Below are 144179 nucleotides of genomic sequence, written 5' to 3'. Positions count from 1 at the left end.
TGACATACACGCTAGTACTGATACATCTTCAAGAAGTTAAATCTTGACTGATACATTGGCCCCACCGATTTATTGGGCTATAATTATCATGTCTTTAAAATCCATTATAGTCATTTGTGTCATCAAATTTCAATGTATTTTGTCAATTCATTCATTTCCTTTATATTTTATTTTAGAAGAGGGGGGCTCATTGTTTGTTTAACCCCTAACAAGAGACCCCCCCATACACATAAACACAGACTCAGGTTAAGCAGGTAGCTTTGGTTCATCTATGGTATGAGTGTGTCTGCCGGGCTGCAGAACAATCAGAGGTTACATAAGAAGCAGACAGAGCGGCTCTGAGCACGGCGCTGCTCCAGCTGCCCTATCCTATCTCTTTAAATGAGACAGAGCTGCTCTGCTCTGCTCTGCGTGTGTGCGTGTGTGTGTGTGTGTGTGTGTGTGTTTGTGGAGGAAGGAGACATTACGAGAAAGAGAGGGCCACTCTGTTGTGAAGGAGGACCGGGCGATCGAAAACACAAACAGATAGGATATATTTTTTTGCTTCGATTGGCTTCGGTGTTTTTGCAGAGGAGGCGGCGTCCCGGTTCTCTGTACGTTAGGCTCATTCTGATTTTGGACCTGGATGCTCTTCTTGTTATCTATGGGCTCGGTCGGCGCATCTTTCGCCTCCCTGTAGGATCTAACGGGGCTGGGCTGCCTTCTAATAAACCTTCAATTTCGCTCTGTGTGTGTGGGAGAACCACGACCGAGAGGCAGCAATAAACAACTGTGTGCTGATCATGGATTAACGCCCGAGTGAATTTTCATCCGAGAGGTAAGGGATGCTGCGAGGAGAGAGAGGGGAGAAAAAAAAAAAAAAAAAAAAAAAAAGGGCCGGACGAGGAGGATGCGTCCATGGGCTGCAGAGAATGTGCGGTGCAGCAGGTCTGTGCTTGTGGAGGATGATGACGGGGTGTCGGGTTAAGCAAGCATCACCCACCCCTGGGATGAGGGTGATGATGTGGGTGTTCCTGCTCTTTGTGTGCACGGTGTGGGCCTTTGGGAGACGGAGCTGATCAGCCGCATCGAGCTGCGATGTTATTAGCAAACACCATGACGTCAGCGTTTTCTCAATGACGCAACATCTGTCGTTCTCGTTTGTGCAGCTATGAGATTTCTTTCTGTTTACCCGGGTGTGTTCTGTGTCTGGTTAATAATCTTGACTCAAACACAGGCTACAATTATCCCCTTTTTCTTCTTCTTCCTCTTTTTGAAGCCGGAAAGGCGTCCTAGTAGTGGAGATACTGTGGGATCTCCTGAGGATTTTGTACAGTGTTTTGGCTGAAGTTAGTTATGACTTGACCCACTGGTGGTGGTGCTGTGGTGGGGTGGTTGATCCAAGATGGCGACCCGTGTGTGCCGTAATCAAATTGTACTGTCACAGTATAAAACAAAGATCATTGAGATACACCTGTTATGTGCCAGCATTTCGCACTTTGCTATTAATATCTCATCATGTCCCGTGTTATAAATCGAGCGCACCCCTTTTCCCTTTACAGCGGGGTGCCGTGACCGGCTCTGGGTCGGCCTGGAGGGGGGGTGATGTTGGCTCGCAGATCCCCCCCCCCCGACCTGGTCCTCAGTGAGTCAGGGGTCTGCTGTTATGACAGCTACCCACCTGTCTTAAAACACAGCAAACAAGAGTTTACTATGTGACCATTTAGCCGTGTCATCACCATTCATATCTCCACTACCACTGTGTTTACCATAACTTGTTTTCTAGATCATTCTCCATAGATTACATTACATTACATTACAGTCATTTAGCAGATTCATGCTTTTATCCAAAGCGACTTACAATCAGTAGTATATTACATATCATTCACCCATTCACACACTGATGACAGGCTACCATGCAAGGTGCCACCATCAGACTCTAACTAACATTCATGCAACATCCAGTCCACACCGATGGCAAGCCTTCAGGAGCAACTTGGGGTTAAGTGTCTTGCCCAAGGACACATCGACTGCCGAAGCCGGGTATCGAACCACCGACCCTCTGATTGGAGAACTACCTTGCTCTACCATAACTTGTTTTCTAGATCACAACGTTCTCCATAGATGTAGCCTCTTAATGTTGCTCTCACCAGATGAACCAGATTGATTCATTTAGCTTTACAATGTACAAAATGCTTAGTTCAGCCTGAGTCAGGGATGTCTTTATTGGAAGAAAGATTTATATTTACAGTTGAAGAAAATACCCTGTTTATTAGATTCTTTACAGCATTAAAATGATCATGAGCTCAATTTGGACCAAAGTCAAAGTAATAAAGCAGCCCCAATATATAGTGAGCTCTAAAACTACAAAAAAGCTCAAATAAAGTTATACTAAGTTGAAGTTGAACAAATCTAACAAAATTGTAATACGTTACACCCCTCCTGAGCTTCAGCAACATGGACTCATCTGCATTTCAACAGGATTTGCAGTGGAGTAACACTCTGAGCCAACAACACAATAACTTCAGATAAAGTCACATGTTTCTTAAAACACAGGATTTACAGCACAGCTAAACTAAAATAGAGCCAAGAGCACTTTGACAAAGACACCACTCTCAACCACAATCCAGAGACAACTTTCTGCCTCCTACAGCATTGGCAGTGCTGCTGCTCTCTTCCTCCTCCTCCTCATTTGGCGCCGGTGGACGGTTAATGTTATTACTGCTGCATCTAAAGAAGGAATTTGCCTGGCACTGGCGTCATCCATCGTAACGTTATTTTTGTATTATAAATTGTTTATCTTAATACATATTGCTGCATCAATCTGAAGATCCTTTCTTTTCCTCTCTGACTTTTCCGCTCCACCTTTCTTTTCTTTATTATCATTTCATGATGTGTTTTTTCATTCGCATTCATTGGCAACTGAAGTGGCATTTTGCCCCAGCCAGTTAGCAAGCTTTAGACATGCTGTTACCATCATCAAAATGTCTGCTTGTTGCATGTTCACTTGTCAGAATCTGTTATAATCAATAACAGCAGACTGAAGTTCTACAGGATCAGGACTGTTTCAGATCAAAAGGTGTTTAAGTTTAAAAAGGGTTTACCGTGTTAGCTGGTGACTTCAACAACCAGTGAGGAATTCAGCTAAAGGTCACCAGTTAACACGGTCACTAGTTAAACCAATACACCGGTGGCGTCTTTAGCCGCGAGCTATCAAACGTGTTGACGACCACTGGATGGATCAAAAATGCTCGTGTTTGAAGTGTCTCATTTAAAAGTCAATGAAGTCAAAACTCAGATTGTCTTTCATGGCGTTTGGCGTTCTGTACATGAACACACTAGTGACTAAGTAGACGTGTAGCTCATAATATCTCTCTGGTGTAAGGTTAAACACTGGGTTTCTCCAGAGATATGAATATATCTGCTCACTAAATACTGTTTGATATACGGTTTTCTTGGATCAGACTCATATTGACGGGGTGGATATAACATTCAGCTTCAATTTAAAGCCTAATAACAAGGACAGTTCAGAGGCTACTATGATACTAAAACCAGATTGCAATCCACAGAACAGCAACATTAATGTTTACAACAGCAAAATATCTCTATATAAAGCCATTAATATCTCACTGGAACAAATGTAAAATGTTAATAAAATAAATATAATATCTGAGTGAAGTTTATAAAGAATGAAGAACAAAGACATCAGAGTCTATGAATTATTCCTCCTGTCCTTCTGACCATCAGTCCTTCTGTCCTTCTCTCCTCTGTCCTCCTGTCCTCTCTCCTTCTGTCCTCCTGTCCTCTCCTGTCCTCTCTCCTCCTTGTTCTCTGTCCTCTGTCCTCTATCCTTCTCTCTCTGTCCTCCTGTCCTCTCTCCTTCTGTCTCCTGTCCTCTTGTTCTCTGTCCTCCTGTCCTCTGTCCTTCTCTCCTCTGTCCTCCTGTCCTCTCTCCTTCTGTCCTCTGTCCTCTTCTCTCCTCTGTCCTCTTGTCCTCTATCCTTCTCTCTTCCTGTCCTCTCTCCTTCTGTCTCCTGTCCTCTTGTTCTCTGTCCTCCTGTCCTCTGTCCTTCTCTCCTCTGTCCTCCTGTCCTCTCTCCTTCTGTCCTCCTGTCCTCTTGTCCTCCTCCTGTCCTCTGTCCTTCTCTCCTCTGTCCTCTCTCCTTCTGTCCTCCTGTCCTCTGTCCTTCTCTCCTCTGTCCTCTTGTCCTCTATCCTTCTCTCTTCCTGTCCTCTCTCCTTCTGTCTCCTGTCCTCTTGTTCTCTGTCCTCCTGTCCTCTGTCCTTCTCTCCTCTGTCCTCCTGTCTGGTTTGTCTCATCCAGCAGAGAAGTTAACAAGAACAAACTAAGATAAACAGTCAGACTACAGACAGACAGCTGTTGTTTTAGCTTGTAGGTAACAATGTGCTATTAGTCTAGCTAGCGTTCTGTGCTCGAGTAAACAAAGTGGTGGTGGATAAGGGACTCCGGTCTTTAATAATTTAAAACAGAGTTTAAGTCCCCAGCATCACTTTTAGGTAAAGTAAAAACGTGGTCTCTGTAGAGCCAGTGTTCAGTTTGTCCCTTCTGGAAAGCTAAATAAAACATAACGATTCTTAGTTTCAGGTCAATATACACTTATGAGAACATAGTTATGAATATTATATTACATTTCTGCCAATTAATCCTCATTTTGCCCTTCAAAATGGGAAAAATATAAACCCGGAAATGCATGTCAATGCATTGTAATAAAAAAGGACACCCGGACAGTGTTGACTTGAGGGAGGTGACATTTAAACCAGAGGTTTACATTGAACAGAGGAACCTTCAAGCTCTAAAAAAAAGTTACTCTGTCTTGAACCACAGAGTGTTGACCCACGGTTAAACCAGGTTCACTTTTGGGATATGTGTAAAGTGGTACACTAACTGTACTTTAGGTTCCCTGATGAATGTGCTTTTCATAGTTTCTGCTATTTTAGATAGCAATGTATATTACCTTTACTACAAGGTTTTTGACATTAGTTTTGGATTCAATAATACTTCACACTGTACATTCACTGTATCACTTTTTTTGAGATTGTCTTTAGTACCAAATAAAATGGACCCGTCTTTCCCAAATGGAAAGTTTGTTGTTAAGGTTCTCTACTACAAATCCTTGTTACTCTCGTAACTTTTCCGAATACCAATAAGGTAGAGACATCTGCGTAAAGCATCATTTTAGATCATTAACATAAATTAAAAACAACAATGGTACCAAAATGTGTACATGTGACCTCCATAACTGTGGAAAGGGCCTCACCAACTTCAAACATCTGTTTGCCAAGTAGGATTTAAAGCTCCTTATTATCATTATTATTATTATTATTATTATGTCTTTGGACTGTGGGAGGCCGGAGAACCCGGAGAGAACCCACGCTCCATGAACCCAGGACCCTCTTGCTGTGAGGTGACAGTTAACCACTACACCACCGTTTATTACTCAAATTGAAACACATAGTTAACTGTCAACAATAGCTTAGCCTCCTTTTAGGTATATGATTGATCAAATGAAATCATGTATGAGTAATCCATCTGAGTCTGATAAATTAGGAAATAATAAATAGTTATTATCAGCTGCCACTGAGAGAACAAACTGTTAACGTTGTGTCTTAATGTCAATGAACCAAACCAGGAAGGAGTGGCAGCAGAGGTCTACATCAGTCTCTTCCAGGTCTTATCCTTTCTGTTGGTCAATAAACAACGTTGACAGGAACCAAGCCGATGCAAGAACTGGTCCTGGTTTCATGAAGCATCAGTGTTGTGTTCCCTCTGAATCTTGATGGATTCCTCTGTTCTAGGGTCTGTATGTGTGATTGATTGATTGATTGATTGATTGATTGATTGATTGATTGATTGATTGATTGATTGATTGATTGATTGATTGATCCTGGTGATCAATGTTTAGTTAAGTTGTCTGAAAGCTTATTTGTCCAGTGTAGCACAACCACTTGCTAACTCAGATCTCAATGTTTAACCTCATTAGCACCCTCAGATATGGTGGTTATGTGCTTTTTCATGGAAAAGGGCAGGAGAAACTAAAAAAAAACATACACACATATAGATACCGGAAATATGGTTGTGTTTAGGGCTGCAACAACTCACTCATTAGAATTGATTATAATAATAATTTCATTATAAATGATTTGGGTCTATGTTATGTTGCATGCCACATGCTGTAGCAACATCTATGTGGGGGCCAACAACTGTGGCATATAACCAAGGTAAATAAGAAAGAAAAGGTAAAGCACTGTACAAGAAGACCAGGAATAAGTTTTGTTTTGGATTCTCGTTTTGTCATTAGAAGCAGACATGTTTTGATCCGTTGAACCCCTAGTAAATGACACAGGACCCATCTGGACTTGGTATATGGATGGTTTTAACATTAGCTTGCAGTCTTTTGTGTATTTTATTAGTGTGGAAATTTGATATAGTGTGAATCTCACAGCCCAAACGCCCTGAAAGCAAAAAGTAATGTGCCTTATTTGAAGTCAAGTGATGCTTCTATGGCCTACCGCAGGCATCAGATTTGAAATGCAACACCCCAGAACCAGCAGTATTTTAGGAAAAGGTTGCTATTCAAGCAAAATTTTTACACCTTTTCGTTTAAATTATTGATGTGGTATGAATGATGTTTAGCTAATGGGAAATTGGTGTGACGTAATCCGCTAGATGGAAGATGTGTTAGTCTGTTGGAGTTCTTGAGACTACAAAAATACTCTATTCACTCGCGGTTGTTCAGTGGTGACACCGCAACAAACCTATTTTATGACAGTTGATGTGATCTATCGCTGGGGTTGTTTGTCATTTTAAGTGAAAGCAACAGTATTAGTATTATTAGTAAATATATTTTCTTTAATGAAAATCTTCCTTAACTTTTTATTCCTTTAAGCTCTCTACAACCAAGTAGGTTTTTGGCAGACGGCCACTGGCCCCCCTTCCTGGTACTGAGTCTTGGCACTGAATCTTCCTGATCATCCCGGCCAAACTTTCTCCCCTGACTAAGATCGTTCGGTTCAAGAGCTGAAGCTGGATTGCACCTGATTCAAGGAGTTGGCTGCTTATATGGTATTTGTCCCACCCCTCCTCCACTGTGATTGGACGGCTGGGTAAAATGTGACAGTGATGAGCGCAGCGTTTTAACCAAAGTAGAACATTTTTCAGCTGTGAGACAGAAAAAAACTCAGCACAGAATAGCCGCTCAGCACATCACTGCTGGTGTATATAGTATAATGTAAGTACGAGCCGCTCCCACTGCAAAGAATTAAAAACATATCCTGATGTCAGGAAATAATGCTTTGACTGAACAACTCTACTGGTTATTTCTCCTTTCAACCTTAACATAGGCAGTACCAACCAGATCCACTCCTTCAGTTCTTATCTTTCACAATAAAAGCCCCAGACATAGTCTCTGCAAAACTGTTTACCAGAAGGAACAAAAATTCCAGCATTTAGCTAAAAGGAAACTCAATGAAACTGTTTACCTCCTACAGACAGCCAGATGCTGCTCTGGTCAATAGGATCATGCTAGTTGGTCCTCTGCCTGCGCCGATCTATTCAAATATTTTATTGAACTAATGTTGCGAATGTCACAAATTCACGTTGCTGCCAGTATGAATAGTTATAAAGCAAAATATTTTATCAAAATAAATGTTTTGCATTTTTGTGTTGCTTATTAGTCACATCTGTGGTGTATAAAGTACTCTGAGCTGGACCAGTGTAGTGGTTGTGGAAGATGTTTCTAGGCAAGTTCACCAGAGAGGACATGGATCAATGAGCTGCATGGTTTGATGACTAAAAAATAGATCCCCCAAGCCATCACCCCAGGCCAGTAGATATAAATATGGATAGCAGACTGTGGATAAGAGAAGTCCCTCTGAGAATATGGAGGAGGATGTAGACATTACCCCATTCACACATCATCTAACCTACAGCATCAGTAGTGGAGTGTCAATGATGAAGTGGGTCTACACACCTGAAGTTATGGAGCTGATGAGACAACTGAGAGAGCAGAGCAGGAGATGACAGAGTTCTGTTCATGACATTCAGAGTAAGATGCCTCTCCACCTTTCCCTCCCACTCCACCTGTTTCACATAAGAGACCTCCTTATCCTGCACAGCTGACCAGTAGTGATCTGCCAGCTAAAGAGCCACAAGCCCAACATAGCTTAACAATAAATGTTTACAGCTGCACATACATAGCACAATATGAAGGTATTAATTGAGGGAGAACAGGAAGGGCCTCTCCCAGCCCCTGGCTGTCAATGATGTAGTTACTCAGACATTGGTTCATATGAATGAACTGACAGCTACGTGTTGCAGGTGGATGAATGTGGTTAGCCAAGAGCAGTGGATAGTGGCTCTATACTAACATTCTATTCAAATGACATGGATTTGACTGTGTAGTGCCTTCACACAAATGAGAATGGCTGCATGTATACAACATTATTACATTTTTTTAACATTACAGTCATTTAGCAGACGCTTTTATCCAAAGCGACTTACAGTCAGTAGTATATTACATATCATTCACCCATTCACACACTGATGACAGGCTACCATGCAAGGTGCCACCATCAGACTCTAACTAACATTCATGCAACATCCAGTCCACACCGATGGCAAGCCTTCGGGAGCAACTTGAACATTAGAAAGAATTTCTAAGAATGAGACGTGAGCTTACTGCTCAAAGACCCACAATGCATTGGGTCTGTGTGCCTTGGGACTGGCTGTCAGTCTTGTGAGATTTATCAAGTTTTAGTATAAGTAATCGTTTCGATTTATCAATTGTGGTCACTTTACCCAAATAAAGTCTGTTTGTGAATTCACTGTGACGTTTCAGAGACGTGATGACACACCTGGTGGTGTGTCTTGAAACTGACTTGGCTGTTGCTTGAGCGTACTACAGCGTGACCAGTCTGCTGGTAAAATTATACTTAATCTTTCATTTGGTATGGTAGTATGCACTGCATTCTGCCTTCTAAAGGAATAAATGGTGTCCAGCAATTCTTGATAATGGACACCTACAGTGTAGTTCTGTTTAAACCTTCTGTTCACTGTTCAAAATGAATGTGATGGTTACATTAAATGAAAACAACAAATTGGAATAGCTCTGCTCTGAACACACCAGTGTGATGACTGGAACTCACTGGTCTTCCTCTAAACTCACTGACACACATTAGAGATGGTCTCTCATCACCTTCACTATTCAGCTCACTACTTCAGGCTGGGGCCGACAGAACACACAGCCTCTCATTTGTCAGAGAGAATATTGATAGTGATTTGTTTTTGTTTTTGTTTTTCAGTCTTGCAGGTATAACGTTAGCTTTCTGACTTGCTAAGCCAAAGGGCGCTATGAGTTGAGTGGACTCTCCAATTGGCAGTTGCCAAGTCGAATCTAAGGTCCGTCCTATTTACTGGAGCAGCGAACAACATTTCCATTGCATAAGAACCTTATGGGATGGTGATGATTTGCTCAGGTTGCGCAGGCAAACAGACTTATGGCTTCTGAAAAAACTTCAGCTCTTTGTTGCAAAACACATGAAAATATAAATGAATGGTCCTCATTGTTTTTTCTTTGGCTAGTGACCATGGTATGAGAGATATAATGCCCCTTGCGGTGCGTGTTGGAAAGTTATGGGTTCCATGTTGTCCATTAATTCCTGAATAATGGACACCTCACCGCGCAGTATGCCGTACATATCTGATAAGGTTGTTGTTACTGGTATCCAGAAGGTGTTAACACCCACACATTCCCACTATGTGCTTATAGATACATTCTGATTTCAATCTGTGAACATAATGAACATACAGGGCTTGGATTTAATTTAAATTATATATTGATATAAAATAAAAACCTATGAATAAAAATGATTAAGCAACAGATGATTACAATTACATAAAAGTGAGTGGAATATTACACCAAACCGTCCTCCAATCTGCGTTCACTTCTTAGCTTTTTAGTTCTATGTTCCATACAGTTACAATATCCATGTTGTTTTCATTTGTACAAATTTGACACAACGCCCCTGTCATGTTTAAAAGCTGATATTATTTCAGCAAGCTGTTGAAATTGTCATGACTGAGTCCATGGAACTCCATAAGTGCACATATCAAACACTAGGCCTCCACTCTCCGAGGCCATTTCCTCCATTCTTCTTTACTCCATTTCTCCGTCACCTGAACCGTGAGCAACCGTAGCAGTCTCTGCTGTGTCTTCTTGGAAATATATTGCAATCTCGGTCATGGCACCAATTTCTTAACCAAGTCATTCAAAGTCGTGTTCAGATGTTTGCTGTAGTGGAGAGTTTTAACCCTTAAATTCATATCTCATGTCTTTAGCGACACCATGTCTAATTCTTTCACAACTCCCTGGTATTGCTCAAACTGTTTATTTTTCAAAACATACTGTGTAAAAAGAGTATTACATTTTTTATATTTTTAAGTGATAGCGGGTAATGTTATTTTTTCTTGTTTGGCCTCCTGATGATGCTGTTGTTTCACTGTTACTGTGAATAAATGCAGATTTTTTTTTTATATTAGCCTATTTACACAGCTCCAAAGCTGATATCTGAGTGTTTATTAATCGGATTTAAAGGAACAGTGTGAAGAACTTAGGGGGATCTATTGGTAGCCACGGGGCGGCTGTGGCGTAGTGGAGAGCAAGGTAGTTCTCCATTCAGAGGATCGGTGGCTCGATACCCGGCTTCAGCAGTCGATGTGTCCTTGGGCAAGACACTTAACCCTGTCATCAGTGTGTGAATGGGTGAATGATATGTAATATACTACTGATTGTAAGTCGCTTTGGATAAAAGCGTCTGCTAAATGACTGTAATGTAATATAATATTAATAGGTTTGTTTTCTTTAGTTTATAATAACCTGTAAATAAGAATCATTATGCTTTTAATACCTAAGAATGAGCCAATACACTGAGCCGATCCTCGTCATGGAATCTATAGTAACCAAAAAGGATCAAACCAAACACAGGTTTTGGTAAGGCCTTTTGTTCCCTACACGCTTGGCACTTGGGAAAAGTCCTACTTGGTTGCAATCTGCAGTATCACCACTAGATGCCACCAAATCATACAAACTGAACCTTTAAGAGCAGAACTGGAGCGTGAGAATGACAAAGCTAGCTCAGGCGCTATGAGCTCTGAGTATCGCAATGGTCTGGAGACCATCTAAGTCGTGGTACCAAGATAAGTGAGGATTGATGACAGAACTTCATATAGTTATCACTATACGAGTACTGCCTCAATCTTGATGTTGTAAACGTTCAGGTACTGCAGTTTCCTGGCCAAGCTTCCAACTTAAGAAGCCAGAGGATCTCACAAGTGTCGCTCTTTCCTGGAAAAACCTAGAGCTTCAGATACAACGTGCATGAAGGAAAATAAAGAGTAGCCATGACTTTCTATATGTGATTCATGCTATGAAAGCCTTTGGCTTATAGACACAGAACTGGTTTAGCTGAGGAATTCCCACAAAAATGCTAAAGGTTACACATCTGTCCATCCGTGCTGGCCACAACAAATGACCACAAGCAAGTGGTTGCTGAATAATGTGCTCACTAATTTAAGTTTGGATGTGCCAGTCAAAGAGAAGTCACAGAAGCCTATGTGTAAGTTCAGTATAAACATGAAATATAACCGGCTAGGCAGAAATATATGAATTAATTCCGACGAAGAAAAACATTTAGTATCACATTTGTAAAGTGCATTTTTGATGGCCATTTGTTGGAAAATTAAAAACAAACAAACATCAAAGGGCCACTGATGCACCATGGGTTTGTGGTTCACACAGGCAAAAGAATGCATTTTTCATACAGGATTCTGTCCTTTAAGTCCAAGGGCAAGGTTTTTAAGTTCATGTAGGGGCGAAAAAACCCCAACATAAATTAAAGAGCAACTGACAGTGGATGAGTTTGTGGTTTACACGGGGAAAATAATTCATTTTCCATACAGGATTCCGTGTTTCTGATGATTTATTTCAAACAAAACAAGCAAGCAAATAAATGAACAAAGAAAATCCTGTTGCTGCCTCTCCTGCTCTGGTTAAAAGGCCCACCCTAGTGCATGCTGGTCCTATACCTGCCTTCTCCTATATATAACCACAGGTGCCCACAGTGTTACCCAATCCATGAACAAACGAACAAACCAGAAACTAAGTATACTAAACAACAACAAAAAAGAATTAAACTAGACGAATGACTATCAAAAAAAGCAATCTAAATTAAAAAAATGTAACCTAAACAAGCAAACATCTGTAATAATTGAACAATACTACTTATGAATAAAAAATTAATAAATACTAACATCAAATAAACAGCTCCTATAGTGATAAAAGACTAAAAGGTCATCTGACTGTATATATATATATATATATATATATATATATATATATATATATATATATATATATATATATATATATATATATACATTTATATATATACATATATATATGTATATATACCATATAAAAATCAGGTATCATGTAGGAAAGATTTTTGCCACACATTTGATCAGTATCACAAGTATTACAAAGAATAGTGCTCATTATTAAGTCTGAGATGGTTATGTGTATCCTTCATCATGCTGTTGACTGAGAAATATCAAAGCTGCTCAACTTTTTTGCAGGATTCCTTCTGATGAGACCCAGTCTGTGATGCCCTGTGTTTGCTAAATTTTCGTTACACAGTAGAAGCATATTTCTGGTGTGGTGGTGTTTGGCTTGCTGCTAAGGGGGGAATTGGGTAAACATTTAACTAATAGATAGCACCATTGAACTGCCCCAGGTGATTATTTACATTACGACAATTCTTTTTTTTTTCTGAAAATGTTTCTTTCTCCAGCAAATGTGTTCATTTTCAAAATTGACAGAACAGAAATCTGTTTTGTAAAGGAAGAGAACATATTAATTAACAGATGTTTTCAGTGCTTGTGCACATACGGTTGTATATCTGGAGAGCCTATAATCAACAATCTGAGAAATAAGACGCCAACAGCTTTTCTACTACCTTTGTTAAGGAACACTGTATTTTTCAGGAAGGAGACTGTAAGAGACGGACGCTAAAATGCAGCGTTTCTGACAGAGGGTGAATACATGCATATTCGCACAGTGTGAAAAAATAATGAGTTCTTTGAACACTAAAGCATGTAATCATGTTCTGTAAGAAACTCAAAATACAAGTATGAACATGAAAAGGAGTATGATATGTAATATTTATAGGATAAGGGCCTGTAGGCGGCTTTCCTTATTCTAAGGACAAGCCTTGAACAGGAGCACTGTAAAAGTCTACTTTTAGAAGCAGAACAACATGAAAACAGCACCACAGTTTAGATTAGTGGAGACAGGGATCCATTGTGAGGAGGCGCCTGCCCTGTTATTGTTGCTTCTGGTGGATCACAGGCAGCATCCCTCCAGCTCCCTGCCTGACAGAGACACCACAGACATATGACATCAGACAGAGGACGGTAAATAGAGATTTTGCAGTAGCTGCGCATTCACTACCTTTCAATGCATTCGAATTTTGTGCCATCTGAGTGAATATTTTCTTCATCTGTGTCCTGATGGGTCAGCCCGACAATGATCTGAAACATGTCTGCTCTTTAGAAACCTTTCACAGTGCTAGCTGTGGCCAGTCTAGTTGACAACACTGTTTTATTATGTAATGGATGAACTACAGCAGAGGCAGAGCCACTATCCATCTGCTCAGGGACCGACAACAAATACGTGAGAGTGATAAAAAACGGAAAATGCCAACAGATGTAGTCCTACTGAAAAGTGCTATTGGTCACTTATAGACAGTATGTACATGCAGTAGATGTAGCTGTATGTGAGAGTGGATGTAGCAGGTGTTTGCAGTGCAGCTGCTTGTATCAGTACAGTGGGCCAGAGAGATGCTGTTGTGTGTGAAGCCCTGGAGTCAGCATGTTACATAACTGGGAGCTTTGAGCCTGTGGGCTGTCCCCCTGCTGCTGATACAGTGAGATCACAGAGAACAGACTCGATGAGGCTGCGGGCCACAGCATTCACTTACACTAGGATGTGTTTTCACGTGGATACAACGTCTGGCTCTGTTGAATGCAAACAACAAAAGAGAAGAATCAGAGTCACCTGTATTTGGCAAAGTCTGCATGCACATACAAGGAAATGGGCTCTTTTTTTTTTTTTTTTTTTTATCTCTCACCATGAATTACATAGAAATATAAAATAAAAGTTAGGGACAAGGACAACAAATAAAGGTAAAGATTAAACAGAACTGGTATGTACTGTTATGTACACAAGAAGAGTTTGTATGAATATAGTATACATACAAAATAAAAAATAAAGCATCTATATACAAGTCAAGTGTTCTGTAAGTTGTAAACAAACAAAGGTGCAAAGAAACAAAAGACCGAATGATTATGTACAGTATGTACAAGTAAAAATGTTTATATACTGAATGTACAACGTAGAGGATTTATATTGACAATGACAGATGATATGTACATATCAAAAGCAAATTGCGCATTAAGTTATAATCTATACGTTAGCATTAGATATGTTTGAGTTAGAGAGTTATTGACAGTGAATGACGGATGTCAGTGTTCAGCAGAGTGAAGGCCTGCAGGAGGAAACTGTTCAAATATCTGGTTGTTTTTGGTGTTCTGCAGCACCTCCAAAGGGAGGAAGCTCAATCAGGTTGTGTTCAGGGTGTGAAGGTCTGCAGTGATGTGTCCTGGCTCTGGAGGTGTATCAGTTCTGGATGGAGGGCAGGCTTCCACCAGTCATGGCGGTCTTGACTGTCTGTTGTAGTCTGTTACCGTCCTGTTTGGTGACAGTGATGGATGTGCAGCTGTTCTTGTAGCTGGTGATGTCCTGCAGACATTGACGCAGGGTCTTTGGTTGTTCACTTGTATCTTCACTTTTCTACTCCAATGTCAGTGTGTTCCTGGCCTGGTTGCACATGAGCCCCTCCCCACTACTGCAGAACTGTTGGCCTGATAAAACTGTCTGACTTCTTCAGTAAACAAGAATTTATTGCTGTTGTATTTTTTTTTTTTTGTCTGCACAAATACAGTGCCAGCGAGTTCATCCAGGTCTGTAGCTGCAGCTCCAAAAACACTCCAATCATTGCAATTAAAGCCTGTAACTCCAGCTTTGCTTTTTTGATGCTTCATCTCCTCACATACTTGACGCCACAGGATTAGCAGATTTTAGTTTCTGCCTGTAGGTCCGGTGAAGATGGACCAGATATTTGTCCCAAAGCTGCATGGGGGAATGAGCGGTAGGCGTCCTTTAATTAGTTTTAGCAGTGGTCCAGTGTCGCATTATTTGGTTAGTTGGACACTTAATATGCTGTATGTATTTTGGATGTTTTTTTACTGAGTTCCAAGCCTTGCAGGTGAAGTAAAGTGTCCAGGATGTGCTCACCAAGTCAGGGTTCAGTGAAGCACAGGGCTACAGGTCTGCAAGTCTGTGTTTGCTCTGTTGATAAGCAGCAGCATTCATCTTGTTGACCAGTGAGCGGACGTTTGCCAGACGTATTGATAGGAGCTCAGTCTGAGTCTCCTGCTGTCTCATGCCAATCCCAAAGTGAGCTGCTACTGCTCCAACTAAAAGCTCGGTAAACTATTACGGTTCAATGAAAAGTGGTAAAAAGTAAGCAATTACAACTCTCTGCGTCTGTTGCCCTTGCTTGGACCTAACCAATCCTTAAAAGTCGGCCTGCATTTGGATCTCAACTACACACAACTACACACCTGTAAAAACACCTAAATGCATGTTGCACGGCTGTGGCGCTATCGCAGCGACAAAATCGGTCCGCAAACAGAAATATAAGCACCTGTAGTTCCTGCTACAATAGGTCAAATTTTTACATGATTACACACACGGACTCATAAGGTGAAAGCAATACCAGCAACTTGCTACCACGGCAAAAACATCCATAGAAACCTCTCAAACAAGTCCTGCAGAAATATCAATTTGTCCACCGTTGTTCTATCTGTATGTTCAGTATGTAAGCATAATCTGAAGTCTGACATTCACCAGTTGGACTTGTTTTGAGTAGCTCTATAAAGACTTTGTTGCACTGTTTTCATCAGCTCCACCACAGTAGTGTTGCGGAATTGAGGGTTTGCAGGTATACACCGTTTGGGTAAATGATCCTCAACTGTCTTGGCCACCCACTCCCTAAAGATAATTCCTGATATTCTAAAACTAAGATGAAGTGTGGTAGAAAGTTTATTTAAGCGGATACTTCAGGTGACATCTCAACTGATTTAAATTAAACATTGAGGGATTGTATACTTGTTGTTGAATGCTTAAGATTTGCTTAGATATTATGAATCCACAGTTCCAGTCTTTTCACAACCCAGCCCCCTATATATTATATTTAGCACACAAGTTTTCAGTGTTTTATAGCACACTGTGACACTTTTTCTTTTTTCAACAGGTTCCCAATGTTGAACATGACCACCCCCAGCGAGCTGAAGTCTCCCTGCGTGACTCGCAACGGTATGGTGAAGCTGCCCCCCAGCCAGCCTAACGGTCTAGGCAGTGCGAGCATCACCAAGGGGACACCTGCTGCCAAGAACCGTCTGTGCCAGTCCTCCTCGGTACCCTCAATCCTGCCTCCTCCACCGTCCTCCCTTCCCTACCACCACCACCACCATCACCTGGACGGCCCTGGCATGCTCAACTCAGCAGCCTCTCTCCTGGGCTCTGACATGGAGCCTGGAAAGCCTCTGGTGGGCTTGAAGCCGTCCCTCCGTCAGCTTACCCCTCTTAGTCTGACCAAGCCCATGCTGCTGGAACGCCAGCTTGTCCTGGATGAGAAGCTGCTTAATCGATTGCTCTGGTACTTCACTACATCTGAAAAATGTGTGCTGGCGCAGGTATGCAAGACATGGCGCAAGGTGCTGTACCAGCCCAAGTTTTGGGAGGGCGTGACACCTATCTTGCATGCCAAGGAGCTATATACCCTACTGCCCAATGGGGAGAAGGAGTTTGTCAGTCTGCAGGCCTTCGCCTTGCGTGGCTTCCAGTCTTTCTGCCTAGTGGGCGTCTCAGACCTGGACATTTGTGAGTTTATCGACAACTACCCGCTGTCCAAGAAAGGTGTTCGCTCAGTCAGTCTCAAGAGGTCTACCATCACAGATGCCGGTTTGGAGGTGAGTCAGGATGTGTGTGGAAAAGACAAAAGTTATTGGATGTGAATTCCCCCTGATCTGAGCTGATTCTAAGTTATACATGCTGGCTAGTTCAAAGGAGCTGGGAGATTAAAGCATTTTCCCAGCCCTTATTTCAACAATACAACAACGTATTCATGTCACTCGCCACTTAAAAGCTCTGCCTTTCTCTCTCTCTTCTCACTCCTAACTTACCAAATACAAATGCTTAGCAAGTACCCCATTGGCTTCTGGTATGGACACACTATGGCACCATTTAGCGTCTGTAGAGGACGCACCAGGCTTTCAAGTAACTTCAGTGTAAACCAGTAGTTTAGTTGCATTATTATACCTAAAACTATGTTAACCTAAGTTGGAAGTTTATTTTGACTGTAGGTAAATAGCGAGCGGAATCTGATTACCTAGAGTGTCATAGGGGTACCTAGAGCGTCATAGTGGTACATAGATATCATAGGGGTACCTAAAGCATCATAGGGGTACGTAGAGCATCATAGGGGTACTTAGAACGTCATTGGGTTACCTAGAACGTCATAAGAGTACCTAAAGCCTCATAGGGGTACCTAGAGTGTTATGGGGTTACCTAGAGCATCATGGTATTACCTAGAGCGTCATAGAGGTACGTAGAGCATAGGGCCACTGACCAAACGTCATGATTTGACAAGTTGGGAGTGTGACCGTGTTCAGTTTGAATTTTTCTTTTGGCTTTTAGTGTCAAGCTACTGTTAATGGAACCCAACACTTTCTGTACAGATGTTTCACAATAAAAGCATTCAAGCGGCTCAAACACTATGTTTCTTCTTAGGCTTTTAATTTGGAACTATAAAGGAAATGTTGAGTTTCTTCAACCTCAGCTATAATTTGATTTAAAAAGCGTAAAGAAGAGGTGAAGGGACATCATTTGAGAATTAAAATCATGTTGGTGTTAACAAGAGACTGTTGAACTGATGGATTTAATAGTGCAATAGTAAAAGAAATATGAACCATGGAGGTGGCCTACAGCTTATGTCAACAATCCTCAATGTTTATGTTATTCAACTTCAATGTAATCACTAGTGGGAAGATAGATGAAGACATTACCCGGAAAACACATTAGAGTTAAATCTGTGATCTTTATGTTTGTTTTTGGTTGAGTCTGTATACTGTTTAACTGTATATGTAGCCAGCATAGGTACCTGCTGTTTTTGCAATGATAATAGATAGTTGTAGACAACAGTGGCAAAACATGTGAATACACTATGATATTTTTGTTAGTTCATTTCTCAGGATCACTGCTTTTATGCTGTCATATTCCATAGAAACAAAAGAGGCATGAGGTGCCTTTCAGATGAGTTGTTTTTCAGATTCCTCTTCAAACCTGCTAGGCTAGGCGGCTATTCTGGGATGAGTGGATGGTTGCCATGGAGAGAGCTGGAATTGTTGAATGCATGATCTAAATGTGGACTTTGCTGTTGCAGGTATATGCGTTGTGTGTGACCATTTTGTTGCACCTTAAACAAGAGAATTCCATTTAAAAAAAAGAAAAGAAGAGAATCAAATACAAAGAAAATGCATTAGTTAGTTTGACTGCACAATATTTTAGATTTCAAACTCAGCTCTCTTTGTGCTATATCATCCTGCTTGTTTTCACAAAAACACAGCTTTCGCAGATACATTTTTTTTTTCGTTGTGGCATTTTTTTTTTCAGCAATGTTCCTAATTTCATGATGCCACCTTTCTTCACAGAACCGGCCATAGCCAGTAATGTGACTGTTTTTAGAGAGAATAGGAAGTAATAATCATTGTGTACAACACAAACAAGAGGCCTTTGTGCTGCATAATGTGCAAGAAAATACTAAACGATATTGTATAGATATATATAATACATGGTTTATGAAGTTGTAAGCAGATATAATGACATCTTTAAGTGTTTATAACTATTATTTTACTATGTTCTCATTCAGTTTATCTAGCAGGCTCCACCATTTTGGATGCCCAGAGGGAGAACATTTATGAAATGTTTCTGTACTTTTTATGATGCTAAGTAGGGAGGACTTATAGCTGTGGTAGGAAATTTATTTTTGGCATCAGTGGGCAAAAATCCCACAGTAATGATGCAGCCTTTTGTAATTTGAGTGGTCTGCGAGAAAAAACAACTTCTGCAGTTCCTCTCCGTTTTCAGGCTTCATAAAATGTAACCTGATATGAGGAATGATAAATAAATGAATGACTAGTACTAGTACAGGTTACTGTTTGAATGACAGTGAGTCACTGCTCTAGGAGAGAGAGTTTAAGTATTTGGTGTCTTGTTGAATACTGAAGGTTAGATGGAGCTTGAGATGGACAGGCGTTAGGTTGGTGTCAGCAGTGCTGCAGGCGTTGTAGTGGACCGTTGTGGTGAAGATGGAGCTGAGCCGGAAGGTAAAGCTCCCAATTTACCATTCCAACCCTCACCTATGGTTATGAGCTTTGGGTAGTGACCCAAAGAATGAGATTGCAGACATAAGCGGCAGAAATTAGCTTCCTTAATAGGGTGGCTGGGCTCAGCCTTAGAGATAGAGATAGCTTCTTTCCCCACTACCCGGGCCCGAGTAAGAGTAAGAGTAAGAGTAAGAGTAGGAGTGAGAGTAAGCGTAAGAGTAGGAGTAAGAGTGAGAGTGAGAGTACGAGTAAGAGTAAGAGTAAGAGTAAGAGTAGGAGAGTAAGAGTAAGAGTACGAGTAAGAGTACGAGTACGAGTACGAGTGAGAGTGAGAGTAAGAGTAAGAGTAAGAGTAAGAGTGAGAGTAAGAGTAAGATAAGATAAGATAATCCTAAGAGTCCCGAGTAGGAGTAGGAGTAAGAGTAAGGGTGCAGTTACAGCAGCATAGAGTTAAAGTGCAGAGTAAGAGAAAGAGTAAAGTAAGAGTAAGATAAAAGTAAAAATGAAAATAAAAAAGTAAAAATAAAAGTAAAAAAACAAGTAGTATAAATAAGCAATAAAAACAGTAGAAAAACACAATAACTGAAATATAATATTTACAGACAGAAAAAAAAAGTAGGATTATTGCACAGTAAGTTTTTAGGAGTAAGAGTATGTGGTCTGCTAAGGGAGCAGAGTAAGGTAGGAGTAACCTGAGTGAGAGTAAGAGAAAGAGTGAGAGTAAGAGTAAGGGTAGGAGTAAGGGAGTAGGAGTAAGAGTAGGAGTACGAGTACGAGTGAGAGTGAGAGTAAGAGTAAGAGTAGGAGTAGAGTAGTAAGAGTAGAGAGTAAGAGAAAGTAAGAGTAAGAGTAGGAGTAAGAGTAAGAGTAGGAGTAAGAGTAAGAGTAAGAGTAAGAGTGAGAGTACGAGTAAGAGTAAGAGTAAGAGTAAGAGTAAGAGTAAGAGTAGGAGTAAGAGTAAGAGTAAGAGTAAGAGTAGGAGTAAGAGTAAGAGTAAGTGAGAGTAGGAGTAAGAGAGAGTAAGTAGAGTAGGAGTAAGAGTAAGAGTAGAGTAGAGTAAGAGTAGGAGTAAGTAAGAGTAAGAGTAAGAGAGTGAGAGTAAGAGTAGGAGTAAGAGTAGGAGTAAGAGTAGGAGTAAGAGTAAGAGTAAGAGTAGGAGTAAGAGTAAGAGTAGGAGTAAGAGTAAGAGTAGGAGTAGTAAGAGTAAGAGTAAGAGTAAGAGTAAGAGTAGGAGTAAGAGTAAGAGTAGGAGTAGGAGTAAGAGTAGGAGTAGGAGTAAGAGTAGGAGTAAGAGTAAGAGTGGGTGGATGTGAGCGATAAATCCAATAAAAAAACAATGAAAAAAACAATAGCTGCTATAAATTAAATCTATTATTGTCAAAAGAAAGACACAAGGTGAAATAATTATCTATATTTTTAAATGGTTAAATGATTAGTCCATCATTTTTCATGTTTTTATGAAATATTTTGTTATGTACTGTATAATAATTGTTGTCTTATAATACTCTTTTTCATGAAATCTCATTTGTTTAATATTGGACACATTGGATCTCCATGCGAGAGAAATCTTTGACAATGCTTTAATTATAAACCAGAAACACCTAAGAAAACAGAAATGGAAACAGTTGATGCCAACATAAATGAATCAGGAAGAAATTATTTTTTTTCAAGTGTAGAAAGGGATTCAGTGATTCACAGCTTTATTGACCTAAACACATGATCACTGAAGTGAAAAGAGAAAGGGCAAAGGCGGAAACATAAAAAGAAATGAAAATAGTGTTGGTGTTTCATGCTTTTCCTATTTCCATTTACTCCTCAACCCTAACAATCCAGAGTAACTGCCCTTGAGCTCTTTAAGCATTATCACTGGTTTTTGGTTTCACCTGTGTTGTTTAGACACAATGATATGCTGACTCATCAAATAGGAGGGAGAAAACATTTTTGTTAATACAGCTGAAGACGCTAACTTAATTTACTCAAACTATATCCTGCTAGTGGTACATGAGCCAGGTAATCTGGGAAACAATCAGGTTTATCTGCCTCCTTTTACTGCTCCCAATGACATTAGACATCTTTTTTTTACAGATCATCAGTCTCATATACTTCTGTCAGGATTAAGTGGCAGTTTAAGCAAATATGATTTTTTTTAATTTACTTTTAAGTCACCAACTGTAGCTTTTAGTGGTGTTCATGTGTTTGATCAAATATCATTTAAAAAAAACTTGTTTAAGAATCATGCTCCGCAAGTGCAACCTTTTCATAACTATGATTTTGTTAATCCTCTTGTTATGTCTGTGCTCCTTATCTCTCTTTAACCACATTTTAGCAGCTACATCGGTAAGTCAGACTGGTGTCCTTGATGTTGCAGGTCATGTTGGAGCAAATGCAAGGCCTGATGCACCTTGAACTGTCAGGCTGCAACGACTTCACCGAGGCTGGCCTGTGGTCCAGTCTGAACGCCCGGCTAACGTCCCTCAGCGTCAGTGACTGCATCAATGTGGCGGACGACGCCATCGCTGCTATCTCACAGCTCCTGCCCAACCTATCAGAGTTGAGCCTGCAGGCCTACCACGTCACTGACACGGCCATGGCCTACTTCACAGCCAAACAGGTAAAGCGTCACAAGAGAAACCAGCTTGGTACTTTACTGCTAATTCTCATTGTGGATCTCATGAATTCTGTTTTTCAATTGACACACAATATATGTTCCTTTCCTTAATGTTTGTATCCTTATTATTAGTAAGCATTTTCAGTCATCCATAAATAAGCTGGACCAATTTATCCTAGAGGGTCGCCGGGGCCTGGAGAAGATCCCAGCTCACATTAGGGGAGGTATTAGTTTGGTGAAACAAATCAAACTAATGTCTGGACAATTTTCTTATTTTTTAAAGAGATACTAGTCAATATTTTAATATTAAAGTGATAAGGAGCAGTCACAGTTCCAATCAGCTCTACAGTTTTTCTTTTAGAAACAAACTATGAATTAAATATAATATGAATAATTGAGTAAATTACTAAATAATGAAGTACATTTTTTCCAATAAAATAATTATCTCTAAGAAAAATTATCATAAAAAATGAATTCCAATCTTAGTGATAATGTTAGGAAAACCATCTGGTGAAAATTAAAGCTGAAAGCAGAGATGAATTGGTCCTCTCACCTCCCCACATGTTGGGGGTACTAGCTGGACGCCACGGCTGAGCATTTCCGCAACTTGACACAGCACGCATGACTTAGACGCTATTTCCTGTGTGGCTCTGGACATGAATTTCAAATTGTGTATCACCTCCAAGTTCCACTATGTGATCCGAGAGAAAACACACTAATTATACATCATATTGCTGTATATCATGTGTAGACCACACCTTGTAAGTTTTATGTAAATTGGATGATCTGTTTCACATAAGGCTAACTTCCTGTGGTCAGTAAGTGACTATGTATGTGTGTATATACATACTATGTATGTGACAGTATGACTATGACTCAATGTGGCCATGTATACGTCTACAGGCATTGACTCATCAAGCAATTTTGGGCAGATTGGAAAATGTTAAGTTGAGTTATTAAGACTTCCCATTTCACGTTTTGGACAAAATTGACAGCAATGCCACATCAAAGGTCATGAACTCAAAAGCTTTGCAATTTAGCATTGAGATGTCACCTTCCAAATTTGAAGTGGCTCAGGTTAATTCTCAAGGAGGAGTTAGTTTAAATACAACAGCTGCAAATATCTTCACTTTGCAGCTGTTGGCTTTTTTTAAAGTGTGGAGATGTTACAAATTTGTAGATATATGGAAAATTTCAAAGATGGGGGCGCTTTGTTGGGTGCTTCCTTGAGCTACTTCACCACATCCAATCACAAGAGCCATATATGATATGAAGTTTTGCCACTTCTGATGCTTCCACTAGGTGGAACTATAAAGCAGGCATGCCTCACCCAAGCAGAATTGTGATTTCAATCAACATACGTACTAGTTCAAACATGGATTCAAAGTTTCATAAGATTTTGTGCTTTCTAAAGTCTTCAAACATGAAAATGAATGCGCAAAACATGAAATGACAATGGCATTCAACATGGCAACGGCTAAGCCGGCTGCTTGTAGCAAACGGTGCTAACAGTAAACGATATTACAAACATGCTCACAGAGCCAACAGTGTTTAACTAAGCCTGTGAACAGGGTGGTCGCCATGTTTTAACGTTGATGCTATCGGTCGCTACGGAGTGATCAGCTGTAACCACAGTATAAGAGCAGTGCAGAGTCACATCCCACCAAATTTTGTTCAAAGGAACTTTAAACTAGTGCTTTGGGGTGCTATGAGCAACGCCTGAACCCAGTCACTGCAGAACTTTTCAATTTTCACCAGTTCTGGGCATTTTTTGGGCATCCCAACCCCCTTAAAAATGTGACTGCGCCGCAGAATTACATTTAGACACATGATAATAATAATAATAAAAATAAAGATAGCCTGTAGGTGTGAATGTGAGTGTGAATTGCTGTCAGCCCTGCACTCGCCTGGTGAACTGTCCAGGGTGACCCTGTCTTCGCCTAATGTCAGCTGGGATTGGCTCCAGCCCCCTTCGACCCTGAACAGGATAGGCGATTACAGATAATGGATGGATGGACAGTGATAATAATAACAATATCTACAAAAACAATAGGTTCCTCACACTTTCAGTACTAAGGACCGTTGGGTCCATGGAACTTTCATGCTCAGCCCTAAACTTGACAGGGGCCAAGTTAAATGATAATGCATATGATAGAAGGTTTCTGATTTTGATATCGAGTCTGTATCCAGGAAAAGTTTTGAGAAACCAAGGTTTGAGGCAGTATGGTTTATAAATGAAAAACGGATGGTGCCACAAGTGTAGCACATTCCTATATAATAAGTTAGAGGTCAGAGAGAGCCATGCAGAAGTAGATTTTACTACTCTAAAAAGGCTTTCACTTACATAATCAAATAAACTAAAAATACCTTCCACCCCCAGGGCTACACCACCCACACCCTGCGACTTCACTCCTGCTGGGAGATCACCAATCACGGTGTGGTCAACATGGTGCACAGCCTTCCCAACCTGACTGCCCTCAGCCTCTCTGGCTGCTCCAAGATCACCGACGACGGTGTGGAGCTGGTTGCTGAGAACCTGCGTAAGCTCCGCGTTCTGGACTTGTCTTGGTGCCCTCGGATCACTGACATGGCCTTGGAGTACATTGCCTGTGACCTTCATAAACTGGAAGAACTGGTGCTGGACAGGCAAGTGTGTTTGTGGTTGTGTGCTTTCTTCCCTGCAAAAGGCCTGTGATAGAGCCTGATACGTGCAGAAGTATCAAAAACTGTACCCAAGTCAGCAATGACTCAAATTTAAGTAAACAAAATCTTTGAGATCCGCAGGGATACGACCTGCACCATCACATTTTAAATCCAAAGTATGGAAATCACTACACATACAGTAAAGTATGGAATCACTTTGGGTTTCACACATTGCCAGGTAAAGCAGATTAGACAGCATGGCTAGCTCGGATTGCTTGGACAGGTACCATATTGGGGTTAGACCACCAACATGAGTGCCCATAGTGCTCAACTGCGATCAAGCAACTGTCGCTCACATCTTCATGGTCAAATCAGCTGCAGTAATTGCAGTGCACCCATACACGGACATTTATGGTAAATGCATTCAGACGGCCCTGTTAGAGCAGATGGATGTATAAAGAAAACAAAGCAAAAGCTGAACAGCAGACTTGCCAAAGTTAGTGGAAGTATACAGTAGATATATATGACCACGTTACCAAAGTTACCAAAGGGTGTCTACAAAATACATAATGGAAATAAGATAAATCAGATTTTATTAACCAGATGTATAAAACATGTTACTGTGTCACTTATAAATGAAAAAGATATCCACTAAACTGTGAGGGCAATGTCTTTATTCTTTGATTTTTGGCTTGCTGGATAGTTCCAGAACATGACTTAATGTTTGACTTCACACATGCTGAAAATCAAACATTTTTGCTGTATCAATTTAGAGATACTAAAAAGTAAAAGTCTCTAGGAGTGTATGATTCAACTTTTTCTCCTGGTCTAGTGTTAAAGAAAACAGAAATCGTAATAAATCGTAATTAAGAATCGCAATCAGGGGCGCCGCTAGGGATTTTGGGCCCCATGAAAAGAATCTTTACAGGGCCCCCATCGCAATACATATCCAACCTGCACCCAAGTATCGTCATAGTATTAATTGGGAAGAAAAGCATATCGTCCCAGCCCAACTAAGAGTGAGAAGGTATCTGGTAAAAATAGTAATTGAGAATTTATATGAGCGTCAAGGTAAGCCATAATGCATTCTGGGCAATCTACACTGGCATATATTTAACTTTCGATAACGTATTTTTTCAAACTGGAGTTAGTGAACCCTGACATTTTTCCAACCTGGAGCTGGACCCAAAATGTGTGTACTATTGACACTCGACCATAACTAAGTCCCCTTACTTTGGGAGAGACCTTCTTGTTAAGGACCTGTACATTCTAATACAATTCAATACAACTCTTCTGCTATAAAGTCTACTTTATGATGTATATAATGTTCCTTGGTTGTTGAAAGTGTCACGGAGGTGTTAATTAAATGATGAGCACTGAGCTCAGAGTTTGAGATGGTGTTGGACTGGATTATATTCAGAGATGTTTCTAATATTCTGCCCCACTCATGAATGTAAATGGGTGGGACAAACATAAAGAAACCAGTACAACACTGTCAAAATAAACTTCACAAACTTAGTTTTTATGTTTCCGCGACAAAAGTACTTTGTTAGGTTTAGGAAAAGTGTGGGTTAAAATGTGTATGTCTATTACATGAAGTAAGTGCTTGTTATGTAACTGGCGTGTGACTTGGTTTAACACAGGACACCAATGGCAGTTTCCATAATGAAAGTTCTGTTCACCTCCCTTCCAGCCCGCCTTTCATAAACTTCCTCGCTCTTTATTCTACGTCATTGCTCTGTCCGTCTGATAACGACACAGATAGGTTTACATTGGAGCTAGTTGAAAGCACCATGCGTCTCATACAGACACTAAAGGCTGCCTCCGTGTGTCAATATCAGACACAGTGGAGCACTGACCAGGCCTCAGTATTTGATTGGTTGGGAGGGGAAATTGGTTGATTGTATAGTTGAGCCTAATAATAGGGCCACTGAGGGTTTTTATGTCTTTTAAAGTAGAATGTATATAGTGGGATATGTGAGAAATGTAATTAGTAATGGCTTTCACAACCATTGATTTACTGGAGCGACTCATGCTAAAACTGTACAGTTACACGGAGGACAACACTATACTAACACAGTCCATAGAGAGACTTGCCATTAGAACACATTGTAGTGCTGCAGATGGGAAGTGGTTGAAAATAAGAGCTTTGTAGATAGCACTGCTGCTGAGCTAACTTTAAAACAGTGGACTTGCTCATCAATTCTACCCACAAATGTTGCCGTATTTAGTAACAAGATTGCAGAGAGGAATGCAGGGAAAAATATACTAAAGAATTGATATCCTAATTTTATTGACACTGTTTTCCATAAATCGTTCTCCTAAAAATCTTTCCAAAAGCAGTTCATTCGCATCAAATATTATATCAATATTGAAATATGCAGCATGATGGCCCAATGGTAGAGCGATGATTCTCTAGATACTTATGATGACACTTATGATGAATGACATCAGCATTGATGCACTCTGCCACATCTGAATGTTGACGTCATCAGAGCCAAGCAATATATCAATTGGCTGATTCATGCCAATTTTGGCTTATCATGGCCTCTTTATTCGGTACGCCTTTGGCTCTATTTCTATTGGAGATAATAAAGCTTGTAATCTCCTGTTACATCTTCTCCTAAAAATGCTCTATGAGACTGAGATCTGGTGACTGTGGAAGCCATTAGAGTCCACTGAACCACAGCTGGTTGATATGACAAAAATTGAATCACATTACTTTTTTCACATCAGTAGATATTTATTTATGTTAAAATATAAATCGTTAAAAGTAAATTTTTCAGTCCTCAGATTTGCTTTAAGGTTATCTATAGGTTATTCAGAGCGTCAATATATCAGCAAACAACTATCATCTATGTGAAGCTCTAGAGGAGTAATGTATACCTGAGCAGAGTCTCTCTCCCTCTGTGTGTATTGTTATTAGAGCTTCTTCAGGACAGCCATGCATGTCTTTAGTGCATGTTAGTGCATGTGAGCGTGCCCCACTGGTTAGCTCAGGGCTGCTCCTCTAATCTGCTCTCATATGTCAGCTTTAGAATTCTTTCAAACTGTAAAATAAATAACCTGGTTTGTGTCCTTTTGGGTACTTCAAAGTTATTGAAATGTCATATTGCATCTAATAAATTAAATTTCATCAGAGTTGAGATAATAAAAAGAGATAGTCATGGTTTACTAAAGTGTTTTGTTGTGTATTGTGTCTACTTTTAGGTGTGTGCGGATCACAGACACTGGGTTGGGCTACTTGTCCACCATGTCATCATTAAGGAGCCTCTATCTGCGCTGGTGCTGTCAGGTAAAACAAAATACACACACACAAAAGTATAAAACGAAGTCTTGAGAGTTAGTCTTCAGAACTCCCTGCATTTTCTTGTATTTTAGATTAACAGATGTTGTATGATCATTTAGCAACCAAGGTTCCAGACTATGAAAAACAACTTGGCAATGTACACAGTATCTGAGAAAATCACTAGTAGGATATAATATATCTATAAACATTATATACTAAAATATCTGACCAGCAGATCGCGGACGCTGTGCTAAGCATTTTCATGTTAGTAACAGGATAAATCCTTTTGATTTTCATGATCTCATGACCTTTACTGTAGCACTTCCTTAATTTTAACCTTTATATTAGTTGTCCAACTAGTAGTAAGGCTCTAAGAAAGGCAAAATAGTCTGAATTGTAACTTTCAGTTTCTGGACTATAATAAACACAGCAGCCTCTGGAGGGTTGTTAGGGAGGACTATGCCTTTTTAAAAATGCATTCTTACCAGTTAATTCTAAAATGACCTTATCACAAACTTTATAGGCCTAATTATTTCCAACTTATAGTAAGGCTCTAAGAATAGCAAAATAGTTAGTATTGTGGCTGGATCCATCCAACTCCATCAATTGTGAACTCCTCCCTGTCTTCTGGTTACATCTACCTTCCCCTTAAAGCTTGCCACAGGCACCCCCATACTCAAATAACCTGGTCTTTACCCCTACTCCCCCAATAACTACCGGCCCATTTCAACGTGCCATTCCTGTCAAAAGTACTGAAGAGAGTCATTGGCACTCAAATCCCACCTTGACTATAATAACCTCTATGATTCTTTTCAGTCTGGTGTTTGTGCAAAACATAGCACTGAAACTGCTCTGATCAAAGTCACAAATGAACTATGGTTATTTGGACACTGGTTCCATCAGTCCTTTTGACACCATCAACTGTTCCACACTCATCACTCCATCCACCCTTGGTACTACTAGCACTGCCCTCTCCTGGTTCCAGTTCTACCTCTTCGGACATCAATTTATCTCAATCAACAACTAGAAATGACCATAATTTGTGTCACCCATGGTATTCCCCAGGGTTTGGTGCTTGCTCCCCTTCTATTCTCTACATGCTAGCACTTAGAAAGATCCTAAGCCACGATGGCCACTGTTATGGAGGAGATAATCAACTCTAACACTCCTCCAAGACTATCACTGCAGCCTCACTCCACCAACACCACTTGCATAATGGACAATAGAACATTGATGCAAAGAAACGTTCTGAAACTCAACTGCAATAAGTCAGACTCATTTACATTATCTGAAAGTAGGGATGCGTTCCAAAACTAGGTATTGACCGTGCCCCAGTGCTCAATTAGTACTGATAAGCCCCGATGTTACTGGTGTTTTTTATTAGTACTTTTTAATAATTTGATTTGATTTATCATCGTCATTTGCTCTGCTCCCTTTTGTCGGACAGAGCTCCTCCAACACACACACACACATAGACACAAACAGAAAGACGAATCCAATACTTTATCAATACATCTGTAAACATGTAAAAACCTAAACCTAATTCAGTTGGCCTGTGCTGCTATGTTTACACAAACACAGCATGAACGTTCTGCCAGAAGTTCTTTTTTTGGGGCTGAGACAAAGCAGCCATGTGGACAGAAGACAAAAGGACTTTTCGTCCTGGAAATGTCCTTCCAATGCATATTGTAGACTCTGTCTTCTTGTCTATGAAATTGCTCATTGTGCAGTGTAGTGACAGTGTGGGTTCCATGGTAACGTAGCTCTGACAGCTAGACGAAGTAGCAGCGGGGGGCAAGGGTCAGTTGTTCTTCTACTTTTCACAATGATTACGAATTCTCATATAGTCTTCTTTTGTGTGTGTGTGTGTGTGTGTGTGTGTGTGTGTGTGTGTGTGTGTGTGTGTGTGTGCAGGTGCAAGATTTTGGTCTCCAGCATTTGTTTGGAATGAGGAGTCTTCGTCTACTGTCTCTTGCAGGTATGAGTTATAGCTCCAGTAAGGCTTCCTTCTATTAGAATGTGACCAACGTGTCTGTATACACACTGACACAGATGTTACAAACATAATAACATTGTAACCTTTATTGATCCTGCATGCATTAGACAAGGAGTAAAGAAGGAATAACATATTAATGGTAAAGATAAACTAAACACACATAAATGAGTGTCAATGTACATTTTATTGTGTAAATTTAGTTTGTTCATAGAAATCTAGTCCATTAATGTGCTGTTAATACAACTGAACCAGGTGAACCACGTTACACTGTATTTAAGTGGATTAGATGTTATTCTACTCTGTGCTTTGTTCTGGAGACTTATAGTGCCATCTAGTGGCCGCTCCACTAACATAGAAAAAACTTGCCTAGATGACCACATCTGGTCTATTACGATGGAATGTGTGAAATGAACCCATGGCCTTTCCTTGGCCAATAGGTCACGATAGCGTTTTTGTGGCTTCAGTTGAACAGAAAAACTGACCAGTAGGTAATGCTCATAGAAAGTGAAAACAAGTTAGAGCTGATTAATTAACATATGAACAACATCCTCTGCAGTTATAAATGAAAAAAAAAAAAAGAATTGCATGCCATCTTTCAAGCAACATGGCAAACGTTTCCTAATTGTAAATTGTGAGGATTTGCTCTCACTTTGGAATGTTGGTTGGAAAAAAACACCTGATGATTTCATGTTGTAAGATTTTTCTCAATTCTCTGACATTTATTGACCAAAAAAGAAAGCGAGACATCCATGCAATGACGTGGTGAATTTAAAGGTTTGGGCTATTTTACTTCCTTAACATATGTTCTTTCAGACTAGTTGAAAGAAAACATCAAAACTACACTTTTAGATGTTTTTTTTTTTTACTACTTTGTCAATTTGCCTCAGTTGCACATTTAAATTGAGCATTTCATAAAACTTGTAATACAAAAGGAATCGTGTTAATGTATATAATCATCTAACCCTAACCCTAGTTATCATTTGACCCAATCCTCCTGTAGAGCTCCCTTATAATTGGATCAAGAAAATAATTGGAAAGTTATTATCAACAAAGAAAACTGTTGGTTGCCCTGCAAATACATTTTGTAACCTTTTGGCTGTATACCCAGCCCACAGCTGAATGTTGTCCCTCCTGCTGTGCCCCCCCCCCCCCAGGCTGCCCCCTGCTGACCACCACCGGCCTGTCAGGCCTCATCCAGCTGCAGGAGCTGGAGGAGCTGGAGCTGACCAATTGCCCCGGAGCCACCGCTGAGCTCTTCAAATATTACTCCCAGCACCTGCCCCACTGCATGGTCATCGAGTAAGACCACCGACCCACCCCATTGACCGACCGACCGACCGCCATACTTTTACCTTCCTCCTCCTTCCTCTTCCTCACTCTTTTCTCTAATGCTAGCCCGGAGACAGAACTGCTCCTACCGTGCCACACCGTTCCTCATTCCCTGCCCACGTTCCCAGCCCGTCTTCCTCCACACCCCATTGAGTAGACTGACCCAGAGGCGGACAGAGAGGCAGGAGGGCAGATGATGGTACATGCCAGACCCAGAGGATGATGGCGTGGCATTTGAGCTTCATTTAAAGAAGATGCCGGAGTGAAGAGCTTGGTGTGACGTCTTGTCTGAAAGCAAGTCTCTTTTTCAGAATCAGCTGAAGGGTTTTGTTTACGGAGGAGGGCTTCTCGAAAGACTTTGATATTTTTTTTTTTAGCTGAAAGGATACTGAAGAGAGTGACATATCCAGATGCAGCGTGGAGGAGTTATGAAAAGGGAAATAAAGACTGGAGTGTTTGAGCTGATATGGTGGAACTCACACATGCGCTCATACACTGTAAACACACACACACACACACACACACACACACACACACACACACACACACACACACACACATATACTGTATATGGTAAGTAAAACAAATGTAAGTCCTCTCAACCATGAGTACTGACATTTCTATTTCCATCACTCTGTAATATAACTGCTGATATTTCTTTCTTAGAAGGTATCAAAGGTTTAGTTTTCTCTTCTTTAGAGAGACACCATAACGCCAGCTGGAGAAACAGGAATCAGAGAGAACTAAAGATGCAGTTCAGGAAGTGAATGACAGGGCTGGAACTTCTCTCTCTCTCTCTCTTTTTTCTCCCTTCCTCTGTGTGTGAAGTGTGCGTCATGGACCCACAGGTACCCGCCTTTTTGGGATACCACTACCTTTTTCCATTTCCGTGTCAAAACAAAAAAAAGGAGAAAATTTGAAAAACATCAGTTTACATTTTTTGTGTGTTGAGGTCGATTGGCTCGTTGCTTCACTTTTCCCCTCTCTTCTTCAATTTTTTTGTACACATATTATTTAATTTACAGATCTGGAGGACAAGCTGTCGTAAACTGTGAATGTTGTGTTTTTAAAAGGGAAAATGTGTTGCAGAGGCCGTGCAACATGAACAAGCATTCAGTCACATGGAAAGTAAAGTGTGCACAAAGCATCTGACCTGAAGGCTTGAGAGCTTCTCCTGAGGACACAATGCTTTTCACACTGATGAATAGGAAACAAGGCGGCTGTGGGCCTTAAAGTGACAGTGATGGTGTTTCTGGACTAAATAACTTCAGTTAGCAGGGGGCATGTTGGTGAAGTAGTTTTATCCAAATTGGGGGAGAACTGTTTTTTTTGCATTAACCCCTTCTTCCTCTTCTTTTCATCTTTTAAATGCCGATGGAAACACATGATGTTTGGTGATAGTTCTGAAGCTGCTAATGCATTGTGTGACCCCGTGGCTAAGGTCAGGTTACTTCAAAGGTAAAAAGGGAGGCTGGGGGATTTCAGTATTTCATATTAGAGCAGTTCTTACAGAGTCCACTACAGGCCTGGGACAGAAATGATCAGGAGCTAGCGGCCTTTGTATTGTGGTAGTTTTTAAAAGATAATTAAGTTTGCAAGAATTTCAGAAATTTACCTACAAACCCAGAGTCAAAGAAACTTATGAATTGCCTTTTTTAAATTTATGTTTTCAAATTACATTTAGCCTAGCTTAGCTCAATGAGTTGGTGTGAGTGGGATCATGTAATGTTAAACAATTACTAACATTTCTTAACATACAAAACAAACAATACATTATCTCTCCAGCCACCAGACTTTAGTCAAACAACAGTCATTTGATCTTGTTGATCATCGAAACACACTTCATTCAAACTCGACAGAAACCGAATAAAACCCACAACAAGCTACTACTTTGGTGTAGATAAGCTCTTTACAGGGCTAGGCCCAGATAGAGCATTTTTCTGCATGTTCTTTATTTTGTTGTTGTTGGACAACCACCAAATGAGCATTCAGGATGCTCCTGCCAGAATGTGAGGTGCCTAGAACCAAAAAAAATAAATAAACTGCATCAAACCATCTTTGTTAGTCTTTCAACTGTTCCAACAATCACCAACTCTGGTTTGAGAGCAGACATTATCAAAGTAACCGCTGAAACATTTTCATTGTTTACTAACTGTTCTGCCTTCATGACATCAAAAACTGTCCATCACCGATTTTAAGGAGTTTTTGTGTGTGTAAAAAAACGGCATATCCACATTTATTTTGGCGGAAAAAATGTAGAAATGTTTTGGCTGTAATTGACATTTTCAATCGTGATTTACATCATATATTTCATATATCACTGCAGAAGTGATTTTATATGAAACTAAAAACTGCCAATTGCCTTTTAAAGGAAAACTAGCATTTATGAAGTAAATATAAATGTGAGCAAAAACACAAAGTAGGCAGAAATAAGCTGTATGCTCTTGTTGCCTTTCAAACTGTTCTCATTTTATTTGTTGAATGGCCAAATAGCATACATGTGATGTAACAACAATAACTAAATTTAAGATGTGCTTAGAGCCCTTCCGGTGGGCGAGTTGGGAGGAAACCAGCCATCCAGGGTTATAAACCAACACTGATGTTCAGAAACACGGCAGCATTCCAAACAGCATCACAGAGAACAGTTTCAATCATTAACATATAGTGCACTGGTTCCCAACCTGGGGGTCCCGTCTGTCCCTTGGGGTCGCAAAAGCTTCACGTGGGTTTTGAATCTAAACAAAATCATGTTTCCTCGCCCGCAAGATCTGGGCTTTTTCAGAAGAGAGACAGATGTTTTCAGCTGGTAAAGAAATGCTTTGGTGGAGATGACCCCTTAGAGAAGTTCACCGTTAAAACAACCAAAGAGCTAATAGAACAATGGCCATATGTCAGGGAGAGAAAACCTATAAAGTATGCATTATTGTAATTTAAATATGTAATAAGGACAGAATGATATCAAAAGTTCCTAAAAACAGGAATGAATGCGCTCAAATTCATCCATATGTTGTTTAACCCAAACTACCCAAAAATTATTGTGTTCAGTATTCAGGTTGTGTGTAGTAGTTTTCTCAGTTGTTCTCTACTGTTATTGTTATTTTTTTCGTAGACCTTTGATTCCACATCCATAAATTGAGCTAAGCTACACTAAGCTTAGTATTCAACATGCCTTTGTACTGCTCAACTGATACAAAAAGGCATCTTCAAGGTATCTGACTCTGGGTACGCAGGTGAAATAGTAAAGTTTCCCATAAACCAAAGTATTTATTTCATATGGAAATAAGTTATTGATGTTACAGAGGAAAACAAATAACTATAAAGCCAGTTGTCATGTGTCTTTCCTTTGATCATCTGATATTGAAAGAAATTAATAAGCCCAACAGTGAGCCATTGTGCTGCTTGACGTGCTGACTGCCAACTGAAGGGATTGGATCAGTGCAGCCAGTATTAGGTTGTGCCAAATGCATCTGCAGCAGCGCATAAAATGTGGCTGCTGCTTCTAGCGGATCGCTGACTACACTGAACCGGACTGAGTGTGGACTGTATGGACATGGCAGACCATGCATGTTTTTAGTTGGTCTGTGTTGTGTTTCAAGATAGATCATTTTAGAGGTTGCTCCGAATCTCGTCATTGTACATAAGTATATTTATTTATTTATCTATTTATTTAAATTAATTTTGTGTCTTATTCACTTGATTTATTTATTGAAGAGACATTCTTCAAAGGATTTTATTTTATGGAACTTGCTTCAAATTTGGGCCTGAATTATCCTTGAATTAGCATTGATTGTTTTTGTTTTTTTTATCATTACATTCTGACATTTCAGACCCCAAAATGAAATGATGTACTGATTACACATTTGACATACACTTGTTACACACCAGTGACTATTAACATCATTAACACTGACAAAAGTATATTTTCTTCTGTGCCGGCGAGTTACAACTTTGTTTGCTGTTGGATCCATCATCAAGAATACGAGGGCAAACAGTGGTGACAAGTTATATTTACCGTCATTGTCCTGAATGTGGAAATACAGAGTATGATATACATAAAAGCATTTAAAGTGTGAGATTGACCTCTGTCATTGCTAAACAATGTTTACGCTGTCTACTAACATGACAAAGGGAAAGATCTCAGAGGATGAGGAACTATGGAAGCTCATTTCTGACAAGACTAATGAAAAGAGAAACAAACTTGTTGAAACAGGTTTTGAGCATGAGCCAACAAGCTAGCTTTAGCAGTAGCTCTGAGCTAACTAGCTATGGTGTGGGAGAGCCTGAGACTTTATTAGAACTGTATGGTGGCCAACACTTGCCAACTGGGCTAACACCACAGTTTGGTCACTGGCCCTCCACTTCAAACTATGACGCTCTAGCTACCCCTCTAGGGGCAGTTTTGGACTCAGTTTCTTCTTACATGCATAGTGTCTTTTCAAAATAAAGTTCTGTGTTCACAAGAATCTTGTGTTTCAGCTCTTAAGATGCATACAGTATCTCAAGTGAAGATAACCTTCCAAAGTAGGTTTCCTGAGTTTTTAGGTTTACTACTGCTACAAATTCAAGGTGGTTATCGGTTTATGCAACAAAACTACTTTGTTAGGTTTAGGGAAAGATCAGATTTTGATCAAAAAAATAACGTCTGTTACTTAACTGGCGTTAGCCAAGAACGTAAGCCACATAACAAAACAACTCTAAAATAAGCCAACTTTGACTTGGTTTCACATGGGACACAGACAGTGGTCTCCTGGGTGAAAGTCTGTTTATTTGACCCATCAAACCTAACGCAGACTTTCTTGCTATTCAAACTACACCAGTTGCTCTGAACATATAACAATGACGAGGATGGGTTCACATCACAACAGAGCGGTCCTGACCAAGCGTCCATATTTGTCGAGTTGGGAGTGAAAACAGGTTGGGTTGCATTTTACATAGAAGAAAACCTGAAGATTACAGGCATGCTGATACACTGATTTTGTTTATACTTATACTATTCAACCAAGTGCATACTGAGTGAAGGCTTTCACATGGAGGAAACATCTTCTGGGGCTGTATCAAAGAGTTTCATTGTTTTTAGTTTTGGCCTACTCTTCATTATCTTTAATTGCCTGCAATTCGGTAAAATTCTACTGAAAGTTTTGGTTTGGGAGACTTAGCCAAGTTATTAGACAACAGTTGTTTAGTTCATCTCAATTTAGGTTAAACTGTCAGATCAGGATCCAAAAATCTGGTAATTCTGAATATCACTATTATAAAGTTGTCAATAATGAATTGATAAGACACTAATTGATCCCAGCCCTACCCTGTCAGCATAAAGGATGATGCGTTCTCCACAAACAGCTCTCTTCCTGCACTCTCACACTATGCCTCACAATCTGATCACTGATCTTGTTCAGTATTTTTGTTTTTAATGAGCTTCCTATGGATTCAAATGTTTACATATCATAAACTCTGACATGCAGTCATGCATTTCTCAGCTACAAACAACTAACAGCAAACCTTTCTGAGGTACATTATAAGGAAAAATCATTCCGTTCACTTCTACTACTGTCTACAGCCTTTGGACTACATCTGTCACCATTTTGTTACAACCCTTGTACAGCACAACTTTAAGCAGTAAAATAAATACTGACAGTTTACTGATGATGTTGAAATTGGCTGAATTTGTGTTTTCTTTCAGTTTCATTGGGTTTAGCCAACCTGCCTACTCTTACTTTGACTGAAGACCATCTTTGCACTTATGACCGTTGGATTCTATACTTTAGTACCTGCACATGTTCCAGAGCATTTGAATTTAAAAAAATAAAATAAAACATCAAATCACACCAACATGTCTGTTGACAAGAAGTTTCAGAGCCAGATGTTGTCAACAAGTGGTTTGGATGTCTAGTAACAATGGGACTGAACTGATGGTTTGTCAAGCTGTGTTGTTCACACGTGCATATGTCAGGATTTTCAATAAGAGGATGAAATGTTCCGAAGAGGGTAGATCTGGTCACAATATGGATAATACGTTTTAATGCAGCTCTTCAGCAAATAAAATGTCACGCTGTAAAGACCAGGGTGGACTAAAGAACAGTCACTTTGCTACTGACAAAATACTCTTAACTCACGGTCCACTGGGGCTCTCGACCACATCAGCTTCCTTAGTTATCATCAGGTGACCTATGGAACTATACTAGGGTTTACAGTGAACAGTGAAGATGGGACGCTGGGAGCATGAAGATAAACACTAACAGACCAAATCAATACCTCAATTTGAACTTCACCACCACATACAACGTCAAAGACCAGCAATGAGGACCCTCCTACACAGAGCACATCTTATCAGTGGGGAGGAGGATGGACAGAGGGTTCAAGAGGCACTCCAGGTCAACAGGTACAGGAAGCGGATGATAGGAATCCTGCCCCAACTTCAGACCAGAACGAACACTGGTAACAATTAAAAATAAAACTATACGAAAATATCAGTTTACAAGCTATCACACAAGTTCTGCAGTATACTTCAAGTCTCATTTATCCAGTCGGATGTTCATTATTTCACATACACATGTATCTTTGCTAAAAATCTGACAATTTAAAACACTTCCTCATAAACAGTCTCAGCATTGTGCTACTGTTCTGTGTGAGTCCGATGGGTTTTAAATAGTAAGGTTAACTTTTTTTGATCCTTTGTTCATCAGTTTTTAAAATAATGTATTCATATACTTTTTCAATAGTTTATGTTGAATAAGGATATGATTTTGTGATAGATTTTAACCCCAAAAAGTTAAACCTTGATGGAGATAGCAAACGGCACCACTAGGGCATATAATGAGTTCTTCTTAATATACAGGCGTATTTCTGAGGAGTTATTGTGAATTTCTGTTAGTGGCCTGTTCTCCTCCTAACCCTGCTGCGAAGCCCAAACGCTTCATATGCCCCCCTCTCCCTCCCTCTTTAGTGCCTACTGCTCTTAAACCTTGCTATTTACTTTCCCTTGCTATAAACCTGGGACCACACCAACCTCCACAAAGTAGGTCAGACCAAGCACTTCAAGATACAGAGTCATTTATCACCATGCACACACACAATATCTAACTCCCCATCCCCAATCTGCTGCTGGACTGGGTAGCTAAAGTCTGCATGCTGCTGGGTCTAACAATGCAGTGCTTGGTGTGCAACTATCAGAAACAGTGATGGTTTCTTTAACCTCTACTTCCTTTGGAGTGTGTCTGGGAACACATATCAGTGTGTGCACCTTTAACCTTTAGGGCTGTACATTCAAAATGTGTGACTTTCTTTTCCAACAGACAGACCTTTGTTTTTGTTACCTGCTGTTCTCTCAGGGAATCAAGGAATGTTTACCTTTGGACCACCCCTATCAAATCCCCAAGACTTACCCTTGGATGTGGTCGGCTTGTTTTTCTGTCAGAAGACCTTGGTCCCCTCCTTGCAGACAAGAAGGCCTCCACTAGTTCTGAGAATGTGTTCTTTCACTGACACTCTCCCTTTGGGTGACATAGTGCAGAGTTACTGCTCCAGGATCAGGACCACTCCCACCTCTTTTCCTGTCTTTAGTAATCTTTATGTCCATAGTAAAGCTCTCCTGGAGTCTCCCCAGCATGGATGTGTAGCTATTGGAACCACCTTACAATACATTTCTTCAGTTTCTCATATTTTGCCCATTGCCTATAACATTAACATTATCAGGGCCCACTGACTCATTCAAATCCATAGCAACATAGGCCCTTATAGCCTTACCAGACAGATAGGGGACAAGCTCCACCGCCCGCTCTGCTCTGGCCCATCAGTAGGCAGTAGCTAACAATCAAATGTTTTAAAATTTTGTTCAAAATCATCTTTGTCATCCAATTCTGGAATGGTGGCTCTGCTCCATGTGGCCGGCCCACCTAGCAAATGAGGAGCCTCCTCAGTCAAGACCCCTTGGACACCCATCGTCTCCACCCGTTCCTGATCCTCCATCTCCCCCTGGTCTCTTAGAAGAGCCCCTGGGTCCAACTCTAAGACTTTGCCTTTGTTGCTCGGCATGACCGTCTGTGCTCCTTGTGTTGTAGCGTCCTGACTTCTTCTGGTTCTCCAGCATCAGTGACAGAAGAAACAAATGACTGACACTAATTAAAGCATTATGTTAGTGATTCTACATACCTTTTAGTGTGGCTGACTGGCGCAGGAGGTGAGTTAAATTGAGGAAAGGCTCAGGAGGCAGAAGTCTGTCCAAAAAAGGCAGTGGTTATGAAAACCAAAATTCAATGAAACAGAGGAGAACAACAGAAGTCCCATGGAAATCAAGGGCAAGTAGGAGCTGAAAAAAAAAAAGAACTGCAATAACAGAGCAAAGTAAGCTGCTGCCAACAACAACCTTCAGAGTTCTGACAGTCAATGCCTAAGTGGCTTTATATACCCTCCTGCCCCACCCTAACTGGACTGAATCAATACATGGGGCTGAGGAACACTACCCACTAAAACCTGATCCTAACAGGAGCATAATTCAGCCTAGACTGCCATTGACGCGATGACTTTAGTAAGGAAAAGGGAAAGTCACAATTAGAAAACATCACCATGTTTAATACACACTACCCAGCCATGCACGTTAAACTGGTTAAGGAACATTTATTTTGTTTTCCTATCATATTGGTTAGGTTAGAAATAAATCACTTGGTTGATGGCTCCCCCTGAGCCTTACCAGGTGGACGGACTCAGCCTGATGACAGTGATGGCTGCAGGAGATGTAGGGCATGAGGAAAAGAACAGAGGGAACCTTTGCAAATAGAATTCAGCTTCTTCTGCAGCATTGTAAAAAAACAACAAAAAAACTGCAACATAACAACAACAAAGATCAAAGGTATATATTCTATGTTATGGAGCCTTGAATTTAATATTTATGTATTACTGTACAAGATATTTTAATAACAGGTTTTCTGTTTTAATTGTTTGAATGTATTTTGCCCAAGATTTAATTACGTTTTATCAAAATATTGAAATTATTTACATTTGACCTGAAAGGTTTAATGGACATAACTTTCCCAGGATGCCTTGATCTATGATTAATGTCGTCTTACTCCACCCACCCAAATGCACACGCTTATTTAATGGTATTTGTGTGTTGACATTGTTGTGTTTGACATGATTTGGCTCCTGGATTGTTTAAGTAGTCCTGAGGTACGTCTTGGCATTTCTAAAAGCAGTTTATGTTAAGTTATTGCTGGTTGGCAGATGAATCTTGTCCAAACAAAAGACATTTCACCAACTAATATGTTTGACCACAAACGCAACAAAAGTGAAAAAACGTAGAATTCATTTTCTTTGGTGATTGCAGCTGATTCATCCCATAATGCACGTGGCAGAGGGGATGAGCTGGATAAACTTCTTCAGGAGAGAGGAGTGGCTCAAAAAACTATTTGTTATACCCCTGTGAGTCTGATACTGTAGTTTCACCATGCCAGTCTCCACGTCAGTCACATCCGCGTTCACATCTTTACGTCATTACGAAACATAGTGAAAGTTGAGTCGGATTCTCTGAGCACCGGGGTTGTCTTTTCATAAATCCTTATGAATTCTCCTTCACATCCTTCCTTGACCTCATGACCTTTTCTATCAAAAAAAGTGGCTAGGAATAGATGCTTCGTCTTTTTTTTTTTACTGTAGCCTTCGCTCATCAGCCTTGCTCTGTTGCGTTTTGTTTCTTCCAGAGAAGCCAGCGCCGAGAGCAGTGAGTTGTGGCTCAACGAGTCAGGCACTGACCCACAAGAGCTCGCCCTGGGACTACGCAATTCATAGACACCTTCAGGTATAAATACTGTATGCTGGATCGACCAGAAACCACTATGAGAAATATACTGTATGAATAGTCCTGGCACGGCTCTGGTGGAAGTGTCTTTCCTAACTGCCTGATCCAGGGTGGCTCCAAAGAAACAGTAATCATTGCCAAGGCTAGAGCTCTGAGCAGCACTGACAGCTGCTCAGTTGGCCATACTACTGCAAAGAGAGCTGACTGTGAACATCCGTGATGTCGTCTTCTGGACAGACTACACAACAACACAACTCCAATAAGACTCCTGTTAAAATCAAGTGTTTGTAGCGAGTGGCTGAGATCCAGGAGGATCTGCTGAACTGCATAACCTACTATCATCTGCTTCACCGCGTCTGCTCAGACTCCTCTGCAGCCAGAGGCCAACCAGTTCTTCTCCTTTAGAGCACTGACAGAGGTTCTTGCACGGTCCCGCAATAAGCGTAAAATATTGGCTTTACTCAGAATTAAGTGACCCAGCTAATCATTCAGGACTTGAGCGCCTCACTGCAGAGCTGCGAAATGCGTTCAGATTTCCTGACCGGACTGCCAGAGGTGGAGAGCCACTCCAGTTGTGACCAGGGTGGCAGACCTCTCAAAGTCCAGACTGAGGCCGCTGAAGCCCCCATTTTACTCCACAGGCACAGACTGTCTGGGGCCCTTCACAGTGAAGGTTGGTCATCGCCACGAGAAGACATGGGGCATACTGTTTAAGTGCCTGACAATACGTACCAGCACCTCAATGTTTTGTCTAGCCTGGACACTGACTCCTTTTTGATGGCCCTCCGCCGCTTTATTGCACAAAGAGGCAAACCAGTGGAGCTTCGCTCTGACCAGGGTACTAATTTCAAAGTAGGAGAGAGAGAACTTGAGGAGGCATTCAAAACCATGTACCCCACAATCCAGGGTCATCTGGCTAAACACCAAATCAAGTTTCAGTTCAACCCCCCAAGAGCACCACACTTTGGAGGTGTCTGGGAGAAAGAAGTGAGATCAGTGAAAGCTGCGCTGTATGCCTTCATTCAGACCCAGACTGACGGAGAGTCCGTACAGCAGGTCCAGATCAAGGGCAAGAGCTACACCAGACCAGTTGTTTGCCTTGTTACCCTGCTTGCCATCTCTTATTTCTGGGTTTGTATTTGTTTATGTTAGGAATCTAATAAACTATACATCTATGCTGACATGTCAAGTTACACTTTAGACTTGTATGGTAAAACCACCTGTTACATTATAAAGAGGTTTTACTAATTATTTCATGTACATCTGTTTCAGAACCACACACAAACTTGTTTGACTAGTGTCAATAAACCTCTCAAAGGAACATCTTGTCTGGAGGGATTTCTAATCGGTGCCCCCTGGTGGCCACAACTATTAATGAACCAACAGGGCGGGACTTCGACTTTCTCCTCTGTTAGTGCTTCCCGTCCACATTGCACTTTTAAAAGGGTACACAACAATTTTTGTTACCGCTGCACCGCTGTCCCCAAGCTACTGTAAGTAAACCAGACCTCTTAAATATATAGAGTCTCTCTGACGAGACTTTTATTCAAATTAGTTCATCTTCACTCCTCAACAGTTGTGTTCAGGCTTTAGAACGATGAAGACAGTTGGAGAACAATTAAATACAAAATAGGATGTAAGCTCTACAGGAGGATCTGCGTTAAGGCTCTGAACTTGCGCTCTTTGGCAGAGATGAAGGAGTCGAGGTGGACCGAGTTCTTTGGTCCAGATGTTTCCCAGCTGTTGGGGGGGTTTATGCTCCGTGGGGAGGACGGAGAGCTGATTGTTAATTTCTGATAAATGGGGTCCTGGATGGGGAAAGCCCTCCAGGTGAAGCGACGACCCGCCTAAAGGTAAAAAAAATACTCCCATCAGCCCACTGCTCCACATCATGGTAACAAACCATGGGCTGTTACATCATGTGGACTTTCTCACATCATATATTGAATGAAGAGGATCAGTGCCACTAAGCAGTAATATTTCATTGAAAGTAAATGTCATACATAAATTATACACAAGCAAAATCATAGAAGTGTGTGCAGTAAACACTAGAAAGGTTCACATCTCTGCCAGGTGTGTGTGCAACGACCACTGCTGTAATTTTTGATTTAATGAATACAAACCAAAATGGGCAAATATTCTATATACAGTCTTTTTTTATTAACATTACTTCAATCTAGTCTAAGACTTGTAATATACAATCCCCCCTCTCCTACACTCCTCCATATCTCCCCCTTTTGTCTGTTTGTTTTGTTTTCGCTTTGGTTGAGTTTTCTGTCTCTTAGTTATTTTCTATTTGTAAATGTAACTTGTATAAAAGTATAAAAATGTGCATTGTACTCTGCAGTAAGCAATTGTCTGGGAGATAATGAAATAAACTCAACAATAAATGTGTGATGTTCAGGTTCTTGGTGTTCTTACCGTGCTCCTGGTTGAAGTGACTGTAACCCTGCTGCCAGGGTCGTAGTCAGGTGGGGGACCGGATGAGGAGCCGATCAGGGAGGTTGGACTGGTGATCCTGATGCAGGTGGTCCAGACGCCGGGTCGGACGCTGGTGTAGGTGCACCGTTGGGCCATCTGAGGGTAAAAACAAACACAACCCTCAGACCACTGATGCACTTCATGCTCATTTATCACATCACATATTGTGTTAAAGTAGCAGTAAATAAAAACAGTACAATACAAACTGTTTGCATTTCTTTCACAGTGTTGTTACTGCAGGAGGCCTTACATATGTCTACATGCTGCTGGTATCAAACCCATGAGCTCACAGTCACCACTGATACAGTTATATATATACTATGTATATGACACAGTTTACTTGTACAGAAAAACAGGTTAATGTAATATTTCTGTCTGCAGACAATTCATCTACTAATGAAAACTAATTAAAATAACACCTGACCTTGTCTGAAACTCACCATATCATTATGTATTCATAATAAATGAGCTTATGAAGGATTAGGCTATATAAAGATTAAAAAGTATACAGATTTGTATCAGCTGTCTATTGTTAACATTAATGTGTGTGCACGTAAGCGGTCTCGCGAATGTACATCTAGATAATAACTCTCAGTTATAACTGAGTCTGGAAGCTTTATTACGGTTTACACGGTCCATCTCCGTTTAGATACCTTTTACACAGAGACATTTACGCCAGACTACATTCAAAGTTATGTCAATTTAAAGCTGTCTTGATGATAGACTAAAGGTCGGAAACATATCGGCGCTTTTTCAAGAAAAATATATTTTTGCTCTGCTGTTCATCGTGTTAATGTTGGTTTGGTGTAAAATAGCCTCCTAATATATGAAAATGAGCATTTTCAAATAAGGATTAAATATATTTTTATGCGTGCATCAACTGTGGTCTATACCACCTAGAAGTTATATAAATATATACAAACAATATTTTTGTTAGCTAGCTAGCTAAGTATTTGTTAGCATAATGCTTGACAGAAGGTCCGAGGTAAAACAAACCAAAAAAGCAGCTTTAGTTTAGAGGAACTTGTTTAAACTTGTTTAAACAGTTAAACGTCAGTCCTAGAGGATTAATTTACACTGATAATTAAAATTATTACTAATATTAGCATTAGCCTCCGTGTATTTTGGACGTTTAGAGAGTCTCAATGGTGAAATACATAGAAAACAACGTTGGTTTAGAAAGTTTATAAATCTCACATCTCTCCAGCAAAAAGTTTTCAAAACTTTGACAGTAGGTCACAAGTAGAGGTCCAGATGCAAAAGAAATCGCAGTTTGGGGTTTTGTTTTCAGAGAAATCGTGGGGTGACAGTAGAAATGTTTCTGCTTTTCTGACTGATAGAACGTTTGTTTGTGAACATTCGAAAAGATGCACATTGAGGGAAACATGGCAACCATGGAATGTTCAGGTCCCTGCTGAGAACAGGTCTTACCTCAGAGTTCCATCAGGTCCAGAAACAGTCAATTAAAAACAACTTTATGAGGAATATCCATCATGTGACTAAGACATAAGCTCGAATAATAAAACTACATTTTGTCTCACTGTCTCCTGTCATGTTTGGGAGACATGTGACCTGCCCAGGGGTCAACCACAAATGAATTCTCCTCTCAGACCTTTTACAAAACACTGTCTTATAATATAGAAATGCATGTTTGCATGGAGCTTTGAAGGCGTCAGGTTGGACACTGTCCTTGGTCCTATATGGTCCTCCAGTGTCCACAGGTTGACAGCATGTGGTCCTGATGTTTTTCAGGTTTCCTCCATTGTTGTGATGCATTTATACAAACAGGAACCACGATTTTCAGAATAAGTGACACAAACATCAGTTTGAAATAAAATGAACAATTCCTGGGAATCTGCATCACCAACAACCTGACATGGTCTTCACACATCTCCAACCTGGTGAAGAAAGCTCATAAACATTTAAAAGTTTTTACAGAGGAGGATTAGAAAGCAAACTTACATGGGATGTATACGGTCCAGGACAGAAGGGCTCTACAGCGGGTGATGAAAACCACCCAGAACATTATTGGTACCATCTACTGAGCATCAGTGATATTGGTGAGAAGAGGAGCCTGAGAAGAGCTATGGGGATATTAAAAGACAAAACCCACCCAGCCACAACCTGTTCACCCAGCTGCTGTCTGGAAAGAGATACAGAAGTATCAGCTGCTGAACCACCAGACTTCAGAAAAGCTTCTTTCCTCTGTTTGTGAGAATCCTTTATTCATCCTACCCTCTATGTACCCTCCACATATAATAACGTTTGACTACAGCTACATTTAGTTACAAAAGCCTTTGTTGTACAATGACAATAAATGAAACCTTGAACCTTGATAACCTATTTTTTAAGGCCCCTGGTGATCTGGGGCCCCGTAATAGTTACCTAACTTTTAGTTGGTACTACATCTTCAGAGATGGGGCAGTGGGAAAGACAACAGGGTGGCAGTAGGTTTCTCACAATGACTTCACACTGGATTGACAAGGTGACAAGTATTTAATTGTAAATCAAGTGTTAACATGTGTATCATCAATACTATAAAAAACAAAGACATTAATCATACAGAAACTATTAGTACATGCTGAGTATAAAATACAAGGAGGGAGGTTGACACAGAGGATCAGGATACAGAGCAGAGAAACAGGGACTGTCTGACCTGCTGCATGGGATCAGAGTCAAAGGGATTTGGACTGTGGAGGGTTTGGGGTCACTGGGGAGGATTGGTGGCTTCAGAGGGAAAATTACATTTTGAAACCAGTTAGTTCAGCCATTACTTTGAAAAAAGGAAGATGTAGCGACAAAATCATGTGAGACCAGTGCTAAGACTGATTATGTTCAAGTATTCATAATAATTTCCACTATTACTTCACACTGTTTCTGCTAAAATATTACCATGGAGCCTACGCTCACTCAATATTATGCAACAAAGTAACAGAAAGGAGTCTACTCATCTTCATTTATCCATGGAAGGACAGCTGAACATGCTTTACCATCTGAACAATAACCATCGATTAAATCAAATCAGGTGTAATCCTGCTACATGAGTAGCACTCAGACCGTTTTCATGTCACAGTAGAAGAAGTATAGGTGTACCAAATAAAATGAATATGTGCAGTATATGTGGGTTTATTTAGATAAATGATTACATATTACATGTTTTTTTCTCCCCCAGAGAAACTCTCAAGTTCTCTCAAAGGTTATGTCTTGGTCATGATAGCTATCTAGCTGTAAAGTTAATAGGAACAGAATCAAGGTTTGCACAGGCATAAAAGTGAGACCTGAACCCAGTCCACGCCAGCACCTTCAAGACCCAAACTGACTGAACCTGACTGTGCTGCCAAATTTCAGAACCAAACCCAAGACCCAAATCTATATTTGCCTTATTTCATCTAAACTGCCCATTAGCTGCTGGGCTACACTGGTGATGCTGCTTTTCAACGCAGAAACATTTGACTTTGAAACGATCACGCTGTCAAATCACAGTGCAGGAAACGGCTTGTTGCATTGCGACGGGGAAGCAGCAGAAAGTCAAAGCAGTTTAAAAGTGAAGGTGCCAGCAGACAATTTAACTCGACGTCTGTACACAGAAAGATTGAAATCTATTAAAAGGTGCTTTGGAATAGATTTGCTAAAAATTAATTTCATGTTATGTTATGCTGTCCAAACTTTCTTAAATAAATCTGGCTACACTCATGAAAATGCTTTTGAGCTGGCGGTCTGTAAAAGGCCTTAATAAACTGGGTCAAACTGGACTCTAAAAGCTGTCTAAGTCAACATTACACACACGCTGTTGTTAAGCTGCATCCTTCTGTCTCAACGGGCTGTGATGGAGCCATCAAGGAAAATTTTATTTTCATCACACATGATGGCAAAACCAAGGCACAGATGGTCAAACTTCATACCTTTTTCATACAATATAGCTCCAGCTGCTCAGTGGCCACTAGTAGATCACTGGTAGCCTTTATGAATGTACAATGCATAACAGAAAGACATGCTTGAAATCCTTCCTTGAATACAATCTTTAAAAATGTTTTATCTTTGGAGTATCTGCATAATACATGCAGAAACATAGTAACTATGACTTCAGCAAAGGAGGAAGTCAGGTGACTTATTATGGAGAGCGACATAGTTCATGTTAGAAGGACGACGAGGTGGTTGGATGGGACATACAAACAGGACTTTCACCCAGGAGATCGCTGTTCACATTCAGTGTGAAACCAAAAGTAAAATCTTGACTTATTTTACCGTACGTGTTATGTAATGTACGTACTTACTATCGACAACTATCTCAAGTTATGTAATACGTACTTATTTAACCCAAACCACGATCATTTCCCAAACCTAACCAGATAGTTCTGTGCCTTGCCTACAGTTGTTTTGTTTCAATCCACAATGCTAACTTTCACTTTGACAACGTGGTAGGTTCAGTTTGGCCCATCTGAAGCATGAGAATGGTAGAGATAACCACTGATAACGGCCATTGAATCAGCTGATAATATTTAAAATGGGTGATTGCCTACAGCAAAATTCCAATTTTCTAGAGAACACTGATGCTGACCAAACTTAATTAAAGTGAAGTGACAATGAAGACTGTTCTCCCACTAATGTGAATACATTTGTAAATGCACTTTTCCTCCATTTGGCCCTTTCAACTTTTTTTGAACCTCTAGTAATTTACTAGTCAGTACAAAATGTCATATCTGAGCAAACCCAACCACTGCCAGCAGCTTTGCTCAGAGATACAACACACTTCAAACTGTCAATCCGAGAGGCAGTGAAACACTTCTGATACTCTTAAAAGGGTCACATGTAGAGTGGGAAGGCAAATAGTTCAGCCACTTGTCATCTGACCACATTTAAGGCAGAGTATTTCTGTCTGTTCTGAACAGTTAAAAGCATGTCTACACAGACAGAGGCCAGATGTGATTAACTGTACAAACGGGGATTATGGCACCGACGATTATCTTAAACCAGACTTCTCCCACAGTTCAGAGCAGAGGGCCCAGTGCACCCCTACGCCACGGAGGTTTATTATTATCATTATTATAACTGTTGCGTCTCATCCACACAATCCTTTGTTTTCATTAATGCAAGCAGCACAAGCTGTCAAGATGGTTCCTATAATATTTTTTATATTGCTGTGCATTATTGCTATATTTGATGTGTTTAGGCAGGAAGGTTGGATTTAGACATGAGTGACTACTATGCTGGAAGTGCATTTCAAACGTCTTGTACAAAACCATTTTCAAATGTTATATTGGCTGAATTCTAAAAGCATAAATTGGTTTCCCAAGACCAACCACATCAAAAATAATACTTTGAATCTTGCATTGGATCATAATGCAACAGGTGCAGTGCAGTAGCCTCTAACAAAATTAAAATAAAGAATAATAAATCTGTCAAGTCAAAATTGTTGAAATGAAATGGAAATATATACATTATTTCTATTAATGCCCAATGTTTTAATTGGGAACCGGATGCCTAAGCTGCAGTTCTTAGATGGTAACAGGATAAAATCCACTAATAACTCTAGTTTATAATTCAAATGTATTATCCTATCCCTAACCTGATCTTGCTCAGTGAAATGTTAAAAAGAGCCTTGATCATGATCAATGAGCACACCTTCAGCTGGTAGATGTTATGCTGAAGTCAAGTAATAAACAGAAGCCAATTACTTCAAAACATTTTAGTAAAAGAGATGGATGGACATTTTCTTTTTGTTTTGGCACTTAAATGTGGACATTTGTGTTTGTCAAAAACTTTCAACACATAAACGGCATCTTCAATTTTCTACTTTGAATCACATTAGAACACATATGACCTAAGCAAGAATGACACACTGCATTGACAAATATTTGTGGACATCTATAGAAAGTATGAGGACACCCGAACATTTCACTCTGGTTTCGGTCCTTCCACCAGATGTTGGACCTGGCTGCTGGAGGGGATTGATCCCATTCAGACACAAGAGGATTAGTGAGGTCCAACACTGATGTTGGGTGAAAGGAATGGGCTGTCCACATACTTCTGTCCATAAAGAGTACTATTTATATAGCCGATACCAAGATGCTTAGACACCATTGTGATAATTGTATATGTTCCTCTCATTATGCTGCCTGCTCTCCTACTCCCCGTATATGTCACCATCCTTCCAGAAAAATATATATGAGCTCACATATTTCCATATTTGATGCATTTCTTATGTATTGTAACTTGATTTCTCATTTAAAAACAATCCACTAGTTTGTCCCATACTGAAAAAAACAAACGGAAAAACTATAAGAAAAAAAATAAAATTCTCCATCTTGGTTTTTACTTGAGGAAAAAAAATTATAGCTTTCTTTTTTTACATCCCTTAATGTGAGTAGGAGCAGGAGCAGGAAGGAGGAGGCTGATGGAGAGATCAGAGGTGGCTGTCTGATTCACACTTGTCAGCACATCCGTTCTCCAGTGGCCAGGTGGACAGTCCCAGTTCACTGAAGTTCATGTTGCTCTCATTGAGCCGTCGTACACGGTAGGTTTCATAGTGGATGTCGTGTGTTACGTCTTTCAGGTCCTGCAAGTGAGACCTTTGCAAAAAAAAACACAAATACTCATTTCATCAATCTTACTCAGACCAATATGCAATTCTGGAAAGTCCCAATGCCCCAGGGGTCCTTCTTAGCAACTGATACATTTTACATTTATTTTATGTCCAACCAGTCAGGTTGCAGTTTACATCCATGTCTGTCCAAATGTCATCACTTCATTGTTTGACATTTGTATGAAATTGTCAATATAAGCATTGAATTCTCCTAACATTGATTTTTGGCTGAACATGTTTTGTGAGTTCACTGTGACCTTGACCATTGACCAACAATCCAAAACAATTCATCCTTGAGTCTACATGGATGTGGACTACATGGGACGGCTATGAGGTCATGTTACTTTAACCTTTGACCTCCAAAACCTGATCAGTTCATCCTTGAGTTGGGAAGTTTGTGTCAAATTTAAAAACAATTCGAGGTGAATCATCTGGGATTCACCTCGCGCAAAAAACAATTTTCAAACGGTATTAAAGGAGTGTATGTTGAAGTTCATGGGATTTATTTTGTTTTGTTGTTTTGTACACAGTGAGATCACATGATGACATCTGAACCAGATCCATTGCCTAATGAAGATGTTCATGATGAGAAGGCTCTCTATGCTTTCAAGGCTTCTGAATACTATAACTAACTGTATGTACGACGCATCGTCCACCAGCATCTAGAGATGAGACTGCTTCTACTGAAGTGGCCCCCCTCAGAGACGGGGTGAAAAGCTCGCTTTCACAGTTTCCTCCTGACTGCATCCCACTGCCTCTCTCCAACTAAGCTGTGTCTTTTTCTTTGTCGTCTCAACACAATGTTTTGAACGAGGATATTATCATGCACTTGCTGTGGTCTCCTGAGAAAACTGACAGAAGTAGTTGGAAGAATTGCACAAATGTTTGGACACTGCAGACTTACAACACTTGAACTTCAGAGTGGGCATGTGTATAAGTGTGTCGCATAACACCTCAATGACTTTTAAAGAAACTCTAGAGGGAGCAGTATGACATGCAATACAAGGGTCCTTGAAAAAAGGTTTTGCAAATTTATTATAAATTCATGATGATCGTTCCATAGTTTCTCTCCAAAGACAAAAGATCACATTTAAACATCATGATGACCTTTTAGTTCACCTTGGCCTTTTAGTTCACCTACTGAATGGAGCTTGAACAAGTCATGATGTAACTTAATGCATCCTCCATATGTTTACATTGACCGTACATGCAGGACTGTGCTGTACGCTGGCCGCTAACAGCTAAAGCTACTAGATTAGTTATAATGTAGAACTATCAGGGACATTTGCTATCGTCCCCGAAACGACAGGATACTGTTAGTCTGGAGCCATGATCCCTGCTACCTATGGTACCTGGAGTACAGTAGAAAAATTAGGACCGTAACGTTCAAGAACTGAGGTTATTTTGACTGCAAAAAAATGAGCCGGAACATGCTTTTAGCTGCTGTCCTTCAAATGACCCTCATCTAGACCATTGTAGTGGTCCCTTACACATTACACAACAACATTTATGGTTCTTACAAATTACTCTCATATCCCATCTCTTTTATGATGAACTAAGTGTAGCAGCCAGTCAAACTCACCTGATGAGTAGATCTCTCAGGTTGGCAAACTCACAGTGCGCCACGTTTTCAACTGTGGAAAAGAAAAGTTTATTTTACCTTTGACCTTTGAAAGCAGCCATTTACATAGAAGTAGACTCGTTAAAAGATAAGTGTCCTTGTGTCGGACTAATCAGGAGATTTGCATATCTGTATGTTTAAATAAATATTTGGTAGCAATTAAAAAGGTGTTTAAAATGTGATCGTACACAAAGGAAATTATGTCAATGTAGATCTTCTGCTGCGTTATACTGTGACACAGGCCCTTCTTACTACGTTTCTGCTTTCTTTATTGACTTGTTCTTACTTATTATCTCCACCATTTGTGAGTGTGCACCTCTGTGTCTATCCACGTCTAATCTCACTTTTGTCTCATAGAAATATGTGTAACGACCTCTAAGCAGCACATTACATGGTGGTGATGTGTTCAAATTGCATGTCGGTACCACAAAAACAATGCCCATGCCTAGACCTAAGTCTATGTGCTTTTTTAAAGCACATCACCACTGTAGTGATTAATGGTAAATGGATTCTCTTTATATAGCTCCTTCCCAATCTTCCTACTACTCAAAGTGCTTCACACTGCATGTCAACATTCACACACACATTCACACACCGATGGCAGAGTCTGCCATGAAAGGTGCAACCTTCTCATCAAGATCTAATCTAAATGGTCATTTACGCACACACTCACACACAGCACATCCTTTAAGAGCATTTGGAGTTCAGTGTCTTGCTCAAGGACACTTCGACATGCAGTCTGGAGGAGCCGGCAATTGAACCGCAGATCTTCCGATTGGAGGACGACCTGCAGCACAAGCTACCCTACTGTTAACAGGTCGTGGCCGTTTCACATATTACTGTGAAATCCCGTTGGCTGCAGCACACTACATGATATTTCAGAAACACACCTTTAATCACCTGTTCTATCTTGCAATTAACTGCCTGCTGACAGCCCTCTGTCTGGACCAAAATAACATTCTTTACCCCCAAAACAGGGCTAGTGCAAAACAATGAAAAAAGCCAGGATTCTGGGTCCGTGTTCCAGTAAACCCAACCTTTAGTAACCAACCGGCTTTCACATGAAAACAGCATTTTTAAATGGAGATGGCCTGCTGTAGATGTAGTAACATCTAGCATACATGTGAACAGAGGGTTAATATATGATTGGAGGAAATATCACATATTGCTGTCATGGTTAGAGGGAGCTGCTATAGTCATTACAGCCTAGCTGTACATCTGCTTTACAAAATAAGATCACAATCTGTATACAGCTGCATGCATGAAGTAAATGTTAATATGAGGTGCAAAGTGATGCTTTACCTTCAATGATTCCCCACTTTGTTTTACGACCCAACACCTTGTTTCCATTCACCTGGTGCTCCTTGTCTGTTCCCACCACAGCAAAGGGAATACTTTCCTGGACACACAACATGAACACGTCTCAGTCAGGCTCATTCCTTACTTTTGGAAATCACTTTAATTTATAAATGTCAATCCATCCTTCCAGTATCCCTAACCGTTTATCCTATTCAGGGTCACAGGGAGCTGGAGCTGATCCCAGCTGACACAGGGCTGACACATCCACACTAACACTCACACCTACCGGCAATTTAGAGTCATTAATTAACCTCAATAATTAAACCACTTGGACTGTGGGAGAAAAAAACCCATGTTGAAATAATCGTTTTCAGGAATTATGAGCAGCTTGTATATTTGACCTTGATCCCAACCTCCTTCTCATTGAGTGTATCCAAGTTCCCCTCCAAGTACAGTGAACAAGCAGACTAGGGTTTGGGTTAACACTAGTGCTGTATAAACTAAATAAAGGTTTAAAAACTACATTTTGACACAGGGTCTGTCTAAAAGACAGGGCAACAAGATTAGCTGGTGAATTGTAATGAGCAAACCAAATACAATAACACATAAAAAATGCTTCGTTGGTACCTCATGCTGACAAAAAAATAATAAATGTGATTGAACTGTGTGATCTGCTGTCACATAAGATTTTCACTTCTTGATTAAAGCTACTACAGGAGCTTTCATTTTCTGTTGATTTGGCGGCCCTTTGTGGACAAAAGCAGTAGTGTTTCAGAGCATCAGATCCTTTTTGAAAACCTCTCATTTTAGAGCAGCACAGGCTCCCTGGTTCAGTCCTTGTGTTGGTTCTCCTGTGCCTCCCTTACATCCAGCGGGCCCAGTACTACAGCCTTGGCCTCCAGCACAGTGGTCTGAGTGTTGGCTCACAGCGGAGCAGCGAGGAGACGCTGCTGCCGGGTTCTGTGCTCTCCTTTTCACATCATATCTCCAACTGCAGGTCGAAGGCTGCAGTGATGTCGCATCTGGGTCTGTCCATTGTGGACTGGTCTGTGCTGGATCTGGGTCTGTCCACGGTAGACTAGTCTCTGCTGGAGGCCCTGCTGGAGTCTGAGCTGAAGGAGTTTCTGGTGAACTTGCATGATTTCTTCTGATTTTGGACCCGGTAACACCAAGGACAAGCATGAATACTAACTATATAGAATTTGACAATCTTCTCGCTGATTGTCTTCTTTTCCTTATGTTGGTCATATAGAGGCATCAGTTTTAATTTGAGACTGGTAACCAGTTAAAAGATCCTTGTAGTAACGTTCACAAATCTATATCTCGTAGAATGAAGAGTATTGAACGACAATTCTTGCTGTGACTCAATGACAGGAGAGGAGAAATTACCCTGATTCTGTCGTTGATGATGCGTTCTTCGGGATCCTCATCATACTCTTTCTGGGGGTAAACACGAATCCCATTGGCTGCCAAGTCTTGCCTTATCTGTCAAATGTTAAACACAGGTCAGACGGTTCTAATTGATTGGTTTGCACTGAAGGTTACATGTTAAGGCAGGAAATATGTGGGCTGAGCACATGCATGATTTCAGGCAGTGTAGTGAAGATGTGCTGCTTTTTTGTATGATCAGAACACCATTTGAAGGACACCCAAGGGTTCTATAGAAAACCAGCTTTACTTTGTGTGTGCGTGTGTTCCCTCACCCTCTCTTTGAACTCCTGTCTCTCCTCAATGGTGAGTGTGTCGGCTTTGGCGATGACAGGTACGATGCTCACTATCTTCCCCAACCTCTTCATGAACTCAACATCGATGGGGCGTAGCCTGGAAACAAACACAGATCTCTGGTCAGTTTGGACAGTTATGGAGGTCTATGGAACAGTGTAAAAAGGTGCATTAAGTGGACACCATCATTGTCAAAAGCTATTTCCAGCCATGCTAGCATTTAGCCATGAATCTATTGCATTGTCCATCTGTCAAACTGCCTGTCAGACAGTCCACCACTTTGGTCCAGACTTAAATATCTCAACATGAAATTTGTTACAGGCATCCATGGCTCCTAGACAAAGACCCCATGATTTTTCCGCTATGACCAACATGAGGTTTTGTGTGAAATGTCTTTACAACTATTGGATTGGTTGTCATAAATGTTGCCTTAACAACACCTGAGCTATTGACATTTTGAGTAAATGCCAATTTCGAGACTAATTCACAGTGTGGTTATTGGAACCCGATCCCAGGGAGGTGTCCCATTGTTATTAATCTATTTTAAAAATCCCATTGATATTCAGAATTTAATTAATATCAGTAATTTAAATTCACGGTGGAGACGTGAGTGAGAGTTGGAGAGATGAGTGTCGGTGTTGTCACAGTTTGTTGCGTTGGAGTTCAGAAAGTGAAGCTTATTGTTTTCTAAAAGATGTTTATGTCATGGCTGAATATTTAGCTGATTTCAGAACCAGACTTGTTTAGACAGAATAGAAAGCAGACGGGATCAAGAAAAGTATTTTATTTCCATAATGTTGTCAGACACTTCTAACACCAATCTGAGCTGTCAGAGAAACCAACCAGCTCTTTACTGGACGTACATTGATGGTGAGGAGTTTCTCTGAGAGATGACATTACAGCCTGTTTAGTGTCTGTCCTCTGCAGCGTTCTCCCTCCATATAGGGATGAATTAACGTAAACACAGCAATTGCACATGGTAGTCTCCTATGCAGTAATGACACATGGCCAAAAACGTTACCTGGATGTAATTGCTGTTCTGTAAGTATTTGCCACTGTCGCTCTGTATCACTATGTCATTGAACGTATGTGAACACAGTTATTGTGGGGAATGTAATTAAAGCATGAAACAGCCTGATCATGTCCATTACTGTAACTGATAGCTGGTCAACCTTCTCTTTTGGATGTTATTTCACTCATTTGACAATGTCTACAGCTCAATGTCTTTATCTATTTTACATCAAGACCACTTGATGCCATTTAGACTCAAACTGACAGCAAACAGTGTTGACAGATAGCAGAGATGAGAAAAGAAATAACACATTTCACTGGAATGGCCCTTGAATGTTCTAAGTGATGTGATCTAATCATAATTCCACACGTTTTGTGAATGAAACTTGTGACTGAAAGATACTGAAATCAGTCAGGGAGCCTTGTGTTGGTGCAGAAGTATGATGTGAATGCGTTCTGACCTGTGTCCGGTGGCAGGGAGGAAGTAGATGCAGCAGTGGATTCTGCTGTCTGGGATTCTCCTCTTGCGGTTGATATGAAGCTCCTCTCTCAGGTATTTCTCGTACTGCTCGTTGACGTGCTTCACTATGGGTTCCCAGCTGGAAAGAATCGCTGAGTCACTGCAATATTCTGGGTTGGTATTATTCATTATTTTCTTATTGTTAATGACTAAAATGAACAACCTTAATGTTCATATTTTTTCATCACCCCAAGCCTATCAGTTCCTACTGAAGACATTAATCTTTAAAAATATGTAATTCCATTCTAACAAAGGCTTCGTCATTTCCTAAAACAACTGGAAAGTATTTTAAGCAGTGTATTAATACATATCAGTGCTCTTGTGAGTATTTGTGGAGGCAGGATGGTATTTGAGGGATTGAGTCAAATTAAACTACAGTGTGTGTGTGTGTGTGTGTGTGTGTGTGTGTGTGTGTGTGTGTGTGTGTGTGTGTGTGTGTGTGTGTGTGTGTGTGTGTGTGTGTGTGTGTTCATGGTAATGGAGGACCCAGTGGTAGGACGGTAGGGACCCCACCAATAACCAGTATCACTACTGGATTGTCCCTAACAATATTTTTTATTAAAAAACTGCTCTAATACAAATTTGCAAGAAGATCAGATAAACCAAACTGTGGAATTCTACTCTTTCAACTATGGTGCAGTATTGGGGCCAGAAAATGAATCAGATTAAAAAAAACAGAGCAAATGAAATCAGTACGAGACAGGTAGCCCAGTGTCTCTGGGTCTCACTCGCTGATAGACAGCTTTAAAGTCTGTCTCCAGACTCCAAGAAGTTTCCCGCTGAAAAGTTTGAGAAGACAATAAGCCAAACAATGGAGGGATTTACGCCTGATCAGAAGTGTTTCAGTTAGTTTCAGATTTCCACCTCTGATGAGGAGCAGCAAACTGCCGCTTCCTTCCTAAACTCTGACTCGTCCAAACACACTGCTCTGTGCCTGTCAGCTGGTCCGAAGCATATCAGCAGAGCAATAACATCATGCACAGCAGGACGATTTATCTTGACTTATTAGGACTTAATTCAAACTTATTCTCATAATGTTACTTTGTCCTCATATATATATTTCTTTTTTTTCTCGACGTCTGAAGAACACAGACATGTGGGAAATGTTTTCAATGTGTAGAAAAGCTTTGAACATGAGCAGGAATCTTGCAAGTGAATTTTAGTAAAAAGTGTTCAGTGACACAATGAGTATTCAATATGCACTTTATTTTCATATACTTTGGCATTTCAGTTCAGTGTGATCTCTGCTGAGGGAGTTTGTGCAATACAAATCGCTTTTAAAGTAGTTTAGATACAATTTGTCCACTGAGTTTACAATATGTTATGTACGTATTTGACTATCCAGGTGGTACACAGCAAGTTATATTTTCAGCTCTATTTTTCATTTTCAAGAAGCTTTCCTATCGTTAGCTGCTTGCCAATACACAGCCCTAATGACTCTGTTCGGGTTTCTGGAGTTTAGAGCCGACACAGCAACGCGTATCACTCTGCTTATTTTTTTTCTGATTGCACTGACTCAATAATCAAAATTTAAAGAGGTTTTTAAAAAATATCTTTATTCTATACTGCATTTTGCCGATACATATTATCTGAAACTACAATTAAAGCAATTCTAGTGGCACGTGTGGGTCAAGGTAACATGGGTGCTCATGTGCAAACACACTCACAAACAAATCAATACTACTCTATGAGACAAAAATATATATATTTTGCACGTAAAAACCCAACCGACCCTACTGTATCTGCATGTACTGTCATAACTGTGGTTAGTTGGTGCACTGTACTATAAGGCTCAGTCATGTTTGGGTTTCTTCTAGATAAAACCACATTTCCCATTCACTTTGTTGCTTTCTTGTTTGCATTACAGTAACTGAACTCAATTATTCATAAATACTATAGCAGCTAGATGTGGAATGCTTCTCGTCTCCATCCTCCTACAACTCACCAGTTGTCGTTGTTGATTTGGTCTCCAAATCCTGGGGTGTCGATCACTGTCAGCTTCATCTTCACCCCCTTCTCCTCAATCACTGACAGAGAAGAACAGAGGAACAGAGTGCAGTAGTTAGAATTCAGAACATTAAAGTCATTTGAATCAAAAGTAAGACAGATTTCCCATTGAAGAAACACCAAGGAACACACACAGATACTACGGGAAGCTGGTGTGAACCGTCTCTGTCATTTAAACATGTGCTGTTGTGTCTTACACAGATCACATAATATTGTTCAGCAGGATCAGTTGTGTAAAGCATATACTGTGGAACCACAGTGTCATGGTTTCCAATCCATTCTAGGATCCCACAGTGTGTTTGTGATGGCCCTTTAGGAGCACACAGGGATTACCTCTGAGTTGAAGCATGAAAGCACATATCTGGAACTTGATCATTTAGATTTTCACTAACCGGCAAAAAAAGTAACAATTTGTAGCTCAGCCAGTGAACAGACCAGTACAACACTGGTTCAAACAAATTGAACCAGAGATGAAGAACTAACTAGTATTATTTTGTGCTCGAGAAAATACATGTGATTGCTGAACTGCTGGTTATCTTTATTTTTTCTGTAAAGCTGAGTTATGGGTCCAGCTAGAATACTCTAAACCACTGGTTCCCAACCTGGGGGCCAGTGATTCACAGGGGGTCATGAGGCTTTCTTTATTTTTAAGAGTGTAATACAACTGATATACTTTTGGCCTATACCTCAACATTTCATTTATTTACGTGAAGACAACTTAATGAGATAGTTCTTTCTAGTTTGGATTATTATTTAAGATATCAACAGTATAAGGGCATGGTGATGACCTGAACACAAGCTATATTCACAGAGCCTTTACAGTGCCGGGGTGCCCTTCCAGTAGAGAAAACAAGATACAGTACCCTGTAGGACACTGGATTGCAACCTCAGGGCCCCAACCCCTGCTAGGAGCTGCCAAAACTTTAAGGGGGTCGCAAGGCTTTCTTGATTTAAGGGGCGTAAGACAACTTAAAAAAAAGAAAAAAAGTACATTTGGCTTACATCTCAGCATTTTATAAAAAGATTTTTTATTAAATTTTAAGTTATAAACAGGATAATGTCTATATTCATAGAGCCTTCCCTCTCTGTTACCAGCCTCATCCTGCATTAGAGAAGTACACAGTTAAAACACCCAAAGAGCTAATAGGATTTTGGCCAAGGGTCAGGGAGAAGAAAACTCTGAATTTGTCTATTAAGTATTTATTATTATACAAAATTCAACTACAAACAGACAATTGTATCAAAAGTTCCTAAAAACAACAGGAAAACTCATCTCTGATGGGATATTAACAGGAAATAAACTGTTCAAAATGTATCCAAATCGCTTGTTTTACACAAACTTCCTGTAGTTATTGCATTCAGTTTTTAGGTTACAATTCATCATTGTTATGCACTGTAATTTTTTTTGCATTTAATATAATATAAAAAATATTCATAAAATATGTCACTTATTTGTTATGAATAATAATAAAATATATTGTGTCTGTTATTCATTATTAGTGTTAATTCGTTATGTGTTTTGGGGACATGCATTTGAGATAATTAAATAGCTTTTTTTCAGTGAACAGTGAACTTTCTAATGGGCTTTACAGTTGCTGAAGGGGTCACAACTGCTTTTTACTTCCTCAATTCTACTAGATTTATTGACGGTGACGCCAGCATGGCCTCAGACTGAGTTTTGGGAAAGGTGCAGGAGTAACTGCAGAAGTTTAACTCCAGCTATGAAGATTCAGGATTTTTTACAGAACCAGAGCTGGTAGCCAGAGACGATGAGACTGTAAACAACCTCTCACTTTGTTCCTGAACCTGTTGATAGATGTCAAAACTCTGAAATGGATAATTGTCTTCACTAACAAATGGATGAGTATAACCATATACTGTAAAATGAAATGTCAGCTCTCAGAAACACAGACCTGAGATCCAGTTTCATTCTGACTGTGGAGTGGAGGTAGGCCTCACTTCCTTATTGAACATACTCCCTGCACTGTGGTCCAGAGCTATAGAGCTTCCTATTGATCATGGAGAGCTCTTTGACATTTTGACTTTGGCCAACGTTCAGGTCTAGGTTCTGCACTGAACAACACAGCTGCATGTCAGACCCACCCTTTCTCTACTGCACCATCAAGTCACCATTTTCACATGTAATTAGGAAATATCACAACCTATTTCCAGAAAACAACTTGGAACCTTCCCACCATCAAAAGATTACGTTGCCTAGAGCAGGCAGCTCCTGGAAACAGAGCCGCTCTCTGCCTCATACCCTTCTGGTGTCGAGGAGGACAAAGCAAAAACATGAGTCAAACCAAACCTGACCCAAACATTGACCAAACCAAACCTATAGTGGCTGGACTAAATGCTAAATACTCACAACGACAATGCTAAAACTACTGATGTTTAGTAAGTTATCTTAAGTAAGTTAACTGCCATCATCTTAGTTCAGCATGATAGCATGCAAACACTTGCTAATCTACGTTATAATTTGGTAAGAATATACAAGTGCAGTCTGGTTCTCCTGTTGTAATTGATGTGATGTCACCAATGACATTAAGTTTTAGTGTTCATTTCATCCATGAGGACTCCACCAACGTCTCCCACACATATGTCAAAATCTCTTCCAAATAAAAAACTTCAGCATATCATCTTACAGTAAATTACGTTAAATACGTTATTTTACAGATCAGAACATTAAAGGTATTAAATATTAAAGGTATAGTTTGGGTGTTTTGATGTGTGGTTGTATGAGGTACTCCTACATAATCACTGTACTACAGTAGATGGGAGCAATAATTGAGTTCTCACCGAACTGGGAAGCTGCTATGGAGACTATGGAGAAGTAGCTCAAGCTGGGAGGGCTGCTTGGGTCAAGAAGTGAAAGGAAAGGTGATATGAAAGTAGGATGTGAGAGCTATTTCTATCAGGCTTAACGGCTTCACACTAGCCTCAACTAATGTTATTATTGTATAAGGAAGAGCAAGACAGAGAAAACATACTGTAAATACACACACAAACACACCTACCACACTATAAAGCTCTATAAAGCCAAAAAGGTCACGCACCTCCTTGTCTTTAGGAGCTGTAGAATTGTTTTGTTTCAGTGTGTGTGTGTGTGTGTGTGTGTGTGTGTGTGTGTGTGTGTGTGTGTGTGTGTGTGTGTGTGTGTGTGTGTGTGTGTGTGTGTGTGTGGACTCACCGTGGCTGACTGAATGCAGCTTGACTGTTTTGGAGATCTTCTCTTCGTAGTTAGGCGTGCAGGACTTCCGGCTGACTTTGGACTTGAACAGAGTGTTGACCAGCGTGGACTTACCCAAACCGCTCTGACCTGCATACACATAGAACCAATGCTTTTAACCATTCAAACCAAGTGTGTGTAAGAGTGTGTTGTATTTAAAGTTCTTTCAATACCGATACCATTGTGGGGAATTCCTCTGATACAGCCTAAAACGTTGGATCTGATATCAGCCAGTACACAAGTCTACACCGATCTGATATCACATGATCATATCATTTATAAGCTCATTCAGGCTACACAGGAAAACCAACACCAACACGTGTCCAATGATGTCCATGTATTCTGCCTGAACAGTACTGAGCATGTGCAGCTCTCAACAAAGATGAGACAGAAGAAGAAACAAGTATTGCAATATAATAAAATTGATGATGGAAATAGCTAAGGAGTCTTCTTTCTCATCTCTGTGGAGAGTTACTCGTGTAGTGCTGATGGTAGGTGCTAGTGGAGAGTGTAACATTAGCCAGAGCTAGCAAAATGTCAGGAACAATATTTTACACTGGAAATTCCCAGCAGTAAAATAGTGGCTTGAATAACTCTGGCAGGCTTTAATTTCAATGGGTGACACTAATGTTGCAAATATAATAATATAATAATAGTAATAATAATAATACAGATATATATATTTTTGGAAGACACTGGTATTGGATTGGTACTACTGCCTGATACGCAAGTTCAGATAATTGAAAAGGTATCGGAAGGAGAGCTGAGAACAGCTCTGGTTGTGTTTATTTCTGCAATGCAAACTCTACCAACTATCGGGTCAATGTTGGATTAATATGAGAGATACAACTCAACTCAAATCCACTCAAATGGTTCAACACACAGACAAAACCAGCCTCATGTCATGACTGGCAGCAAGACTTCATAAGCAGTATATGTGTTGTTTGTGTGTCACATTATTGTCACATGCAGGTATACTGGGAATGCTGTCTGTTAGTGTGTCCGTATATTTTAAACTAGAAGGCCTTTTTTTTACAAAACTATTTTTTGATTCAAGTGACGATGTCATAGCAGAGATGGCAGACATCCACTGGTTACCTGCACAAGCATGAGACCAGTGAGGCTTCAGCAAATATAAATGTTTTTGTGAAGCAGTGAACATCCGACTGGATAAATTAGATGCGGATTATACTGCAGGAGGTTTGTGAGAGCTTGTAAATCAATGTTTTCATTTCGTTTTTTTGTTAAATGGCTGTACCTGGACCGTGGACGTGCATCCTGCTACGGCCCTGCTGACACCGACTGCTACCACCATTATTATTATTACTAGTCACATTACTATTACTATTACCTGTACCATTAAGCATTTTAGCTTTACTTCCACCCTGAAGCCCTTTTGCTTTCTCGTTCTGCAGGTTTCCATGAATCGTTGTGGTACCTGGACCGTAGTCGTGCCTCCTGCTGTGAGCCGACTGACACCCACTGCTACTTCCATTATTATTATTAATCACATTACTATCCCTATTTTCATGGCTATAATTCTACTGTAATAATTGCTGCTGTTATTATAAGTAGTCTTATTATATGAATCATTTATGTCATATACATTGAATGTGTTGTATCTCTGTTATGCTGCTCATTCTGTACACATGACATCTATTGCATTCTGTCCATCCTGGGAGAAGGATCCCTCCTCTGTCGTTCTCCCATAGGTTTCTTCCTCTTTTCTCCCTGTTAAAGGGTTTTTTTTAGGGGAGTTTTTCCTGTGCCGATGTGAGGGAAGGACAGAGGATGTCGCATGTGCACAGATTGTAAAGCCCTCTGAGGCAAATTTGTAATTTGTGATTCTGGGCTATACAAAATAAACTGAATTGAATTGAATTAAATGAGGTCCCCATTAACTTTAATTCATCAAGACCTTTCTCCATCTTTTGATCCTTTAAAAACAAAGCTCTCTTCAAGAATTCAAGGTAACATGAGGTGAGTCATTGATAACAACGGTCATTTGGGGGTGAAGTATTCCTTTAAGAGAATCACTTGAAGCGACCTCCTCTCTAAGGTGTAAAAACTAAAATTAAATATTAATTATTAAGGGGCAACTTCCTGTTTTCAATCAAACAGCAGGGGAAGTGTATATCAACTGTCCGTGCGTGTGCGTGTGTGTGTGTGTGTTAATGTGTGGCAGGAAAGAGCACACAGATCAAATTCTCCAAACCACTTCCCCTCACAGAATGACACTTACTCCGCCCACACTATCACACTCTGTATGATGTGTGCTAAGGTCTGGCACCTGGTTTATATGTTTAAAGTTGGACGCCCAGAAACGTCTCAAACAAAGTCAAACTGGCCAATCCAGACAGAGGAGCGGGTCTCTGCAGATACCAACAGTCCCACTCTTTTAGTGGGTCAGAAGTGATCATTGATTCTATTTGTGTGAGCCTGATGTCGACTCATCAGAGAAGGGACCTACATAGCCTACAATGGAACTCTGAGGTGAACAGACTGAAAAGGGAATACTTTACTAATTTAACCTATCTACCCGTGACACAAATATTCTGTGACCGAATGTCGATGAGTCTGAGAACTGTGATATATTAATTTCTATATGAAATACACATAACTATAAACTATTTTCTGCCATGGCTTGATAACAGCTACTTGTTTCTTTTCCTCAACCAACTGCTATTGCTTAAATATAATAAGCAATACTTCACATTCATTGCTACCTCCACCTTTCAGAGTTTCCAGGAGCACATTAAAGCAGAGTTCTCTCAGCTACACACACTTTAATCTTCACTGGGACTCGCATGTCTGAATGGCTGACATTGTTTATGTCCACATGGATATTATGAGAGCATTCCCTTTCCAACCATTGGACAGAGACAACAAGAGGACCTGAGTAGATTTTTAGGTTTTCATCTACCACCAGTTCATAAACACAAACAGAAACATCTCTCTGATCAGACAGAGGAGGTCAGCAGACTGCACACTCTACAGACACTGTAGCCAGAGAGCACCTTCCATCAGCACAGTGATGATGGATGTGATCCCGATGTAGGCGCTGTGTGTCAGACTCACCAACCACCATGATGTTGAACTCAAGGCCGGCCTTCATGGTCTTGCGCCTCATCTGGTCCAGCACCGCCTCAATGCCCACGTAGCCAAACAGGTCAGTGCCTCGGATGAAGCTCATCTGCAGGCCTGGCAGAGACGGGCACAGCTCCACCTTCACCTCTGCCTCCAGCTCCATCTCCACCTCCACCTCCATCTCTTTCTTCATTTCTCCCTCCTCCATTCCCTTCTCCTCTTTTTCTGTCATAGGATTCTGGGTATTCATGCTGGCCGGTTGTTCTTGGCACTTGCCCTGGTCTTCTTGCTCTTGTCCCCTGATGCTTCTCTCCTTCTCCTCTCTCTCCTCCATTGGGCGGTGCAGGTCCGTCTCCAGCTCTGCAGCACTTTCTGTAGGCAAAAAAAAGAGTTCAGACATAGTTCAAACCGTTTTGGCTTTGCAGTAGCTGATAGTTTGCATTTGTAACAATAATCAGTATCTTAATTTCTACTATTTGAAAAGTGCTCTTTAGTGAACAAACTATGTAAATACTATGACTATTACACCCCCAGCACCCATCCTCTGATTGAAGGATGAGCCGCTCTGCTTCATGGCACACGGCCATAGAGAGTGTGAGAACACTGTCACAGCTGTGTAATAATCCACACCCCTGCCTTTGATACCTTAAACTTCCTAAGTTGTCGCAGAAAGAACAATCGGTGGTGGCCTTTCTGCCCGATAAGGCAAACATCAACAGTCCATTTAAGAGAAGAAGAAATGGAGGTCCCCAGGTGTTTCAAGCGTTTTACAATCCAATTGGTAACTAAGGCTGAAGCTCATCTGTGTTCTTCGGAAGTCCAAGAGCGTAAACTTGGATCTGGAGATATTTAAGGTTAAGACAAGCGGTTCGGCCCATCACAGCGGTGTTTTAACTGAGTCAGAGTGAGAAATACAAACGATAATATACAATGAGGAGACCTGTTAACATCCCTCTCTAGAACTTTGTCATGCAGCCTTGCTGGAGTAATATGATTACAAACAGTGTGTGTATGGCTCAAAGTTGGAATTCCCTCCTGTATCCTCAGCGCTCCATGCAAAGATCTCTGATCTACACACAAGACCACTGGATGTACCAACTGCTGTTCATCAATACAAATATGTACAGCAAATAACTCTCTAGAGTGTTTACAGTTTCTATATTTATATACAGATGAAACATCAAATATAACATGTGTGTGTGTGTGTGTGTGTTACTGCACGACTCAAGCAGCAGTACCATTCTATAGGGCCTTAGTCTTAGTCTCACACACACACACACACACACACACACACACACACACACACACACACACACACACACACACACACACACACACACACACACACACACACACACACACAGGCTGTTGGTTAGTGAATTTGTATATGTTTACTGCACTTATCCTATTCGTAGTAGTTTGTAGCACTTACTATATTCGTATTAGTCTGTTGCAATTATTGTTTTCGTAGTAATTTGCCTCTGCACTATACTTTTGCTCTGGTTTATGCTTTAAGATGCTTGTTTAAGAAAGGAGATGCACTTATGACTTCTGGTGACTAGTAGTTCTCTTGAATACCTATGTTGAATACACTTCCTGTAAGTCGCTTTGGATAAAAGCGTCTGCTAAATGACTGTAATGTAATGTAATGTAATGTAATGTCATTGATTAGATATAGCTTCCATGAACACATGCATCTGCATTGAGTGTATTAGAAGGCACATTCCACTATTCTGTTGAGGAGGACATGTTGTCTGAAAGGACGACAGGAAAGAACAAACATGGGCACCACAAAATATTCCACGTGTAAAAATCACACGTGTATGGATAAAACTATCGTACACATGCTCATCCACAGGGGTCAAGGAGCTCCATGTATTCACACACACTAACACACTTTCTCGTAAGTGTGTGTGCGGTAAGAGGATTGGACAGCACTGACAATCCCCCTGAGAACTTGGAGCTGTGTGTCTGTGTGCTTCCAACAAATACCTTCAAATGCAATTATGACACAGCCTTCTGGAACCAGCATGACCGGAGCATGTTTGTGTGTGTGTGTGTGTGTGTGTTACTGCACGACTCAAGCAGCAGTACCATTCTATAGGGCCTTAGTCTCACACACACACACACACACACACACACACACACACACACACACACACACACACACACACACACACACACACACACACACACACACACACACACACACACACACACACACACACACACACAGGCTGTTGGTTAGTGTTAGTCCACATGATTTAATCAGCTATAAATATCCAACTGTACCAGCATTGGAACAGAAGTAATCCCCATGAGTCAGGAGAGAGACAGAGAGACAGACAGAGTGTTTACGCATCAATTAGTTTTACACTACACTTAAGTGTTTTACTATTAAAATAATATGGATAAAGCTCAGATGGAAATGTATTTGTTGAATAAATAACGAGGTTTCAACCGTTAAAAATGGTAACTATCAGGAGGCTGTGTTTCTTGGAGTTCGACTACTACTGACTTAAAGTCAAAATATTCTCCCTGTTCTACATATATTTGTAGCATTATTATGTCTTGGGTTTGCTTTGTTGGGATGGATACATGCATTGTTTTTCACTTGTTGGAGGTCTGTGCTCTCAGAGGGCCCTTCTAGTTCTATCACCACCTATCTTTTTCAGATGAACAGAGCTGCTCATCAGAGGAATACCTCGATGAATTTGCATACTGTACGTGTAATTAGTTACAATTGGCAGTTTATTCTGCGAATATTTATTCCACCAGTTTGAGCTTTTTGATACTTCCAGCACCATATTTAAGAGTAAAGCCGGAATGAAGCGGAGGTTATCCTGCATTCTGTGAATGTTTAAAATGCACACGGTGATGAAACACAGTGGTTGCCGCAGTGTTCTAAAGAAACTATGTTTATCGAACATAGATAGACCGTTTTAAATATCATAAATACCCACATGTAGTTCCGTTTTATTCATTTCCTCATTTATCTGTGTCCCTAAACATGATAGAAATTGGCAATAAAAGAATCATACCTTGAAAAAATACATCATTTTGGCGATATCTTTGCCTAATCGGGTGCTAATTGATCAGCATGTGGTTCAATGTGTAACTGTAAAGACGTGGAGACAGACAGAGACGTGTAGTAGACAAAGTAAACCATGGAGTTTGAAGTGAGTAGAGATGCATGTGAAAAGTAAACAGTGTGTCCAACCACAGCAAAGAGAGAGACACTGTAAGAACACCAGGCAGCGTTTGTTCAGGGCCGGCAAAAACACTAATAGAAGGACAGAAGAGGGCTTTTCTTCCTCATCCAGAGCAGTGTTCCCACATCTTAAAGTACAGCAGGAATGTATTAGTAAAGAACTGCAGACTTTATCACAAACATGTAGAAGATTTCACCGTGGTGATGGGTACTGTCAAAGACAAAACTGAACAAAAACCAACTAACATCTAGCGTTTGTCTTCACTTTGGGAAAGGTTAAGATCGGCCTTCATTCCCTGGACCGATGACTCTGCAGCAGTCACAGGTATTCATCAGATCCATCTCTGATCACCATTGATGGGAACATGACACTTTGGTGGACACGCAAATTGATTGTATCTGCACCGTCAACACTTAAAATAACGTCATCTAGTCAAAAATATAGCAGCTATGTTATTGTGTCTACCATAGACAGCCTACTATGCATTCACTCATACACAGAGTTTATCTGGTCCTCGTACAAATATGAGGTAGAGCTCTGGAGAGGAGCTGGGTATGGAGGAGTATCGCAACACTGATAGGCTCTCTGGACACCGCGTCACATGAATTTATGGCTGGAGAAGCCAAGTTGAATTTTTGGAAATATCATTATTTCAAAGATATTGTTTCTTTTTCATTCATGTTGTTCAAATGAAAAGGAGGCTAATTCAACTTTAAACTTAAGTCTTTACAAACAAAAGACACAAAAATCAAACACCAAAAATTTGTCATCATGCCATTACTTCTTCTGTAAAGAACAGTAACAACGCTTTAACACTACCTGTCATCATTCACCCATTCATACACTGATGACAGGGGCCACCTGCCCTCAGGACTCTATGTAACCATCCACACACCAATGGTGGTTTTAGTGGTTAAGTGAGCTGTTATGTGGTTACACACAGCACAGTTTGCTATTGTTAAACCAGACTTGTCTCTCTGTTTTGATCCTTTATTCAACGTGGAAGCATGAGAGAAAAACAAAGATCTCTTGAAGATTTCAAGGAAAGGGGAGTGACAAATGCTAATGTTATGGTTGAAGTACTCCCTTAAGTCTTATTTCATGTTTTCCTTGATGGTTCTTTCAACATTTGCAGTTGCAATAATCCAGTTTCCCTGAAGGTGTCAACATGGATTGTGAAATAGAAGGTTTTTGCACTGAATCACACAGAACTATACTGAAAATCATCTTAGAGAGGGGACAAATGTCTCCTCGTGTTATAACATGTTTTAAACCGAAGTTGTCAGTGTTTCCACAACATCATCATGACAAAGATCAGAAGATGTTCATCAACAGGCCTCGCCCTCAGTGTTCTTTAGAGGTGTTAATGCCCTGTTGAATATCTAACATTAACCGGGGCTGGTTAAAGGGCTCACAGAGACCTTTATTGTGGACCAGCTCCGTGGTATGTCATCTATCATTACCCACACTGGGATCTGCAGGCTGATTGTGAGTAATATTTTAACTAGTGGTGTACCAGAGATATATTTCATGTGTTATCCCCTCAGCCTCAGACAGAGATGGTGTAAAGCCACAGTGAATCAGGACTGATGAGGGCCATGGAGGTGAGGATGAGGATGGGTGATACTCTGTTCCCCCACCACATCATGCCATTCTCTCCCTGTCTGTGGGGCTTCGGTCAGACTACTATGAGGGCTTAGTTGTCTAGTGTGCTCAAGTCTTCAAGCCTTTTTAGTTATGTTCACTGTTTTGTACTATGTATAGCCCGAGAAGGCAGAAGTGTAGAAATAGGAGAGGTGTGATGAAGTGCGTAAATAGAGAAAAGGCGTACACTTTTACACAGTCTCCCTATTCAGCTATTTTCTATTAACTCGCAACGTTGGTGTGATTGTGCCCTAAGAACGTGGGTTTAAAGGAACCCTATTTTCATGTTTCTGTGTCTAAGTGACTAATGAGGACATCACTTTATGAACCCGGTCCAGTATTGAGGGAGAACGCTGCAGAGGACAAACACTAAACAGGCTGTAATGTCATCTCTCCTCAACATCAATGTATGTCCAGTAAAGAGCTGGTTGTTTTCACTGACAGCTCAGATTGTTTGCTTCCATGGAATCACTGTTCAGACTGAACAGATATATACACAGAAATACATTGATAGCGACGTCCTTTGACCCAAACAACGCTGGCAACCAGATAATTTATTTAAAAAAAAAGGAAATCACGCAGATTTGTTGAACAATCTGTTCATTATCTGTTTTGCCAATTTTTTTATCAACTATAAAATGAGTTTGTAGTCTATATTAATGTAAATATAGATGGGGTTATTCTATTTATCTTTAAGAAAACATTCCAGTTTATATCAACTTAGTTCTTCTGCTGTAGTTTGGACTTACTGTTTTACACTAACAATGACATTAAAGTCACCAAATGAAGTGTGATGAGAGACACACTGGAGGAGTCAGACCGCTTATCCAGATTACCTCAACCACTTTATCTGGAACTCAAACTAAAAAGCCATAGTAACTGAAATGTTGTTAGTAATCCATCTCTATAAAGAGAAACGGTCAAAGTTGAAGTGAGTCTGCAAACTGTGATGGACGTTTAGAGAGATGAAGTTGCTGTTACCTTCATTTTCTCTTTCTAATTGTTTGGGCTTACAAGGAGGATCTGATCACTGCTTGTTTGATGTAGAGACATCACAATCAAAAAAATAAACTAATAAATGGTGTGAAAATAACATCAGTTATAGAAATACATAAAGATCAAGATGTATACATTGCAATATCTTAGGCATGAATATTGATCTTTTATTAGTCAACAGATGCATAGTTTTGTGAAGTATGGAGCACGTTACATGGATCATGCAGACACTACAGCGTTAGTCTGTGCGCTGATTTTAAAAGACCTTCGTTTAGGATGTGTTTGATTCAACAGCCGAGGCCTAACCTCCCTCCCACCCCCATCCTGACCGCCAAAGTGGACCAGTCCTGTCAGCTCTCATTGTTAGCCCAGGAGACATCCATGGGGGACGAGACACGAAAACACGAGGAAAAGATCCTACCTTCTCTCATTCACAAAAGGCCTGCTGTATGACTCCCTGGTTGTTGGTGAAGGGATGCTTCCTAAACTCCTCTTTCTGCAAACTTTTGTCCACCGTAACCGTGCTGGTCTTGCACTCTGTGTCAGTATCTCCTTCCCTCTCTCTGGTTCTCCCTGATGGCAGGAGGAGTGTGGAGGGTGGAGAAAGCGAGAGGGACAAGAGGAGCCGGAGAGAGGGGGGAGGCTGTTGGTGGCTAAAAGCAGCTCCAGGATCCATTCACATGCAAATGGCCCAAGTAGCTTCCACTAATCCCTGAGAGGAGAAGGACTACGCCTCCCCACTCCCCCCCCCTCCCCCGTCACAATCATTTACCCAGCCTTGGCTGAGCTGTCAGTCAATGTGGGATGGAGGTGCAGGGCAGCGCCAAGTGGCTCTGTAACTACAACCAAACTGTGATTCCTTAAAGGGACATCATTGGAGTACTTCCAACATGTTCACTATGGCTGAATTCTGCTCTTTTCACTTTTCATAGTTCCATCTAGACGTCCAACATTTGGGGTTTTGGTCAAGTCTCTAAAATCTCTCATCACAGTGCCCTCTTACCTTCCGGATGTGGAGAAAAATGGTGATAAGTCTATCTGGTTTCTTTTGAGCCCTGGGTTTTGCCTCTCAGGCCCTGTTCACCTGGTATCAACATGTCTGGGTGAAGTGATCACAAGTGGACGGCTCTAAGTACAAGTGTGAATGCATCATTTAGACCACATTCAGGCTACATCCACACTAATAAGTTTAAGTTTAAAACAAGGGTTTTAAAATGTATACAATCTCTGTCCACACAGGCATTTCAGCATTGTTTTCAAAATGATTTCCGTCGATACTAGCCTGCCTGAAAACAATTATTACAGGACTATTCATTTAAACTGGGCATACGGCTGCTGCTGTAAACAGGAAGTAGATTGGTTGCTTGGTTACATAAAATACAACATAGTATTATAGTAGACTTTAATAACTAAAGGTCGTGCTTGATACTTACTTACTTACTCTATATACTATAACAGACAAATTTTGTGGAAAGTTTTACAAGTTTTATTTTTTACTAGTTACAGGGCTGCTCTATCTCTCTCTCTCACACACACATCAAATGTATTTCGTGTTCATGTGTTCATTTTGGAAGTGTTCATTTATTTTATTAACGAACACTTACAAATCAAAGTTTAAAAGTTTATTGGTCAGTAAATTTGGTCAACACAAGTCTCACACGTTTCCTCGGTTTCGTTGTTGTCTGTTTTTACACTCGTAGCTCTGCTGGTGGCTAGAAGTCCCTGTCGCACTGGAGAGCATTTATGCTTTTGTTCCTTTATAGTTTCTTTGGGAACTTAATAATAGTTGTGCAAAACAAAATGAGCATTATTAAGAAAAGGAAAGTCTTATATTTTGTGTCCATCGGGCCTCCTCAAAGCCACAAACAGTGACTTCTTTCAGACTTCCGCTCTGTAGCGCTTTTAGCGCCGCCCGCTAATCGCTCCAATAATAGAGGCTTCCTCTGCATTTCGGCAGTAGTAGAAATATAAAATGCAGAATTGAACTGCACAACAGCTGCTAGTATAGACAATGTCAGCAACGCATGTAATCCGTTAAACATGTTTAATTAATCTGGTAGTCGATTGATAATCAAGGCTGATGTTGTTAGTTTTCTTCTGGTGGCGTAACGAATCAGGGAATTGAGACGTTGTGTCTGCTAAGATCCAATCAGGTAGTAAAGGCGGATGTCTACATTATCGTTCTAAAAATGCATGGGGTTATGCCCGTCCACACTACGAGGTTACCCTGGTGTTTTCAAATTTACCCAGTTTAAGTAGTGTGTCTAAACTCCTTAGTCACTTTTAGCAGTTTGTACGCAAATGTGTCCTGGGCCACACTAATGAAACGTATAGGAAGGACTGAATCATATACATTCTTTAAGAGCTTGAAGATCCAATCATCCCTATTGTTTGGGTCATGCAAGAGAGCCAATCGAATGGTCTAAATTGTCAGATTGACGTTTAAGGTGACGATTGATTCACAACATCAACTCATGCACTAAGTTCCATGCAAGAAAACACTCCTCCTTAAACGTTGCTGGTATGCTAAAATCATATATAAACAATATAAATATAGACATAAATGTCTTTATTTACATATTTAGACTATGAAATTGGGTCCACCAAATCCATCACCCCTGATCACCCACTGCACCAACTACCTCACAGATTTTAAGACCTGGATACAAGCCAACCTTCTCAAACTCAACAGCAACAAATCTGAAATCCTCATCACCGGCCCCAAATCACTGAAAAAATCCCACCACAACTTCTCCCTCTGCATTGATGGCTCCACTGTTCCTGCTTCCACAAATATCCGTTACCTTGGTATCATTTTTGATCAAACCCTGTCCTTCGACCACCACGTCAATCACATCCCTAAAACAGCCTTCTTTCATCTAAAAAAACATTGCCCGACTATGCCCCTCCCTCTCCTCCTCAGCCGCTGAAACACTCATCCACTCCTTCATCACATCTCGACTGGACTACTGCAACAGCATCCTGTACGGCACATCCACCAAAATCATCAACAAACTACAATACATCCAAAACTCTGCTGCCCGTCTGCTCTCCCACTCCCGCACCAGAGACCACATCCCCCCAGTCCTTTAAAACCTCCACTGGCTCCCCATACAACAAAGAATACAGTTCAAAATCCTCCTCATTACTAACAAAACCATTCACAATCTGGCCCCTTCATACCTTTCGGACCTCCTGCACTTACTGATCCCACCCGCAACCTCAGATCCACCAAGCTAACATCCTCAGCACACCTACACGGTCTAACATGGAGGGACAGGGCCTTCTCCATTGCTGCCCCCTCACTCTGAAACTCTCTCCACAAGCACCTCAGACATAATCCGTCACTCACCACTTTCAAAACTTTACTGTTTTTCTTGTTTTTTTGGTTTATCACTGTAATAATGTCATCTTTCCGCCTTGCTAACTTTGTTATTGCTTTTATTGTTTATTTCTTTATCATGTGAAGAGCCTTTGAGTACCCTTTAAAGCGCTATATAAATACAATTTATTATTATTATCATTATTATTATTATTATGATACATGTTACTGGGTGAGATCATTTTTGAGAAAGTAAACTTTGATCAATGTAGTTCCTGCTCAAAGCATTTGTTGCCAATGAGCACAATTAAACCTCAAAACATGCAGCGATGCTCTTTAAACTTCATAAGTATGTATTATTATTATTATTATTAGAAATTGGAATATAAGAACATCAATGTAAAACATCAATGTAATAGTATAAGTGTAGCCAAGTATGCTCTAACCTGCATTCATGCATTATCAAACATGTGTCATATTGTCAGTGGTTAATGGTGGACTGAACATCAACCGACATGGTCCAGTAACGTGACAGGCTTTCTGCTTCCACACGGCTGCTGCGTACTTGCAGGTGTGAGCAGACAGGAGCCTCTGCAAGGTTTATTTACTGCATCTCTCATTACAATAACTATTACCTTGAAAATGTCTATTTGTATGTGTGTTGACATGAAGTAAATGTCTTCTCTTTTAGAGGAATGAAGATATATTATACTCAGCTGATGGATGTTTTTGTTCTCTCTATGGTTTAAAAAGTCAGAAACAGAAGGAAATGTCTCCACACAGAGAGAGGAAGAGAAAGACAGAGAAAGATAACGTGTCAGAGTAGAGAAATGGGGAAGTGTACCCACTCAAAACTCTCAGACGTTCACTTTCAAACTCTAAAACCCAAGTTGATGTTCTGATGTGATTTCCGATAAGTCTGCGGACTGTAATACAAGGGGACACACTGCAGAATAGTTCTACTGAGGATACATATTTCCACATCATTGCTTAGCCTTATTTTCTGAGTTAAATCTTTTATGAAGATATTGTTTATTTCATATCTCAATTATGATAATTATCTCAATAATATCTTGATAATGATCACCATTTAGCATATTTTCTGATACTTCAATAAATAAACAGTCTATATGAATGAACAATGTGGTTTTGTATACACTGTGTGAATTAAACTCTTGACTTGAAAATGTACGCCCACCGACAGAGGAAAAATAATCTTGTTTTACATCTTAACATTAACTAAATATGTTTCTGAAAACATTTGAGGCCAGATATAGGTAATGCAGTAACATATAGACTCATATTTAATCAGAGCTGCCTCGTTTGATCAGAGTTCAGAGCTTCACCAGCAGTGATTGACAGACTCCTCGGTTGTTTTTCTTCTGGTGGAATCTTTCAAATGTCATCAGGAGCTCTGAGAGGAGGCAACCCGATTGTTTCACAGATTATCTGTCACATGGACTACTGTCAGTATATATAGTAGTGACAGTTGGAACAAAAGTACTGTGTGTGTGTGTGTGTGTGTGTGTGTGTGTGTGTGTGTGTGTGTGTGTGTGTGTGTGTGTGTGTGTGTGTGTGTGTGTGTGTGTGTGTGTGTGTGAAATCTGATAGCTCTTCTGACTGAAATTCTCACTAGAGCACTAAATGGTTTAACTTTTTCATCTAGTTTTGATTTTGTTTTTCTTGATCAATTTTATTGGTTTCATTATAATATCTTCATCATTTGTACCGTCTTATTATCACAGTGTCAGTCATCTGTAAAACAGTTTGAATCGGACTAACTCTATGAAAGGTGTTATGCAAATAAAATTTGGCCCAGTTTTAGAGAATCACTGAGCATGTTTTAAAATGTTTTATTTAGTTGTGAAGTGTGTAGAAGACAATAGGTAATCCGTTACAGCTTAATTATGATCCACTGACAGCTTTGATACCGATAATGATAAAGTAGTGTCACAGAACTACATGCTGTGTAACTTAATGCAGACATAAGAATGACTGTTTGGTTTTTTCATTCAATCAGACAGAACATGCTGAGTAATAAACTGTGCAGAAAAAAACAAACCAACCAAACTGTTCAACCACAATAAATATGTTCATGTTAAATATGAAATTCATGACCCTTATTCCCGCTGATCATCATACTCTGCTCTATGTTTCCTGTGCTAAGATGCCAACACACTCACAGCTGACAAGCATGCAAACTAGTTTTCACATGTTCAGATGTGAAGTGGCAACCCTGAAACACTTTGACAACAGAACAACGAGAGCCCAACAGGCAGAGTGAAGCAGCATGTGACAGAACGGGGCTCAAGTAGCACAGAGGACCGACCACATAAATAACAGGAAGGAGAGAGCTGTTCTTTACCTGGTGTGGAGACAGCAGTCAGCAGTGACACACACATACAACTGGGCAGGATGTCATATCACTGCCTGTGTGTGCAGAGGGGCGTGGTATTGTGCAAGTGTGTGTGTGAGTGTGTGTGTGTCAGAGGATGATGCATTTCCTGGCCTGTGGGGAAACTGTTTCCTGGTTAGATCTTCTGCTGGCTGTATAACTCAACAACAACATACTGTCACAACCTTTGTTCACCAAAAATCAGCATGTATGAAGGTTTGTTAATGCAAAAAATAGGTGATAGGCATTTTACGTCACAAACGCACTGGAAAACAGGGTGAGTAAACAGTAGAGAGCAGCATGGAGACTAGTGAAAATGTTACACCGGTTACTTCTTTTTGTAACTGTTACTTATTCACTCACTCTTTCAAACTCGGTGCAGACTCATTCAGAGACTAACAGAATTTGTGGATGAGGTGACGAAGATGAATGTGAGCGTGGTCATCAGGGTGTCATGTTTCCATCACTGGTGACCTGAGCTGGATCTGATAAATACCTAACCTAAAGCCAGATGTTAGTGGGTGGTAGTGGTGGTTTTGTGCAGTGAGAAAGGGGCTTTGGGTGACAATAATTTTACATTTACTGTTATATGTTTTCAATGCAGGAGCTGCTAACAGCAAGCAGTGGGCACAATTTTAATTGAACTAAATTCAACAAAATTTAATGAAAAGTAACAAATACAATGCAATTATTCTTCAACATCTGATATATTATCATCTTAAAAATATCTTACCATGAACATTAACAAACAGTTGCCTATATACACAACCAGCACACATAGAGCAGCATTAGCACCCATTTGCAGCAGTGTTTGTGTCCACATACTGTCAGTCCACTGTTGTCCTTTGAGATCTATTTTGGTCTCCACCAACAACCACTGAGAAAACTACAATTTTAAAATGAAATCAATCTGGGGTGTGGCAGTCTGAGTTAGACAAATCAAGGGAGTACCTGCCAAAGAGGAAATTTCACCTTAAAATCACCATAACTTGAAGATACCCACATGATTGATCTAATTCTAACAAGCCTCATTCTGGCTCCACGTCTTTGCACCAAACAAGGACTGTGGATTTTGTCTTCTATCTCTTACATTGGAAGGTTGTTAGAAATGGCCTGTATGCATTGTAGGAATAATTACTGCAAACCAAAAATGTTTTTCTCTAGGCCTTCACGTGGGTGTGGGAGTATAGTTTAAGATGGACTAAAAATGTGAACCTATCCTTTAACTCAAGGTTAAGCTTGTTTTCCATCCTGCCTTGTGTGGAATGGAGCACGGATAGAGGATTACTCAGCTTTCTGTCGGATCTGGGTTTGTATATGGTTTGAAATGGAAAGAAACACCATAAATGGATGGGAGCTCAGTGATGAATGTAAGCACATGTCTAGTGTTCAGACTGCTGCTCCTTTGTCTTCCCATAACTGACCTGGAGCTGATTTAAAGACTTTGCTACCTGAACACTGAGAGGTGATAGCATTACTTCAACACCCACATCATACGATTCCCAGACTCTTCACATTCCCATCCCACTCCTACATCCCACCAGACAGAAATACAGCAGCTGAATGAACGATCACATGGCATTCCACTAACATCATAAGGTTTGTTTGGGGGGGGGAGAGTTTTTCCTCTCCAAAGCCAGGGTCAAAGGTCAGAGGGTTTAGTATACTGAATCCAAAGCCCCTCATGGCTATATAAATAATATTGAATAGACAATTATTTACTGAATGTTGTATGTAACAATGTAGATAACCAGAGATTAAAGGTGCAATGTGTAAGCGGCGCCGGGAAACAGATCTTCAGTTCGCAGTTAGCTTATATGGAATACGTTTGCCACATCAGCTAATATTCAGCCATGACATGAACCTGATCTTGTAGATACACCACGACAAGCTTTCTGTATTCCAATACAACAAACTGGGACAGCGCCAGCACTCCTCTCTGCAGACGGACCTCAGTTAGCATCTGTAGCTATCTGCTTTCCGCCAGCACAAACCCCAGCACCGGGAAACAACCCGTTGAGTTGCTACAGCTAACAGCCTTCTCAAAGTTACTATCCCAGAGCTGCCGTCTCCCTCCGCCAGGCAAAGCAGTCCCTGGTGGTGGGCAGGACCAAACATAAGTACCAGTTGTTTCCTCGGCCCTGCCACTTTTGATTTAATCCAATAAACTCAAAAAGCACACAGACCATGGATGTATCATTGACAAGCCTTCGGGGCAGCTCTCTTTGTCCTCTCTTGTTGGACTGAGGACAGACTGGACGCAACAGGGACTCACTATCACCTCTCCAGTAACAAGTGGTACACAACAGGACGGGGCAGGGCTAGCTGGTTAGCATGGTCATTTCAGTAGATATCTCTGAAACAGAATACATTAACGTCAATGATGAGACGTCAAAACTGTAAACGCTGCTCTTCCAGCACTGTTGCTGATGGTAAAACTGTCCATGCTGTTAGCCCTCGCCATGTTGAGAGGCTTGACGTAGCTATTCTCTGAATTAAATATAGAGAACCTGTATTACAGCATTTGAGTGAATTTACAGTTATATTCCACCATAAGAGAGAAGACTCCTCTTTAGGCGCATTAGTAATGCAATTGATTATGGCCACCCTAAGAGAACTCAGTTTGCTTCAAATGAAGTGCTTGCTGGAACATCTAACATCTAACTGCAGATTAGGGAGGAAACAAAAAAAATGGAAAAAAAACATGATTTCCATGCCTTCAGTGTCGGTTTTTGCTCATCTTTCAATGAATAAATGCTCTCCAGTTCAGATAGAACTGATGCTACCGCAGCATCTAAGCAAACCTTTTCAGGAGCCGCCATTGTTGTTTTGAGCATCAGTCTCCTCTCTAGGTATCGCACTGACCAAAAGCTGCCTGTAGCTCCTCACAGGTCCAGTTACAAGCTTTCCAGTCTCAAACACAGTACGAGAAGCTTGAGAAGATGGATTTTCGTGAGATATTTGATTCTGTAATTGTTGCGTTATCTGTAACACTCTGCGATAATCCAGCTGCCATGCATGGTAAACAGCTGGCAGACTCTAAACAAGCTGTAATATACTCTCTCAGGGAAACTCCTCACCATCAATGTACGTCCAGTAACGAACTTGTTGGTGCCACTGACAGCTGGGACTGGTGTTAGAAGTGTCTGACAACATTAATGGAAATAAAAGATTGTTCTTGATCCTAATCTGAGCTGTCAGAGATTAAAAGTAATTACATACTTTCTTTGAATATAATTTTGTAAAACAAAATCATTTTACTGAAACACTGATGAAAGATAATAAAGAATTATTAGAGAGCTCTTACAAAGAGACACACACACACACACACACACACACACACACACACACACACACACACACACACACACACACACACACACACACACACACACACACACACACACACACACACACACACACGAGAGGAATGTGGAGTGTGTGTCTCCTTGCAAGTGTCAACATGCAAACACTAGAGAACAGGCTTCATCCAGGTGACACCACGGGTTCTCTCTCTCCCCGTGGTTCTCTCCATCTCTACTGAACACTACTTTCGCAGGTCTCTGCTGTGTGTATGAACATTGTCAACCCACATGCTCTTTGGCCTGTAGGTTTGACAGTTTGCTGAAGTTGAGACATTAGACGGTTCAGTATGACTTCATTCACAAACCAACCTTTTCAATTCACCCTGGCAACCCAGCATGAGGAAAACACACTCTTCCCTCTGCCACAGGGTTCTGTTCACAGTCTGTCTGTCAAAAATTACTCAGAATTTTTGTAAATAGGCACGCGGCGCAAGCAATCCTGTGAATGCGAAGAATATTCACTGTTAAAATAACTATTTACATGTCTAGAGATTATAAAAAGAAGGCCAATTCGCTTTTAGAGGCGTTAGAAACAGGAGGTCTTACAAATCTATATTTGAGTTTATATTTTGCAGCCAAATCAAATAGTTACCAGGATATTCAACCTTTGTTTCTTCATAATGCATTTAATATTGACGTCTTTCTTTACAGGGTTTGTATAAAGGTGATAAAGTAGTCCATGAACATGAGATATGAGTTTATATGAGTGGGCGTATCCATGGGTATAACTTCACATTTCATTTTGTTTGTACACCATCTGGTGTTTCGGAGAATATTGCAATTTACAGCTCATAGAGTTTAACCTTTCACAGGTGGTTCTATGTATAAGCCTTTATGTTGGGATCTAGGTAGAACCCTCTGACAGGGTTCCAGGAGTAACCAAAAAAGGTTCTCCTATGGTGACAAGCTGGAGAACCCTTTATGGTTCTAGTAAGCACCTTTATTTGTCAGAATGTAATGTATCAGCTTCACTATCTATTATACACATTTCATCATTTATTGGGATAACTATATAGGATAATACAAAGTGTTTCTGTATCTGATGCTCATATTGTTTTCGAGGCCTGTTTGAAAGCATGTTTGAGACGACACATATCTATGGATCCGGCAAAGTTTAGGCATATTGCCTACAGTGTGATATGTTCAGTGGTCTGACTCACATCACATCTATTAGTTCTTTTTTGTAATCAAACCCAACCAGGTCAGGGTTTCCCAAAGCATACCATAGCAGAGGCGCCTCGGCTAACAGGCTCAGTGCCCTCGCTCAGATCATCAATCAAAGTTTCAAATGCTGAAAAGAATCCAAACTCCTCTAGCATGATTCCTTCTGTTCATTTAGTATGAACAGCATGCTGTCTAGTGTAGGTTATGAGACCAGAACCAGGGATTACAACAGTCCCTCTTATAGTACTGTGGCTGGCCAGCCTGTGGGGAACGATGAATAACCCAGCTGTAAGAGCTACTGCTCTTCAGGATGATAGAGGAATCCACAACGACACGATATACACACAGATATGCAGTGGTGAACGAGCAGTGAAGAGTGTGTGGTATTTATCTAAACTATTGTCTGTGGAGCAAAACTAAACAATCTGACACATCAACAATAAGAACAGAAGCAGAAAGAATCAGAATCTTCTCTCATCAGGTGTTTGATTGCGTAAGAGACGGATTAAACCAAAAAATATACAAATATTCACCAGTGCTTACGAGTGTCTCCTGATTATCTGCAACTACAGACTACTCTGAAACTGTTCATTCTGCAAACAAAATTTGAGATCAGTCATCATTGAAACACAGAAACGCAGACAGTTTAAAGGCACTAAAATCACTCACACCAAGCCCCATACAAAAAGTAGTCAGCAATGCAGTGACAGATTCAAAGAGTGTCAAATTTAAAACTTAACAACATTTTTTACAACCAAAACAACATGTCATGAAGTTCAAATTACATCATCTTATTTGGAGATATTTTATGCCAACATTTAGGTAACGAAGGTGTACGGCTGTTCTCCACTCGACTCACTTTTTGGAACAAGATATTTCTCCATTTGTTTTCCCCTGCGGGTAGAACCCTTCAGTGTAGGCAGGATTGTGAGGAGATCGCCGTATTAAAGCAGCGTTTAACTGCCGTGACATTATCTTCAAGTAGATATTGCTGAATCTCTTCCTCGTTAACCAAACAGAGGAAAGTCTGCATTTTGTCGTAGTGTACTGCGTTGAGTTTGTAAATGTCCCTGTGTAGGGCAAGCTACTTGGAAAGTGTAGTGAGCTAAGCTAACAGCTGCTATACATTAAGTGAAGCTTCACTACACTGACTACAGCATAGTTAATTATTTTATTGAACTATATTTCAAGTAAATGCTATTAATATAAATAAATATATCATAATATAAACATACATATGCTTATATAAATGATATAATATAACTAATGATGTAATATCAATTATAATCTGTATTGTATATTAATTCATCAATGCACACTTAATTGTATTATCCATGGCCAATCATGTACCTTACTTACTACCATAGCAAAATCCTCCTGCCTAGCACTAATGTACAGTGAACTACACTGAAGCATATGAATATGATTTAATTGTGTATGTTGATGGTTGTATGTGTGGGCCTATGGCCATGGGTTTGCATAGAAGTCTATGAGGTCCATTTGGAGTTAAATAGACCATAAAGCTTTAGGGTGGGGCTACCTTGTGATTGACAGGTCTCTATCAGAACCGTATATGGCATCTCTGCGACTCCTCCAAAGTCCAAATATGGTCACTTCAGTTCACTGGTTGCAAAAGGCCAAGATGGTAAATGTGTGTGTTTGTATCCTTTATAGTTTCTGTCCACTCAAAGTGCTTTAAAACTTCACTCACCCATTCATACACTGATGGCACTTCGGGAGCTATTTATGAAGGACTGGAGTGGAGGATCCGTGGATTGCACCGCCGACCTTCTGATGAAAGATGACCCGCTCTATGAGCCACAGCCGCCCAGATGGAGATGGAAAAAAACACTGACCTGTATTCTTTAAAACCGTAGTCCACAAACAAAAGGGTATAGCAGGTAGACACACAGCTGACAACCTCACATCCAAACTAAGTGATGCGCTGGAGACTTAGTGGAAAATTGGCTGCATGTTTCCATGACAACGCACACAACATTGTAGCTGTTAACTCTCCTTGACTGGTGAACTGGGGACTCCAACCACACCATGTAACGCACTAATCCTGAGCTGATAACCAGCGCCGGACAGGACTGCTTAACTTTCTTAACATTGCTTTGCTGTTAACCGTGTAGGTTATGCCCTCTGCAGGGCAAAATCTATCAACATGGTTGTCGTGGTTATGCAGCAAAAAGGCTGAACAGGAAAAATAAGTGCTCATTTTATGTTTGCAAATAAAAAAGTGCAGAAGCATCAACAGCAGGGTTGTGGGGGTCAGGGAGTTGATGTGGCTGTAGAGGAAAGCACTCACACTGCAAACAGACACACCCAGAGCCCTGGTGATACACAGCAGTATGTACACAGGCAGCTACACCTCTCTGCTGACCTCCAAACTCACAAGACCAAAATACAAAAGTCTTATCTTTGGTATTTCCTCAGTCAGGGTCAGGAGGAGGTTTACGACTGTTGAGGCCAAAAGAGTATAGCACTTTTCTGATCCTACGACCACTAAAAGTGCTTTAACACTACATGTCATCATTTACCCATTCACACCCATCCATAAACTGATGACACAGCCTTCGGGAGCATTTTGGGTTAAAGTGAAAGTGAGGAACTTTTAAGTGGTTGTGGACCAGTCTCAGTTTATCCTGATCCTCTATATGACCTTCATCAGTAAACAAGACCTTCAAAGAGAAGATTGTCTGTTTCTATGTAAAATGAAATCATGCAGGTTCACCAGTAACTCTTTCAGCAGGGCCTCCAGTACAACCAGTCCAACTTTGACAGACCCAGATCCAGCAGAGACCAGTCCACTGTGGACACACCCAGATCCGGCCTCACAGCAGCCTTCGACCCGCAGGCAGAGCTTCTGCAGGAGGAGGAGAGCTTAGCGCCTGGCAGCAGTGTCTCTTCCTCCTCCTCCAGGAGCAGAGCTTCTCCTCTCTACTCCACCACGCTGCTGGAGACCCAGACCATATTACTTGGACTGCTGGAGGTAGGGGAGGCACGGAAGAACCAGCACCAGGACTGAGTGTAGCAGACTGTTTTCTAACATCTCTAACAGACTCTGGTGACTGGAACACTACCACTTTCGTCCATAGGTAATGTCAAAATCAACACAAACTGAAAGCTCCTTGTAGTAACTTTGCTGGGTACTTAAAAACAAATATATTTTGCTACGTTTGCGCCTAGCCTCCACACTACTGAGGCTTTTTAGAACCCTAAAACAGAGACGCTGCAGACGCCATCTTAGTTTAAAATCGCCAAGGTTGCGTTTTTGTCTGGACAGACCTTTGAAAAGAATGAAACATAAAACCCACGTTGGCTACCTGATTAGATCTTCATTATGGACAACAATTACAGGCATTGCTGACCTTTTTGTCTATGCTAGCAGTTTTTATAATGCTACTACTGATACTACTCACGGTTGAAGTCACGATTTTATGATAGCAGAGATGAGATTTTAGCACGACTTCAAATAATAATAAATCAATCTGCTGCTTGTGAAATCTGTTCAGAAAGTGAGCTTATAATGGATCTGTATAAGGCCATGTATATAACCTATTAATGCAAATAATTTTGTAACCATGGTAATGAATATTCATATCAGCCTTGCTGTTTTCCTTTAGTATTAGGTCAAAAACTGTTACACTGCAGTTCTTGTGTCGGACTCCTTGTACTTTGTCAGTTCATTAAGTCAATTAAAAAGTGTATGACAGCAATCCCTCAGCATAAGCCCGAATCACTACTGTACAAGATGCTTCCTTCTTCTCCTGTCTCTACCCGTCAGTCATTATTCATAGAATGCAGTCAGTTTGCAGTCTAATAATACTAATGCTCATAATCAGTTAGTTCTTTATGAGCTCATAAATAACTCATGATCAAAGTACTGCATAAACTTCTGTCAGTCTCCAGAATTTGATTTCCCCATGTGGGTCCTGATGATGCAGTTACCTGTCAGTCTGTACAGCTTCATCTTAACTCTTATTGGTACATAAACAGTGAACCGGAACCGGACCAGAACACAAAATGTAACAATGTATCTGGACCAAATGAACCCAGCTACAGGTGAGACAGCCCTCTTACCACACAGACTGCCAGCCCTTCTTTCTACAGGGATTTACCCATTAACCTTTCATAGCAACCACAATGTTTCATTTCATTATAAATCGTTTTTATTTATTCTAAAAAGAAAAAAACAACAACTTTGTGCTTATCGGTAAATAATAACAATCCACAATTAAAAGCCAGGACTCTATACATTTATGGAGCGAAGCAAGTCACTGTAAGTTACAGTCCTACAGATATAGACATTAAAACTTTCAAAAGATCATCTTCACTGTCTGCTTTTGAAACAATATGTAGGACCTCATATCTGTTAAAGAAACACAGCGCAGCTGCAGCCGGAGCATATCTGAGCACCCCCCCCTACCGCTGACTCTAACCTGGTCACATGGGCACCGAAATGTAAGGCAAGCCGTTCTGCAATGCATGGTGCTCATGCAGGCAGCTTGGCCCGGGGGTTACACTACTTATATCTTTATATCTGATACTGTACATACAAATAAAAAGACTGATACCTGCTTTTAGTTTTATGATCCACACTGTTAATCAGAATTTGAGTTTGTGTATAGTGCATATATTTTTTTTATCAATTTATCGCTATTTTTGACTTTTTATATTTGCACTCTTCCCTCTTTTTATTGCAAATGCTGCACGGATATTTCCCTCAGGATAGTAAATGGTAAATGGACTGTACTTGTATAGTGCTTTTCTAGTCTTCCGACCACTCAAAGCGCTTTTACATTACATATCATTCACCCATTCACACCCATTCATACACTGGGGGGGGGGCTACCATGCAAAGTGCCACTACATCAGGACTCTAAATCCAACTAACATTCATTCACCGATGTCTTGCCCAAGGACACATCGACACGGACTGCCGGAGCTGGGGATCGAACCGCCGACCATCGCCCTGTGCAACTGGCCCATAAAGTTTCATGTTATCGCATTAACAGTTTTGTTTTGAAAGTGTACTTTTCAACTGAGTATTGGACTTCCTTTAAGTTGGACTACTCTAACCACCATATGAGAGCAGAGCACAGTGGAGGCTGTGAGCTAACCAGTGGGGCATGCTCACATGCACTAACATGCACTAACATGCACTAACATGCACAAAAAAATCACGCAGTCGACTGTTTGAACGGAGAGAGAAGAAGCTCTGATAACAACACAAACAGAGAGAGAGATACTTCATTCTCTGTTAATATGTATACAACACATTTAAGTTTGCTGTGGATGTCAGAGCGGAGGCAGTTTGTCTTGTGAATGTCTCCGTACAGACTGAACCTAAAAACAGCCATTATTATACCAGAGAGGTTGTTTCACAAACAAGTGTCCTCCACAGACGGAGGAGTCTATTAAAGATGAGTCACCTCTAAAGCTCTGCTCACAGGGCTCCACGAAGCTTTACAGTTTCCTGTTGATGTGAAGTTAAGTCTCACACACACACACACACACACACACACACACACACACACACACACACACACACACACACACACACACACACACACACACACACACACACACACACACACACACACACAGCAGCTGGATGACTTCCAAACGTTTAACAGTGAGGGTCACTGAAGGCGTTGCTCACTCGTGCTCACTCAATCCTTTGATGTTTATTGTCCAAAGACAGAAAATGTTAACTTTAGAATGTGCATGTTTGGCTTTTGTACAAACTATGAACTGTGTAAAATAAGTGAGTCATGACATTAACATTGAGTGGTGGCCATTAAAATGTAGGCTGCTATAGTGCCATCTATGGGCAAAGACAATCAACTGTGCAGCTGATGTGTGAATGTAAAATAATTATTGAGTGAAATGCTGTAGGTTACTCTCAAATGTTTGTGTTTTTAAATGTTGATGAGATTTCTGAAGTATGTTAGTGTTTACTGAAATGTCAAGCTTTCTGAAACGTTAATGTGTTTTAAATAATTTTGATGTGTTTTCTGAAATGTAATATATTTTTTAATGTGTTTTCTGAATTGTTATGTCGTCTGGAATGTTGTTGTGTTTTAAATAATGTTGTGTTGTCTAAAATGTTGATGTGATTTTTTAAATGTTTTAAAATGGTAGTGGACTGTACTTGTATTAGCTTTTCTAGTCTTCCGAACCACTCAAAGTGCTTCACCATTACATGTCATCATTCACCCATTCATACACTGACGGGACTGTCAGGACTATCTAACCATTCATACCCATTCAAATTTTAAATGCAGCAACAACTTGTTCAAAACACAGAATTGAACTGAACTGATCGGTCTGATTGTCACAATACCCGATCCATCTATCTGAGTCATTATTGGCTGATATCAGTATCCGTGCTGAAGGCCACTGGTTTAACATTGAGCGTCTTAGTCACAGATGCCGAAATATTGTGATTAGATGAGAGATTACATATTGAGATAAAACTGCCAAGACTTCATGATGTAATGACAAATTAGTCCTACTCCTCCATATCTGGTTTCATTATTCATGAGAATAATGAAACCAGATATGATTAGCTCAACATAAACGGCAGCGTTTCCCTAGTTTTACACAATTTGCCTCAAACTTGCCTCAGTCAGACGTGAACACAAAGACATCATACTGGAGCTGCAGCCATCAGTGAACCCTTCAGTACAGCGTGTTCATAAATACGCATGTCACTAGTTCCCCTTTCTCACACTCACACACACACACACACACACACACACACACACACACACACACACACACACACACACACACACACTTCAGAGCAGCATCTGGGCCTCCTTCAATACAACCAGTTTATGCAGAGCCTCTGATCTATGACTTCCTGTGCTCTCACTGCCTCACCTTTACCTCACACTGCCTCTCCTGTCACCCCCCCCCCCCCCCCCCCGCTGTCTCACTCCGTAGAGCCGCAGGCCTCATTCAGTCATCTCTCCTCATTCTCCTTTCAGTCTATCCCTGTATTTACAATGGAACGTTTCTGAGGACACTTTTACAAAGTGGGGTCATTTTGACTGACCCTTACTTGTACAAGGGCCATGTTTTGGGTTAGAATGTGTGTGAGCGTGTGTGTGTGTGGGGTGTGTGTGTGTGTGTGGTGAGCTAATCTTATTCGGTGCAGGAAACACATTTCAGGGCCTTGAACCAAACAACTGGACAGGAAACGAGGCTCCAATCTGAGCTGAGGAGGAAGGACAAACTAAGCGGCTGAAAGAGCAACAAACAGCAGCAGAGAGGAGTCTCCCTGATGAAAGGATCCCATTGGCTGGATCTCTCTTATACTTCTATGTGCTGGATCACCCAGCTGTCATGGATACATTAAACAGGCCCTATTATGCTATTTTCCGGGTGCATATTTTTATCTCAAGTTACAGTTACAACATGTTTACATGCGTTAATGCTCATAATCCGCCTTGTTTTTCTCATCCTGGCTGTTGTGCAGCACCTCTTCTCACCCACTCTCTGAAATGCTCCGTTGTAGCGTTTGCTCCTCCCTCCAGAAAGCAAAGTCTGCTCTGATTGGTCAGCTAGCCCGCTCTGTTGTGATTGGTCAAAGTTTCACATTTCAAAAAACTCTTCCTCCGGAGCCTCAGCTCCGTCTCTCTCTTTTGTTGTTTGAGGGCGGTCAAACTAGACGAAAGCAGTTTTACGTCACTACCGTAACATTATGACCTCATAAAGTTACAGAAGTGAAGGAGAGAATTCAATCGAGCAGTTTCAGGCAGCTCAGGAGCTTCTGCGGGGGAGGGTAACTCCTTTTAGGCGTGGACTTCACGTTTCACACTCTACGGACCTTTTACATATAAAAATAATATATATATAACACACTAAAGAAAAGGGAAAAAGTGGAAAAGCATAATAGGACCACTTTAAGCGGATTGGAAGAAAATCGAAGTGAAAGGAGCATGGACCCTCTGCTCGGTGGTTTCTCTCTTCATCCAGGAGTTTCCATCACAGCTGGTAGAAGAGGCAGCCTATTGATGACTGCAGAGAAAAGTCGTGTTGACAGACAGCTGAGGTTGTTCATTCACTGACAGTCTCACTGTTTCTCTGATGTGGGCTCTAACCAAACACTGCATGTCATAAACCATTGAACACCTCAGATCTCTGCTAGTGCATCCTAAAGACCACCCGGGATACACATCCAAACTATTTCCTGTTTCCCAGGAAATATAATAACGGGACAACAGGCAAAAACTAATGCTGATACAAACAAAATATAGGTTTCACTACAGAAATACATAAACAGGCCTACTTTACGAGATCAGCTGGGACGGCTGCATCACTGCAACTGAGTGTAGGTCGACAAGCAGCCTCTGAAGAGAATCTAGAATCTGTCCTAAAAGAAAGACTTTTAAAACGATAAATGACTTGCTTTAAGGAAATCTGTCCCCCTTAAAAAGGAATAATCCACACACTTAAAAATATTAAAATATGAACTACTGTACATTTTTTAAAATGTGAACATAGGAGTGAGGAGGCTTCAGAGGAAAGAGGAGGATTCAGAGGAGAGAGGAGGCTTCAGAGGAGACGTGGAGGAGAAAGGAGGGTTCAGAGGAGAGGGAGGCTTCAGAGGAGACGAGGAGGGAGGAGGCTTCAGAGGAGACGAGGAGAGAGGAGACTTCAGAGGAGACGAGGAATCACTGGTGTGTAGAATCTGAATCATAAATGAAACAGGAAATCTTTGTTTGTTGTTTTTGTTGTTGTTCTTCATAAACAATTGCCAGCATGAATAAAAGTCCATCAGACAGAGCGGATAAAGGGAGGAGAGGAAACAGGAAGATGGCTTAGACATCTGTTGGGGAGGAATTTATTCCCTAAATCACTGTCATTAAGGCTTGAATCAGAGAGAGAGAGAGAGGGATGGGGGGACAAGCCTGGACATGAAGGCTGCAGACAGAAGAGGACAGAGAAGAGGGAAGGATCCACAGAGCAGGAATGAGACCAGGAGGAACGTCTGGCTGCTCCTGGTGTTTGCGCTCCATCATGCGTATCGATCATGGGGGCTGATGGACAGCCTGTAAAATAAAAAGGTAAGGCTAAGGTCGATATAATGGGGGGGGGTAGCAAATGATGGAGCAAAGCTGGGAATGGAAGAGGAGATAAGGATGCTTTCCCATGGTGGAGGAGATGTGAGCGATAATCTATGAGGGACAACACTGGTCTTTATTCAGCTCAGCGTGAAGAACAGCGTCCACTGCATTCCATCATGGCTGCCACAACTCACTGATAAGATCAAACACAGGCTGTTCTTCAGAACACTCCAACGGGAGTTTCTGCTTCTGAGGCTTGTGTCTGAATTTTCTTTTCCTCTGAATGTTTCTCTGAGAGCAGAGGAAGGCAGTCGAGGAAAAGGCCCCGGGGCCACTACTTTGTTTTCCAGCTTTATATGGGGAAACAAATGATGGGAGTAAAGCACTGGATGGAGCAAAACAATCATTTCACTGTGAACGCCCCTTACCGCACATAAGCCTGCTATTAAGAGCAGGAACACTGAGGACAGCAGAGAGGTTCACATGTCCTCGGAGGACGTTGTTGCCAAAACTCAGGTTGTTCCGTTTCCTGTCCTCAAGCTACGGATTCAGAGTGGACACTGCATCTGACTGAGCACTCATCTGCATGAATGCATACAACTGGCCCAAATATATGCAGCATATATTTCTATGATTATATATTAGAATGTGGAGGTTGTTTTTCATATGGAATCCACATTTCTTGACAGCAGCAGATGCTCTCATTGGGTACATCCCAAGTCTCTTAAATTGCCTCCTCGATTCCCTCACTTGCGTCGTTTCCTTGCGTCTTAGTCCCGCCCACCAGGGATGCATGGAGAGACGCAAGGAAACCAATCGAGGAGAGAGGAAACGAGGAAATGTGTTTTAAGAGACATGGGACGTCCTTTCCTCTGTAGCGTCACGTGAAGCGACGTCTGTTTCTGATGACGGCGGCCGCTGATCACAGCTGATCAGCTGTCAGTCGGCTTTAACAGCTGGAGAGACTTTTGATTTTATGTCAGCACACATGATCACTATACTAATATTAATAATGACACAAAGTAATCATCACTGTACTAATATTAATAATGACACAAAGTAATCATCACTGTACTAATATTAATAATGACACAAAGTAATCATCACTGTACTAATATTAATAATGACACAAAGTAATCATCACTGTACTAATATTAATAATGACACAAAGTAATCATCACTGTACTAATATTAATAATGAAACAAAGTCATCACCACTGCCAGAGTAGAAATGTATTTCTATCTGCAGCCTGTTACCTGTGTATTTATACTGTGTTCTGTGTTCTGTGTATTTATACTGTGTTCTTAGTATTTATACTGTATTTATACTCTGTGTATTTATACTGTGTTCTGTGTCCTGCTCATAAGTGCAGCGCACCGATTTCTACCGGCGAAATGCGTTTGTCTTATTTATGAATTATTAACGTCTGTATGTTTTGAAATTGGGATTGTGATGTCATTATTAAATAATCCAGAATATGATTATGGTTTCTCCTAAACACTGGAATTAATTTATTCGGCTCAATGTTTCGGGGTAAATTGTTATTACATAACTCATCAACCTGACACTCAGGAATTATTAGCCTCATATGAATGAATGGAAATGAAGATAAATGATGTAAAAGTGTTTCTACTGACAGACAGACAAACTCTCCAACTCTTTATCTCTCTCTAACTTTTTAATGCATTCAGTCTGTGATCTGTCATCACTCTGGTATGAATCTCCAGTGATGATGAGTTATATCAGATCAGTACGATCGGCTGCAGCGTCCAATCAGATAACAGATGAACGATGAGGGGGCGTGTCGGCCCTCACAACACTTCCTGGAAGGAAGCTCTCGTGCATCCTCGCTCATGGCTCCTCGATGATGCCTCTTCGCTCCTCGCTCCTCGCTCCTCGATGCCGAAATAAGATCTTTGGAACGGCCGGCAAAATGGCGGCGCAGAACGACTTCCGGTTCAAGCGATCGAGGAGCGAGGATCGAGGAGCGAGGAAACGACAAATAAGAGACTTGGCATGCGCCCTCTGAATGGAGTGAAGACCCATCTCTATTCTAGACTGTTATTGCATTATGATTTGTTTTGAAACCTAAAGGGTGCAGATCTGGTCAGAATGTTTCTAACATTCAACCAATGAGCTTACATCAGTGACGTTTAAGTATTCTGTAGCAGAGTTAGACTGATATGAGCAGGCTAACCAGCTCACCCTGCCCCGTCCTGTTGTGTTCCACTTGCTCCTGGAAAGGAGATAGTGAGTCCCTGGGGGGCTTGTTGGTCCAGTGAAGGTTCAGGATAAGTTTCAAAAGTTTGGATTCAATTCAAAGTGGAAGAAATCAGGTAACAGCATGTGTTTTCATTTTGTCCTCCTCGTCACCAGGAGACTACTTTGCTGGAGGAGGAACAGGCGGTGGCGGCTCCGGGGGTCGGACCTTCAGTTAGCAGTTAGCATGCATTCAGCCAGTGCAAACTCCATCACGGAGCTCTGAACCTGGGGGACTGCCCCGACATCCCGCTGGCTCAGCAAACGTTCTGTTGCTGCTGTTGACTAATTCTCTGATAACAGTGAAGGAGGCGAGGGGGAAATCCCACCAGGTACCTTCAAACAGATGTCTCCTGTTTGTTAAAATGCTCACGCACAAGTTTTAGAATCTGCACTGGACAAGATTCTTGCGTAAACATCCAGGTGCCTCATGAGACTTAATCAAAGTGGTACTGGAACAAGGCAGGAAATCACATCCATCCATGTTACTCACATGTTATAGAAGCACAGATGATTTACATGGAAGTCAAGGTACTATATGGTTCAAGTGCTGCACAACAACAGGCATTTGGGGGAATAATTTGGGGTTCAGTGTCTTGTCCAAGGAGACTGTGAAATGTGGACAGGAGGAGCCTGAGATGGAACCGCCAACCCTCCCATTAGTCAAAGGAGAAAAGTTGAACATTTGTACAATCAAAGTCTAAATTCATCTGAACGCCTGCATTAATAAAATCACCCTTTTAGCTTAGTATTATAAGTCCTTATTACAAACTAACAAGCTGTAGTTTGGTTGACAAACTTGTCTACTGTGTTTACTGTTGCTGGTTTGACATATGACACTGATTAACCTCTGACCTCTGACCTCCCAGCTCCACGGCCACTGCCACCTAGAAACTGTCCAATAAAACAGGAATACCACTGAATAGAGAGGATTTTGACCTCCAAACATAATGGAATTCATTGTTACATGTTTTCTGTAAATGAGGTGCTGGGTAACAGAAAAGTTGACTTTGTTATCAGAGGAAGTAGGAAACAAAGGCCAGCTGAGAGGAGGCTGACTAAAAATAGCATGTTCAAAAAGTAAGAGCAGCTTTTAACAGAAAAACAACAAACGCAGGGACACAAGTTTGTTCTATCTGAGGAGCAACTGACAAAGTAAAGAATATGGAATTCAGTGCAAGTGTAGTGTCAGACAAAAATGAAAATGTAAAAACATAATATATGTGTTCATTTGTGTATTGCAGTGTGTAATGCAGTGTGTGTGTGTGTGTGTGTGTGTGTGTGTGTGTGTGTGTGTGTGTGTGTGTGTGTGTGTGTGTGTGTGTGTGTGTGTGTGCGTGTGTAATGAAGCTCAATACAACAGGAAACAATTTCAACGGGTGTGGCTGCCAGGCTCATCTGCTAACCTTGACTTGTCTTCCTACAGAAGTTCCCTGTCATCATTTGTTAAACAGAGCTTTGTGTACACACACACACAAACACACACGCACGCACACACACACACACACACGCACCATCTCTCAAAATGGAACCTTAATTGTGTATTACTGTTTTGCTACCAAAGCTGTAAATGTTCTGTCAGACAGATGGATGCTTTCTATGTGCAGTAATCCATATCAGTAGAAACTGTAGTAGCATAATAACATGAGTATAGATAGTGGAGAATTACCACAGAGGCCCTGTTCACACTGGCATTGACATGGCTCTAATCCGTCCGTTCACACCTGGTGCTAGAACTCCACTGCTAAAGGAGTGAGACCACAGGCTGCTCAGACCAACTCTGAATGTGGTCTGAGTGATCAGTACTCAATGTGTCTTGGCTGCATTCACATCCGTACTTAGAGCTGTCCACTTCGGATCACCCCAGCAGCATGTTGAAGCCATGTGAATGTGGCCTGAGATGAGCTTCTACCATCCTCTGTATTGCATATTCAACCCTGTCTCCTCCAAAAGAATCTCTATATTACTAAACTGTTTTCGTACAACCTGCAGGCCTGATGGATTGTTTTATGACACCGGAAACTGCTTTATGGTTTGTGGCACAACACAAGAACAGAATGTTATTCTAACAAATGTAGGAGTAATATCTATATGTATTGTATCATTGATTCTGATGTACAGAAACCTGTAAGTACAGAGCTTTTAAGAAAGATACAGCAGAATTACCTGTTTACTTGAGTGCATGTAAACACACCAATTGCACACAGTCGTTTCTACTAAAAGGGACAGATGTTCCTCCTACCGTCTGTTATTGATGACAGACCCCTTTGCCTGCAAATATTTATGGTTATAAATAAAAGCGCAATTTAAGCACTTAATTTAAAAATCTTACCTTTTTGTTTCTTCTTCCCTTCTTTCCATGTGGGCATAGGCATGGTCTCAGCTGGGCACCCAAATTCAGATGACAACCCACCATTGCCTTGGGCTGTAGGGGACTGGGTCATAGATGCTGGGGTGGTATCAGTAACAGCATGCTGGGAGAAGGAAGCAATCCTCTGTAAGATTGAGCCTACACTATCTCTGGCATCACCGAGGCTATCCTCCACAGACCAAAAGGCTCTGGGGCTGGAGGGGCTAGAAGGGTTAGGTAGGTTGGGGACCATCTTAACAACTTGGGTTCCTGAGATAATCTTCTTCTGGGGGCTCTGGGCAGGAGAAAGGGGCACTGGGGAACAAATCATCTCTGTGACAGGGATGGAACCCTGCAAAAGAGTTACAGAACGTGGGGAGAAAGGCAAAAAGGGATGGTGGAGGGAGGGGGGAGGGGTGTCGGAGGCACCGTCCAGGCTGCTTAGAGAGGCTGAAGGACTGGCCGAGGTGGATGGTTGACTGGTGTGGTGTTGGAGGCCTCCTGTGGTCCTTGGTGGAGGCTTGGGGGGGTTGGGGCTTGGGGATTCTCCTTGAGTCTTGGTAGGAGAAGTGGTTGAGGTGCTGCCGACCAAGCTGTCCAGATCCAAGGGAAACTTGTTGAGACGTGAAGTCTCTTTGGCCTTGGGCTGGGGAGCCTTCAGGACCTGGGCCCCTAGCGGTTGGTAGTGTTTTTTGGGGCCACAGTAGCCCTCCTCCCCAAAGGAACTGGCATTATGAAGACGACCATTCCAGTTTGCATTAGCATTGGCATACCTTAACGCCGGAGACATCCTGCCTCCACCTCCACCTCTTTGCATACTGACCATTCCTCCCCCTCCATTACAACTTTGGAGGTCTAGGCTGGGCATGGAGCCATGGTTCAGCCCCTGATGCTCTGGTACATCGTGCATAATCCCTGGCCCCTGGTCCATCTCGGAGTGGAAAACACTCCCATGGGAAGAAAACTTCTTTAAGTAAGGGTTGTTTCCTAAGTTGGCACCTCCCTCTCGGTGCTGTTGTGGGAGCTGGGGCTGGGTTCGGTGGTACTCGCCAAGAGGTGGAGGGCTGAGATATGACCCCAGCTTAGTAAGAGGGAGGGCACTCCCACCTCCCCCAGAGTACTCCAGGCTGGACGTGGAGCTGTGAAGGCTGTCGTTGTCACTGCCTGGCCCAGACAAAATAGAGTAACCGTTGGGGTTTAACCTGCTCTGGAAGGATGCAGCTCTGGTCACGGCGGAGCCATTGTTGTGGATTGCCGACTTGTTCATGGTTCCTCGGTTGAAGGACCGGCTGCTGACTACCCCACAGGACTTGAGCACTGGGCTGGGAATGGAACTGAGGCTGATGCGAGAGTGGTGGGCTGTGGAGCCCAGGCTGTTGTTGTTGTTGTTATAGGCTAATGAAGGGGACTGGCCACCTCCTCCCAGCTCCTCACTGGCTTTGTTGTGGTGGAGGAAGAAATGGGAGGAAGAGGGAGAAACAGGGGTGGAGATGGGTGAAGCTGAAGAGAAGGATGGTATGTCATCCACATCTTCAATGTCGAAGGATCTCTTCAGTGCTGCAGGTGGGAAGATAAAATATACGAGTTGTTAATAGACTGTCCAATTAACATCTAACCAGTCAGTCTTGACATAAAATGCTCTTGGAGATGTCAAATGTTCTTGGAGTCAGTGTGGACTCACACTGTTCATGTGTTGAACTAGAATTGTATATGTTTGGGATGTTTGTAACAACTCATTTCCCTGACTTTTAAATGGAAGCTGAAACCTGAAAAGTAAGAAAACACTCAAAAAACATTAGCACAATTCAGCTCACAAACCTGGTGTGTGTTGTTATATTTGATCAAATACCAGCAGGGACTGTGGTCTAAGAAGAGTAATGGTTTGGCATCAATTATATCATTAATATCTTAGCATGCAAGATGATTCATTAAGCTAACTGGCGCTCGTCCACTTCATTGATTGATAGCATGCTAGATCACTAGCTTTGGTCTGTAGCTTACGTGCTAGCTAGTTTCAATGTGCTGCTGGCCAATCCGGTAGATCAGGAGAGCACCAGACTGACTGCTGAACCCAGCCGGCGTCTGCTTCCCACAGCAATAGCTGAGACAGCATATGTCTCAGCTGTAAGAAGTTGAACCAATTAGTATTTCTGATGCGAACTAACAAGGGTGACAACGTTTAAACCACTAGTCGAGTAATTGGGCTCATCCCTAGTACATCTTATGCAAGAGACGACAAGTAAGTGATGGACATTAAAATACTCCACCATCCATCCCATATGTCCTTGAGATGTCCCTCCCTGAACTGCAACAACTCTTTCTTGTTCCCACTGAATAAAGAGCAGCATAACCACAGCTTTCATTATTTAGCCTGTTTTTTTATTGGGGCGTTCAGTTGATAACCTTTGAAACTTATTTAAGTTGTGACAGGACACGGTGCCCAGACAATGTGTCTCCCTCATGTCTGAAAGTCTGTGCTGACCAGCTCGCCGCCACCTTCACATAGCTCTCCAACAGATTACGTGTCCCCAACCAACCCTCCATCACTGGATCAAATTTCTACAGGCCCTGTTGTCAGTAGTCATGAAATTTTTTGAGAAGGACAACACACGACTCTCTGCAGTCTGCCTAAAAGGGTCAGAGGATGATGCAGTCAACATGGGACTGCAATACCTCCTGAAAACACCTCGACTCTGCAGGGAAACACGCAAGGATCATGTTTGTGGACTTCAGCTCAAAGTTCAACACCCTCATCCCAGAGATCCTTTGCTAAAAACTCACCCAGCTCACTGTCAGTTTGTCCACAAATGAGTAAATTCTGTACTTGCATAGCCCTTTTCTAATCTTCGGATCACTCAAAGCACTTTTACACTACCATGCAAGGTGCCTACTTCAGACCATCTGAACTAACTAACATTCATACCCGTGTAAACACGGCAGGCACAGCCTACTCGGGAAATTTTGGGGTTTGGGGTTAAGGGGGTCCACTGTGAAAGCCTTTAGGTTTCTGGGATCCAGCATCTCCCAGAACCTCAAGTGGAATTCCAACATAGACACCATCAGGAAAAAGGCCCAGCAGAGGATGTACTTCCTGCTCCAGGTCAGGAATGCTGTGTGTGTGGACACATATACGCTCTACAGTATGTCAATATGTGTTCATGCTCAGAAGATCATATTAAATCTCTCTCTTTTCGTTTCCAGGTCCTGAATCTTAGCCAGTTGCCTTTGTATGGGAACAGTGTCCCCTCCTTTTGTTTAGGGCACACACACGCACATGCACACACGCACACGCACACACACACACACACACACACACACACACACACACACACACACACACACACACCTTCCTGCAAACTTCAAACACAAAGGGTGGATTGAGGTCGGAGCTTGAGTCAGGGCATCCAGTGGGGTTTTTTGTTACAAAAACCACCCACTCCAACGTGACATACCATGAGAAGGAGTGGGTAAGAGGTTCACAGGAGGAGGGGATATAATTATAGTTCCAAAGAGAAAGCTGAGATCTCATCCACAGCTGACTGAGAAAATTGCACCTCTTTGAGGTGAATTCATCACAGTTGGCAAAGCTATTTCTACATATTTTTTCAATATAAAAATAGCTCTATATTTTTGCTTGGTTTGCCTCCCCTTAAACCGATAGTTACCATAAACTGTAAATAAGAAATGGACGTAATCCTTGTGACGTCCCCCGTTGGTTGTTGTTGTTGTTGTTCAGAAGTTTGGAGTTTGGCCTGCAACCTGAAGTGACACGAGAGTGTGTACTAAAGTACAACCAAACACTGAAGACATTTTTAGGACCACAATGTTACATTTAACTTTCAGGAAGTGAAAACACACTATGAAAGGGTTAAAGTTGAAGGGCAAAAACAGGTGTCAGACCGGACAACGCCTCGGTAGAGACCTGTCAATCACATGGTAGCCCCGGCCTAAAGCATACCCTGCTTTATGGTCTAAACAACACTATGACAGTGAACCAGAACGGAAGAGTTGTGGGTCGGACAGGCACACAATGAACTGAAACTCACTATAAAGCTCTGCTAAAGTCAAAAGAGAAAAATAACGAGTGGTAATGCCGTGTCACCTGAGGGTCGTACTGGAAATTAAGAAGAAATGGTGAAATGTAAAAAACGTTTCGCCCCAGCATCGTGATCAACAGGAGGGGGTCACTCCTTTACCAGTGTTTCCCATCATAGACCATTGTGTGGCGCGAGCCATCAACATCGAGCGCCACGAATTGATTCTGTCTCTTTTTTACACACATTCATCTCCGCACACACTCGTTCACACACACACACACACACACACACACACACACACACACACACACACACAAACACGCACAGACAGACACACACACAATGACTGCAACAGGAGGGGGTCATGGGGAAGTCTCCTTTACGGACATGGACAGAAGAATATGTGCAGTAATAGGTGATGTTCACTGTCACTTATTGCAAGATGCATGTGAATAACCCTCCATTACCATCTAAATAATAGACGATTTGAGTAGTTTTGAATTAGATAGATACTTAGGAAGCAGCTCAAAGGCCAGTGAATGCTTAGTGTGTGTATGTATGTCACTGAGAGGTCATTGGTCTGGTCATTCAACACACAGAGACCGTGTTTAAGTCTTAATGACATGAGAGGAGTCCTGTAATTACAGTTTAGCTCACTCTCTCCTCATCTTCACTAGAGGGAATGCCCCGCCTTGTGTGGAGCACTGCTGCTCACCTTCTCAATCTGGAAGTTTCTTTGTAAAAGTTTAATGATCCCTCTGTTAATCTCAACAATAAATCTCTTTCAACATTTGAAAGTCACACTATATCACATTTGTCACATTTTTAAACAAAGTTGTGTTTAACTCCCTGCTGGGAGCGTTTGAGAGGTGCTGTGTTTTTTCAGCGGAGAGCTTTTGGCTGTTGCTAAGATACGGAATATCCTTAGAAGTTGAAATGTTGGCACAAGGTAGAGGACTTGCTGAAGGGAAGGCTGAAGCATGTATGGAGAGAGCACAGACCTGCCGGCCCATGTAGGTTCATGAAAATTTGTGGGCAAGGATACATTTCGGCGGCCAGGTTACCATCGTTTGGTTCTGGAGCTGAAGTTAGACTAAGCCCGGTTCAAAGAGTAGACCACTTTTGCGCTGTTTGTCCCGCCCCTCCTCCATTGTGATTTGACGGCCAGAAAAAGCGGCAAATTAATTTTTAGTGTTACAAATTGTTTACGTTGTGTGCATGGTGTGTTAGTCGTGGGTAATGGTGAACAAGGTCAGTAGTTATAGTGCCGCTCTAAATACCCTTCCAGCTGGCCCGGACCGTAGCGCTCTTTACAGATATGCACTTGGATGGCATAAATGAAGAATTCATATTGTACAGTAAATTAAAACTGATATGCTGATATTTGTGGTGTGAAGGGCAATGATCCAGAAAAAGGATTTTATGAAAGTAGACATTGGATTTTAACATGAGTTCAAAAGCTTACTACCGTATTTTCCGCACTATAGGGCGCACTGGATTATAAGGCGCACTGTCAATGAATGGTCTATTTTCGATCTTTTTTCATATATAAGGCGCAAACTATAAACATTAAGTCAAAACAGTCAGTCAGTCAAACTTCCTCCACTTCCGTACCATTGATTCATTAATGTTGAATTCTCTCGCAGCTGCTCTATTCCCATGTTCTACTGCGTGACTGATAGCCTTGAGTTTGAAGTCCGCGTCGTAAGCGTGTCTCTTGACAGGAGCCATGTTGGGTCCTTATACACACACACTGTAATATTATGGTGAAGCACAGTATGTATTACTCCGCGACGCTCCTGACTACGGTGGCCGTGATGCTGCTGCGGTGCGGCTTTGTAGTTTACCAAAGTCGTACTAAAACATGTTGACAGAGCGCGTGTACCACACAAAATCGCTTCGAGGTCAGTAAGCACAACCAGAATTAATCCATATATAAGGCGCTCCGGATTATAAGGCGCACTGTCGTTTTTTGAGAAAATGAAAGGCTTTTAAGTGCGCCTTATAGTGCGGAAAATACGGTACTAATAAATCCATCTGCTGATCGTGAAGTCTGTTCAGGAAGTGTTCTTTTAATGATGTGGATAAGGTAATGTATACAACCTATTCATGCAAATCAACAGGAACGCTCGTCAGCGGGGTTTCACAGGTCAAAAGCTGTTAAAACTGCTGTGCTCATATCCGACTCTGTGTACTTTTTCCGTTGAAGTACTGCATAAACTTCTGTCAGTCTCCCGAATTTGATTTCCCCACATGGGTCTTGATGATGCAGGATGACAATCATCAAAACTGTCCAATCAGTGAGTTACCTGTCAGTCTGTACAGCTTCATGTTGACTCTTATTGGTACATAAAAAGCCAGATGGAACAGGAACAGGGACCAGAACTAAAACACAACAATGTATCATGTTTTCCTCTGGTCTGGACCAAATGAACCCAGCTACAGGGGAGACAGCAGCCTTAGTTATGATAACATTGCCCTCATCAAGTAAATTGCTGAGATCTTGTAATGCAGTGGTATTGCCTAATTTAGGTCCAACAGACAATTAAACAGTTTGTAAAGCAGTTGTAAATTTTAATCACTCTCCCTCCTCCTCCAGGCTTGTGGCTTGGAGATCATCCCCGGTGGCAGACAGAACTGCATCGTGAAACCGGGCTTATAGGGAGCCGGTCTAAACACAGAAGGTGTCCCTATTCTACAGCCATTACTTTGTGCAATGAGCATATACCTATAACATAATAATAGAGAAAGTAAAAATCTTGTCTCTCGCTACTTTAAATTGAAAAAAAAAGAAAAAACAGACCCAGTAAGCCCAGCCTTATTTCACACACCTCATTTGTTTCAGGACCTACCTGAGCAGCTAATGGCCCACAGCCTATGAAGGCTCCAGGCAGGCTGGGGAGGGGTGTGTATGTGTGTGTGTTGGGGGGGAGGGTTGTGTGGACTTGGCTGGGTTCGCTGAGGCTACAAGTGTGAACCTGCCCTCCATACAAAAGATAAGGAGTCCTGGTATCAGGTAATTGCTGGCAAGCTGTCAAACAGTGGGGAAATAATTACGGTGGCAGTGGTGCACTCCGTCTCCGCTCTGTTCCACCTGTGTGTGTGTGTGTGTGTGTGTGTGTGTGTGTGTGTGTGTGTGTGTGTGTGTGTGTGTGTGTGTGTGTGTGTGTGTGTGTGTGTGTGTGTGTGTGTGTGTGTGTGCTGTCTACATTTGGCCCCCCTCCCTCTGGTCTCACTAATCCTCTCCTCTTACACAATCTGATAAAGAGAGATGCTCAAAATCTCTCTCACACCGTGCTGAATAACTCGCAGCTACGTCTCTATGAGTTTCTGGGAAAGTGTGTTTAGCTGGTGTGTAGATGTGCGATCAGTTCACTGGGAAAGGTAGGTGTGTGTGTATGATGAGAGCTTGCTTCCTGTAGAAGCAGTCTTGCATGTGCACATTATCATGCTTTGTGCTTCTCTATGCTTCTTTTGTGATTTTTCAGCTGGCAAAACATAATATTATTTCAAAGTTCATTATCAGTGTATTAAAGAAACAGAGGCTCTATTCTGTAGAAATAATTTCTAGTGCACTCCGTCTGTGCACGTCATTTTTTTTATCACTTCACATGCACCAAGACAGTCACCAGTCATGATATCACCGGTGCATGGTGACCTGCTTGCAACCTTCAGTCTTTTGAAACATGGAAAATACAACGTTGCTGTCTCCATCTATCTGTTCCAGTGATGGTTGTTGTCATGTAAATGCTCTTTGTGGGTTTTATTCAGACATGACAAAACCGATACAATAAGAGCATGGAAGTAGTCACCGTGATGTCACTCACTGGTTCATGGACTACGGTCTTGAAGCCTCTAGTTCGGCATTTTGGCCGTTACCATCTTGGTAACGGCCAAAAAGCCCTAAAGCATACCCTGCTTCATGGTTTATTTGACTCTAACTGGGACTATACTTTACATCATGCTATACTGAGACATGAAGGAGGTTGCTGCCTGAGTAAGAGCCAAAGTTCCTGGTGATATTTAGCAGCTGGTGCATGAGATAAAGCAATGCCAAGGCAGGAGAACAGCAGTGAATGAAAGGGTTTTGTCAAAGACTAGTAGCTTTGAAAACTCTTTTAAATGTCCCTTTAATGACCATCATTACCGGTAGTGAGTAGAGCTCATAGTCAAACATCTTTATTATAGAATCCTGCTGCATTTTTTTAAAAGTCTGACATGACACATAGAATGTTATGATATTAAATTGGGATTCTCATTAAATGCCTATTACCTCATTCATTTAGCTGGTTATTCAAATGCCATCCATGAATGCTGAAACTATTGCTCACATTCATTGTTCTTTGTTCAACCTCTTTTCTCTGGTTGATTTTCCTCAGCAACTTCAAACCAGCTCATTCACAGTGTTTTTTACTAGTTTATGATAAACAGTTTTTTATTTTCTTTGTGCTTAAGAGATGATGAGGTGAAAAATGATTTCCCAAACCAAACAAGACAAGCACAATTACCATCTCATGGTGGCTTTACGTTCCTGTGGCCTTCACGTGACATGTCTGAAAGGAGCTCATGTGTCTTCCTGCTCTGAGATCTGTAAACACTGGCAAGTGAAGAGCTGCAGTTGTTGCAGCTTTTGGCAACAGGCCAGAACCCCAGATGAAGGAAAACATGGAACAACTGGCCTCCAGTTCAGCTGGTCAGAATCACATAGCGTCCAAGAGGATATCAATGCTATGTTTGTGTGTGTATGTATGTATGTTCCTGTACGTCCTTACCAAATATACTTACTTCTGACTCACTACTTACTAACTTGAATAAATCCAGTTGTTTGAAGATATTTTCAGAGAAACATAAATAGATCCTAAAACCTGTTGAACTCCCTAACACTCTCATTCTCTCACAGCTTTAAGCAGCTCATAATACATCATCAAAACTACTAACACCAGCCCATTATTTTCTCTGTTGTATTGGAGCAGATGAGCTGCCGAAGAGGAACAGGAGTTGGTCTCGGGTGTAGTGTAGAAAAAGTGCCGGTTTGCTTTTACAACAGGCTAAAGTCAGGATGCATTGTGTCATAAGTTCCCAGACGATTAAACTTGATTGAACAGTCCTTTCAAAAAGATCATCACCAAATACTCAATCGGTTAAACCTGGAAAACAAGCACTATATAGCAAAAATGAAACAAGGGACAGTAGCTGTTCATTTATTTCCCGTAGGCACATTTAGTTTTAGACCTGTTTTTCGCTAGACCATAATAGCCTCCCAATTAATATCACAGTTTCAGTGAACTATAGTTGCATCTTGCTAACCAATCTAGCACTAGCATTAGCTGCTAACGGTCTGCTAAATTTCCAGCTCAGCCCTCTCATCCCAATTTGTTCACTTATGGTTCCAAAAAAACAAGATGTTGACGGTCAAAATGCCAAACTCAAGGCTTCCAAACACCTATAAATAAACCAATGGCTATCCATAAACCAACGGCTATCCATAAACCAATGGCTATCCATACACCAACGGCTATCCATACACCAACGGCTATCCATAAACCAATGGCTATCCATAAACCAACGGCTATCCATACACCAACGGCTATCCATAAACCAATGGCTATCCATAAACCAATGGCTATCCATACACCAACGGCTATCCATACACCAACGGCTATCTATACACCAATGGCTATCCATAAACCAATGGGTAACCATACACCAACGGCTATCTATACACCAATGGCTATCCATAAACCAATGGGTAACCATACACCAATGGCTGACATCATGTTGACTACGTCCACTTTTATGTACATATGCTCGCAGCAGAGCAGCGCCACCAGTTGTAGGAAATGCCGATGGTAACAGGCCACTAAAAAAACTGAAATATTAAATAAACCATATTCGAACATTAAAAAAAGTTAATCTAGACATATGGAGTGAACCAGACAACATACTCATGGGTAAAGATATGTTGAAGTAGGGGGGTGGTTGAAAAATAAGGAAAGTATTCCCTCCATCCTTTACAAAGCAAACCCCTCTGATAATTAACCAGCTGCAGGCCAGTGAGGGGGGTTGATTTGGGAACCAGTAAGCACTGGGAGCACTGGAAGCTGTCCTGAGGACACACAAAGAGTGGATGCTGAGTCTGGGCATGTCCAACCCCCCCTTTGACTGCACATTCCACACAGGTAGAACTCTCTGACAGAAAAGACCCCATGTGCATTGACACGTGTGAACACACACATGCAAACTCGCACAGAGTTATGTGAAGTAAAATGCATATTGCAACCAACCGCAACCACAACACCATGCACACACACACACACACACACACACACACACACACACACACACACACACACACACACACACACACACACACACACACACACACACACACACACACACACACACACACACACACGGACAAACACATTAAAACAACTTCCACTAACTAAAAGCACATCTGGAAGACACATTCCAAGCAGCCACTTGCAATGTCTTAACACTGAAAATCACACAGCGCCTAAGGAGTCATAAGCACACACACACACAGACACAGACACACACACACACACACACACACACACACACACACACACACACACACACACACACACACACACACACACACACACACAGAGGCAGAGTTTCTGACTACCATATGCCTCTAAGCACCTGTTGCCTGAAAAATATTAGAAGCTGGAGTCTATTAAAGGGACAGCACGTTCCAAGTTTTACCGACAGTGCTTCATACCTTTTTAAAGGGAGAGAGGAAAGAACAGAACGGCGGTTACAGGCAGATGCAGTGCTTGGCCATATGTCTAGTTCTTGGGTTTTTTTATCTGGCGGTTTCAAGGTATATTAAGTTTGCTTTTTTGCATGACTGGGCCTTTTATATAGGTGTGTGGTAGCTTATTCTACAGTCAGGAGTAAATTGAATATAAAAAAAACATTTTAAACATCATGTTTAAACTGAAGGCTCCAATTACAATAGGGTTTGCTTGGCCACACAAAATTATACCATATACGAAGAAATCAGAATCCATGAAACAATTCTAGAAAGTTAACAATAATCATTATGCAAACTGGAACTTAGAAAAAAACAAGAATAAAATATAAACAAGTTAGATATGCCAATAATGCATTCAATGTGGCTTAAATGGAATGAAAGTTTCAAATAAAAGGATGTCGCCAAATCATCAAAATTAAAAAACGTATACCATAATATCAATATGACTATTAACAAAACATTAATTATGATTGTTATAAAATATATATACTATACATACATACACATCTTTCATTTCAAAACAGGATATTTTAAGATAGTTGTATAAGCCCTATAAACTGACCACAGGTCTGTTGTACTAGAAAAGTGGGTGACTGTACTTCGGTGTTGTTGGTATAATGTTGGATAGCAGTTTGGCTGAAGTATTATCGGCCCGGAAAGATGTTACCTTGAACCCAGTGTTTTACTCATGGACCTGACGTCCTTCTCGACTGTCTCCAGTGGGACCGTGTCCTTCACTGTTGGATTATTGTTGCGTTCATGATGTCGCTCCACTGCTGCTTTTCCTGACATATGGAGTGCCTCAGGCAAATGTCTGACCTTTGACCTTGCCGTTTCACTGGCCCTACTGACGGCCTAGAACCCGACCACCGTAATCACACTCTTCGTCCTCCAACATGTTTTGTGCGGAGGTGACGGACATTGATAGTGTTAGCACCACTGGCAGAAACAGTGGCTACGTCTGATTTTTTTAAAACCATAAAAATGTAGGAATGTGCAGTAGTGACAGAGCCTCTCCAAGCTGTTAACAGACGTTTATGCAACTAGGTGCCGGCTATAACATCACCCAGCATGCTGTTTTGCAATGTAATTTTGTATTGAAGGCACAGAAGAAAAAAAACAAACATTAAGAGCCCATTATGATCAGAAACCTAATACATTCATTCACTGCCCAACAATGATGTTAACAGAGAGAGGAATAGAGCTGAAGAATGGTTTCCAAAACCACAGTTTAAGTCCCTGCAGACAAAGTTCTCCTTTTAGAAGATGAAAATAATATGGATATCGTTTCTTTTTTAGGGGACATCACTTCACATCTGAATGAACTAAATTTAAAGCTGCAAGTCAAGAAACATTTAGTCAATACTTTTCTTTCTAAAATTAAGTACTTTATTTTAAAAGTCACATTTTTCAAATGCTTTCTGTCATGTACTTCATTTTTTTTAATCCAGCACTTATTTTACTTGATATTTAATATTAGCGTATGCATTATTTATAATTCATATGGTTCAATTTGAAATCTGACATTGATGATATTATTCAATTTAACTTTCTTTACTTGATTTGACAGTCAGTTGTTGACTACATACATTGATACCATGATACAACTGCTAGGCTACTTTTATATATATGGCACTAAATCAAAGCACAAGTTAGATATGATGTGACGTTCCAGACCTTTTGCAAGAGGAGGAATTTTAATTGAATACCCCTGTTACAGAGGAAGATTTAGATGATTGGCAGCCTTTGTGAAATTTGCACTCTGATAGCCTATGAAGATTTTTTTTTAAAGAAGAGCACACTCAAAGTACTGTTTACATTACCTTCATAGCCACAACCTTTGATAATATTAGGTTAAAATGACCTTCCCATTTTTTATTTATAAATGTCACCTTACCATTATTTATCAGATGATTTAATGGTTTGTTCCCCTGGTATTGTTGCAGTTTTTAAATCTAATTTTCAACGGGGTTGTGGATGAATTTAATCTAGAAATCTTTTTTCTTCTTCAAACAACCAGTTAACCAGTTAAAATATGCTGAGTATCACTGCAAGTCTGAGTATGGAGGAGTTCAGGGTGGACAGACAATCCAAAAATAGGACTTTCACCCAAGACACCAAGTTTGTGTTAATTTGACACCAAAAGTCAACGGTTTTACCAAATTTTATTACTTGATTTACCTACTAAGTGGCAATTAAGTGAGTTGCGTAGCAGTCTTTTTACGAAACAAACTTAAATTTTTTCGTAAACCCAACCAAGTGCTTTTGTTGCCCTAGTTGCTGGTGTTACTGGACATTTTCAGGTGAATGTGTGAAAAATCAAAAAATTACTTTTGGGAAGATATCAGCAGCCATTTTTTTTAAGAACCAGATATATTTGGTGAATATTTGAAAGTCTTCACATAAAATTAGATTGCCAAGGAATACCGTTGTGATCATGGTTAATAACAAACTCAGATCATGACTGAATTTAGACCTTTCCGATTTTTTCTTCATACTTTCTCTGCAGTAATGGTTTTGGCTCCGCTCACTCTCCGTGGTTCATTAGAACGGATCCAGTGTGTCTTAAGGGCCTGACAACTCCCGACATGTCTGAGTACAGAAGGCCTGCACTGATCTCATGCCAAATCCTGATCTAATATGGAAGAATGGCTTGGCAGCAAGACAAGTCAAGTACTACCTGTGTGTGTGCGTGTGTGTGTGTGTGTGTGTGTGTGTGTGTGTGTGTGTGTGTGTGTGTGTGTGTGTGTGTGTGTGTGATCATGGGCTCAGGACAGAGTGGGATTTCGGCTCATTAGGTGGAAACACTTGTTAGTGAGATCAGGGGAAAGTGTGCATTAATGTGCAGTATGACCTATATGTGTTCAGGGAAGGGTTTCAGCTAGTCGGCCATGACCGGACAGTGTATTCATTTTTCATTATTTGGCGGTCACTGTTACAATTAGCTGCATGACTTTTACATCACACAGCGACACAGACAGCAACGTTTCAGCCATGCACACGCACACGCACACACACACACACACACACACACACACACACACACACACACACACACACACACACACACACACACACACACACACACACACACACACACACACACACCTGTCGTCTGTATGGCAGTTCTTCAGCGTGAGTGAAGAAGAAAAAGTTCAGTTTGTCAAAACTGCCAAATCCATAATAAGCCGTGGAGGAACGTTAAAATCATTTAGAACTAGGGTAATCAGACACTTATTATATTGTAATTCATTATCATCATGCGCACAGCACAGTCTCTCTCCCTATCTCAGTCCTCTTTATAGCGGAGCTAACATCTAATGTTAAGGTGTTGAGGTTGCAAAGACTTGCATAATGATGTGTTCAAGCTCTGCTCAGTAAAAATGAGTATTATAAGTAAGTGAATTAAAACGTTATGTGTTCAAATGCAATATTGTAAGAAAAAAAATGATTGTTGAGAAACTTGAATAAATACAGTTGTTTGAAGGAGATGTTTTCACAGCAATATAAAATAGATATTAGAGATTATTAACCGCGATAGATGAGTATGATCCAATTCAGAACAGTTGACAGTTAACACTGACTTGGGGAAGATTGTGATTGTTTTTTTGGGATGGTTTAGTGTTGGTGGTTAAAAATGTTGTGTGAAGCTGTCAATTATAGTTCTTTAAAATAAAATCTAAATCGGTTGGTCAGAATAAAAAAAAAAATTGCAATCGGTGCATCTCTATATGTTTTTGATTTTGTATTAATGACAAATGTTGTTTTTCAGAAATCTAACACTAACTGTCGTTTCCACTAAGTGTGTGTGCTCCACTGCGTTAATGCAGGGTGGAATGTACAACTTTTCATGAGCAAAGACAACGTGCAGTTAGTGTGTGTGTGTGTGTGTTTGGGTGTGTGTGTGGTCACTGGGTCAGTGAGTCATGGGACCCCTCTGATCTCTGCAGGGTTCTCACCCTGCTGGACTGCAGTACCAGGATGTGACAGGGCTGGGAGGGGCAGCTCTTAGCCCCCCTGACCTCCCCTAATCTCCCATGTCACCCAAAGGCCCCAATGCCCTCCTGACTCGCCCTCCAATCTAGTAAACACCTTCCAGTGTCACGCTGCTGACTCACACAAGGTTTGGTTTAGGTCCTCACCTCTAAAGATGGAATCCCAAATTGACACCAGAATATGGAAGAATGAACGTTCACACACAAATGCCATTTAGTGTTAATATTAGGATAAATTGGGCTACTCAAAAATACCTTCATTTAGCAAGTCAGTGGTAACACAAAGTTCCAGGTCCTGATTGTATGTCCATGTTATCAACACAACATTTACATGAATGTCAATGACTAGAAGAGATCGTCAAATTGGCAACACCACGTACCTTTGTATCATTTGATGTGTGGAGCTAGAGATGGTAATTGATATGATTTTATCAATACCGAAGCCATTATCTATTCCTCTTATTGACCCAAATCTTTTTGGATTCCTACGAAATTTTGGGGTGAAATAGAATACATACATCACGGCAATTTTTTCAGACTGAAGAAGTGGAGGCCCAGCAGCTGATGAGGGAGGGTCCGTGATAAAAGTTTGTTTCTCTGGAGAGTTGACACACGTTGACACTCAGAAATATGACATTTGGACTCGGATGAGTTGACTTTAATCTGTCAAGAGGCTAAATTCTGAGAACATGATGCTACTCATTTCAATAGCACATAGGATCCCATTGTCCCGGGCGGATACAAGATTCCCCTGATAATGGTACCTTGTGAACAACAAATCCATGATTAAATTGGCAGGAGAGCTAGTTACCGTTAGCTGTTGGCAGCACACTCCTTATTGGCTAGATAACAGAAATAATAGCTAACGTCAGAGGTTGCTTTGAGTTACGTCATGATGTATAAAGCTCTATTCAGTAAAAAAAGAGTATAGAGTGAAGGTAAATTATTAAAAGATGTGTTGAAATATTACCTTGTAAAATTAAGAGTCAAATTAAAGTCAGCAATTTAATCGCAGTAACAGTCACCTTATTCTATCATTAATAAAACTCAAGGCTCTGACTCACGTCATTTAAGATAAGATAAGATAAGATAATCCTTTATTAGTCCCGCAGCGGAGAAATGTGCAGGATTACAGTAGCAGAGAGGACAGTGCAAACAAGAGACATAGTAAAAAACAAGATAAAAAAATATATTATATATTATATTATTATAAATAAGTAAAAACACAGTAAAGAATATTAAATAAGTTAAAAAAATCCACAATAACTAAAATATATTAAATATTTTCTGTTCCTCAAACAGAACATTTATGTTGGACAAGTCTGCAAAACCCTGAAGGTTTTGAATGCCAGCACTGTTTCATGGTTCACGTTAACTAAATGAATGAGTCTTCTCTTCAGAGTCGTGGTCCTTAAATCTCAAGCCTATAGAGAGTAGCTCCTGTCCATCTGATTAAAACACAAGTGGGTGCTGGAGATGAGGCAGCATCTTTCCCCCAGCATTCCACAGCCGGCTGGCCGGCCCAGCATCAACAATCGCTCCCCTGTTAAAATCTGATTTAGATCCGTCACATGTGATGATCTTCTTCCCCGGGGCTCTGGGCTCAAACCCAGCTGCTGGAGGAACCGGGTTCACTGCCTCTTTAAGGAGAGGGTAACTCTGGGAGCTAACGCATGTCACACAGAAGAGTTTGACTCTGTGGCAGACGAAGTGAATTGAGTCTGTGGCAAAGAAGATAAATTATTCCAAGCTGACCTCCCCAATCCTCCAGACATGTCTGCATTCAAAGCATTTTTTTTTTTGTATTTAGGTAGTCTATATAGTACTGCTTAATAAAATGTAATTTACAAAATTATTTTTACATGACTAATCTTTTTTTTAAATCTCATTTCTTTATATACTTTGTATTTTTCAAGAGTAAAGGCACTGACTGTCCTTTGACCGGTTTAAGTGTGAAATAGAGAACAGTTGCAGCTGTAGTTGAAAATGCAGCAACAGTCTTTGGCCAAAGGCTACACTAATTTGTTTAGAGGTGCAGATCAACACCTGTCTAAACAGAAGAATGTGGAAAGTAAGACAGAATGAAAGCAGAGGGGGCAGCTTTTGTTGTACTGTCCCTGCAGGGTCCCAGGACATGACGGATCACCCCGAGGAAGAACCCAGTCTGGTCATTCCTCCTTGACTGTCCTCACTCTGAAGAAAGTCTGTTATTAAAGCTATTCTTCTTTTTTCTACTCTTTGGTCTTTTCTCAATCCTTGAATGACTTATAGTGTTTTAAAGAGGTCTAGAAACATATCCTAAACCTCATGGACAGCTCTGTATCCTGTGGTTAGGGTTGGAAGGGTTGTCTCTGTCATAAGTGATGACAGAGAGTCCGAGCGGGTAAACTGAATTACGATGACTACGCTTGCGAAAGGTTGATCACATGACACTCAGGTCATTTGTCATGTATTTTTTTTCCTGTCCATGCTGTAATGTAAGACCAGGCCTTTGTGGTATTCACTTTAAAAATAATTTTTAAAGGGCTGTGCCTGGGCGACAAGAATATTGACGTTGGGCGTGTGGACGAATATTGGCTGCTGGCGATTGTCTTTTTTGTCATTTTATTTTGCTAATTTAATGAACTGAGTGAACAACAGGTCCTTAATTTTAAAACTCAGTTGTATACATTGACAAAAACTGCCTTTAGCATTGTGTTATACAGCGAAGGTGAAACCTCTACTTAGTCAGTGAGATGCTGATACGCTTGTCCATGCTTTTGTTTCGGTCATCCTGACTGCGGTTGTGCTCTACATACTGGTCTACCACAAGCAGACAAGGGTTTTAACAAAAACTAATATTAGAGATCATATCTTAATTAACCTCCAGTGGCTCCTTGTTTCTTTGAGAATTGATTTTAAAGTCCTTCTTGGCCTCGCCCCCCTTTTATATCACAGACTCCCTATCGATTGATGATCCTCCATGAACCCTAAGATCCTCCACAGCTGCTCTTCTAATTGTTCCAGGTCCCACAAAATCCTTTGGGGATGCTTATTTTCTCTTGCCTGATATCAGACAGAAGTGGAGCCTTTGATGTCCGGCGATAGAAGACATGTCAAATGAATTTGTTAATCAGTGGGATCATATGAAATTCAAATTATTTTTCAGCAGCCCATATGTGAAAGCGAGGCAGTTTAGTGAAGGATTGAGAGATGTCGCAGTAGTTGTCCCTGATAGACCTGCAGTCTATTCTGGAGGATTAATATAAATGTGTTAGATCACTTGAAAATATAGATGTCACAAAATGAAATTTCGATATCACAATTATTGTCAGAGGAATTATGGTTTTTCGTTTTTTACAATTACGAACCAGATTATTTCTAGTAGGCCATAGCTACCTAAACATGTATTATCATCATCAACTATATCCTTTTACTTTGTTACTCATCATCTATCGTGGTTATTTGCATTAAAACACACGTTTCAAATGATTAGGAAGTTATATGATTGTAATTTTATTGATTAAAAAATCTTGTCATTAGTAGTTCTAATGGTGTATTTTAAGCTGTTTAGAGATAATGTTATGAAGTTAAACAGGTCATAATTTTTCTCAAATATCTATTTTATGTTCAACTGGATTGTTTCAAGTTTCTCACCAACACAACATTTTACAAGATTTCACTTGGAACGCACCATATGCAACTAAATGAGAGCCCTACGGTTCTCTGTACTTTATAAGAACAGCTGTTAGCTGTCAACGTTACTGAGGCTACAAGCTCTCCTCCTGTTGATTACCACACCGATTTGTTCAAAGTGACATTAGCATTATAGGATCAGCAACTAAAGAGCATTAAGGCTGCAGATTTTTTACTTAATCAAGGCGAGAACGATTGTCAGTAAAACTTTTTTTTAAACACTCTGTTTGTTAAACTGTGTAAATAATCTGGGGTTCACGGACTCTCTGGTCATTTTATATCCAAAACCCTACCTCACTGCCCATTTAAGGCACTTTATTTAGATGATATAAAGCTGGACTGTTGGTTCCTTCTGACATTTTTACAGCTCTTTCCTCAACTCTGGTGAGTGGCACATCTCTCACACAAACACACACACACACACACACACACACACACACACACACACACACAAAACAAGCCGGCACACACACATTACGTGACATTTCACAGCACAATCAAACATCATGTCTCAGGAGGCTCATTGTCACAGGCCACTAATGTAGGAATCAGGACTCCTTTGATATTGTAGCTTCTTCAATACTCAGCTATGAAACCGCGACTTATTGAAGTTATGATCAAATCGGTTATTCCCGACATCCTTAGTTGTAAGGTTTGAAGATTCACAATGTATTGTAAAGAGCTGGCAGTCCAAGCTTAAATCTTTGTTTATACTGTTTCATGAACCGAGGCGTTTATGCTCAATGTGCTGTTTGTTGAATTCCGAAAAAGGTGTACAAACAAAATGATATGTGAAGAACCAAAAGGACACCGAGTGTAACTCATAGATGAAGATGTTGAATATCCTTTGCAAAATATAAACTCAAGTAAAGATTTTTAAGACCTCCTGTTTCTAAAGTAATGTAAATGGTGCATTTATTAGTGAACTTTCTGTCACAGTCACATGATCACGTGGAGCATAGTTACAAAAGTTCTGAAGTGCACGACCAAGCGCTGAGACCGCTTACGGAGCCTTTCAACCAATCTGCCGGCCGTTACTACGACATTTTGTGGCGCTTCACTACGGCAAGTTTAAACTACACTTAACGTTAAGGCTACAGTGACAAATTAAATACATTTTCAATCAATGAAAGCATTTGTGTATGAAATGTGACCCTAAACCCAACCCAAAATAACTTAAATACAGTTAACATAAAGTTACTTTGTTAAAGGATAACTTTGCTACCTGGACTCTATTTCACATGTTTCTGTGTCTAAGTGACTAATGAGGACATCACTTTATGAATCAGATCCAGTAATGTCATCTCTCAGAGAAACTCCCCTGTCCTCATTAGTCACTTAGACACAGAAACATGTGAAATACAGTTGAAAAGTATCAAAGCAATATTTTAAGGTCTGGTTGGGGTTAGGCACAAAAATGACTCGTTTAGGATTAGGGTATGTGGCAGTTTGGGATAAAAATGACTTTGTTAAGGTGAGGGGACCTTTGTCGTCATGGTTACAATAACAAACAGGGGTTCAAGGTTTTGGAACAATGGTGGTCATGGTTCAAAACAACCATGAAGCTGTCAGGTGGAAGTGGGGAATGAACAGCAGTCTCCTGTGATAAAGACATCTTGTTGACACACACATGCTGTTTTGGGGAAACCTGCTCGTACACTGTCCAAAGTCCTGCTCACTATTATCCTGGTCAATATTATTAATAACCACATTGAAAGTTTTTTTTTATGTTTTATGTGTGTATGATAACAGGATTTTGATTGTTTTAACTATAGAATATTCAATTTGGTACTGGCTTCTATAATCTAGTATCCCTTTTGAAGTATTGAACTATTGAAGTCACCAGTTAACATGGTAAACACACTTTTTAAAAACACCTGTTGGTCTGAAACAGTCGTGATCCTGTCGGGATTCTGTAGAACTTCAGGCTGTTATTTGATTATATACCGATTGTGACAAGTGAACGTGCAACAAGCATTTTGATGATGGTAGCAGCATGTTTAAAGCTTCTAACTCTGCTGGATGGCTGGGGCAAAACACCACTTCAGTTGTCAACATGTTATTGCATGCATATTCTAAATAAAAAAGGGTTATTACATTACATTACAGTCATTTAGCAGACGCTTTTATCCAAAGCGACTTACAATCAGTAGTATATTACATATCATTCACCCATTCACACACTGATGACAGGATGGTGCCACCATCAGACTCTAACTAACATTCATGCAACATCCAGTCCACACCGATGGCAAGCCTTCGGGAGCAACTTGGGGTTAAGTGTCTTGCCCAAGGACACATCGACTGCCGAAGCCGGGTATCGAACCACCGACCCTCTGATTGGAGAACTACCTTGCTCTCCACTACACCACAGCCGCCCCATTATAAAGGTGTCTATAGGACACAGTTTTCCTGAAGAGCCTCTTTTGTTCATAAACTTTTGTTCATAAACCCCTTTTTTAAAGGTAACATCTGTTCTTTTTGGATAAGTTCTTGTCTGTTTATTTCTAGAATGTCCTCCATTTTTAACTTTTTATAGAAGTTTTCATGCATTACTACAATGTTGAATCTACACTTTTATAAGAACGATAAAAAATAAATAAAAAATGTGTGCATTCAGCCAAGTCAGAAAGAGCAGGAGTGTTACAGAGACTAACAGAGCTGAAAACACTGCTTCTAAAAGAGACTATTGTCTCTCTGTCTCTCTCTCTCACACGCCCACACACACACACACACACACACACACACACACACACACACACACACACACACACACACACACACACAGGAGCTCAAGGCTTTGCTTACACTGTGTTATTAGTGCTGCTCTCTTACCTGCTCAGGCCGTTCTCCATCTGCAGTAATTATACTGGAAGTCTCAGTCAAAGACACACAGAAGCAAACATCAAATCTTCACCCTGTTCTTCTCTGATCGGCCATACCATACTGATGTGCGCATCGCTGTCAATGCAGCCCATAATCACCCTGACTGCTACTGATTATGAATCATTCTAGCTCCATTAAATGATGTTCAATAAAATGCCAGTTATTATAGTGGAAAAATGTCCCGAGGTGACGTGTCCAAATGACCAATCATAAGCCCAGACCCTCCGGATCCCAGTGTCCTCCCATAGAGGACAAGAAAGACGCACATATTTACGTTTTCCTTTCTTTGTGTGTAGAAACGAAGACTCTGGTATTAAAGAACAACAATACAAATAACCAAATTTGTACTGCTTTCTAAAAGTACTGCGTTTTTTTGCTCACCTGTCAGCAAACTGTCCATTTGATTTGTAGTAAAGTTACCCAACAAGAGAGCGCGTCTCCTCGGAGCCCTGATCCAGCCCCCCCTCTTTGGGTTTATTGGCGTGCAGCAGTGAAGTGGTTAAACATTAAAGCCTTAACATACCTTCAAAATCGGATAAAATCCCTTCGAGATGGTCATTCACGGAAAGTTCCGACATCCTTGCCTGGCAGCAGAAGCTCCGTGAAGCCGCTCCGAGTCAGATAAGGAAAAGATCGCCGAACCCTGAGAGGAACACGGATCCCGGTGGGAAAAGATCGGACAGGTGCGTGAAGGCAGGGTGGACCGACGGGGATCTGAGCTCTTCTCTCCGCGTGGTGAGGGTCCTCTCTGTCCGGGTAAAGTCAGGGAGCATCGCCCCCCCCCCCCCCGGCTCTGCTGGACCCGGGGGGCGGGGCGGAGGACGGTCTGGTGGGCGGAGCCGCATGCAAACACCTGGAAAAGGAATCCTCACTTTTCTCTGCCTTCTGTCCTCCCCCCTGCGGCCAAAGGCGTCAGATGGACCGAGAAACTTCTGTCTGTTCAAGAGTCCGAGCAAATCCTCACCCACACACTGATCGACCTGTCCACAAAGAATGCTCCACACTGTAAAAAAGCATACAGGAATTCATTGAATAGAAAATCTCCTGTCATTAACTTAATGTATATCCATCCATACACTATTTGTAACCTTGTATAGTATGTGTATTTATTGTCTGTGTAGTTGTATAGTATGTGTATTTATTGTCTGTGTCTGTGTAGTTGTATGTATAGTATGTGTATTTATTGTCTGTGTCTGTGTAGTTGTATAGTATGTGTATTTATTGTCTGTGTAGTGTATAGTATGTGTATTTATTGTCTATTTATTGTCTGTGTAGTTGTATAGTATGTGTATTTATTGTCTGTGTAGTTGTATAGTATGTGTATTTATTGTCTGTGTCTGTGTAGTTGTATAGTATGTGTATTTATTGTCTGTGTCTGTGTAGTTGTATAGTATGTGTATTTATTGTCTGTGTAGTGTATGTGTATTTATTGTCTGTGTCTGTTGTATAGTATGTGTATTTATTGTCTGTGTAGTTGTATAGTATGTGTATTTATTGTCTGTGTAGTTGTATAGTATGTGTATTTATTGTCTGTGTCTGTGTAGTTGTATAGTATGTGTATTTATTGTCTGTGTCTGTGTAGTTGTATAGTATTTATTGTGTATTTATTGTGTATTTATTGTCTGTGTCTGTGTAGTTGTATAGTATGTGTATTTATTGTCTGTGTCTTGTATAGTAGTTGTATAGTATGTGTATTTATTGTCTGTGTAGTTGTATAGTATGTGTATTTATTGTCTGTGTAGTTGTATAGTATGTGTATTTATTGTATGTAGTTGTATAGTATGTGTATTTATTGTTGTATAGTATGTGTATTTATTGTCTGTGTCTGTGTAGTTGTATAGTATGTGTATTTATTGTCTGTGTAGTTGTATAGTATGTGTATTTATTGTCTGTGTAGTTGTATAGTATGTGTATTTATTGTCTGTGTAGTTGTATAGTATGTGTATTTATTGTCTGTGTAGTTGTATAGTATGTGTATTTATTGTCTGTGTAGTTGTATAGTATGTGTATTTATTGTCTGTGTCTGTGTAGTTGAGCTGCTGCAACACTGGAATTTCCCCCATGGGGATCAATAAAGGAATATAAGAATATAATTGTAATGGTTTACAGGGATGTGGGGGTCTGGAGCAGATCTCAGCTGACATGGTTCTCCTGGACAGGTCGCCAGACTATCACAGGGCTGACACATAGATCACACTCACATTCAAACCTACGGGCAATTTAGAGTCATCAATAACCTCAAAAGTGAGAGGAAGCTGGAGAACCCGGAGAGAACCCACGCTGACACAGGGAATGTAAATATATAAACCGTAAATTGTTTATTGTCAAATTAACAGTAACTTTGCAAACAATTACGCCTATCCTGTAGTTAATGTATTTCTAACCATGGTGAACTTACTGTAAAAATACCTACAGTAGTTTTACAGTTAACATAATAATATAACATTGACTTACAGTATATACACAACTGTATTTTTTACAGGACAATACAATACTGTTCATAGCTGTTGATAAATAATAAGACAGATAAGGGCTTCACTGCACAAAAGCAGAACATTTACAGAACATCTATTGTTCAATTTGAACAGTACAGTAATAGTTATACAGAACAATAATACAACAGTATGTTAATATGTACATCATACTAGTCTGAAGCTAAGATCCTACCCTAGCCTTTTCTAGTGAACCTATTTTGATCTGAAGTGAGAGTCACAAGGAAAATGTCCCGAGCTCCGATGGTAAATCTAAATATCATTCAAATCAAGGACAGTTTTTCATTTGAAGACAGTAAGTATAACTGTATCATTTAAGGAAATATTTTCCACAGTGCAATGTTAATCATCAGTAACATACAGTACCCGGCTTATACAATGAGAGACTGTTGAGAGTACAGCAGTAATGATTCTCTGATCTCTGTAACATCGTCCTCTTTCAGAAAGCTCTCTTCAGGAAAAGACGGTGAGTTTTCTTTGACTGTAGTCCCTAATATACTTCAATATAGATGCTAAAGCTCACACTCACAAAACTCTGCCTAATCTTTGGAAAATAGCCAGAGTGTGCTTTGATACTTGTCTGCCCTAGTCTTAAACTAAGCTAAATGAAAAGTTTTCAGATAGATTTGATCACTTATTTGCCCTCATGTTTTAATACATTCCATTCCTTTTTGTTGTTTGAAGGAAAGAGAAACTCTACAGATTGGCTTTAGATTTTGTGTGCACATTCATATGCCCCAGAGGTAGACATTTTTCCTCTTTAGGTCTGTAGTTGGAAATGAGTTATGGAAGTTCTTTCCAGAGATAGTTGACACTTTTTTTCTAAAAGGGTTAGGGTTCATAATCTTGAAAAACTAGCATGGGTATGGTAGATTTTAATATTTGTCCAACCCAAAAACTCAGTTAATAACTCTTTCCCAATCTGAGTAGCTAGCAGCACTAGCTCAGCACAAGCACATAGGCAGGTAGACAGGTAGGGAGATAAACAGGCAGGTAGACTGGTAAAAAGGTAGACAGGCAGGCAGGTAGACAGGTAGGAAGATAGTCAGGCAGGTAGACAGAGCGAGGTAGACAGGCAGGTAGACAGTAGGGGTGGGACAATACGTGTATTTCATTAAACTGTTTAGTATGAAACATCCTTTCGGTACGCCCTTTGACCCAAACAGCTGTTTTATCTCCTACTTGGATACGTGGACCAGAACTTCTGGAGTTGGAGTTTTACACAGGAAGCTTTGGAAGCCCACCAGTTGCTGTCAGCTGTAGCAGTGCTGTATCATGCATGTAAGTTAAGCCCTGTTGGCCAGGTTTATCAAGCTCAATGGACCGATATTTATGTCAAACAGTATGGCGACCGATAAATTGAAGTCAGATTTCTCTGTGGAGACACTTCAAATATTTAATGTACAACAACATCATTGAGTATGTGTCTTTTAGCAGAACGAAACAGACTCGACGGCGATTCTCTGCAACGTTCAGACAGCCTCCCACTGCAGATTCAGCCATCCATTATCCATAACCACTCATCCTCTTCAGGGGTTGGACAGTTTTCCAGACCATCACAGTGCCGACACATTGAGACAGCAACCATTCACACATAAGGGTGTAGGTGTGAATTAACCCAAGAGATTAACCCGGAGAATCGTTCTGTCAGTCTACCTACCTGTCTGTAGGTATGTTCTCCACACTGTCACGAGCAGAACATGCAAACTCCCCTTAGAAGGGCTGTGCACCGGGATCGAACCCGTGTCTGTCTTGCTGTAAGGCAACCGCGCTAGCCACCACACCACCGTGCAGTGCACCTTCAGATTTAGACCATGTCAATGTCCCTAATGCTTTAGAGTATCACTGTGTATATGTGACCACACTCCAGCGTAAAACTACAGATTTAAAGCATATGGTTGATGTGAGTTCACGTGTGCTTTAGTCAGTTCGGATGAATGAGAAATACTTTACCTTTACATTACACATGTTTCTGCTCTCTCTTATTTTTGTTATTTATTGAGTTATTATTGACTATGTGCCAGTATTTCAGTTACTCAACTGTTAAGGTAACAATTATAGCCAATGTGCAACTGTTAAATGATAATGACTTAAAAATAAATATACAAAGTGATGTAATTCCTGTTAACATAAATGAACAAAGCTACAGTATGTTTGTCTTTAGTGACATAGTGCTATATTTTACCGTCATTCAACAACTAGACTCAAAGCAGTTTTCCAGCACATCTGGGGGAGTTCAGAGTGGGTTTGCATTCAGTTAGCCTACTAAACCTCGACTGTAGGACACACACACGCACACGCACACGCACACACACACAGCATTAATCCTCCCTGGTTCAGACCCACGGGGCTAATGAGAGCCCCCCGACCCCCAGTCAGAGTGTGACTGTGTGAATGTTGTGGTGGCTGTGGGAATTTAGTCACATGGGCTTGACTCCTCTCTGTCTCTCTTGCTCTCTCTCTCTCTCCCTCTCTTTCGGAGGCTGCTTAATTGTCCTGCTTCCTGTGATATGCTTGATAGTTCCAGACAGTGCATATGTGTGTGTGTGTGTGTGTGTGTGTGTGTGTGTGTGTGTGTGTGTGTGTGTGTGTGTGTGTGTGTGTGTGTAAACATGTGTGAGTGTGACTACAACCATGTGTGCGTGCGTGGGTTTGCTCGTGCTACAACTCGCCTGAAGGAATCTTCATGTACACTGCCTGATGTCTGCAGTGATTTGTCAGGGCCAAAGAATTCAGGCACCACAGACCAGAGCAATTAAGATAGAAAAGGCTTGTAGACATGGTGGAATAAGATACATGAAGCATATCATTAGCTTTAAGGAACCTGTATATCATTGTTACCCTTCTTCCTTCCATCCATCCATCCATTTCCTTCCGCTTATCCGGGGCCGGGTCAGCAAGCTAAGGAGGGTCCTCCAGACGTCCTTCTCCCCAGCAACACTTTCCAGCTCCTCCTGGGGAACCCCGAGGCGTTCCCAGGCCAGACGAGATATATAATCTCTCCAGCGTGTTCTGGGTCTACCCCGGGGCCTCTTACCAGTTGGACGTGCCTGGAAAACCTCTAAAGGGAGGCATCCAGATCAGATGCCCGAGCCACCTCAGCTGGCCCCTTTCGACGCGAAGGAGCAGCGGCTCTACTCCGAGCTCCCTCCGGACGTCTGAGCTCCTCACCCTATCTCTAAGGCTGAGCCCAGCCACCCTACGAAGGAAGCTCATTTCGGCCGCTTGTATTCGCAATCTCATTCTTTCGGTCACTACCCAAAGCTCATGACCATAGGTGAGGGTTGGAACGTAGATGGACTGGTAAATCGAGAGCTTTGCCTTACGGCTCAGCTCCTTCTTCACCAAAACGGTCCGGTACAACGCCCTCATCACTGCTGACGCTGCACCGAACCGCCTGTCCATCTCCCGCTCCATTTTACCCTCACTCGTGAATAAGATCCCGAGATACTTGAACTCCCTCGCTTGGGGCAGTGACTCACTCCCAACCCAGAGGGTGCAATCCACTGTTTTCCAGAAGAGAACCATGGCCTCAGACTTGGAGGTACTGACTCTCATCCCGACCGCTTCACACTCGGCTGTGAACCGCCCCAGTGCGTGCTGAAGGTCACGTTCTGAAGAAGCCAACAGAACCACATCATCTGCAAAAAGCAGGGATGCGATTCTGAGGTCCCCAAACCGGAAACTCTCCTCCCCCGGCTGCGCCTTGAAATCCTGTCCATGAAAATCACAAACAGGATTGGTGACAATGGGCAGCCCTGGCGGAGGCCAACACACACTGGGAACAAACTCGACTTTGTGCCGAGTATCCGGACACAGCTCTCACTTTGGTCATACAAGGACCGAATGGCTCGTAGTAACGAACCAGGTACCCCATATTCCCGCAGTACCCCCCACAGAACTCCCCGAGGGACACGGTCGAAGGCCTTCTCCAAGTCCACAAAACACATGTAGACTGGATGAGCAAACTCCCATGCACCCTCCAACAGACCTGCAAGGGTAAAGAGTTGGTCCACTGTTCCACGTCCAGGACGGAATCCGCATTGCTCCTCCTGAATCCGAGGTTCGACAATCGGACGGAGCCTCCTTTCCAGCACCCTGGAGTAAACTTTCCCGGGAGGCTGAGCAGTGTGATACCCCTATAATTGGAGCACACTCTCCGGTCCCCCTGTTTGAAAATGGGAACCACCACCCCGGTCTGCCACTCCACAGGCACTGTACCCGACTTCCACGCGACAGTGAAGAGACGTGTCAACCAAGACAGCCCAACAATGTCCAGAGCCTTTAGCATCTCCGGTCGAATCTCATCCACTCCTCGCGCTTTGCCGCTGAAGAGCTTTTTAACTACCTCAACGACCTCCGCCAGGCATATGGACGAGTCTTCCCCTGAGTCTTCAGACTCTGCCTCTTCCACAGAGGACGTGTTGGTCGGGTTCAGGAGTTCCTCAAAGTGTTCTTTCCACCGCTCGACAATATCCCCAGTCCGGGTCTGCAGTTCTCCCCCCCTGCTGAGCACAGCCTGAGAAAAGCCCTGTTTCCCCTTTCTGAGTCGTCTCACGGTTTGCCAGAACTTCCTTGAGGCCATTCGAAAGTCCTTCTCCATGGCCTCGCCGAACTCCTCCCACACCCGGGTTTTTGCCTCAGCAACCGCCGCAGCTGCAGCCCTTCTGGCCAACCGGTACCTGCCTGGGTCTGATGACACAACTACAAAGTCGATCATAGACCTTTGGCCTAGGGTGTTCTGGTACCAAGTACACTTATGAACCTCCCTATGCTCAAACATGGTGTTTGTTATGGACAGTCCATGACTAGCACAGAAGTCCAACAACAAAGCACCACTCGGGTTCAGATCGGGCAGGCCGTTCCTCCCAATCACACCCCTCCAGGTTTCTCCATCGTTACCCACGTGAGCGTTGAAGTCTCCCAGAAGAACTATGGAGTCCCCAGTTGGCACCCTTTCCAGAACACCACCCAAGGACTCCAAGAAGGCCGCGTACTCCGAACTGCCGTTTGGTGCATAGGCACAAACGACAGTCAGAGACTTTCCCCCTGCGATTCCCAGTCGCAGAGAGGCGACCCTCTCGTTCTCCGGGGAGAACTCCAGAACAGCGGCGCTCAGCCGGGGGCTTGTGAGTATCCCCACACCCGCCCGGCGCCTCTCACCCTGGGCAACTCCGGAAAAGGAAAAAGTCCAGCCCCTCTCCAGGAGTTTGGTTCCAGAACCGGTGCTATGCGTGGAGGTGAGCCCAACTATATCTAGTTGGTAGCGTTCCACCTCCCGCACCAGCTCCGGTTCCTTCCCCGCCAGAGAGGTGACATTCCACGTCCCTAGAGCTAGTCTGTGATGCCGGGGGTCAGCACGCCCAGGTTCCCGCCCCAGCCTGCCGCCCAGCTCACATTGCACCGGACCCCAATGCCTATCCCTGCGGGTGGTGGGCCCACAGAGTGGCGGCACGATGTAGCTTTTTCGGGCTGGGCTATCATATCATTAGCTTTAAGGAACCTGTATATCATTGTTACCCTTCTTCCTATCTTGTCTCTTTAATATGATAACACTTTAGCTTTAGAACATGACAGGTTATAGACTTCTCTGCATCATGTGGTTTAGGGCAAAAAAAAAAAAAGAGGTTTTCACAGGTTTTAACAAGCTCAATTTGACTCAAATATCCAAACTATGTTTTTGGATGTGGAAACAAATGTAATACATAATGAAACAAACAATAAATAAACCAAAACTCAGATGAAAATCAGATTCTGAGCAGACCTGAATGACCAGAACAGGCTGCACACCCTGCTCCCTTTTATTGGCTGAGTGCTACAGCTGAGAGCTCCCTCTTCATCACAGCGCTTGTCCATCTAAAGCCCCATTTTCCCTTCACTTTTGAACAGTACCCCAAGATACTTTCCCCAAGAAAATTCACCCTTTTCCGTCACAGAACCATGGCCTCAGACTTAGAGGTAATGAAGAAGCCAACACATCTTAGGTCCCAAAATCAGACATTTTCTTGCCCTGGCTGTGCCTTGAGATCCTGTCCATGAAAATAACAGGATTGGTGACTGGGGTCAGTTGAACTTCATCCATCCCTCGCTTCATTTTTTTATGTTGATGAGTGTATCTCTGTCAAGTGCCATACGTGCTCCAACAATAAACACAAACAGACTTATTTGCCCTGTGAATGTATAGATTTTGAGAAGTGTTGTATTTTATGTCTCCATTGGCCAGTCGGCCATCATGTTAACAGTAAGCATAATTATGTTAATTAAACTTCGGACTTTATGTTCTTTGCAATTAGGTGTGTATATTGGTAGCTGCAACGGGAAAATTAAATTGGAAAACATAATGCAGTGAAAGCATCATTAACTGACAAAGATGGCAGAAACCATTGGGTACTAATGTATGTTGATATTTTACATCTGACCATTTGGAAAATAAATTGACTGTTCAGTTGATCAGTTATTGGTGAGTGGACACTCTTCTCTTCTAGAGCCATTTTGTAAGCTAACTAGACAGCTGGATTCTGACCTTAAAATAATCTTACCTGTAGCACCTTGACAGTGCATAAACAGCTGCTTAGGGGCCTTGTAAAGATCATAATAAATACCACACCTCAGGCACACTTCACACATACCGTACAGTATGTATGTACTTTTACAATTCATCATGTATGCATTTACAATTCATCATGTATATATTTAACAAAAGAAACTTGGACTGATCCTCCTCAACATTTCATGTATTTATGTTAGGGACCTTGGACAAAATTATATTAATCTCAAGAAAGAGAGAAGATGCTTTAAAGCAGATGTAGCTACTAGCTTATTTCCATCTTTAGTCTCCGGGCAGGGGAAATTGGGTCTGACTAAGTCTAGGAGACATTTCCAATGCTGAATTGAGTGGATTTGCTGGGAAAAATAACATTTTTATATTCTTCACCAAAAGCCTGTCCCTGTAACATGAGGAAAATCACATATTTTTCAAATAATAAAATTTAACATACATACAAATCCTAACAAATTACATATTTAGGAGCTTTTGAACAAATGTTAGGAGTATGTTTGCTCTCCTGAGGATGACTATTCATGATTTTGATGACACTGACAACTTATCTCTACATACACATTATCCACCTAACAGCAGATAAAAAAACAATTATTAAATGAAAAAATAAATGTATTAAATAAATATATACAATACCTTAGACTGTATAAATAAATGGTGCAAACCATTGTGTGAATATATACTGAATGCGCAAAAACAGTGATTCCAGTTCTGCTGAAATCCTTAGCCCTCATCCTACCAACATATTTAACATACAAGTACTACACACTACTGTAAGAAACTACATATGTGTGTCCCACACTTAGTCGGTCTGAATAAGTGGGCATGTTTGTTTGTGTATAATGTGCGTATTACCAGGTGTTGTGCTTTGCCTTTGTCTCAGTTTGTTTCCAGGAGGTCAGAGGTCAGGACACACCACATACCTGCTCCCAGAGTCTCTCCAGGGTGAACCTGTAGGCAGCTAAGGGAATAGGTCAAGGGTCCCCTATTGTCCAACTAACTTGAATTGACCTGATGGAAAGAGGTTAAATGTCTGCCTCTAGGTTTAATTTATAATTACTTTTAGATTGAGAGGGTGTCGTTTAGCGAAAGGTCAGGGAGTTAATGTAGTCAGTCAGGGGCTGCAAATAGTCCACTGTGTGTGTGTGTGTGTGTGTGTTTCACAGCAAGGACAATTAACTTAAGTTGACCAGAGGAAAGCAGGCACAAACAAAACTATATAATGTTTTAAGAAAACAACTTTGATTCTATTAAAAGAACCATGATGTATTTACAGGCTATGTGATATTTTTTTATTTCATAAGAAAATAAAAGAGAGCTGATCCACTGTTGCTTGAAGGGCCTGTAAAAGTGTTACTAACCAGTGAACCACAGGGTAATTAATTATATTTGCATACAAAAAAGTATTTATTTTGCAGAAAGTACTATATTATTTTACTTTCTGTAAAGTAGCATGGGATCTATAGGAGTTTTTTTTCTTTACGACCACTATGCTAGCGATGTTGTGAGCAGGCCTGCTACAGTAACAAGCCTGCGGCTTAAACTAGATTGGGATTTTACTGCTCTTTAAAATCAAATTTATTTGTAAATTTGAATTGATTTTCCCACTGTTTCATGACTCATAGGCAAACACACAACCACAGGATGCAATCATAATAGCAGTACAGAACACCAGAGTGGCTTGTTTTGACTGAAGTCCTTTCAAAATTCAAAAGTCAAATACTTGCATGTGATTGAGTGTTGAGGGGGAGAAGGTCGGCACTAGTGAGGAACACGGACAAGACTCTACATACATTATCGACCAAGAGAGTGACAGAGGTAGAAGAGTCTCAGACATATTTTGAAGGAGAGGAGACAGACACCTTGAACTGGGTAGTGTTTTAAATATCTTATTTGGATCCCCAAAATAGTATTTTCTCCTTCACTATTAACCAAAACCAAACTATATGGCAGGCAAAGCCAGGTTTTTTTCCCTGGGTGAGTACATTATCATTTTGATCATTATTATTACAAATCAAAATGTAGATTATTTTTCACTGTAGCTCAGTGGTAGATTGTGTTGTCATTCTTCAGAGGATTGTGTGTTTGATCCCTGGCTAAAAACTGGCCTCATCCATCCTTGGTGTGAGTAAAAAGCAGGAATAGATCTTCATCCATCCTTGGTGTGAGTAAAATGCAGGAATATAACCCCATGTTATCATCTCCTGAAGGCACATGGGAGAACAAGGCTGCACCCATGTGAAACCAGAAGTCAACGTTGACTCATTTGTTTTTGTGCTTTACCAAGTTTTGTTGCCTAAGCACCGCAGGGGCTTGCACAGTGCCACTGATCGCTTGTGCTGCCGGACATTCACAGAGACATTAAAGAACACACTTTGACTGCAGCCAAGGTTTGAAGAATCAAGACCCATTGCATTGAAAACAAACTGTCTGGGGTGTGTGACAGGGTCGGTTTTAAACTGCAGGGTTGATGAATGAGGTGGAAGCAGGTGTGTAGGTGGGAGGGAGGTCAGACGAGCAGGACTTGCAGGAGAGTCTGGGGGCATCTAGTGGATGGTTCAAGGATGGCAGGTCTAGGCAGTGAGAGGAGAGTTTTTGTTACAGTTGCATACTGTAACCATCTACACAAACGATTAATAACCCTACATTACTAAAGAGAAAATGGATTGCATTGACGGGACAGCAAACAGCTTTTTCATGACAGGGCAGAAATAATAGTACCACTTGTTCGAAAACCAAGATTTCCCCAATCACTGTTATACTGTCCAAGACTAAGACTAGGCCCAAAAAAGTCACTTTTCCATCAGTTATGCACCAAAAGTCCACGGTATCTGACAATGTTTCTGCCCTTCTACTGAAAAGCCTGTTCACAGTAGTTTCAGAAATTTCTTTTCATATGTTATGTAACAAGTTCAGGAATGTTTCGATTACTATTATTAGCATGTCCTTGGGCAAGACACTTAACCCCAAGTTGCTCCCGAAGGCTTGCCATCGGTGTGGACTGGATGATGAATGTTAGTTAGAGTCTGATGGTGGCACCTTGCATGGTAGCCTGTCATCAGTGTGTGAATGGGTGAATGATATGTAATATACTACTGATTGTAAGTCGCTTTGGATAAAAGCGTCTGCTAAATGACTAATGTAATGTAATATTAGTAACGTTTTGAGCACACATTACATTACAGTCATTTAGCAGACGCTTTTATCCAAAGCGACTTACAGGAAGTGTATTCAACATAGGTATTCAAGAGAACTACTAGTCACCAGAAGTCATAAGTGCATCTCCTTTCTTAAACAAGCATCTTAAAGCATAAGCCAGAGCAAAAGTATAGTGCAGAGGCAAATTACTACGAAAACAATAATTGCAACAGACTAATACGAATATAATAAGTGCTACAAACTACTACGAATAGGATAAGTGCAGTAAACAATACGAATTCAATAAGTGCAGCAAACTGATACGAATACAGTGAGTGCAACAACTAATACGAATACAATAAGTGCTACGAGGAAGGCTCAGGGTAGTACTTCTTGAAGAGGTGAGTTTTCAGCCTGCGCCTAAAGATGGGCAGCGACTCTGCTGTCCTGACGTCGGTGGGGAGTTCATTCCACCACTGAGGGGCCAGGACAGAAAAAAGCTGTGACCGGGTGGATCGGCCGCAGGGACCTCTGAGCGACGGGGCAACCAATCGCCCCGAGGCAGCAGAGCGAAGTGGTCGGGCGGGGGTGTAGGGCTTGACCAAGGCCTGGAGATAGGAAGGAGCTGTTCCTTTCACTGCCCTGTAGGCTAGCACCAGAGTCTTAAACTGGATGCGAGCTCTTACAGGGAGCCAGTGTAGAGAACGGAGAAGGGAAGTTGTGTGAGAGAACTTGGGGCGATTGAACACCAGACGTGCTGCAGCTTTCTGGACAAGCTCAAATGGCACATGGCATCAAAATGAATAATAATGTAAAATTGACTGTATATTATGCAACGTTTCCTTCCCAGACATAATGGAATTGGACATGGTGTTCAACCTGAAAAGTTTCCAGCAGCAGCAGCATCGTTCCATGTCTGTCTGATGGCCTGACTGTCTACCAGCAGCTGAGGTAGACAGCCAAACCAAACTGGGACACGAAGTGACCCCATTAATAACTATTTTCCAAGGTCAATAATGCATATACAAGTGCCACATATAAGATTTAAAAAGCACGTAAAACAAATGGCATTCAGTTGTGGGATTGTGTGGTTGTTTTAGCCTATAGTAAAACAAACTGATGTACTATTTACTTTATAATTGAATGTTCCAATGTGACAGCATACCAGCACTGTGCATGCAAAAACATTTACAGCAGCTTGATTTATATTCCCTATAAATAAAACATTTAGCTAAATTAAAACAAAATCAAATCAAAAATCATATGGAAATGGTCTGAGTACAAAAGGTGAACATTTCCTGACCTGAAACTACACATCTTTCTCCTTGAAACAGGAAGTGTATTGTGATTTGGTGCAGCCAAATGGAGAGCTCTGAAGTGTACTTACCATGCATCTTTTAATTTACGGCATTATTCCTGAAGTGTTTTTCCAGTCATTCAGTAGTTTGATCCCTCCGTATCTCTCCCCCTCTGGCTGATCCACTCTCCACAGTTGCCATTCTTTGATGAATGACATACATCACAATATGTCTGCATCTCTTACTATTTGAACAAGACAATTTATAATAAATGATAATGTAGAGTTTTGGGTTACCCCTCCACAGTATCTCCCATTTTTTTACTCATTTTTGTGTCTGTCTTAAAGTGACTGTGAGGAATTTTTACCTGATTCTGAACCAGTCTCAGTTTAATTGTGATACTGTAACGGGTGGATTATATAGTTGGTATGATTTAATATTCTGGATAGAATAAACAGAAGGAAACCGGGCATGAGCAGACTCACACAGAGAAATCCAGCCGATAATACGCCAAAAAAAAATCCAGGAGGTGCAGAGGCAGAACTCGAGGTCGGGGACAGAAGGCTGAGGCGTTTACCGGAGCAGAGACGAAGCAAAAGAGTCGTGGGCAGGCGAGGTTGGTAACAGGGGATCATTCCGAAGATGAATGCGGGAAAGTCTGGCATAGTGCAGAAAACAATCTGGCAGTGAGTGTGTGAGACCGGAGCTTAAATACTGAGTGAGTTGATTACAGAGCAGATGCAGCTGTGTGGGCAGGTGAGTGTGGTTGAGCTGATGAGGTAGGAGTGGCTGAGAGGTGAGTGTGAGGCAGGGGCCGTTTCTCAATATGTGAACTTCTCTGTACTTGTGTCCTCGTGAACTTGTGAAACGTCATCTAGCGCGGCCCAAGTACTGTTCCAATACACAAGTTCGCATTCAGCCAAGTACGGTCCAGATACCCGGAAGTGTCCTCGCTCCGCCCATTATATCGGGGATGCATCGGAGGAGACTTGTGTGGACTTTGGACAGCCAAGTATCCCAGAATGCATTTCACCAGCAAACAAGAGACGACAGTGGCGGAGACGGCTCACAACTGTCAGTTATCATTGTCTAAATACTGCTGTTGTTGTGTAACGGAATTTAGTTTTAACATTTTTTTAAGCGAGAATGTAGTTAAGACTTAAAATATGCGGTCAATTTATCAAGATAGAGCCTGTTTGAAAAAAACGCCGACGTTTGTCGGAGATATGAGAGGACCAGAGAGGAGACCGGGCGGTGATGCTCATGCAGCCCGCTGACAGCAGCCTGATCTCGGCTAGGCCTCTCCAGATGTGCCGCTGGCTCCGGTGTCTCTGTGGTTGTGGTTGCAGATGTAACACAAAATATATACATATTAATATTTTAATATTTTCTAAATGAAAACGAAAAAAGGCAGGGTTGTGTTTTATATCATATTTCGTTTTATTGTCAATATATATGACTGAAGATAACCGGAGTAGGCGGGACCGACGAAGTTGGTGACGTCGTGACGTTGGTGACGTCATCAAGTTCGCTGCTGTTCCAATTGCAAAATGACCGTACTGCGTCCTCCCGTCCTCGGGAGTTTGTACTCCCGAGTCGAACTATCCAAGTATGAACTTGCAAGTTTGCAAGTCCATACTTGACCATACTTGGTATTGAGAAACGGCCTGTGACAGATCCTGTATATGACCTACATCAGGAAACGAGATCGCAGAGTGAAGATTGTCTGTTTCTATATTATTCTTAATGCTCGTCATCCCTGCTGCAAAGTCAGATGAAATCATGCGGGTTCACCAGAAGCTCCTTCAGCTCAGACTGAAGCGACCAGTCCACCGTGGACAGACCCAGACCTGGCTTCACTGCCCCACACAGCCTTCAACCTGCAGACAGGGCTCCAGAGGGAGGTGGAGAGCTCTGCGCCCAACAGCAGCAGCAGCAGCTCCTCCTCCTCCTCCCTCCTCCTCCTCCTCCTCCTCCTCCTCCAGGAGCAGAGCATTACTTTGCTGCTCCACCGGTCCCCGCTGAAAGCAAACAGCACACGAGTACCAGAACCAGGACTGATCAGGGCAGATTGTTCGACCGGTTTTCTGAAGGAACTTCTAAAGGAAATCTGGTGCTCAGAAACACTACTTCCAAAATCAACACAAAATTAAAGTTCCTATTCGTTTAAAAATATATATTTTTTCCTGGGCTGCAAATTGACAAACAGCACCTGTCAACCAGGAGAAATGCCCTGAATGCCAGAATTATGACCCTAGCTTTAACCAAATGACCTGCTGACACAACACAACCTCACAGGAGTTTGTGAAATAGTCACAAAGTGCCGTCTACTGGCTTCATATAAAGGGACACCACTTCATCCTATTTTTCATTTTGCTAGGAATGACACCTTTTTTGGGACATCTACGTTAAAAACAAAAGTTAGTTTAAGGCATCAAAAGCACTTTGTTAGGTTTTGGAAAAACACCATGGTTGGGCTTAAATAACTACGTAGAGTTAACTGTAGGCAACGTGTCAACTTTGTGTGTCAAACATGAAAAAGGATCATAGTTGACTTTACATTTAAAAAATGTTTCATGAGCAACAGCAAAAACAGGCAATTTGTGTCCATGTACACAAAAACAATAGGTTGCATTTCAATTTCAAAGCCTGCCATGGTACTGGGCTGGCTGAGAAGGGCGTAGATTTATTTTCCTGCGGATCAATCCTCTCATTTAATGTTATATCTGCTGAGTCAGCATACATGTAGTCATAAATTACTCATCTGCACTCTTTAAATGTGCATTTTGCAGCTATTCACCTCAATGGAACATTCATTAATTTAAACTAATTTATCTGGAATTGAATAGCTCATTGTGTTTCAGCAAGATTTCTAGTCATGTTCAAACTGTCTGCACATTCAAAACATTTCTTACATATCTGTGTTTAAATATTACGATAGTATAGTTGACTATATCAAAGCTACAGTGAGGTAGAAACCTCAAAGCGGGCAGACCATGGATGGAATTAGAAGAAAGGGCAGACGACGCAAAAATGTTAAATAATAAGGCCTTATGACCAAGTTAAAGATCAACTTCCCATCCAGGATGCACTATGAAGTAAAGTCAACCCACTCTGAACAAGGCGGGGATCATTTCTTTGGTTGATACGAAACCTGGGATTGTATAGGTTGGGGAATTTTGGCAGGTTATTGAACAAAAACAATCCAGTAGCAGAGGAGAAATCTGAGAGTAGATATTAATCAAGTGTTGCTGTGCAAGCTACACTTCCTGAGAGCAAGCATACAGCTTGAGCATAAACACAGCAAATCCAAACGCAAGCAGGGGCTATTTGATTCTTAGGACAGGATTTTGAGGGAGAACATGACAAAACCAATATGTCATGCTTGCAAATTGGAAGAACGCACTCTTGAGTAAAGATTAGAAAAAACTCCCTACTGCATCGTATATTCAAAAAGAAGATTTATGCTTTGTGTTGAACCAAGAGGATTAGTGTTATTTTAATGCACAAAAATATACTTTAGACATTCATATATAGTGAAAGAGAGCATTGTATCGACAAGAGAGAATGTATTTAGTCAAGGTCAAAACAGCCTCCAACTCAATTATGCTTTAGCTAAGAGCTGTAATCAGACAAAGAGAGGACGAGGTAATTAATAGAGAATGAGCAGAAGTGAAGAGATTGAGAGATTGATGGGTTGCAATTCTTAAAAAAAAACTAATTATGTTTTTAGGGATTCTGATGAAAAATGTGTGTCATGTGTTTATTAAAAAAATGAATAACGACTGTAAGAGCCATATTAGACTTCATAAGATGTGTTCAGTTATATAGTAACGAAAAATGTTGAAATGCTCCTTTAGTTACGCTACTGACGACATCATAGCCAATAGCCCTCAGTTGAGGTTAATCAGTCTGCGGAGCAAGACAGTTTTTTGAACGTAGTGCCAAGTTGAGCACAGAATGAATCTTGTAACTTTGTTTTTTGTCGAGTAAACTTTTAAAATGGAGTTACTGCCTCTGAAGAATCATTTCGTGTCAAGCTCATTGCAAATACGCAGACTGTTACAGTAGTGGTAATGTGGATCACCAGACAGAGAGAAGAATGGCGCTACAACGACCAATTTATTGTAAGTTTTTGTAACCCCTCAAAAATCCTGAATTAGGGCGTCTCCAGTATGAACTGACCACCTCTTACTCCCAACTCATCAAATGCCAACATTTGAGGGGTCGGACGACTAGAAAGGTCAAGTCCTTTTACCATTTGTGATGTAAAAAATATGTACGCTCTTGTGTCACTCAGTGCTGACCACTAGAACCACACACACACAGACAGACATGTTAGTTCAGATACTGCCAGTGTGCATGTGGGGAGAAAGGAGAGGAGAGACGCTGCTGCCTGAGCAGCCTCAGACTGACTTTACTGCCTGAGGCTATATATATATATATATATACACACAAATTAAACGAGCTAGGTCTTTACCAGCTACACCAATAAAGTGATTAATGCAAATTAATGCATCAATAATTATAATCAAATGGTATTACACATATTAGTTCTGAAATGGGACATTCTGCATAATGAATACTCTACATTTTGGTTCCTACTTTTACTAAAATATCTGCATACTTCTGCTCCCACTGTCCAGGAATTTGCTTATGATACAGCGTGGTGGGCAAGAAACATACAAACATAGACAGATATCAACACCAGCTTTGAGATATGACTAACTCAATAGATAATACTCACATATAAAAGATGAAATTCACATTCATCACATTTTGGCAGACTTGTGTTTTTCGCTCATAAACTTAAGCAACAGCATTCCCCTTCATCGTGAAGAAGTCCTGCCTCTCAGTCCAGCTTTTCAAGGTTTGTTTATATTTATGAGACTATAACATTAAGAGTGACGTTGCCAACAAAGTTCTCAAGTAAATGGTAAATGGTCTTGTACTTGTACTTGTACTTGTCCTTGTATAGTGCCTTTTTAGTCTTCTGACTACCCATTCATACACTTATGGCAGAGGCTACCATTTAATGTGGCACCTGCCCATCATGACTATATACGTAAGTCCCTCTCTTGTTCTCACTTTACATGCTCCCACTGGGTGATATCATCATGGAACATAATGTAAGCTTCCATAGCTACGCTGATGATACACAATTGTACCTATCTGTTGAGCCAAATGATAAAGACGCCTTAAGCCCCCTCACTGCCTGCCGATCAGAAATGAACACCTAGATGAACAACAACTTTCTTAAATTAAATGAGGACAAGACAGAAATTCTATTAGTTGGCCCCGAATCCAATAGGGATGTCGTACTGGAGAAACTTGGTCATCTAACTCATCTAATCAAACCACAAGTAACAAGTCTGGGAGTTATCTTAGACTCTGACTTGAGTTTTGTGCCCCATATTAATAAAGTGACCAAAGTGTCATTCTTCCATCTCAGACACATTGAGAAGGGCATCCTTTACTGACCCAGCAAGATGCAGAAAAATCAAGCAGACAAGATTACTGCAATGCACGTTTTACTGGTCTTCCTAAAAAATCTATTGAGAGGCTGCAACTCATCCAAAACTCTGCTGCCAGACTGCGAACAAGAACAAAAAAGAGAAACACATCACTCCAGTATTGGCTACGTTGCACTGGCTGCCTATAGCCTCCAGAATTGATTTTAAAGTCCTTTTAATTGTACAAAGCTCTAAATGGCTTAGGACCGGCCTACATCACAGACTCCCTGTTGCTCTATGTTCCTCCATGAACACTTAGTTCCTCCACTGCTGGTTTTCTAGCTCCTCAAAACCCCTTGAAAAAGAAAATTGGAGATGCAGCTTTTTTCAATTATGCTGCCAAACTGTGGAACAGCCTACCGAAAGACATTAGAGAGGCAGCCTCTGTTGACACTTTCAAGCATCATCTAAAAACATATCTATTTCGCCAAGCCTTTCTTTCATTACAGCACTTTATGTGCACTCGTCATAGTCCCAAAACTGTCCTTCAAATTATCTTTATATACTTTAACACTTTTATGTCAATACATTTTTATTAATTCATTTAATTATTGGTCATTTTAAATGTAAGATGGTTTCCAGTTTTATTCATATGTTGACATCTTTGGATTGCACTAAAAATGTAAGTGCAAAACGCATGCTCTGTACAGGCAAGTTATTCTGTTACTATTTTTATTTTTATTTAATTATTTTATCGATATTTATTTTTTATTTTCAAATGTACAGCACTTTGAGCTACATAGTCTGTATGAAATTTGCTATATATATAAAGATTATTATTGTTATTATTATTATTAGCATTCACACCCATTCAAACACTGAGGGACCACCTGCTCTACCTTCTGAGCCACAGTCGTAACTTCAGCAAGCTAGTTAGTATCACAGTTTGTATCTGCAAACAAAGAATCCTCCATGCACACCAAAGTTAGTCACAGAGTTCCACAAGGTTCTGTGCTTGGAACAATTCTTTTCACCTTATATATGCTTCCTTTAGGCAATATCATCAGAATCCATAAACTTTCATTGTTATGCGTATGACACCCAATTATATCTGTCAATCAAGGCAGACAAAACCAACCAGTTTGCTAAACTTCAAGCATGTCTTAAGGACATAAAAACCTGGATTGACCTTCAACTCAGAACAACTCCGAAATCAATTATCTAACGATATAGTGTTTCTAGATGGCATTTCCCTGGCATCCAGCACCACTGTAAAGAACCTCAGAGTTATCTTTGATCAGGATCTGTCGTTTAACTCCCAGATAAAACAAATTTTAAGGAGAGCCATTTTACACTTACGTAACATTTAAAAAATCAGGCAAATCCTGTCTCAAAGCGATGCAGAAAAACTTGTTAATTAATTTGTTACTTCTAGACTAGATTACTTCAATTCATTATTATCAGGCTGCTCTAATAAGTCTCTTGATCCAGAATGCTGCAGCATGTGTACTAACAAAAACTAAGAAAAGAGATCATATTACTCGTGTGCTTCTCTGCACTGGCTCCCTGTTAAATCAAGAATCACATTTAACTTAATCCTCCTCACCTACAAAGCCCAATGGTCAGACACCATCATATCTTAAGGAGCTCATAGTACCCTAAAAACCCCTCTAGAGAGCTGCACTCCCTCAATGCAGGGTTACTTGTGGTTCCTAGAGTATCAAAGAGTAGGATGGGTGCCAGAGGAACCAGCATCCAGTTTCAGTCCGGGGTTAGACACACTCACCACTTTTAAGATTAGGTTTAAGACTTTCCTTTTTGATAGCGCTTATAGTTAGGGCTGGTTCAGGTTTGCCTTGGTCCAGCCCATAGATATGCTGCTATAGGCCAAGACTGCCGGGGGACTACCTAGGATACACTGAGCTCCTCACTCCTCTTCTCTCTCTCCATCTTTATGAATTCATATCCCATTTATGCACATTACTAACTGCTTCTTCCCCGGAGTCTTTGTGCTTTCCACTTGAATGCTGTGTTGGGTAGAGTACAGTGCCACTGTGATATAAACTCTCACTAGACAGTGCAAGATCCAACATGGCCACTCCCATTGGATATTTCTCCTAGGACAAAATTACTTATTTTATTGAACTTTTCTTTTTTTTTTTAAACAATAATCCGGACTACAACAATAATAGACCTGTACCATCTGGAAGTACATTGACACGTGCTTCAGCTCACCCCTTTTTGGCATCTGACATGAAACCATTCTGGACAAGCACACAGTATTAGAGACAATCTAGTTATCAGCAAACAGTTTGTAAAAACATTCAGATTTCAAATTTTCCATTTCTTAGCTGGTGTATCAAACACCATCCATGATTCAAAATATAAACAATAGCAGAAACTCCAAATAATTACAAGCACAACTTTTGCACCATTTTATTTTACTACCATCTGGAACAGTCCTGAATTTCTAGGCACCTAGGATCAACTTAATTTCTGCACATGGACTGATAAATGCATCACAAATCTTCCATAAAATTACCCTGGTTTAATTTTTCCACTTGGTCCAGAAGAATGGCATTGGGAGCAAACACATTTTGGAATATTTGCAACTAACTCATCAGTTCAATGGAAATTTTACATTATGATCACCAACCTAGATCTTTCTACCTTAACCTCAGAATGATTCAACATCCTTTCCTCTAAAATAAAAACCCTATCCATACCATCAATAGAATGTGAACTAGAGCTATTGGTAAATCCTAATGCCGACTTCTGGAACCAGAGTAACTATCCGTCTTCCTGGGCTACAGCATCCCATTATCCCCCTCACTGTGATTACCATGAGACATATCAAGAGTCAATCAAAGTTGATTACTCTTTGTAGACCTAACTATCGCCAAGAAAACTATCCTCATACACTGAAAGTCAAGGTACACCACATGTCGCATACTGGAAAACATTTATTAGAGATGACATCTCAATGGTAAATTGAACCACACCCGTCAGAAACACTGTAGCAGAAACCAATCCATCTAGTCATTTTTCATTATTGTTTTTACAAACCTGTCTAGTTGCAGAAAAATCAGATGGATGTAACAGCTGTATTGTTATGATATTTTCAAAACAATTTCTTGAGGATAACGTTTTGACTTTTGAGGCCCAAATCTGTTGAGGTCTATATAAATCCCGACCACGATCATCTTTTTAGTTATAGGTGATTTTCTGCAAGTTAAAATTAGTCACTGAGCTGCTGAGTAGGGGAGACTAATTTGTGTACGCCCTGGCCGTCAATGAATCCAAGATCAGTAGCTGCGTTTGGTAGTTTTATTTGCAGGATACAAACAAACACGTGTGCCGGATAACACACCTTTAAAAACGTTGTCAGTATTCTGTAACGGTGTACAAAGTCGATCAACAGCGAAAAATAGCGATAACTATTGATAAGTAGCATTCAGCAAAAAATAAGCCTCCCTCTCTCACCCCCTTGCCTTCCATTCACAAAACTAAACAAGTGAACAGCTGATATCCCCATTGCTATCCCCAACCCCACATAACTTATTACCGTAAGTAACCAAAAAAAGGGTGTACAGGGCTACACCTGGCTCCCACAAAAGTAATATTGGGCAATATACGGCCAATACAGATAATTTTGTTTTATTTTACGCTGTTATAGCAGCTGGTATACATGGCTTTTTTTACCATCCTACTGAAAATAATTTCATCCAAATTTTAAATGCTATTTTTTGTTATATGCAGAAAAACACACAATTTGAATGATAAGAATGTATCTAAATATATATTTTCTTATTATTTGTTTTGACAGAAAAAAATCTTGGCAGTATTAGTTTTAATGATATATCTGTTAAAACTCGTGGAACCACAGGAGAAATAGGACTCAAATGCATGACCCAGACAACAGGATAAGGTGTAAGTAAAACCATAATCAGGGGTGGGGCAGAAAAATAACAAATGCGGGAAAACACACTTCGGCAGGAAGTGAAGTGATCTAGATCGAGAGGAGAGGTAAGCAACAGGAAATACTGAAAAGACAAAAATAAAAAAACTTAAATAGTGAATAGGATGAGGCCCGTGCCACCTCTTCGCAACCGCATCGCTCCTACGACTGTGCCATTGACTTCCTCCCTGGATGGTTTCCCCCTAGAGGCCACCTATACTCCCAATGGGCTCCAGAGAGTGTTGCCATGCAAAAGGATATCAACTCTTCCCTCGCGGCTGGTAGTACCCATCCTGCCACTGGCTCTTCTTCGTGGAGAAGAATAAAGAATTAGTTTCTTCGCCCCTGCATCGACTACCGTGGGATTGACATTACTGTAGATAACAGGTACCTCCTTCCTCTCATTTCCTCAGCCTTTGAGCTATTACAAGACGCTTAAGTTTTGACCAAGTTGGAACTCAGAAATGCGTATCACCTGGTGAGGATAAACAGCATTCAACATCCCCAGTTGACATTACGAGTACTTCGTTATGCCTTTTGGTCTAACCAAATTCTCCCGCTGTCTTCCAAGTCCTCCAGTACTTCCTTAACAAATCGGTGTTCGTTTATCTGGATGACGGGGTACTGTCATGTCTCGTCCTTCTTCCTAAATTATCATTCTTCTATGCATGTGTGTGTGTGTGTGTGTGTGTGTGTGTGTGTGTGTGTGTGTGAGGAGCCATGAGAGAAAATGATTAGGTGAAGAGCTGCTTCAGTAGAGCAGGGAGCAGAGAGGAGGCCAAATCAGTTTGGGCTAATTCCAGTTTGAAGCTCATTATGATAATGGTCCTGAGTTGAAACAATTATTTCTCCCCTATTCATTATTTCCAGGTTCTGCCACTAGATTTTAAGACGTAGGCTTAAAATAGAAGGCTATGAACACAGGTGACTTGGTTTTATTCTAACGTGCTGGCTGCTTCGTGCCTGTTTAGGTTTGCCATTTGTCTTAATGCTGTAGCTTGAAACTTGAACCTTGCGGTTTTAAAGGAATAGTTAAACATTTTGTTCGCTATGCTTATTCACTTCTTTTCAAAGAGTAGAATGAGAAAATTGGCAAAGGTGTAGTCCCCCAGAGGCAAAGGTGTAGGGCTGCAGGGAAAACAGGATAGAGCAGTTCGTAATGAATGGGATGCAGCCCTCAAGATCTCCAGCAGGTTCAGGTGTCAGTGGAGCAGGAGGAGGAGCTGGAACTGCCGGGTGAGTCAGGGCTGCTGTTTGCTACTGGGCCTGGGTGGCTAGCGTCACTAGCACCTGCTCATGGGCTGTAGCCAGGCAGAGGATCGAGAAGCCAGCAGGTAGGTACTCACAGGACAAACACACACAATGGCAAGTGTGGCGACACGGTGAAAGTCTCTGGACCAAGGGCACCACAGAAAAGTAGATGGGTACATTCACACTGTAGAGTCGTCGTCGGATGGAAACAACTAGAAACCAAAGGCAACAGGTACCAAGGGCTCAGAATCAGATCTTCAGGTGGGAGACACAAGGCTGGTGAGTTTACCGGGAATCAGACGAGACAGGTAGGTCTGAGGCAGGCAGGGTTGGCAACAATACAATGCAGTACATGTGGTATATTTTCAGGTCTTGCACAATACAGCGAAGGCCCCACGTGTCTTTGTTTTAGATAAGAAGTAGATGTGCAGGACACCAGGGTCCAACGGGCAAAATGTGTAGAATGAGGGGCCCCATACATGATCTGGACTTCAGCCCAAATGTGAATAACATGTACTCTATATAAGGTGGGGTGAGAGCACGAAAAAGTAGGACTCTCACATTCGACTCGAGACCTCCGGGCGCTCTAGACGTCCGTCATGACATGTGTTGCTTGTTTGTAATAAACTTCATTGTACCAGCAAGAACAGTGTCCGCGGAGCATCCTTCCTCATCACTTCAACAGCACTGTCGCATGAAAGATACGACATACAGAACTATAATTCACTGCACATTAATACGCAATATTAAACACCTGCTTTAGAACAAGAAGGTATAACTATACAATAACTATATATTACAATTCATATTAATACATTATTTAAAACAGCTGCTTTAGAGCAAAAAGGTAGAACTATGCTATAACTTCATATATTACACTTTTTATTATTACACAGCTGCTTTAGAATGAGAGGGAAGAACTAAATGGTAAATGGACTGTATTTGTATATCTCTTTCTAGTCTTTTGACCACCCAAAGCGCTTTAACTCTACATGTCATCATTCACATCCATTCATACACTGATGGCTACCATGCAAGGTGCCACCTGCCCATCAGGACCGTCTAATCATTCATTCACACACCGATGGCACAGCCTTTGGGGGCAATTTGGGGTTAAGTGTCTTGCACAAGGACACGTTGACATGTACTAGTGGAGCCGGGGATCAAACCGCCGATACTCTGATTGGAGGACGACCCTGCTCTACCACTGAGCCACAGTCGCCAATACAAACTATTCAATTCAATTCAGTTTATTTTGTATAGCCCAGAATCACAAATTACAAATTTGCCTCAGAGGGCTTTACAATCTGTGCACATGCGACATCCTCTGTCCTTCCCTCACATCGGCACAGGAAAAACTCCCCTAAAAAACCCCTTTAACAGGGAGAAAAAAGGAAGAAACCTATGGGAGAACGACAGAGGAGGGATCCTTCTCCCAGGATGGACAGAATGCAATAGATGTCATGTGTACAGAATGAACAGCATAACAGAGATACAACACATTCAATGTATATGACATAAATGATTCATATAATAAGACTACTTATAATAACAGCAGCAATTATTACAGTAGAATTATAGCCATGAAAAAATTACTATAAAGTAACAATACTGTTACACGACTTATTATTACACTTTATAAAACAGATGCTTTAGAACAAGAAGGTTAAACTATACAATAAAAGTATGCATTGGACTACATTTTATTACACTTTATAAAAAAAGCTGCTTTAGAACGGAAAGGTAGAACTATATTATAACAGTATATATTACACTACATATTATTACACTATATAATATAAACAGAATATAGAACTTTTTTTGCAGGCTAATATTCAGTCAGCTACATTGACTATTAAGGCGTTTGAAGAGTTTCCGGTCATTCGTAGTTTCAAAATGCATCTTTTATTTCGAGGACATTTTCTCTCCGCTTCCTGTCCGTGGAGCTAAGTGTGACGAGCTTGACGTTCGGTGCCGGTGCTCGGAGCAGCGGAGGGAGGAGGAGAGGCAGAGAGAGAGAGCGGGGGACTCAGCAGTGTCTCTCCCCTGCACAGTGTCCAGCAACACGCCGTCGGCAGGTGAGTGAAGCGCCCACGGTTCTATGTCTGCGGGGTTTCCCTGGTTCGATCAGTCAGGCAGGGGGGGGGAGGTAGGGGAAGAGGTGCCCGGTAGTTGACGAGACTAAATGATGATAAGGGAGCGATTCTGAAGTAGTATATATTGCATTTTGTTTAATAAGCCGGTCATGTTCACTTAATAACCAACCTAGATTGATCTGACAGCTCTATTATCTGTCTCTCTGGTGTACTTGAGACAAATGTCTGTCTTTTGAAGAACGAACATAATAATAATAATAATAATCAATCCTTTATTAGTCCCACAATGGGGAAATTATTTCTCTGCATTTAACCCATCCCGGAGGAGCAGTGGGCTGCAATGAAGCGCCCGGGGAGCAACTTGGGGTTAGGTGTCTCGCTCAAGGACACCTCGGCATGTTGCCGGTAGAGGGGCTTGAACCACCAACCTTGTGGTTACGGGACAAGCGCTCTACCTCATGTGCCACAGCCGCCCCAAATACTGTCGCCCAACGTGGGGCTCGAACCCACGACCCTGAGATTAAGAGTCTCATGCTCTACCGACTGAGCTAGCCGGGCAGTAACATGAAGATGTGACTGCTGTCAGTGTGCTGCACTAGATTTTTAGTGATTTCTGGTGGCCCTCAAATCAACCCAATCTCCACATTAGTACATAGACAATCAGTCTTCACAAGCTCATGAGAGTGGACTGTGTTTGGATACATTTTCTTGGTACTCTAACGTATACATTTGGGAATGTATCTTATTGTAAACATATTGAAAAGACCCCAAACCTACAATAATTGATCCTACTATCAAGTAGGCTATAGTGTGTGTACAAGGGCATCATTTTGGCTTGAAGGGTGTGTGGGGAAGGGATGTGTGTGAATTGAATTAAATTTCCCCGCACACCTGCATACATTGGGAACTACAATAACCAATGAACTAATCCGCCAATATAGTACTAAATGTGCTTGTTTAAACCATAACTTTAGATTGACTGATAGATAATGTGTTCTTTGCAACTTCAATAACAACAAACATACAAAATGTATCAAAGAATGTATAACATTAGTTTTTAGAAGTAAAACAGTAAAAAGTTCTATACAAGAGGATGTCAATGAATGTATTAGTCCATGGTGTAGTAAGCTATTATTGTAAGGCATTACGATACCGGAAAGGTATTGCCGTTAAAAACAGTCAGGTCATGAACCTCTTGCAGGCTGTTCAGTCCTTCTCTGAGCTGGTGTCTGTATCAGCAGAACTCTGTTAGAAGAGAACAAGGAGATCTTATTACTGACAAATTATACAGATAAGATTATATTCACCGTCTTCTCTGAATCTGTTTCACCAAAACCATATCAGTTTCTAAGAAATAATTAGGAAGAAACTATTAAGGCGTTTGAAGAGTTTCCGGTCATTTGTCAGTAATAAGATTATATTCACCATCTTCTCTGAATCTGTTATAGCATCTTCTATAATTCACCAAAGAGCATGTGTCAAGGTTTTTTTTTCTTCTTGTTTCTCAATAACTTAAAAACGTCCGGAGTGAGTTACATTTTCTTCACAAGCAACACTTGGACACAACACACTGCTTTTTACAGTTAATCTGCTGTCATCCTGATTTAGCTGCTTATCCATCATCAACTTCTCACAAAACTTCATCTCATTTTATTAACTTACTTTAATTAGGTTTTTGTTTTGGAAGGCTGTCACAGTCTCTCATGCTGCAGTTCCAATCTCTGCTTGAACTGTTATTGATGCGGTGCAGTGCTGTTTTATAATAAAAGCCTTATCAAACAATGTTTAATGACCTATGGTAGAATGCAGAAATGACAATATGAATGGAACTGGTCATGGCTGGCTGACTGATCCCCCTACAAATTGGCTGGAGATCACCTGGAAGTTTCCTGATAATTGTTGCCTATAATTTATGTTGTTTCCAGTAAATTTCACAATATGAAAGTTGTGTTTTCTGTTTGAAAAGTACAAACGTTGGAAGATGTCA

General features: G+C 41.1%; 2 protein-coding genes and 1 non-coding gene across 4 annotated transcripts; 1 reads left to right on the top strand and 2 right to left on the bottom strand.

Annotated features, from left to right (window-relative positions):
• The first annotated feature begins 16438 nt into the window (after positions 1 to 16438).
• Positions 16439 to 31403, top strand: fbxl16 (F-box and leucine-rich repeat protein 16). Its single transcript, XM_054608303.1, has 6 exons — positions 16439 to 17149; positions 21933 to 22175; positions 24553 to 24818; positions 28026 to 28110; positions 30019 to 30082; positions 31255 to 31403. Exons 1-6 carry the CDS (start codon positions 16439 to 16441, stop codon positions 31401 to 31403), a joined length of 1518 nt encoding a protein of 505 aa, XP_054464278.1.
• A 14774-nt stretch (positions 31404 to 46177) lies between these two features.
• septin12 (septin 12) lies at positions 46178 to 116658 on the bottom strand. Of its 2 annotated transcripts, XM_054606830.1 has the most exons (11): positions 116471 to 116658; positions 94553 to 96127; positions 64771 to 65151; positions 61654 to 61782; positions 58402 to 58483; positions 56398 to 56535; positions 54907 to 55024; positions 54593 to 54688; positions 53207 to 53303; positions 51866 to 51917; positions 46178 to 50269 (listed from the first exon to the last, which is right to left on the bottom strand). In XM_054606830.1, exons 1-11 carry the CDS (start codon positions 116523 to 116525, stop codon positions 50104 to 50106), a joined length of 2889 nt encoding a protein of 962 aa, XP_054462805.1. In that variant the 5' UTR covers positions 116526 to 116658; the 3' UTR covers positions 46178 to 50103. The 2 variants fall into 2 exon arrangements, with proteins under 2 accessions (XP_054462805.1, XP_054462806.1); XM_054606831.1 differs by lacking the exons at positions 94553 to 96127; positions 116471 to 116658 and adding an exon at positions 76319 to 76405.
• A 26019-nt stretch (positions 116659 to 142677) lies between these two features.
• On the bottom strand, positions 142678 to 142750 carry trnak-cuu (transfer RNA lysine (anticodon CUU)). Its single transcript has one exon. It is a non-coding gene; the product is annotated as a tRNA-Lys (tRNA).
• Positions 142751 to 144179: the final 1429 nt, after the last annotated feature.

The sequence above is a fragment of the Anoplopoma fimbria genome, chromosome 11 (genome assembly GCF_027596085.1).
Source record: "Anoplopoma fimbria isolate UVic2021 breed Golden Eagle Sablefish chromosome 11, Afim_UVic_2022, whole genome shotgun sequence".
NCBI classification, from domain to species: Eukaryota; Metazoa; Chordata; class Actinopteri; order Perciformes; family Anoplopomatidae; genus Anoplopoma; species Anoplopoma fimbria.
The sequence above is the reverse complement of the archived record's forward strand: the minus strand, read 5'-3'. Positions and strand labels throughout refer to the sequence as shown.

Excerpts from the sequence above, each read along its gene's own strand:
- fbxl16 (XM_054608303.1), top strand. The coding sequence starts at position 16,439 with ATGTTGAACATGACCACCCCCAGCGAGCTGAAGTCTCCCTGCGTGACT. Across the intron at positions 22,176-24,552 it reads CCTACTTCACAGCCAAACAG|GGCTACACCACCCACACCCT; the intron begins GTAAAGCGTCAC and ends TTCCACCCCCAG. Across the intron at positions 30,083-31,254 it reads TCGTCTACTGTCTCTTGCAG|GCTGCCCCCTGCTGACCACC; the intron begins GTATGAGTTATA and ends CCCCCCCCCCAG.
- septin12 (XM_054606830.1), bottom strand. The coding sequence starts at position 116,525 with ATGTCGGAACTTTCCGTGAATGACCATCTCGAAGGGATTTTATCCGAT. Across the intron at positions 96,128-116,470 it reads GATTTTATCCGATTTTGAAG|CACTGAAGAGATCCTTCGAC; the intron begins GTATGTTAAGGC and ends TCCCACCTGCAG. Across the intron at positions 50,270-51,865 it reads CTGAGAGATCTACTCATCAG|GTCTCACTTGCAGGACCTGA; the intron begins GTGAGTTTGACT and ends TTTTTTGCAAAG.